Source organism: Ahaetulla prasina, chromosome 2 (assembly GCF_028640845.1).
Source record: "Ahaetulla prasina isolate Xishuangbanna chromosome 2, ASM2864084v1, whole genome shotgun sequence".
Classification (NCBI taxonomy): domain Eukaryota; kingdom Metazoa; phylum Chordata; class Lepidosauria; order Squamata; family Colubridae; genus Ahaetulla; species Ahaetulla prasina.
The window spans coordinates 81,059,107-81,177,643 of NC_080540.1; the positions used below are offsets into that span (position 1 = coordinate 81,059,107).

Genomic DNA, 118,537 nt, shown 5'->3' on the forward strand with positions numbered 1-118,537 from the left:
CAGATCCCTTCTGTATTCTTTTTTTTTAATGTTGATCACTGCTTGCTGCATTTGGAAAAATGCAGGATGCTTACTCCTACCAGATTTTTCTTCCTGTCACTCTTCAGCATTTCTCATAGGCATTAGATGTCTGCCTGTTTGAAAGATGTCTGCCTCCTGTTTAGCTTCTCCAGGTCATTTTCTGGGACTGGGAAGGCAGACAAAGGCTTGTTCCCATAATGAGTGGGTGGCAGCTGGGCTGTCATGGCACCTTGCAAAATCCATCAAGTGAGAGGCTTTCTCTCCCTCGGCCCCGCATTTCTTTTCTAGTCACCTGGCTTCTTCGGCTAAAGCCCATGTGGTTTCTAGTGGCAATGCAATCAAACCGAGCAGCTGTAAAGATGACCGGGACAAGGTGAAGAGTAGGGGGAAACTAATTGTCCCTGCTTGACATTCTCATTTGTTCCATCTGTGCTTTCCAAAACCCAACAAGCAAATCTCTCCCCATCACACCACCACTAAAATACAAAAACCTGCAGAACCAAGCTCTGCCAAACTACTATATTCCAAAATATTTATAAAGCAAAAATCCTAGGAGTAATGGTTGGTCTAGTTAGTATTAGAAGGGCGGAGTGGGGAGACCTGCTTGAAATATCATGGAAGTTGAAAAATATCCTAGGAGATGGTAATGGCAAACAATTAAATTGTGGCTCCAAAAATATGTCCATATCATCCCCAGGAGTCAAATTCAATCTGAGGTGGCCTTTTACCCCTTAGCAACAATTATGAATGAATTGAGTTTAACAGAGTTTCCATGTGTGCTAAGCTCTTGTTATCATCTATCTTACAGTCTACTTCTAGATCAACTTTCCTTGAAACAATGACCTCAAGGCATTGATCTAGTGTGTGCTTTTAATGAGGCTTTGCTCCCCTAGAAAAATGTGCTCCATTGAAAAGTTGCCTCATTACAATAAATCTTTCATAAAAATTAGGATCAATAATCATCAAAGGCACAAAGATAACATCCAACAACAAAACGACCCCCAAAGCAGACACCAAAACTGAAATAATCACAGCTCAAACAAGGAAGTGCAGAAAACACTTCTCCAGGTTATGAAGCATAATGCAATGATTCATTAAAAAGGATAAATTAATTTGTAAATAGAAGAATTTATGGTGGGGGAGTGGAGCAAAAAGAGAAGCTTTCCTCATCTCCAAACAAAGTATACAAAGTATATGATACCTCAGCAGGTGCCATGTTCCTAGGAATCCGTCATAAAATTTGACCAAGCAACATTAGCACATTTTGCTGACTCTAGTATCTTCCTTCTTTTGATCCCACTGTGGCGCTTCTCCCATTATTTTTATGAACCTGTGGACAGCCTTTGCACTAAACATACTTGACTGGGTGGGGGGGTGGTCACTCTCCAAGACTGCTTATTTTTCACTAAACTATTGCCAGAAGAGAAACAATCTGTCTACTTATGATAGTGAAAGTATTCTGTCCACCTTGTTCCAGATTAAGCCATTTCCTTATAAGAGAATTATTCCCAGCAGTTTATGACCTAAAATATCATCATTGCATAAAAAGATGCTTGCTGGTTGTCGCTTTTCAAAATAAAATAAGTGGTTCTGAATTGCAACAATAGTAGTTACTTTCTCTTGAAATTTCCTCTAAGTACAATTAGAGAACAAGGAACAGAAAGAAAGTAACAGCACTGTGCTCCCAACGTCCATTATTTGCATCTGATTTCTCTAGTTCCAATGTTCCAAGCATTAGGAACTCCTAAACAATCAGAGCCCACAAAGATGAAGAATTAAAAGACATATTTTATTAGGGCATCAAAGGTGGCGAGGAATCACAGACTCCTAGCTGAACAGCACGGTTCTGAGAAATACATTTAGAGCAAAAGAAAAAAATAGTAGGTCTTTGGTAGGGGTGCTTTGGGGCCACCACTGACCTCAGAAGCTTTGTGCTACAGTATATATAAAGTTGTGTTCCTAAGTATAGAGTCCCAAGTTCATCTCATGATGGAGAAGCAGTTTTTGCTGATGTGAAGAAGCAGGATCTTGAAACTGTTCTTTCCTGTATGGTACTTTGAAGTAAGCTTTTTCTTGGTCTGTGGAAACTTACAACACCATCCTTTAGATAAGCCACTCACTTTCTGTGGTAGGGGGTCCCATATTTTTGTTACTAGCAAGTGGTTAGGAGGAAAAGAGATTTGGGGTTTGGGGCTTTTTTTTTTCTTTTTTTTTTTTGGAAAAAGCAATTTCACTGAGCAATATAGCTGGAAATGCATGCCAATGGGCAAAAGGCAGAGCCAACCTGATTATATAAGCCCTTTGCAAATGCTTTGTCAGAGAAGGAAGGGCAGAGGATTATTGGTAATTACATTGCAAAAGGGGACAGAAAGTAATGCTAGTGAACTCTGGGGAAAGCTGCCTTCCCCCACTTTTCCCTGGAGCTTTAATAGCAAGTTTTCACTGAGTTAATGACTTCAGGGGAAGGCCAGCTGATGCTTCCTTTCAAGCATGCCATCATTTGGGATCCTTTACTAGGGAGAAACTTCTCGAGACTTTCTTTCTTTGGCTGAAATGGGCACAGAACTCTACAGTATCCTTCCCCTAAGCTGGTGTCCTCTAGAAGTCCTGGACTTCAATTCCCCAAATATCTAGCAATTTCAACCACAAGTTGGATGGAGTCTGCAAGAAATAAAAGCCAAATACGTAGGAAGAACACCAGATTAGGTCAAAGAAATACAATAGTTGTAAACCTCCCTAAAAGGACCCTGAGCGTTCCCTCTATGGGGAAAAATAGCCGAGTGAGACATGTGGTCTGGGGGCTCTCTCAGGACAGGAAAGAGGGGTGCAGAGTTTGGGCAGGCAGCAGCTTGGGCACTTAAGGTCTCCTCCGCCTCACACATGGGAGAAAGCGTGGCTCTTGCACAGCGGCTTGTCCTTTTTGGAATAGAATGTCTTTCCTTCCAAATTGATCTGGCAAATCTGTGGGGGAAAAAGACATTCTCCATGAGATTCACACCAGTTCCGCCCTCCCCCTCCCCTGATAATAAAGGCCCGGATAGATGATAGAAGGGGGGAAAGTCAGTCTGACAAATCCTGCCTACTGCTACCATCAACACACATCACAGTTGCCACCCCCCACATTAATTAGTGTTTCCCCGAAAATAAGACCCCGTCATATTTTTTTGAACCCCGAAATAAGCATTTGGCCTTATTTTTGGGGAGGTCTTGTTATTTTGGGGCGCATGGAACAAGATGGGGCTCCTCTTGTCGTCCTACCTGATTTCTAGCTCTATCTCCCTAACCCTAACTAGAGGAAATGGCAGGGACCAGCTGCACATTTATTTATTTATTTATTTATTTATTTAAATTTCTATACCGCCCTTCTCCCAAAGGACTCAGGGTGGTGTACAGCCAAATATAAAACAATATTCATAATAAGAATTAAAAACAGTATAAAAATCTAATTAAATTTTGGCTCACATTAAAACTATTAAAAACGATAATAAAATCCCAATTAAAAACCATAACACCATTAGGCCAACCCTGCGCGCTGGAACAAGAGGGTCTTGAGCTCGCGTCGGAAGGCCCGGAGGTCGGGGAGTGATCATAACCCCGGAGGAAGCTCATTCCAGAGGGTAGGAGCCCCCACAGAGAAAGATCTCTTCCGGGGGTCGCCAGCCGACATTGTTTGGCTGACGGCACCCTAAGGAGACCCTCCCTGTGAGAGCGCACAGGTCGATGGGAGGCTATCGGTGGCAGATCCCATAGATAACCCAGTCCTAAGCCATGGAGCGCTTTGAAGGTGGTCACCAGCACCTTGAATTGCACCCAGAAGACCATCGGCAACCAGTGCAGCCTGCACAGGAGAGGTGTTATATGGGAGCCACAAGTGGCTCCCTCTATCACCCGCGCAGCCTCATTCTGGACCAGTTGGAGCCTCCGGGTGCTCCAACATGAATTTAAATATTTTTGGGGAGTTCTTATTTTCGAAGGCGAGGGGGCTTATTTTAGTGCATGTACTCAAAAGCCCAATTAGGCTTATTATCAGGGGATGTCTTATTTTCAGGGAAACGGTATAACCGTATGTCTTCATTTCCTCCAGGAGCTCTGCAACAGCAACCCTGCAAGATAGGCTTGGATAAAATGGAAGACTGGCTTTATGCCGTTCACTGATCAGCCATCCCATGGCTATGGAAAGGGTCTCTCTGCTGATCCAACATCTCAACTGCTATGCCACATTGGCTCTCCACTATATTTCATCAGCAGGAGAGCTTCACGTTGCTAGTTACAAAGCAGTGAGAAAAGGGCTTGCGTAGGCACCATCAAGTAGCTCCAACCTCAGTGCACAGGAAGAAGGAAGCACATCTTATGCCAGCCAGTCCTGCCCCTGGCTGGGAATAATAGCCTGCAATTATTTTATAGTACATTTCCCTGAAGTGCAGCAGAAGGTAGTAGAATTAGATTAGTTAAAACTTGAGAGAGGGAAAGAAGGGAGAAACTGTCTTACCGCACAAACAAAGCAAGTGTCATGCCAGCTGAAGCCCAGGGCCTCAAGGAAACGATCGCCAGCGTCTATTTTGAAATCACAGCCACGGCACTTAGTTCCAAACATCTTGTCATAATCTTGCACAAAGGGGGAGAGATAGGAGGACAGAAAAATGACATTATTCCTGAGCCAGCGTTTTCAAACATAATGCTATATTGTACCTATGCTGGGGGAAAGGGCTTTGCTTGCACTGGCCCCCATAACATGCATTTTCTATGGAGTAGTAGAAGATTAAATGGTTTGGTGGGAAGGCCAAGCCCCAAAGTATCCATATGCTGTAGTTTTATTTTGCTTGAGCAACGCTGAGCATCAAAACTCTCCATGGTTCCTGACTGGAGTCCTTCTCAGCCCAGGGGAAGATTCTGAAAATTCATCACAGGATCTTCTGTTACTGATTTTCTAATTTGTTATTAACATGGCAACTCTTAAAAATAATTGACGGTTCGTCTGATTTTGTTCAGGGTTATCTTTCCAGTGCCTGAGCTCCTTAAGTATACCACCAGCTCTACTTAACATCTTTTAGTCCGATCTACAAATCTGCTATTTCTATTCTGGGTTGCCTTCTGATCTTCCCCCCACAGCTCCATGTCTCTGCTGTTACAAGCTAAGCTTATAGTCCAACACAACTGTGCTGCTTGTTTGGCTAGAGATGGCTGACAATCCTCACACTCGAGTCAAGCAAGGCTACACATGCTGTTAAGAATCCTGTGCACCGTCTCCACCCGTTTTCTGATGAAAGGCAGCTGCTTGTTCATCTGGGAGAATACCAGATTTGTTCACAGCATCCAATAACAGGGAATGGAGATGGAAGGAGTGACTATTTCGTTAGTGAAATCACATCCCTCCCCCCACCATTTCCTAATGGAATATTCCAGAGCAGTATTGTTCAGACCCAGAATGAAAGGAGGGGGGAAAAAAACAATTCCCAGCATGCTTGTTGGCATTCTATGTGATGCAGGTACTAATCTATCATCTCCATAGCAACCTAGCAGAACTGACACTGCCCAGCAACCATCAACAAAAGGTGATCAAACCAGGGACAGAGGAAAATTGCACAGCAAGTATTTTATTTTGCAAGTTCTTCCTGCTGCCCAGGATAGAAAATCCAGGGCTAGCAATACATTGCATGATATGTGTTTTGTTCAAGGCTTTCCTTTTTGGTACCAGGCACTCTGATGCTACCAGGACCAATCAGGAGATATTCCATCTCATCAGGCTGGAATAGCAGCTAAAGGCTTTCAGAAAGCTTGAAACACAGAGCCATCCCTCAATTATTCGGTATGCAGTACCTCTCTCACAGTAGGGCTGCCCCTCTTCTATGTAGAAAGCACGATTGCGGATGGGAGTTCTGCAGGCAGCGCAGACAAAGCACTGAACGTGCCAGGTCATCTTCAGAGCATGCATAATTTCCTAAAGCAATACAGGAATGTGAGTCACTCCACTGAATGGATGCACTTTCTTGGCCAATAAGACGAGATAATTAGGGAAAAAAGAGCTTTATGAAGCACTTAGCATCGAACATGCTGTACAGCCATCATCTTGATAATCCTAGGCCAGCATGTGCTCACATTAGGAATCGGGGGGGGGGGGGGAGAAGGAAGAGGCTAGAATAGGCAGGAGATTGATAAACATGCCTGGAGAAAAACGGACCAGGAACTTTTAGCTTATAGCTCTTAATCTTCAACACATCAGCATCCACTTCTGTTCCAGGCCTGAATGAGGCACTTGACGAAACAAGCATATTATTATCTCCCCTTGAATTAATACAATGTAAGCTTAACTGTGACCTCCCTAGCTGTTTCTGGACTTTAGCTGTCATTGGCTTAGCCAGACCGACTAAAAAACTGGAAGGAAGGGAACTGTAAACCAGGAACAGCTAAAGGGTTAAGAGTCAACCAGGCTTTCCTAAATGTTCCTAACTTTCAGCATACCTGAGGGCGTAACCTGCTAACCTGAAGGCCTTTCACCTGAACTCACCCCTGTAATCTTCTTCTTGCACTTGGCGCAATTGGGGGCGTAGCGCATGTCATAACACTTGGGGCAAAAGATGGAGCCCTTTTCTTCAAAGAAGCCACCCTCATCAAGCACCTTCCTGCACTGTGTGCAGGTGAACTCTTCTGGGTGGTAGTAGCGTCCCAGAGCCATCAGGTAGCGCCCCCTGTTGGAAAGCAAAGAGAAAGGGTGAGTGGCGGATTGGCAGCAACTCTCTTCAGTTGGAAAGACAGGTTCTCTCCCACCAGCCTGCATTACGCACATTGCAGGAAGCCAAAAAGCACACTTCTGAGACTCCTGTTCACTTCACACATATTCAATCCTCATTAGGCAAAGGCAATTTGTACATTTATCTCCTCAATCAAGTAATGAGGGAGAAAAGAGAGGAATAGCAGGGCCCCACTAGATGTTGCTAAAGTACAACCAACAGCATTTCTAACCGCTGGCCATGTTGTCTGGGTCGCTGGAGCTGTAATATAGCAGCGGAGGGAGACCACAATGAGTTCCCCACCCTAGACGAAAAACTCTGTGGCTTACCTGATGATTTTGTTGCACTGATAGCAGATGGGCGTTTTGCTGGCACTCTCTGGAGCTTGCTGGGCAGCCTGGACAATAGAGTTGCGGTTCTGCACCGGCGTTGGGGTGGCTGGCTGGCTGTGCGTGCTCAGCACAGTGCTAGTTTTATCTGGTGCATATCGCTCAGCGAAGGAAGGATCCACAGCCCAGGGTGGACGACTGGAAGGGCCTGTGATAGGTGCAGGCTTTGGAGCAGTAGAACCTGGTGGAAATTACACAAGGTTATCTGGCACTGCACGTTTATGGGGTGCTTGGATGATCCAAAATGTGCAAGGCTCACGCTCCGACTCTGTGTGTGGGTCATTGGAAATACCTTACCCTTGGTTTTTCTTTAGGGAAATAATAAATCTGCTTCTAATCGATGAACGCACAAAGGACCATTTAAAATGAGCTCACTGTTTTACAGAGTTGAAAGCTGTAGCAGTTTCCACAACCAGGAAAGGGACATTCCGTTGAGGTTTCCCTTGTCGCCGCCACCCATCCCCTCCCAATTTTCCTGCTGAGGGACCACCACTCCAGCTGCCTTTCTCCTTAGCATGCACAGAGCTCCTGCTTACCATATCCAGGCTCCACTGTCAAGGCTGGTGCAGAAGGCGGATCTGGTATGGAGACCTGGCTACAAAATAACCAATTAGTTCCAAATAACCTGACCTTTTACCTTACAACCCAAGCAGAGGCTGGCCCTTCACAATACATTTAACAGAGGAGAGAACCCAACCTAAATTCTTAAGCCTTCGGGAGCCCCACTTTCCTCCTCCCCAGGCAGGAATTAAAACCAGGACAAGGAGAGCATAGGCCGAGTTCTCTGTGTAGCAGTGACCCCTATTGGCTGGTTTGGTTCCCCAACACACAGTAGAGTTAAAGGAAGTGGGGGGGGTTTCATGAAACTAAGCAGGAAGTCAGTTCTGAGCCCAGAAAGTCCAAAGCTGCCTGAGAAGAAAAGTATTCTTCCAACTTATGTGGAAAGATGGCATCCCACTTTTGCCTTCCACAGGATGAAAGAAAAGTCCAATTTAGCCTCGAAAGAAGGTTTAAAGAACTACTGTGGAGAGCACTAAGGACAGGGACTATTGTCTCCACACACATTCAGAAGAACATTGATTCCTCTATATAGTTTCCCTTGCTAAAAAGAGACACGGGGAAACAACAGTCAACTCTTCCCCAGGCCCACTGCATTCCTCCAGGCCAGTCAAGATTGAGTCAAAGGCTGCAGGAGGAGGTGTGTGTCTGCATGCTTACAAAGGAAACATCTCTTAAATAGTTTTCTGTTGTGGCAGTTGTTAGGATAATAATTGTTGGGGCAGTTCCCAAGTCATTAAACAATGGTATAGAAACAATGCCTGGTATTAATGTTGTAAAAGAGCACACTCTACTAAGGCTCCCTGCAGGAATTGTAGTAGGACTTTCCCACACAGGAGAGTTAGCAGAATTGAAGATCCTGATCAAAACAAGGCACAAAATGTCATCCCGTACCTCTGACTGAAGGCATTTGAGACAAAGTTGCTGGAGTGCCAAAACTGTTTTTGGAGTTGGCAACTTACACTTAAGCTGTGCATCTGGTGTAGCTGTCAGGAGGCAGCTTTAAAAAACAAAACAAAACACCAAACTTTGCTTGAAAACATCCCCAGAACACTCCATCTTTTCTGAATCCTACTGGAATGACACTGAAGTAAATTCTTAACATTTTAAGAAAATTAGCCAACCCAGCTTTTTTTGCCCTCATCTCTCTGATGATTACATGCGTTCTGTGATGTGGTGAATACTTGGGTACCAATGCTAGTTTCATGCTGTTTTCACACACAACTCTAGTCAGGGGTGTTTCAATTGGAACATATGTCCGTCCCAAACCAACAGGGTTATTAGGACCACGCTAGATTGCCCCAGATGTTCAGGCCTTGTGCCTGCAAAAGGACAACCAACCGGCTTACTAGATCCAGTAGAAATAAATTATCAGTGCAGAGCTTAAAGGGACATTTCAAGGCCAAATACTACCGCAGGGAGCTCTATGGCAGGGAAGAGGTGAAATCAAGTGGCAGTTTAGTTTGTGTGATGAATTGCAGAGGAAGCCACCTCAGCCCTGAAGCCAGCCTTTTCCAGCAGATGATCCAGAAAGAAGAGAGCAAGATGCTACCTGCACTTCAGCAGAAAATGCTGCCGGCCAGGAGCAGCGGGCCTGCGCTGGAGCAGAAGCTCACCAAAAATAGAAAAATGGAAGAACTGAACAAATGTATAGAGCTTGTCAGGCGAAGTGAAGAGGCAGAGAACAACCCTGAGCAGCCCCAAGAGAGGGAAAATAAAACACAGGCATCTCAATTCTTTCTTAGATACCTAGTTGGGGTCAGCTGAAAGAAAACACCCTCTCAGGGTGCAAATACCCCACCCACCCCAATCCCATGCAAGAACAACTGTGGTATGTACCTTTAACTAAACTCTACCATTCTGAGTGCAAACGATGGACTGTAGATCTGAAAATGATCACACACACCTTTAAAACACACAGGCAATGTTTCTTCACATCAGAGACTGCTCTCTCTCTCTCTCTCTCTCTCTCTCTCTCAACACAGATTGTTCCTCACACTTAAGATCCCCCACCTACAGTGAAAAGTGGCACAGCTCAGCAAGATCCGCACCACATCCTCCCAGGCTGAAAAGAACAATGGAATGCTGGCACATTACAGAGGCCATGCAGTGGTTTGTTCTGCTCCAGATCAAGGGACTTTGTCCTTTTTTTTTAAAAAAAAAAACCTCTGTGAATTTTTACCTCATACAATGATTTGCCTAAAGGGTGTTTTTTGTATCTGTGCCCCATCACAAGAACAGAAGGCTCAACCACCACAGTTTCTTACTAGCTACCTAATAATGTAATCCTAGAAAATAGTTCATTGAGGAAAAGGAAAAGAAGGAAGCTCCAGATTGCTGATAGGCTTCTGCTCCCAAAGGTGCCAAGATAAAACAGCACTTGAAAATATTAATTTCTTTTATATACAGTATGTGTGTGTGTGTGTGTGTGTGTGTGTGTGTGTGTATGTGATATGTATATGTGTATGTGTATGTGTATGTATATTAGATTAGATTAACAGAGTTGGAAGGTACCTTGTAGATCATCTAGTCCGACCCTCCACCCAAACAATATATGTCTGTGTGTGTTGACATATATAAATATGTCTCTCTCTCTCTCTCTCTCTGTGTGTGTGTAGCCATACACATACATCTATATATCTATATATTTATATATCTATATAATCTATATCTATAGGTAAAGGTTCCCCTCGCACATATGTGCTAGTCGTTCCCAACTCTATGGGGCGGTGCTCATCTCCATTTCTGAGCTGAAGAGCCAGCACTGTCCGAAGACATCTCCATGGTCATGTGGCCTGTATGACTAAATGCCAAAGGCGCACGGAATGCTGTTACCTTCCCATCAAAGGTGGTCCCTATTTTTTTTATATCTGTATCTATATATGTACTGTATATATAGTAAATAGGTGGGAAGGGTTAGAGTTACCGTCCCACCAAAGTGGTCCCTATTTTTCTACTTGCATTTTTTACATGCATTCAAACTGCTAGGTTGGCAGAAGCTGGGACAAGTAACGGGAGCTCACTCTGTTACGTGGCACTAGGGTTTCAAACCGCTGAACTGCCGACCTTCTGATTGACAAGCTCAGCATCTTAGCCACGGCATCCCTTTGAAGGATGCACTACTTTTGTACAAATCTCAATAAAATCATCAGTTTCAGTGGCCAACTCCATCTCTGTCCTCTGCTCAAAACTGAACTTTAACTGAAATACATTCAAATAATGTGCTTCTTCTAGACTAGTCTTCTACACAGGAATCCTTGAGAAACTTCTTCCAGTCAGCTGGACTAGAACAGATAAACAAGCACCCAAAGGTACAAGAACATGAGACTTACTGTGGAAAGTCTAAGAATCTATCTATCTATCTATCTATCTATCTATCTATCTATCTATCTATCTATCTATCTATCTATCTATCTATCTATCTATCTATCTATCTATCTATCTATCTATCTATCTGTAGCTCTTTGGTTATTTGGGTTTTCTCCTGCATAAAATTGGAAGTGTCTTGGCGACGTTTCGACGAAGTCTCATTCGTCATCTTCAGGCTTCAGCTTCGTGCTTCTGAGAGCAAAAATGTCGCCAAGACACTTCCAATTTTACGCGGGAGAAAACCCGAATAACCAAAGACCTACATACAAACACCCGCGAAAACCTCAGAAAACAAATATTGCACCTCTACGGGGAGGAAATCCACCATCTGACCAGGACCTATGAAAAACTAGAAGTCCAAAGAGCTTCCATTTTATGTGACCTTGCATTCCTATGAAACTGCCGAGATCAAAATTTAATCCCCACATGCTTCCAATTGAAATTCCACTCCAACTTTGTAGCCGCCAAACGCATCCTAAAAAGAACAGAATTGGCCCTAAGAAACATTGCTCCCAGAAGCATGAAGCTGAAGCATGAAGATGACGAATGAGACTTCATCGAAACGTCGCCAAGACACTTCCAATTTTACGCGGGAGAAAACTCGAATAACCAAAGACCTACATACATATATATATATATATATATATATATATATATATATATATATATATATATATATATATATATATATATATATATATACACACCTTTTGAGTGCATGGCAATAAGGCCAATTTCAGGATTCAAAAAAATATAAGATGGGGTCTTATTTTTGGGAAAACACAGTATGTATGTATGTATGTATGTATGTATGTATGTATGTATGTGTGTGTCTGTATGTGTGTGTGTGTGTGTAGATATAAAATGAGGACAACAGTCTAGAAAAACTCCACTTTCATTAATTTATGGAAGGCTACCACAGACAGCATTTACGTAAAATAATCCAGAATATTTGCATGATTATTAAGAAGCAGTCTCTTGGACTTCACCACACAAATATGGGATGCTATCAACATATTTCCCCAGGATAGATGTATTAGATGAGTCAATTCTAGTTGGAGAAAATGGTTTTGCAAGGTACCAAGGTGGCAAATTATTACCGTAAGTATTTTCCAATATAGGTTAAAACCTGCATTCACAGTACAGCTATAATATGCTCATGGGGAAAAAAAATAATGGCAGCTAGCAAATGGACTAATTGCAGTTACTGAGTGGCCCGCAAAAGCAATCCATGTGAGTCACATTGGAGTATTCCAAACAAGCACTAATGAGGTCCTGAGTCTCCATTATGGCCACACTCTAGATAGGGTTGCAAATGGCATACTAATTGAAGCTAGCCAAAGGCCCTCCTAACCATAGTTAACTACATGTGCCCATCTCCAGCAGCAGCCATGAGTCCAAGTTACAGATCATCTCTTTCAAGCATAGTGCTCCCCTCTCCTCCCAAAAAACACTGGAGCCAACAGAGATCCTCAGTGAACAAATAACAATTTCACCAGGGGATTCATTTTTATCCTTCTGTTTTATTCTATGCAGAACCCCAAAACCTCCAGACATCAGGACAAGACTTCAGTGTCATCTCTGGCAGGCCCAGGGAGGTAATGTTAAGTATAATTTGCATATTAATATCTCACCCATGAACAGTGGGTTACTTTTTCCAGCAATTTATGTAGATGCTAAAAATCAGACTAGAAAAGACCAAACCTTGTGCCACCCCATAAGGGAATGATTATTTACCCAAACTGTTCTCTTAATGTCAACCAACTGGAACAGGAAGAAACAGTATCACTATACACAGTGCTTCTACTCCCCATAATTAATGGTCCTGAAGGCCACAGAAAAGTCTAAAAGTCATGAAGGATGCACTAAAGATGAAGGTCAAGGTTCCCCTGCACATGCATGCTTGTGATTCCCGACTTCTAGGGGGCAGTGCTCATCTCCGTTTCTAAGCCAAAGAGCCAGTGTTGTCCGAAGATGTCTCCGTGGTTATGTGGCCGGCATGACTAAACGCCAAAAATGCATGGAACACTGTTACCTTCCCACCAAAGTCATCCCTATTTTTCAACTTGCATTTTTTATGTGCTTTCAAACTGCTAGGTTGGCAGAAGCTGGGACAAGTACCAGGAGCTCACTCCATTACATGGTGCTAGGGATTCAAACCGCTGAACTGCTGACCTTCTGATCGACAAGCTCAGCATCTGAGCCACTGAGCCACTGAGTCCCTTTGAAGGATGCACTACTTCTGTGCAAATCTCAAAAAAATCATCAATTTGAGTGGCCAACTCCGTCTCTATCCTATGCTCAAAACTGAGCTTTAACTGAAATACATTCAAATAATCTGCTTCTTCTAGACTGGTCTTTTAGACTGGAATCCTTGACAAACTTCTTTCCAGTGAGCTGGACTAGAAACAAGCACCCAAAGGTACAAGAACATGAGATTTACTGTGGAAAGTCCATACGTGTGTGTGTGTGTGTGTGTGTGTGTGTGTGTGTGCGCGCGCGCACACACACACACACACACACACACACGGAAAGTCATAATTTCCAAAGACTTGCAGCTTTTTAGAAAATCTAAAAAGCCATTACAAAAGAATTCCAGCAACTGCTGGGTGTTCAATGCAATTTCTACGTAAGGTAAAGGTAAAGGTTCCCCTCGCACATACGTGCTAGTTGTTCTTCTAGGGGGCAGTGCTCATCTCCGTTTCAAAGCTGAAGAGTCAGCATTGTCAGAAGACGTCTCCGTGGTTATGTGGCTGGCATGACTCAACGCCAAAGGCACACGAAACGCTGTTACCTTCCCACCAAAGGTGGTCCCTATTTTTCTACTTGCATTTTTTACATGCTTTCGAAATGCTAGATTGGCAGAAGCTGGGACAAGTAACGGGAGCTCACCCCGTTACATGGCAGCACTAGGGATTCGAACTGCTGAACTGCTGACCTTTCGATCGACAAGCTCAGCGCCTTACCCACTAAGCCACCATGTCCCTAATTTCTACGTCGTCCAATCAATATTTAAATTATTGCACCTCTCCCCTACCTGTGCTCAGTGTACAGTATATGCCTGCAAGTGACTCTCTTTTGGGTGGAATGGGAAGTTTCTATTTGATCCATGTTTTGATAACAGCCAAATGTGACATCAAGTTGTTTGTTTTTGATTGTGTAAGAACTGTTCCCACCCACTCAAAAACATCACCTAAAAAGAGGTGTCAAATAGCTGTCAAAAATAACCAGATGCAGGTTTCTATTAAGGAGAAGCTTCCTTCAAAACTGCAGGCATTGTCACCTTCCAAATCCAGCCAGTTATGCCCCCAACAATACCTTGCAAAGCAAGTGAGGGCATGGGGATAGCCACAGTGTATCCAGAGACTACATCATCAAAGTCTACAGACCAAAAGCATAATAGGGTACGGTATCACCTGCATCACCTCACTGAACATCAACCATAAGAGTTAAAACTTCAGGAACTCTGAGTAAGTATATCAGAAAATGCTGTATGAAACAACTACAATGGCCAGGAGGCAACTACACCTACTCACGCTCCCCAAGAAAGCCCTAGACATACTAAATGATGCTGCTAATCAACAGTCCACCAATGCCAGTTTGGTCTAATAATTAAAACATCAGGCTAAAAAGCTGAGTCTGTGAGTTCTAGACCTCCCCCCTTAGCAATGAAAGCCAGCTGGGTGCCTTAGGCCAGTCATTCACTCTCTCTTTAACCCAGCTCACCTTACAGGGTTGCGGTTGTGAGAAAATAGGAAGCGGAAGGTGCACATGTTCACCACCTCGAATGATTTGTAAAAATAATAAAAGTGGGATATAAACAAACAGACAAACATGCAACATTGGAGAACTGCATTTTTTTTACTGTCATGATAAAGGTTTGAGTTTGAGCTCCCACCCATACTCAGGTTGAGTCCTTGTTTTTTTTCCATCAACTCTCCAAGTATCACATTTTCTGCTTCATCTCTCCCAAAGTTCCTCAAAAAAGATGTACTCCAGGAGTAGTGAATGCAATCTTATCAAGGAGCCTGAATCACCCTCCTGATGCCAGAGGTCAACCTGGCAATAAATGAAACTGCCTATCAGGTACAAAGAAATTTCTCAAGTACCTTGGACAGACCATGCTAATAAGTTACACAGTCCGCAAAAGTCCTCAGTGGCAGGACATCTCAAATGGGCCAGGAAATGAACTGATCACAACAAAGCGATAGATATGCTTTCCACATCAGGATCACAGCCCAAACATTGTGAGGAAAATTAATGTTCAATGTAGGCCAATCTGCATGCACGGGAGCAGAGATTGTTTGGGACAAGCCTGTGGTTGCCAGTTGCCACGAAGGCCATCAATCCTCTAGTTTTTCCAGACCTAACCCTCAGGCCATGGAGATGGATGTCAACCAGCACCAAAAAGTAAGAAAACTCCAAGCTTAAAAGTGAACAGAGACTGCTTTCCCAACTGCATCCTGAGTGACCTTTCAGATGACACACAGGCTGAAACTCCACTGAAGAACAATTCCTCACCCACAGCTTGGCTTAGTTCACCAGTGACTCAGCATCTCCAGTTTCAGTTGCCTATACAATAATAAATAGGCAGAAGCCAGACATGAGAATAGAAGCATTTATTTTTTACTACAAAATGGAAAGTAGTAAGTGAGTCTCCATCTAGACTGCAAAGTCTTAACTACATTTCAGGCACTCAAGAGTGGGCGGTTACAGCACTGTACAGATAATAGTTGAATTCTTCATCATGCATGTAGACCAAACATTGAGAAAACTCTCACAACAGCAGAGTGGTAGCCAACAGAGGAGCATGCAACATGCCCTCCATGAGGGACAAGGACATTCTAGATGCAGAAAGAGATACAGAGTAATTCATCCCTCTTCCCGAATCTGCTCTGATCCCAGCAAAAGCATCTCTATCGCACTTCTCAAACGTGGTTGTCTGTCCCAAATTAAGTTGTGGAGAGGCAAAAGGGGGTTATCTGGAGCAGGGGTCTCCAACCTTGGCAACTTTAAGACTTGTGGATTTCAATTCCCAGAGTTCCTCAGCCAGGAAAACTTTGCTGGCTGAGGAACTCTGGGAATTGAAATCCACATGTCTTAAAATTGCCAAGGTTGGAGACCCCTGATCTGGAGAAGAGCATTTCTTCATTTCCAGTCCAGTGCTGAGAAACTATGTCAGAAAGTGGCAAAGACAGACTGTACAGCCCTAACTGTTCCAAGATTCTAGGCCGCCCAAGGAGATTTTTGAATTGGTTAAACTGAGAACTACCTGTGCAGGTATTGGGAGGCTAAGGTTCAAACCCCAATGCTTACACGAATTACGCTGTGTTTCCTTGGGCCAGTCATTCTTCCTGCACCTAGCTCGCCTCACTGCATTGTGAGGGAAGGGCAGAGTGCCATGCATGTGATCTTACATTCCTTGGAAGAAGGCTAGTTTATAAATGTCCATCAATAGAAGCCAAACAAAACAAATGGCTAAAGGTGCCATCTTTTCCTGTAATGCTTATCCAGGAGGGAAAAAACTCCTGACAGTTCATAAAAACAAGTCCAGTCTTGACAAAATCCAGAAGATCTTCCATCAGTAGAATATGCCAGCCATACATTATACATGCTGTTTCTTTATTCAGGAAATAATTCCCACTTCAGTGGAAACAGCTTCCTTCTTCCAGAACATTTCTTTTAGGTGGGGAAACTAATCCTCCTCTCCAATGATCAAGCTGGATTCTAAAGTTTCTTTCCACTGAGGGCATGGAAGTGAGGCATGGAATTCAAAGTGTGAGTCTGTAAAACAAATGTCTCCTGCTTATTTCTAGTTCCTAACTAAGTAATTCTCAATCATGACATTCCAGGAGTTGTGGGGACTTCCTATTTTCAAGTTACACTCAACAGCCAGAAGGAAACAGACAGAAATGTGCCCTCCCTATATAACATCTGCATTGCATACAATCAACAGGAGGGTCGAGTTGGAAGAGCAAGGCAGGATCAGTCTACACGTCCTAGGAGAGCACATTCAGAGAGGTAGCTGATCGCTGGTGGTGCCAGTCACGCAGGTGAGTGTAACGGGGGCTCCGGAGTTCCAAGACAAACTTTTCTCTAGAAAAAGAAATGAAAGGGAAGGCAGAGAGTGGAGAAGAAACAGTAATGTCAGGGGAAGGGAGGGGAAAGGAAAGGAAATAGAGACAGAGTGCATGCAGAAGACACTTCACACAATGCCCAACCTATTTCAATCACACCCCACCGTCAAGGGGAGGAAAAGGACTTCTCTCCCCCCCGCTTTCCCACCAGCAGGTGATAAAGCCATGAAGCAAGTGTGTTCATACAACACCTCACATCAGCCAACAACAATTTAAGCCATTAGTTTAGGATCTGGTGTGCCATGTGAAGCCAGTAAACTGGCTTGATAAACCATGCTTAACTATGGATGTATTGTACAAACTATTTGTAGTAAGAGAGAAAAAGTATCTCTATAAACAAGTCTGAAACCCTAAGCTCATCTCAGCTGGCATCCTAGCACTTGAGGAACTCAGGCAGAAATCCCTAAGAAATCCAAGCCCCAAAGAGCTGGCCCTTCTTACCTGGCCGCCTTAAGATGCTCGTCATCTGGGTCTCGCACTGGCAGCAGCAGAAGGAAAGGAGAAAGAGAGAGGATCAGAGTTTGGGACAATCAGGTTGGTAGATGGAAAGAAAAAGCAAGAATTAAGGCTACCCCCAAGAGAGGTGGGGCCTAGGTATAGCAATTGGAGTGAGGGAAGCAGAAGGAGATGCCTGCAGAGCAGGGGTGAAATCCAGCAGGTTCTGACAGGTTCTGGAGAACCAGCAGCAGAAATTTTGAGCGGTTCGGAGAACCGGTAGTGGAAATTTTGAGTAATTCAGAGAACCGGCAAATACCACCTCTGACTGGCCCCAGAGTGGAGTGGGAATGGAGATTTTGCAATTTCCCTCCCCCAGGAGTGGGGAGGGAATAAGGATTTTGCAGTATCCTTCCCCTGGAGTGGGGTGGGAATGGAGATTTTGCAGTATCCTTCCCCTGCCACGCCCACCAAGCCACGCCCACAGAACCGGTAGTAAAAAAAATTGGATTTCAACACTGCTGCAGAGCATTTAGCTGCATCCCCAGAGAGATTGCACGAGGCCAAGGGGGCATCCCCAGGAATACCGCGTGGAGGAGGAAGAGCAGGAGGAGAAGGAGGAGGGGGAAGAGGAGGATGAGGAAGAAGGGGAAGAGGAGGAAGAGGAGGAGGAGGAGGAGGAGGAGAAGGAGGAGAAGGAAGGGGAGGGGGAGGGGAGGAGGAGGAAGAGAAGGAGGGGGAGAGGAGGAGGAGGAGGAGAGGGAGGAGAAGGAGGAGGAACGCAAACAATTGTCTCTGACCACGGAGACCGATTGAGAGAAGGACCAGAGCTGTCACCAAATCTCAGGCACCACTGCACCTGTTTCCTGAAGTGGCAGATACGAAAAGCTTGTGATTTCCCTTAAATCTCTAGCGGGAACTGGCCACTCAAGAGGGATGGGAAAATAAAGCTTGCCGTGCCCCTTACATAGTTCCCACTGAAGGGACACTTACTGAATTCTGTGCCTGTGAGATGGGCCAGAATGCGGAAGGAAGGAGACTGAGTAGTCCCAGTCCGTGGTCGCCAGTCCTCTGTGTCCTCCATAAGTCTCTTTTTACTGGCGTCGCTGGGGAAGAAAGCCGGCAGGCTCACCAGCCGCAGAGAGTGCCTACAAACAGACCAGGGCACTCAGCCAGAACTGCACTGAAAACAGCAGTTGCCAGGCATGCATTGCACCCAAACGTACGCACACGTACACATATACACACAGCGATGGATCAGGACATGGCCACTCTAAAGGGCCGGATAAATAAAACCTGTCCTTCAGTAGTAGTAATGGGATCCCGAAGCTCACCCCATCAGTCCCTTGTCTACAATGGTTAGTTTTCTGTAGCTAAAGAAATACATCAGCTAGAACTGCACATGGCTGACAGTCCTGAGAGTCAATATCTTAACAGATCTGGAGGGCGAAGGCTACGAAGGCTGCTTAATATCCTTCCCCACATCCGTGATTCTACTTGCTGGGAGGAAGGGAGACTAGGCAGAGCAGACTCTGGGAGGAAATAAGAAGCCATCCTAGTTGCACTTCCTTCAAGCAGAAGGGAAGCTTTTCTATCAGGGGACTAATTAGGGGGGGTGATCATCTGGCTGGGGAGGGTCTAGGGAGCTGGGGTGTCACTGTTAGCATCAGTGACAAATTAGTTTCTAAGAGCTATTTGGCAGTGAATATAGATGGCATCTGAGGAGCCGCACACCACACGATCAGAAAGCCTTGGGACTATCATCCCTGATGTAAAGCTGCGGCCATTTTCTCACCTCTGATAGTGTAGGATTGTACTGCTACCGAATATGAAGAGTCTGAATATAAGGGATAGCTATGAGGTGATCTACTCTAGGTCCTTTCTGCATCAGTCTTCAGCCCTTTCTGTGGCCGCTTGAAAAGCAAGCGCTTTAAACATAGAGTGTCTGCCCATACAGCTCTTCTTGTGAGCTGCATCTCATTTTGTTCCCTCTAGACTCGTCCGTTAAACATCAGCGAAGTTCAGACCTTATTTTTTTTCCCCCAAGCCAATCAATGCATGGAAATCCTTCTGCAGGCCAGAGCAAGGGCTTGAAAATGTCTGCCAGAACAGCCGGCAGAGTGTAAGAAATTCCTTCAAAAATCCTGAGAAGCAAAGAAAGACTATTTGTGTGGGGGTGGTGTGTGTGTGCGTGTGAGAGTGTGAGGTATATGTGGGTGTGTTCTAGCAACCCCACTCTACAGAAAGGCTACAAAAAGCTAGTGCTTCCTACCCTGAACACCACCAAAAACCTTCTGATTGTCCATTATAAACACAACAGAAGCCATTTGCAATTGTAAATTGCAATCTGGCTGGGAAGAGGGAAGGAAGATGCTTCACATCCTTTAGGGCCTGGTTGAGCGGGACTACAAACCCAAGGACATGCAAAGCATCAGAGAAAACTGGGTCATCAAAGAAAGCATGAACTTAATTAAAAAATAAAAAAAACTTTTTACAGGAAGGAAGGAAGGAAGGGAAAGAAAGAAAGAAAGAAAGAAAGAAAGAAAGAAAGAAAGAAAGAAAGAAAGAAAGAAAGAAAGAAAGAAAGAAAGAAAGAAAGAAAGAACTCTTCAATCCTCGTCTAAAGAATGACCCAAGAAAGAGGAACCTGGAAATGTCTGATCCCACAAAGGAATCGCCTTAAGAGGGAAAAACTGGATTTTTTCCTCCAAGGACTGGAATAACCAACAGTTAAACTGTAATCAGGAGTTAAATATGAACTGCTTCATGGGATAGGATGTTGATTCTGAGTTGACAAAGCACTGAGTTTGTTAACAGACTACTCCAGTGCAGTTAGATTAAGCAGTCAGAGAGCTAGCTGGACTAATGTTTAACTTCGTGAGAGGCAGGCCCTTCCGTGTCATACAGTGGCCTAGTTTACCAGGTGATGCTCTAATATACCCCCTTAACCTGAGTAAAAAAAAAAAGATGACTTGAATTGTAGTTATGGGTGTCTCAGAGATTGTTCTTCATAACTTTTGGGAGGAACATTTGCAAGCTATGAGGCAAGAACATCTACATGCAATACAAACATTACTGACATTGCCATCCTAGCCCCGGACCCCATTCCCAAGTCTTACTGGTCTTCCAGGTAGTAATCTCCATAATCAGGTGGGGGGTGATTTGGGGACACAGCCTTCACCTCAGGTGGGTGAGCAGTCACACTGAGGATAGGAGCAGCAAAGGATAAGAGAAAGTGAAATACCAATGAGGTAAGAAATATTATTTCCTCCCAACATCGCAAGAACATTTACATCTCTGCTGCTCTTAGGGGAGCAGTTTATGTCCCCAGAGATATCTGCAGCTTCACTGGGGAGAAGAGAAGCCACAAGCTCCCTGCCAAATTTAGCACCAATTCCTCACTCTTATCTAGGTCAGGCAGTCACAGTTATAGATGAATATAGACTAGGAAGAGCTGCACCAGACTGCTGTTCCAGCCGCAGGCAGAAGCCCCAGAATCCTCTTTTAGAAATCAAATATTTTGGCAACCTTGACCTTAGAATAACTTCTGTGGCTTCTTGCCATATAAAGAGGTCTTTTCATCTCCACTTATTTCCAGGAAAATGGGACTTCAAAGGGGTTCCAGTATGACCCAAAAGGATTTTGTCAAGAAAGTACAAATTTTGCTTTTCTTGTTTAGGTAAAAAAAGCTCTTCCCATCTAAGCCTGTTGTGGGCTTTGAAACTTTCTGTCATCGTCCCCCCACCAATCAAAACAAGATTTCTCTAGGAAAGCTAGAGAATTCCCACTCCTGTCATAACCATTCCCCCCCCTAAAGTGGGAAACCCGACATGGAAAACCCAACATAAAAAACATCATGCAAATTAGCAAAAAAAAAAAAAAAAGTCTACAGAGAAGACCAAAAGCTTACTGACTTGTCAGGATTCTGTGCCTGCAGGAGAGAAAAAGAGGGAAAGAGAAAAAAGACAGGAAAGGCAGACAGATTAGAATCAGAAGGCAGAGAAAACAATGCTCCCCCATTTCTCTTTTGGGTAAGAGACAGGTAGCCTTCAATCAGAGAGAATCCACAAGGGAGTCAAAGCAGCAGAATGGCAGGCACAGCAAGATGACTGGAGCCCACCCCTTTTTTAACATGCACTGTAGGCAGGTAAAAAGGAGCAAGGCTGTGATCACCCAGCCACGCCCACCATTTTGATGCCATTCACACCCCTTCCATCCCTGGATACTTTTCTTATCTCTAGCATGACACCCCACTTAATCAGGAATATCAGGAACTGAAACCTCAGCATAGTTGGAGGGCACCAATTTGAGAAAGAGTACATTAAATCATGACAGGTGTAATCACTGTTACAATAATGCTGGCTAAGGATGTGGTGTGGTGCGATCCCAAGCAAAATCTAGGACAAGAGCCTCCCATCCAAAGAAGAAAATGCTTACTACATAAAAACTCTCATCTCCAAACAAGTTAAGAACAGTCCTCCATAGTTATATTTACATGCAAGTGACAGAAAGTTTATAGAAGCCCTTTGTTGAAAACTACAAAGAAAGATCTGATCAGTTCACAGTGAGTCATCACAACTCCTTTTGTACTAACTGTTGCACAGAAAGCTTTTCCTTGCTAAAGAAAAGAAGTTATACTGAAACAACTAAGAATATACAGCACTGGCATATAAATATAAGTCTTAAGTTCTGTTTCTATTGCTATTCTCACTATTCCACCAGTACCACTTATTAGCTTAAATAAATAAAGTAAGAACCAGCTGAATGCACCAAGTTAGAGGAGCTCAACTAAAGCATCATTATTTTTAGCAATATCACAAATAACAAAGACTGCCAACAACTTGCATGCAGTAAGCACTTAGGGCTGTCTTCCACACATGAGCAGCTCATCCTGGCAGAAAAAGCAGGCCAATGTTGCTGATTCCAAACATATTCTTTTCCCCTCTCCTTTTCTGAAGCTTATTAATTTTACTGAATTAATCCCCATCCATCCAGCATCCTTTCCACTAGTTGTACCCTTCAGGCTTCATTTTTCTGCATTAACTGAACAGCTTGTTTCTTTAGTCTCTTGATCCTGCTCTGGTCAAAATTTGCAAAGCTAACGAGAAGAACCTAAAATTTCCACAGAAGGGAAAGTGAAAAATAAAAAAGGTAACAGCCCAAAAGACATTTGTTTTTTAAATCCCCACTTCTCCCACATGGGGTAAAGATAGAACTACCAGTTTAATGTTGGGACAACGAGATGCCACAGCATGTAAATCTTGTATTTTACGTGCATTTCCTTTGTAAGGTGCATTTTTTCATTTTAACATTTTTCTTCATAAATTAGAAATCTCAGTTTAAAAGAATGGTATTTTTTTTCTTCATTCATCGGAAAACATCTTGGCTTCTCAAGTCTGTTTCTTGGTGTCTTCTCTGAAATGTGCAGCTTTAGGCTGAATAGCACTGTACTTCAGATCTTTATTTCTCTAAGCCTGTCTTTCAGATCAAGAAATATTTATCCTGCAACCAGGGAGAATTTCAAAGACATCCAGAAAGTACATTTACTCTATTTTATAAAAATAGAATATATAACTCATAAGCAGAGAATAATGAATGTGTAGATGCAGCTGACTTGCTATGATATGCTATCACTGCAATCAAACTATCTGATGTAAAAATTATTTAGGATTGGTCGGTAAAAAGAATTATTGGTACAATAGAACATTTTCCCTGGGACATTGCATTATGTTTCCAACGTCATCTATTGGGTTTCCCAGAACATATAAGAAGACTCAAGTTTTAAAAAGTGAGATGTGATCATTAAAATCACAATTTACTGGGCTGCCAGTCTGGCATCCTGCATTCAGGAATTGCAATATCATTTCCAGCCACAAGAGGTCACCGCAACATCAGAGGTTCACATTTTTCAATGGGGAGGAGAGACAGTCTTACCCACCAGGCGCCCCTCAGTGGAAAGCCACACATGCACAAGTTTACATGCACAGGTGTATAGAGGAGGGCCAGTGTGCAGAGTTTCACAGTCGCATCGCTACCCCCGCCCACACCCCACCCCAGATGGCCAGAAGCACAGCAACATACCCATTGTGCTGTGTGGTGCAGTCGGATGCAGGGGGAACATACCGCACGGGTTTCATCACCCGCCCAGGCTCAGAATTTGGAACAGGGTTAACCCCAAAGGGCCGGGCTGTCTTGTTGAGGGCAGAACTGGGAGTGAAGTTGTATTTGGGGGGCTGAGAAGAAGGGAGTGCATCCTAGACAAAAGACAAAACAACAATGCCCAAGCTGGCATGGCAAGCAGCATGCAAGAGCACCCAATAATCAGGCAGAGCTAGAGGCCACAGTGTCCCAGATGGAAGCCAGGCCTTTCAGGACTCTTCTTTGAGCACCAAATACAAGCTGGCACAGAGCAGCTGTAACATAAGCCAGTGGTCCGTCTCTGTCTCTGTCTCTATCCGTCTACTCCTAAGCAGGCACTGCCTTGTTCAGAAAATCCCTTCAGGGGCAGAAAGGGCCCCTCTACGTAGGCTGCCCAGAGGGTGTGCAAGGTAATCAGCTGCCGTCCATCCAAACAGCGGAAAGAGGACACGGGCACATGCTGAAGTTTTAAGGAGCAAAAACAAACCATGCGTGTCTCTTTATCTACCCTCGTCTCATTTCCCTCTTCCACCCATGGACCTGAAAAAAATGAATGGGGATCCTTCCAGGGCAGCCCTTCCAAGACCTTGGAAAGGGCAGGATCTGACCGTTTGCCTCTCTACTGGGTGAAGCAAAGACCCAATTTAGGGATCAACGTGGCCCTACTTGTAGCTTCAAGTTTATATCCCCGTTTTGTCTTTGAGAATCGCACACAGCTGCACCAGGGTAATGCCCATGTCCAATTTCTGACTTCGGGAAGTTCTGAAGTACAATTTAAAAATAAGCTAACAATGAGCAGTAAGCCAGAAATTCAAGACGGGAAAAAAGGTACTGCATTCTACAATTCTTTAAATTGCCACCCTGTATCAGAACATCACATTTACATAAGATTAAAGCACCAGATTAATTCTTAAAAATGTATAAGGAGAGGAGAATTTTAATTAATTTATTTATATACTGGTAGCCCTCAACATACAACCATTCATTTAGTGGCCGTTCAAAGTTACAACGGCACTGAAAAAAGTGACTTATAACCAGTTTTTGCACAACTGTTGTAGCATCCCCATGGTCACGTGATCAGAATTTGGATGCTTGGCAACTGGCATGTATCTATGACAGTTGCACTGTCCTGAAGTCATGTGATCACCATTTCTAACCTCCTCAGTTGGCTTTTGACAGGCAAAATCAATGGGGAAAGCCAGATTTGCTTAATGACCAAATGATTTACTTAGCAACTACAGTGAGTCGCTTAACAACTGTGGCAAAAGAGATCATAAAATGGGGGAAAACTCACTTAACAACTGCCTCGCTTAGCGATGGAAATGTTGGCCTCAATTGTGTTCGTAAGTTGAGGGCTATCTGTATCATATTTAGTGATTGCTCATCTCCCTCATAGAAAAACTCCTGGTAGCTTATCAAAAATCAAATGCAAAAAAGAAAAAAAAGAAAGCATTTCTACTGATTGCCGAGAAGTTCCAATTGGAATTATTCAGAAACTCAGCATGGATGTCCATTTTAGGCTAAGAAGGCTCACTGCATACCTTCGAAGCTGAAGTCTCCTATATCTACTATTCTTTTGGGTATTAAAATAACTATCTGAACAAAGTCCGTCTGGCTTGGTTGCAAAATGTTTCATGGTCAGAGCTGTCAAAGTGTGGAATATTTTTCACACTTCTACCCAAGCTATATATGGACATTTATTATCCTGCTTTCAAAATATATTATGTATCTACGTATTGCAGTTTCCTTTGTAGCTTCTAGGAGAGGCTAGGAGATCACCTCCAACCTTATTTCACAGTTTCCCAAAGAGACAGAGAGAGAGAGAGAGAGAGAGAGAGACAGAGAGAGAGAGAGAAAAAAAAAACAGCTGCGCACGCACCTTCTGAGGTCTGCCTAGGAGATTCTGGACTCTGGAAGAGAAAAAAAATGTTGTTAACAGAGGCACTGGCCTAAGAAGTTGAATTCAGCTACACAATTTACAATCAAAGCTTTTTGCAAGTCAGCCCCTCTGCTGCAAGAGAGCTACGTAGCTGCAACCATCTGTAACCATGGAGAGCTAAAGCAAATTAGTATAGGCAATCCAGCTCCTCTCACACCGTAAGGCATCTGGAAGGAAGCTTTGGGAGAGAACAGTCATAAGAATTTAGACAGTTCAGTGAGTGCATCTGTTTTTGGGTTTTTTCCAGACTGTCTGGAAATTCTTTCAGTGAAGAAATAACATTTCTCCTTTGCATTCTAACCTACTTTCTTTTTAAAAAAATAATTTTATCAGTTCAGATCACTCTCTTGCAAATATCACTTTGGGTATTTGCATACTCTTATGTACTTCCATACTGCCAAAACAGTAGCAGAGACTCTATAGTCCTTGTTTAATGACTGCCTTGGATAGCGACCATTGTTACCTTTGTTACTTTGCAAGCAATCATCATTTATGACCTTCACAGGTCTATAAAGCAAAGAAAAACTGTAAGCACGTTAGTGGTTTCACTTAGCAACTGCTCTGCTTAACAACCAAGTGACTGGTCCCCCTTTGCTAAACAAGGATTGCCTCTACAGGTTAACCTGCTTTTGCAGACTGAAAATAACAGGGGACAAAAGATGAAAGTAAAATAAATCAGGTATATGTGCTTTCCCGTGCTTTTGCTTTCTGACAGAATCCTGACAAACTGGATTTTTTAAAAAAGACTACAATGGATAGTGACAATTGACTAACACACAAGAAACAATGATTTAACTTGAATAAAACATAAAAAACATTATGGGTAACTTTCTAATAACACGTTCTCCACTTCCCTTTCAGATATTTCCCCAACTACTAACCACAATGTAGATACAGTATACATGCTTTTACATTAAATGTGTAAGGCTATCTAGTTTCAATTCTTTCATCTATGTTTTTTCATTAATCTCATAACCTCCTTCCTTAAAACCATATTCCAAATGTCTACATTTGCCCGGCTGTACAGTCTATATGGAAATCATTACTGCACACATTTGGTCAGACTTCCATTATGAATATATATTGTCAATTTTGCCATTGCTGCACATTCTCCAATTATGGCCTCCCAATCTGATACCGTCAGCAAAGGCCCCCTTTTCTAACATTGTGCCAAATTTGTTCTTGCTGCTGTCAGCACATTTCTTACTAAATGGTAACATTTTTGTTTATTTTTTTTTCTGGGATTGTACCCAATAAAAATGTTTGTGGTTTCAGTTTAAATTTTATTTTTAGGATTTTTAGAATATTTTGATGTATTGCTTTCCAATACTTTTGAGTTTTTGGCATAACCACCACATGTGATAAAATGTTCCTTCTTTGTTGTGACATTTCCAGCACTGATTTATCCAACTTGAAAATTATTGATAGAGTCATAAACCATATTTAAAACATTTTATATCAATTGTTCCTTAAATTACAACATGAAGTAAATTTTATTGTTGTCATCCGTCCCCCCCCCCCCGCCCCCCCCCAGTTATTGCCATTTTTGTATTGCAATTAAGGATTGTTTGAGTTCATGTTATCTTTCTGGAAAAAAATCCTGTTAGATGACTCTTCCTTTTTCCAGATGACAAAAAACATGGTTCTTTTCAAGAACACATATTACACGTACAGTGCATATTTTATTAATTCTATATTATCTAGATTTTTATGCAGGAGGAAATCACAGCAACAAGCAGATATTGCACCAATTGGTAAGAGAATTAATAAAGCTGCTGCAGAATTAAGATAACAAAAAAAATAATTCCGAGGCCAGGTTTATGTTTTAATCCAGAAGATTCTTAAAAGAAATATATAAGTGAAAGCAGTTTGTCTTTTAGGATTATTGGATAAAGATCTTGTTTTTGTTATACATGTTGATTACAGCTAGAATTTTATATATGCAAAAAATAGAAACATATGTCAATTTCCACAATGAAAGAACGGATGGAAAAAGTGGTGGAACTGGCAGAGATGGCAAAATTAAATTAAATTTAAAAATGTATCCAATTTTTTTTTTTTTGTTTACATTTATACCCCGCCCTTCTCCGAAGACTCAGGGCGGCTTACAATGTATAGGGCAATAGTCTCATTCTATTTGTATATATTTACAAAGTCAACTTATTGCCCCCCCAACAATCTGGGTCCTCATTTTACCTACCTTATAAAGGATGGAAGGCTGAGTCAACCTTGGGCCGGGCTCGAACCTGCAGTAATTGCAGGCTTTGTGTTCTTAATAACAGGCCTTACCAGGCAGAGCAGTCTCTACCTGGAGACTGTTTCTGGATTTTGTGCTCGAAACGGGGGGGAAAGTTAACTGGGTTTTGATGCTTAGATTAGTTTGTTGTTATAGAATTGGTATTACTAATTACTAATTATAAAAAAGTAAAAAGCTGAGATTGTAACTTTACTTTATATCTTAACTGAACTGATAAAGTTGTTTCTCTTTCTTTCTCTCACATCTTTTCCCCTTTTCCTTTTCCCTCCCCCACTTTCCCAATTGTCTTAATTTTCACTTGTATTTTATATTAACATAAACTTCAATCAAATTTGTGTTATAAAACAGAAAGCAGAAAAATTAAAACCTAAAAGTCACTCTACTAAAGACAGCTAAACTGCTTTTCTGAGATCAGAAAGCCTTTTAGGATAGCATTTCATAATTTTTGCATCACGTTTAAGAAGTCCATCAGTGATAAGAACAGAGTTTCCAGCACCTATCATAAAGTTCATACAGATAACTAAATTATGAATGTTAGACTGTTAAGGATTTTAGAATTCATAGCAAATAACAGGGTAATCCCACTACATTCTGTACCAATTGCAGCTTCCAAGCTATCCTTATAAGGAAACCCAACAACAAACACTTGTGTTCATCCAAAAATAATTTTATTTAGCATGCTTTGGCCAACCCACATTAATTCTGGCTATAATGTTTTCATGCTATGTTTCACAGGTGTGGAACTGAAATAATAAACAATTAACAAGCAAGGCTGTTTTGGCAGGCATTTTCTCTGCCTCTTAACTTTCAGGAAATACCAACCAGCACCACCTCGCTTATTAATTGTTTATTATTTTAAACCCACACCTGTTTTCACCTAGGAATCCCTTTTGTGTAGCTTGAAATCAGCTTGGATACTTTGGCTGAAATCCACGTGAAGTCACGCTATTGCAAGACAGTCAGTCTAAGCCTTTTTCTGCAGGGGAAAATGCACATCTGGAATCAGAGGCACACTGGTTATTCAGGAAATGGTCTACAGGCTCTACAATATGCTTAACAATTCTGGACACTGAGCTGCCACTGTTTGGGCTATTATTGTTATTAATATTAAATTTGTACATTGCTTTATCATTCAGATTCTTGGGGGCTTAAAAGGTAAAATGCAATACATGGACTAATTCAAGCAGCCAGATCAGTAGTGGGTTTCAAATTTTTTTACTATCGGTTCTGTGGGTGTGGCTTGGTGGGCATAGCATGGCATGGCTTGGTAGGCGTGGCAGGGGAAGGATACTGTAAAATCTCCATTCCCATCCCACTCCAGGGGAAGGTTACTGCAAAATTCCCATTTCCTCCTGATTAGCTGAGACTCGAGAGGCAGAGAATAGATGGGGGGTGGGGCCAGTCAGAATTTTTACTACCGGTTCTCCGAACTATTCAAAATTTCCGCTACCAGTTCTCCAGAACTGGTCAGAATCTGCTGAAACCCACCTCTGAGCCAGATAGATAGATTTCTCTCCTGTTAATCTTAATGAACCTTTATTTCAGAAACAACTGGAGTCCTAGTTTAAAAATCCAGATGCTCTGATCTAAAACTTTCTACAGTGCTTATTACTTTAGTTTAAGTTTTTAAACAGGGAATATGATGGCTGGGAAGCCCTATGGGGAAAAAAATAGAACATGCAGCTTACATTTCCCTCAGTTTGGTGTGACTCAGGAGCCTTTACCTTCAGGATGTAAAATTCAGGCAGGTGGCTGTTTGTTTTATTAAATACCAACATTAAAATTGGCAAGCAGCTGCCATCCAAAAGGACTGAGTCTGAATGAAATAAACCTCTAGATGAAACCAAGTCATCATTATTCCAACATGTACATTATGTTCCTAAAAGAAAAATCCCAGCATCAGCGTAAGAGCTACTTACTTGCTTAAGCTGAGGGAGAGTTTGTCCCCACAGGCACGGATCTTGTTCTGGGCTTCAATGTGAGTCATGGTGCTGGTGCTCTCTCCATCAATGCTGAGCACCCAGTCCCCAACTCCAACCCCTGCCTGGGCTGCCTTGCCCCCGGGGGTGAGCTGCGAGGAAAGAAAGAGGTTATTCCCAACATGAAGACATCATTAATGGAACCTATCACAAAAACCCTTCCAATGCTAATAAACAAAGGAGAAATGGGAGTGGTCACAACTCTTGTTTTTCTCTATGCCCTTATACTTTTTTGCTAAATAACATATGTAGTAAACTTATTTATTCCCAAAGAAGTTTCTTAAAAGATAATAGTGCGTGGAAGCAATGATATAGCTAAGGGACACACCTGAATGGTGGCCACCCATACCTTTGCTAAGTCATATTTTTCAGTCTTCCCAATCTCAGAGTGGTCAAGCAAAATATGCACTTAAAAGGAGTTTGTGTTCACTACAGAACACCTATTTTTTTTATTAACAAAAGACTGGTTTCTATTTTCAGACAGACTATTTCAGACAGACAATAAAGTTGAATAAACTATTTCAAGTTTCAAATTATTTTAAGTTTCAATAAACAGGTGATTTTGTAATAAACTAAGCCAGAGATGCTTCTGCTATTGGCCCTGTCTTCCTGCTCATTAAACTTTAGTCTAGAGCTACTCCTTCAATGTTTACAAGTAAGCTAGATTGAAGCTATCGTTCAGCAAGAAGGCAAACCACTAACGCCAAAAAGCAAACATCTTTTACAACTCAAATAGTCCAAAGGTTTACTCATCATCAAGTTGTCTCTCCAAAACTTTCAAATGTGTTAGTATCATTTGATACTGCACTGGGAAGACCACACGTTGAATACTAAGTTCTGGTCAACAGGATACAAAAAAGATGTTGAGATTCTAGAAAGAGTACAGAGAAGAGCAGCAAAGATGGGGACTGGAAGCTAAACTACATGATGAACGGTTCTGGAAACTGGGAATGTCTAGTCAGAGATCTCCAAACTACGGGCCTGCAGTCTACATCTGGTCCTCCAGAAGGTTCCTTCCAGCCCACCCGTCTCCTCCCTTGCGCTCTGCTCTGATCTTTTCCAAACAACCCACCAGGGAGAGAAGGCAGGGCTGTATTCACCATTGTTTGGAAACAGAAGTAGGATTCCCTGTGTTTCTCTGAAAGAAGTGGGGGGGTATCACATTGAGCAAAATAAAACACATTTATTCAATTAAATTTTATTCACTCATTTGTAAAATTGATTCCCCCAACAATTGAAAGTTTGCAAAATGCCCAATGGGGCTCTTGGACTGAAAAATTTGGAGGCCCCTGGTCTAGTCTAGTGATGGGAAGGAGTAGGGATGTCATGACAGCAGTCTTCCTAGTATTTGAAGGTCTGTGACAGAGAAGACCTAGTCTTCAAAGGTATAAGTAGAGGTGCAGGTATAGGGTCACCTCCTCGAGCAGGGCTTTGGACTAGAACAGGGGTCTCCAACCTTGGCAACTTTAAGCCTGGAGGACTTCAACTCCCAGAATTACCCAGCCAGCTTTGCTGGCTGGGTAATTCTGGATGTTGAAGTCCGCCAGGCTTAAAGTTGCCAAGGTTGGAGACCCATGGACTAGAAAATCTCCAAAGTTCCTTCCAACTCTGTTATTCTGTAAACTTAAATATTATAGTACTGCCAGTGCCAGACTGAGCCATCTCTATGTATTATAGCAGATGCCAAGGAGATAGAAGTGTACGTGGACTGAAAGTATTCTCTGTCATGTTTCCTTTATTATGGAGGAATGGTCTTGCCTAGTATTTTTTCTTTCATTAAAAAAAAACAATAAAAACAAACACGCAAACAATACAATCCTCACAGCGAGTCTCATTCCGCTCAGGGCATTGAAATAAAAACAGTTTCAGACATGGAAACTGGTAAATCCTTTGATGTCTTTGAGGCTCTAGGCAGCTCAGAAAGCAATCTTTTTTCTTCTTCGTTAAAATCTTCCTACCACAATATCCTAAGCTGCAAAGGGTGCTAAGATTGCCTTCCTGCCTACAGCTTATCCAAGGGGGTGTTGGTCTATCCTGCCTAATCATAACAAATACAGAATAAGTTTCCTTTTCTTTCAGCACGCCATTCTTTGATATCCGAGTATGTTCCATGCTAAAAAAAAATTTGGCCAAATGTGCAAATATGCAGCTTCGTTTCCAAGAGACTTAGCAAAGGATAACAAACATCTTATTACCACTTTATTTTCCTCTATTCTTTCTTTTTCTCCCTTTGCCCCTTTCTTTGATTTTTAGGGAAGTATTTTTAACTGGATCTTAAGCTAAATTGTACAGTGGCGAGTCTGTGGCAAGCCTCTACTACCGGTATGTTACCCTGGCGTGCCTAATGGGGCAGTGAAAAGCAAGCTGGCTTTGTCCACAACGAAAGGAGATCTCTAACTATAGTACTTACTAGCCAATCCTAAGAAGAAAATTATTCTGGGCCTTATGCCAGGATTAAAAGAGAAAGGGGGGTTGCAGCATTACTTTAATATGTGTAACTGGCCTACCTTAAGAGGGAGTTGTAATCATGGTTTCATCACATTGGTTTTTGCAGAATTTTTCAGGGAAGCTTTACAAGATGGTTATCGAGCCGATTTTTATAAAAACTAAAAAATGCAAGTCAATATAAGCAACCAAAGCAGCACAGAGATGGATTAAAAATGAATCTGTACAAGATGAGAGTTAAAAGAGGTAAACTATGTGAGCCAGGCTGCCACCACTGTAACTTCTGTACAGATGTAGAGATTTGGGTAGGTGCTAAATTTTTAATTCCTGCATCATAAACTGAAATCTGCCGAAATGTCTTCAATGATTGCTGGCAATCCCAGCAGGTTCTCCATCACCCTTTGCAGCAGTCATGTTATCTAGTAGAGCCATTGCAAAAAATAAAAAATAAAAAATTGAGCAACCAATGCATAGTGCTTGAGCAATAAAGCACATTCTTTGGAAGACCTCAAGGCCTATGGGAGAGTTTAGACTTGCTGATGAATGCAGTAGATCAGACAGAACAACCTCAGCAGAGCTGAGCAGGTGCCAGCTGCTGATCCAAAGTGCTCTCCTTAAGGCCTTTAAATTGGAGCACGTCAATTGTCAGCCAAGTGGCAGAGTTGGTGCACCTGCTGTTATTTGTGACATTCAGCTATTAAAGCCAGGTAAGTCAGAAAGCCTTTGCCATCTAGCAACACGCCTCCCTGTAAAATATTTGGCTTCATATTCCCTTTGCTTCTATTTGCATCATTCCCAAATTTAGCAGCTGTGTGCTCACATTCATAAACGGTCCTTTGAGGACAGCCCAATTAAGACTACCTGAACAAGCTGACAAAACACCTCACCTTCTGAACATTGGAATACGGGAACCACAAAGGATACTGATTTTTTTTTTAAAAAAAAGCCATAGGTGCATCAAATATTAATTGAAAACAGGAGGAGGAAGAAATAAAAATATTTCTTCCATTTTCAGACTGGGCTTGACTCCCTCCTCTTTGCTCTCTTTCTGCCTTAATTAGATGTATTTACACATTACCTTTTTAGAAATGCAAACAACGATCATATTCAAAAAACAACTATCTGTACACCTAAGCCACACTATTGTAAACAATTTGAAATGTGGCCTTCACACGGTACTCTGAAAAGCAATTTTGCTTGCAGGATCGGCAGTCTAAACCTCTAACAGAAGAATGAAGTCTCTTTCCACTTTCCCTGCAAGATTGGAATCCTCTGGGGAAATCGGGAAGCCCAAATGAAAGACATTCAAAATTAGAGCTGGGTTGCTTGCTGGCCTGTTTGCTTGGTTATTTTTCCTTCCCTGTCTTAAACTAAAAGAGTAGAAATAAAGTACGTGCACCTGCCTATTGTAATAAGTAAACATTCCTGTGATTACAGAATGTTCGTTTACAAAAGTTGTTTTAAAATTTGAAAATTTGCAGGAGAAACCCGAAAACCCTGTACCAACAACTGCAGTTTTCTAAAACCATCATCATGGTTATGATCATGTTGAGAGCACCTAAAGTATGCTACATCCATCCTAAATGATCACACAAGGAGCTGGAATACCTTTCCCTCTGCTTTCTGAGTACTGCCACAGCCTCCTGAATTAGGCAAAAGGCACACTTCTGACCACAGCAAATGTGGCACTTCCTGAAAGCACAATAACATTCTTCTACTCTTATTGCCTTCCAACTGATTTTGACGGGTCCCTCCTCTGATATTGTGCATAACAACTGATAGACCATGTTCATCTGATAATGGCATCTGGCACGATTTCATCTAAATATCACATCTTGTGGGAATGAATCCCACCATTCAGTGTTGTATCCATAGAAGGTCTGCACAGAGTTGTGTGTTCCAAGAAGGCAAAATCACAGGCACTGGATCTTCAGCACAGTTTTCGTGCACTGCAGGATGGGATGTGTGAGTTTGCTTTGGCAGTGGAGATGGTTCATGTTCATAGGAGTTTAAAAGGCAGAATAATGAATTAATTTGAGGGGACTGGGAGAAATGAAATATTGTTGATGGAATGGTAGGCCTGCTGAAGCAAAAACTGGAGATACAAGAGGAATGGGGAGGGTGTATGCTGTTCTACTTACACCTTTCACCCAGGTGTTTGGAGAAATCACTTGCCTTTATTTTATCCATCCTTTCTTCTGTCTAATAGGATATTTGTGACTGGCCACACGCTCCCATCACTGTTGTTTTATGGCTTTCTTAAAATTCATAGTCTTAAAATTTGAGATAAGCCACACGCCTTCAGGATGACCCTTTTTCATGACAAATTTGGATTTTATTTTTATTTTTTGGCAAAAGGAATTGCGCAAAGTTGTATCCCCAAGATAGTTTTAAAGTAGAGCTATTGGTAGTCTACAGAGAAGGACTAAAGATGATTCCAGCTGTGCAAGTGATATAATTCTACAGTTTGACCATCATTTAAATCCAGATTGCAAGTCTGTACTGGATTGTGGTATCTGTAAATCTAGGGAAGCAAGCTCTAATTTACCAAAGTTCTTGCTGCACTAAGTATTTCAAATATCATGACGCAATAGGTTTCTAAATAGGCTAACCTACACAGTTTAAGCAGAAAAAAATGTAGTGCCTTATTGAGAAAGAAAAGGGGGTGAAGAATGGAGAAGATAAGCAGCATTTAATGACTAATGATGAAGACTGTTGGTACGAATGAGAACTAACCTGAGAACTAACCTTTGAGTAACCTCCATTCTTCCTCACAATAGGGCAACTGTGGATTAGCTTCTAAACAGGAACTTTCAGAAAAGTATCAACCAAAGTTCAAATATTTACAGCCTTAAAACATAAAAGACTGCAGATCAGGTAAATATTTTAATTTGTTCACAGAGCAGAGAGACTGGTAGGGAAATGATTTTTTCTCACTTTCAAAACAGTCATAACCCGGTATTTCTAACATTTCAAGCCAAGAACGTAAAAGACTATCATTTATATAACTGGAAATCATCTGAGGAGAATCAGATGCATCTATTGGTAACATATTCAGAAAACTCAGGAAGACACTATAATTTCTAGTTTTCTTTTTATAGTTTAGTTTGGATGACATTTCTCTGTATGCTCAAAAGCATTCTATTTTTCAGACAACACCAAAGAGGCTGGGAATATATTTTAATTTTCTGACATGTAACTAAACTTGCATTTGTTTGATTTATAAGATCTTTTAAGGGTGATTCTAGCCTAAAGGGCTAATAATAGGTCTTTCTAGGAGTTTTGTTTTCTATTGTTTTAAAACAAACATCTTCATTCAAAGTTCAAAGATACCTAACAGATACCTTTGAAGGGGAAATTCACACTTGGGTTAATCTGGATAACTTGGTTGGTATGCAGATCTAGCTGCCTCCTTCTTTATGTTGGCTGACATTCTTTTTTTAAAATCTCTAAAATAGCTTCATGTCTCTCTAGTTAGGTAACAGCCATCTCCTCAGAGAAGGTGATTTACAATTGCATTTTTTTCAAGCTTCTATTTTCTACAGAATTTGAGGGACATCAGATTGTCTTCAACATTTAATTACCGTATGTTTAGTAACCCCATCTTTATTATTTTAAAAGTAACTCAAGGAGGAAAACACTTTTTCCCCGGATGCCATCACTCTGCTAAACAAATAATTCCCTCAACACTGTCAAACTATTTACTAAATCTGCACTACTATTAATCTTCTCATCGTTCCCATCACCCATCTCCTTCCACTTATGACTGTAACTTTGTTGCTTGTATCCTTACGATTTATACTGATATTGTTTCCTGATTGATTATTTGTAGCCTATGACTATCACTAAGTGTTGTATCATTAAGTGTTAAATTTTGTATCCTATGACTATCATTAAGTATTGTAAGTGTTGTACCTTGATGAAGGTATCCTTTCTTTTATGTACACTGACAGCATATGCACCAAGACAAATTCCTGTGTGTCCAATCACACTTGGCCAATAAAAATTCTATTCTATTCTATTCTATTCTATTCTATTCTATTCTATTCTATTCTATTCTATTCTATTCTATTCTATTCTATTCTATTCTAAAACATCTGAAGAAATGGGAAAGCCTGGGAAAAAATGGGGAAATGGTGGGGGAGGTTTTTTATTGGGTCCCACCCCCCCATTTTTCCATTTTTTTTCTAGATCTTCCCATCTCTAGACATATGTAATGTTTCTTCCTCTTCCTATTATCCCCACAACAAACACCCTGTGAAGTGACCCTGGTCCAAAGTCACCCAGCCAGCTTTCATGCCTAAGGCTGGACTAGAATTCACAATCTCCTGGTTCCTTGTCAGCACCTTCACTACTACACCAAACAGGCTCTGTGATGTCAAAGAAGCTCACCCAAATTACTATGGTAGTGCATGGAATATATATTGCAGGAACTCCCGAGTATTGCTACTTGTGAGCAACTCTCGGTCACGTAAACTGACTTTTTATCTTTTATGACACCAGCTTTCCTTCCAAATGGTTTCCAGATTGTCAGATATCAATAATTCCCAGGCAACATGGCCAATAACCATACCGGCTAGGAATTACGGAAATAAAGTTTAACATACTGTATATGGAGGGAACAAGGTTATTCAAATGTGGTGCATACTAACTTTTTCCAGTGCTGGAACTCATAGTTTCCTGCCAACACCTCACACAAATATACACACAGCTTTAAAAATATAAAAGGCATGTTTTCTGTTAATGGGACTGAAATGGAGGAAAACTGTATAGTTTTGAAGGTTATTTTTGGATTGGTACACATGATCATTGATCATCTGGACATATACTGGAGAATGAAATCACCATGTGGTTTGCCTATCTTCTTCAAACTGGGAAATCATGACCTCAGTAAAACTTTAGATTTATAAAGGCCACTTGTCTATTGCTTAACCCTTGCACAGCCTAAAGGAGAAATTTCAGATAGCTTAACTGGAGAATGACCAGCATTCTTCATTCCTCTTTCCTATCTCTAGAACTGAGTATTAAAATGATGTCATAACATTAATCCTAATTTACTAATGGTGGATAATCTAACCACCATTTTAATCAATTCATCCAGAGTTGCGGAAGAGAAATTGCCCATATGCACTCCAATATATGCTTTCTCACATAAACCATATTGAATAAAATTAACATGGGGACAGTATCAGACTTCCAGTTAGAAACAACTCTTTTGTATTCACTCATAGCGTTTTCTTCCTCATGAGCCAATTCAGACATACAGTGAGTTGATTAACTCATAAGCAGGGTGGGATCAATTTGACAACCGGTTCGGTGATTGCGCATGGTTTGAAGAAATCTTCACTTCCACGTTTCTTCAGAGGAGAAACACAGCCGAGGCGTGGCAATCTGCTCTGCCACATGAATCAGCTGAGAAGATAAAGGTAAGAAAATAGAGCAGGCGGGCGAGTGGGCCCATCTGATCGTCAGGGTGAACTGGTTGGCTCCCAGCTGATCGTTGAAGCTACTGGTTCAGCCGAACCAGTCGAAACCGGTAGAATCCCATCCCTGCTCATAAGTACTTCTTTGTGTCCTCCTCTCTTACCCCCATCCCATTCTATACCCTACAAAGAAAGTTCTCACACATACACAACCAGTGTGCGTATCCATCTTTGTAAAAGTACAGAAGACCATTTGGAGGAACCCACTGAACTGTTCTTCCAGGCTGATTCATTCAGAAAAGGAGGGGTTGATGGACTCCAGCACCTTCAGACCATTACCAGATTTGTAGAGAGAACAGGGCTCTGGAGTGAATCAACACCTTTCTAGTAACACAATCCATGTGGTCACACTCATGCTTCTCAGAGCTACCAAGCCACAAGAATCCCTAAAGCTTTTACATCTGCTCTGTGAAATGGAGGGGGCTGCAATCAACCCACCTCTCCACAGGGCTCACCTCTCCCGGCAACTAATTTATCTCCCTCTGTCAGCAAACAGAGACATTAGCTCATCAGCAGCAATGCAATACCTACCCTGGGGGCAGGGAACCATTAACTCAAAGCCTTCTTGCTACAGGGGCCCCAAGCAGCAGCCAAAGCAGAGGAAAGGAGGATTGCTCTTGTACCATTTTGCTAGGGCTGAGATGTGACAGTCGCCAATGCAATATACAACAGTGATAATCAGGAAGCCTAGCTGGAGAACATAGATACAGTCATCTGCAGAGGCTGTAGGAAAACAGTTTCATATGGAAACTCCTTGTTTCCAATGTCTATACGTCTATAGCAAAGGTGGGGGTATGACTCATGGACTTCAATTCCCAGAATTCCTGAGCCAGCTGGCTCAGGAATTCTGGGATTTGAAGTCCACAAGTCATAAAAGGGTTGCCATTCCCTACCCCTGGTCTATAGGAAGGCGGCTTTGTCTGGAAATCATTTAGTTTCCCAAGACGGCCCTGTAATCAGTATGACCCTGAGGCTCCCTGACCCCAATAAAAATGGAAAGGAGTACATCAATTGGCACACAAGTTACTCATACTCTTCCTTCTTCCACAGCCTTCCACAGGGAAGAAGAAGAGTCCCGCAAAATCTTGAAAGCAGGACTACGAGGAACATCTAGAAGCAGAATATATGATGTACATTTGGGGAGGAGGGGGGCTTTATTCATATTAGTACTAAGAGTGTCCACTGCTGGATGGATTGAAAAGAATGCAAAGGTCCACTTTCCTGGAGTTCAAAGGTACAATTACTTGCTTATCCACAAGCCAGTAACAGTTCCTGCATTCAGCTCAGGCTACAGCAATAGAGATTATGGGAAAAGATGGATTGTGATAATATGCATAGAAATTTGAGTCCATCATGAGTTTCCTCTAAGGCTATTCCCCAATCTCTTCCACAGAAATGCTGGTACAGCTTTTTCTGGAAGAAGCTTGGTTTGCCTCAAGTTTTAAATGCCATTAGCAATATTTCTATGGATAATTACTCTAAAGAGTCAAGCAACCATGTTCCTCAGCAACTGTCTTAGATAGGGCTCATTAACTACTATAGCCACCTGGTATAAACACACAAATAAGGAGTCATACATTTAGGAAATGTCACTATATCATATTAAACAAGCACACCAAGCATTGGGCTTCCCATCTCCCGCACAGATTTTTTTTTTTTTTACTTACACAAAAAATTTTTGTGTAAGTCCAGTTCGACATGAACATAAAAGGACTGAGCGCTTGCTGACAAATCTCCGTGGAAGCCCAGCAGTAAAGCCCTGCTTTCTTGACGCAGATTCAAACTGTCCTTGGGCTTGTAAATATCACACTAAACACTGTGACAACAGATCCCAAGAGACATGCAAGCAATACCAAGGATAGAATGCTCTAGTAGGGTTGGAAAAGTGAGACTGGATAATGAGGTAGAGAGCTACAAAGGAATTAGGCCCTGATATTTGCCAGTGCAGTTTTCTTTCAAAGCTATTTTTTTTCTCCAGATAAACAGGTGCTTCATCCGTTCATATTTTCAAAAAAGGAAAACTACTGCAAGAAATACACACTGCTATAAGTTCCTATAATATAAGAGGCAAGACCAGAAGAGGAAGAGCCGAACTTTTATGTTCCAAGGGTTACTCCACACCAGCCTTTTCCAAAATAGCACTCTCCAGTTATGTTTGAACAACAACTCCAGGAGTTTTGAGACAAATTCTAGAAACGTTGGAAAACCAACACAATCTACAGAATGCCATACCAGAAAAGAATGCTCTATAAAGCCATATATCGGCAAAGTTAGAAGAAATAATGTCAGGAGTATTAATATTCAGAAAGCATGGAGATGCAAAGAGTAAGGAAGGTGACCTTGATGGAGGCATGTAAGATCTATTGGTAGGGTGTTGTGGGGAGACCTCTTTGTCTGGTTTACCTAGTGGGACAGATTCGGAGATGAGAAGAATAGGAGAAAAGCGAAACTTACGGGTTTTTGAGGAATGGAGTAATCAAATCAGATCAACTTAACCCTTTTAGATGTGAGCAATAGTGGATGAGAACTGTGGTGGTGTAGTGGTTAGAATGCAGTACTGCAGGCTACTTCACTGACTGCCGGCTGCCACACTTTGGGAATTCGAGTCTCACCGGCTCAAGGTTGACTCAGCCTTCCATCCTTCCGAGGTTGGTAAAATGAGGAGCCAGATTGTTGGGGGCAATATGCTGATTCTGTAAACTGCTTAGAAATGGCTGTAAAGCACTGTGAAGAGGTATATAAGTCTAAGTCAGGGGTGTGGCCGTGGGGTGCTTAGATCTGGCCCGTGGAAACAACGGATTGGCCCATAGTGCCTCTGCCAGTGAAAACAGAGCTCCACTGCCAGTGGCAGTTGGTTTCAGGAGGCCGTCGCAGCCAGAAACGGAGCTCCATTTTCGCTGGCAGAGGGTTGCAGGAGGCCGTCGTAGGTGGAAACAGAGCTCAGAACCCTGTTTTCACTGGCAGAGCGCTCAGGCTACCACAGGCGTCCCTGACATGAGTGACATTGAGCTGGCCACCCCCACCCTGGCCACGTCCCCCCACAGCCACCCCGAGGTCACACGCAACCCTGATGCGGCCCTCAATGAAATCAAGTTTGGCACCCCTGGTCTAAGTGCTATTACTATGAGACCCATAACAGTTTCTGCAATACTGAGGAGCTCAAGCCACAACATGGGCCACCATTTTGGAACATAATACAGCCTTTTTCTAGGCCTTCTGAGGGAAGACTTCAGTCATAAGATAGTTTAGACATTAAAACAACCAATTCATTCTTCAGGATAAAGAATGCAAATGGCTTCCTAGAAAGTAATAGAAAACTAGCCTTGAAAAACAATAATACATCCCCACCCTCAGTACTCTACAACATAATACACACAGAAAGAACCTTTAAAGGAGAAGCAGTACATACAGGCCTACCACCTCAAGTATTTATTTATTTATTTATTTATTTATTTTATTTGATTTTTATACCGCCCTTCTCCCGAAGGACTCAGGGCGGTGTACAGGCATAATAAAAAACCGGCAATACAATATACAAATTTAAAATACGATTTAAAAAACTTATTTAAATTAGCCCAATGATTAAAATTTACCCTACTAAAACCCCGTTTAAAATTAATAAATTTAAAATTAAAATCCCAATTTAAGCCAGCCCCGCGCGGATAAAAAGGTGAGTCTTGAGTTCGCGACGAAATGTCCGAAGGTCAGGTATTTGGCGTAAACCCGGGGGAAGCTCGTTCCAGAGTGTGGGAGCCCCCACAGAGAAGGCCCTTCCCCTGGGGGCCGCCAGCCGACATTGTTTGGCGGACGGCACCCTGAGAAGTCCCTCTCTGTGGGAGCGTACGGGTCGGTGGGAGGCGTATGGTAACAGCAGGCGGTCCCGTAAGTACCCAGGTCCTAAGCCATGGAGCGCTTTAAAGGTCATAACCAACACCTTAAAGTGCACCCGGAAGGCCACAGGCAGCCAGTGCAGTCTGCGCAGGAGCGGTGTTACATGGGAGCTACGTGTAGCACCCTCTATCACCAGCAGCTGCATTCTGGACTAACTGAAGCCTCGGCGCACTTCAGGGGAGCCCCATGTGAGAGCATTACAGTAATCCAGCGAGAGGTAGCGCGCATGAGTGACTGTGCATAAGGCATCCCGATCAAGGAAGGCGCAACTGCGAACCAGGCGAACCTGGTGGAAGGCCCTCCTGGAGCGGCCGTCAAATGGTCTTCAAGCGACAGCCGATCATCCAGAAGGACACCCAAGTTGCGCACCCTATCCTTTGGGGCCAGTAACTCCAACAGCCAGCGCGGCTGCAGCTGACTGAATCGGGTGCCGGCATCCACAGCCACTCCGTCTTGGAGGATTAAGCTTGAGCCTGTTTCTCCCCATCCAGACCCGTACAGCCTCCAAACACCGGGACAGCACTTCAACAACTTCATTGGGGTGGTCCGGGGTGGAAAAATACAACTGGGTGTCATCAGCGTACTGCTGGTATCTCACCCGAAACCACTGATGATCTCACCCAGCGGCTTCATGTAGATGTTGAACAGCAGGCGAGAATCGACCCTGAGGACCCCACAAGTGAGGCCCCTCGCGGTCGACCTCTGCCCCCTGTCAACACCGTCTGCGACCGGTCGGAGAGATAGGAGGAGAACCACCGATATCGGTGCCTCCACTCCCAATCCCCCAACCGGCGCAGCAGGATACCATGATCGATGGTATCGAGCGCCGCTGAGAGGTCTAATAGGACCAGGGCAGAGGAATATCCCTGTCCCTGGCCCTCCAGAGATCATCCACCAATGCGACCAAAGCTGTCTCCGTGCTGTATCCGGGTCGGAAGCCGGACTGGAGCAGGTCTAGATAGACATCTTCATCCAGGTGTTGGGGCAGCTGTCGGCCGGCACTCTCTACAACCTTCGCAACAAAGCGAAGGTTGGAACTGGGCGATAATTAGCCAAAATAGCTGGGTCCAAGAGGGCTTCTTAAGGAGGGTCTCACCACCGCCTCTTTCAAGGCGGCAGGGAAAACCCCATCCAAAAAAGAAGCGTTGATAATCCTCTGAAGCCAGCCTCGTGTCACCGCCTGAGTGGCCAGTACCAACCAGGAAGGGCACGGGTCCAGTAAACATGTCCTGCCGTGAAGCCTCCCCAACAACCTGTCCACGTCCTCGGGAGCGACACGGTCAAACTCATCCCAAATGTGCTCAACAAGTCGTGCCTTCTCTCCCTCGCTTGGATCATTCCATATTCGGTCCAGACCGTCCCTGAGCTGAAGGACTTTATCGTAGAGATAACCACTAAACTCCTCGGCTCGTCCCTGCAAGGGTCATCCCGCACCTCCTGATGTAGGAGAGGCGGGTCACCCAAACAGGGCGGCGGGCGGTTATCTGCCGGCGCAATGAGGGTGGGCGTAGCGCCTCGCTTCCCTCATTGCCACTAGGTAGGTCCTAGTATAGGTCCTAACTAGTGTCCGATCAACGGGCGACTGGACCTCCAGGTGCTCTCTAGGCGTCTTCTCCGGCGTTTCATCTCCCTCAGCCCCTCGGAGAACCAAGGGGCGGCACGAGATCTACGCCGGGTCAGAGGCCGCAAAGGCGCGACACGATCCAGGGCCCCGGCCGCGGCCTGCTCCCAGGCCACGACCAGTTCCTCAGTCGTGCCGTGGGCCAGATCCTCAGGGAATGGCCCAAGCTCCGTCTGGAACCTCTCAGGGTCCATCAGGCGCCTGGGACGGAACCACCGTATAGGTTCCGTCTCCCTGCGGTGGTGAATAGCGGTTCGGAAGTCTAGGCGAAGGAGAAAATGATCCGACCATGACATTGGTTCTGTTACTAAATCATCTAATACCAGATCATTTAACCACTGTCCAGAGATATAAATCAGATCTAGCATGCCTCCCCCTGTGCGTGGGGCCATCATTTACTCGAATCAGGTCCAAGGCCGTCATGGAAGCCTGGAACTCCCGAGCTGCCGTCGATGACAGGCCAACTGATGGCAGTTGAAATCCCCATAACTATAAGTTTGGGGGTCCCAACCGCCACAGCAGCCAGTACCTCCAACAGCTCGGGCAGGGCTGTGGTCACGCAGCAAGGAGCCAGGTACGCGATCACCAAGCCCAACTGATTCCTATAGCCCCAGCGCACACAGAGGGATTCGCAGCCAGCAATCTGAGGAACAGTGGTCTCCCTCGGCTCTAGATCTTCCTTAATAACAACCGCCACCCCCCCACCCCTACCTTGGACTCTCGGCTGATGAAATGCTCGGAAGCCTGGAGGGCACATCTCAACAAGGGGACCCCCTCAGGGCCCAACCAGGTCTCCGTAATGCCCATGAGGTCCGGACCCCCTGAATAAGGTCACAAATCAGGGAGCCTTATTAACCACGGACCGGGCATTACATAACATCAGCCGAAGGTCCAAGCTCTGAGGATCATGGCCACCCGAGGCAGGTAGGGACTGAGGGCGGAGCACGTGATCGCTCTCAGACATCGAGCACGTGCCCCCATAACTCGACACGGCCCTCCCCGCCATATCTGCCTCTCCCACTTACCGTACAGATCGAACAGCCCTCTAAACCTGGGCGTCCTCCCCTGCCTTCAGACAAGATGGCGTAATGTCGCGAACTAGCACAGGGCTGGATCCTCCCCGACGGGTCCTCCCCCACCGTCAAATCCCTCCCCTTAAAAACCCTTATTTAAAAACTATTTAAAAACCCCACAAATTCTTCTTAGCATGCCACCTCTCTGGGTCCCAAGACCCTTCGTTAAAATAAGCCCTCGATAGCTTGGAGGCCATTCCTGCGGCGGGGAACCTCGCAAGTCGTAGTAGATCGGCAAATGAATATCTCATGGAGAGATAGGCCCAAAAGTCGTGGCAAAATGTCCATCCTTAGCCGTCAAGATGTAAGCCGTCCATGCCTCCACCCCTAAGTCGGCAGATTATCCTCTGGACCCAATATGGCCCCACATGCCGCTCTGCTGCTATAAAAATTGTCCAGGCCAACCACCTCTCCGTCGCTGATGGAAAAAATAGCTCAAAGAGAGGTGAACCGCTGATGACGGTTGCGGAATGTTGGCAGGCCATAACAAAAGTCAGAGTAGGGAGAAAGCGATGTTCCAGTCCATGACCATGAAGGGGAGGGGAGGGGAGGGGCGTTGTTCATGCCCATACGAGTCCCGTCCCAGCACCAAAACTTAATAGCAACCCGAACACCCGGTGTCCAGCATACCACCATTAACATCCTCCGTCGGTGTTCGGGCGCCTCAGCCATTGTTAGTGTCCTTTGTTGGTATCCAATTGGTATCTGTGGCCACAACGGCCCGAAAGCTGCTGATTCATGCCGGGCGTCTCCGCAGGCCCCCCCCAACATGGCCGCCGCCGTTCGCTGCCTAAGGGCAAACTCCGGCTCCGTGCCCGGCAGCCGAGAGTTCAAGACCTCGCTCTCGGTGGCCGAGAGGATGACAAGACCGGGGCCCGAAGACAAGCAGCTGGGCGAGCGGCTAAACGGCATCGTAGCCGAGGACTTCCAGCCGCTGTTCAACCCCCCCCAACATGGCCGCCGCCGTTCGCCGTTCGCTGCCGGAAAACAAACTCCGGCTCCGTACTCGGCAGCCGAGAGTTCAAAGAGGCCCGAGGACCTCGCTCCCGGTGGCCGAGAAGATGACAAGACCGGAGCCCGAAGACAAGCAGCTGGGCGAGCGGCTGAACGGCATCGTGGCCAAGGATTTCCAGCCGCCGACTCCACAAGATTTCAGGAAGCCGCCATAACGCGCATGCGCAGAAGAAAAAAAAGTGTTAAAAGGCAAAGAAAGAGCCTGGAATGCTCGGAGCAAGAACCAGGAATATCACAAGACCTAAAGCTGGGCAACCAGCACTTATCAAAAATGCACTAACTTCCATTTTCTGGCACAGTTGAATTCCCTCCCTCCTCCCCACTTCCTTCCTTCTTTACAGACCAAATAAGTCTACAAACTGCCCTCTCTTGGCTGTATACTTAATCAGGCTGGGCAGGAAGTTCAAGGCTCCAGGGTCTGCCCTATGGACAGGCAGTCTATTCCCAGGCATACATCATCGCTGAGGCCCCACAACCTCCACTCCAGGGAAAGCAGGCAGGTCATGTTCCTTCTATAAGCCAGAACTTCCCTATTTCCTGCCTGGGTTGAGGTTTCAGTTCTGAAGCCATCTGCATCTGACAACACCTGGCCTTCAACTTCCTTCCTTCACTCTCCACCCTCTGGCTTTTCCTTTTGCAACTTTCTGCATTACATGCTTCTTCATTCCATGACCTTCCCAAATGGTGATGACCTTCCCATTGGATGTCCCATACCTGCTTGCTGCAGCCAACCTTGAAAGAAGAGTCAAGACACTGAAACTGGTTCTCCGTTCAAATATCTAGCTCTCCTGTTGAACCGATGTTGTGAAGCCAACTGCTATCCTACTGTTACTAACGTTTAAGCAGGGAAGGTTAATGTGATATATAATGTGCTTTTTAAGAACTGTGCATGTGTATTAAAACTCATCTTTACTGCTCTTATTTGGCACTGCTTTCAGGCACTGGTATTTGCATTTTATAGATAAAGGAATTCACAAGCATTCCAAGAGTATTACTACTGGGGCTTTTTCTAGTTTAACATGTGTGTGTGTGTACTTGTATTTGGGCAAGAAGGCCAGCCTTCCTCAACTGAGCAACATCCATCAAGTTCAACCTGGCCCAAAATTATATATGCAGTAATCAAAATGATATAGATGGAGACAGTTTGGGGAAGAAGAGGCCCTCAATGAAAACAAGTTTTAAAGGACAGCAAAAATATCTGGCATAATCCTGAAAGGCAGAGAGTGACTCTATTGGCCTTCAGCATGGCGTTCCATGTTCTGCCTCTCACCTTGATCAAAAACCTGACCCCAATTACAGTTACACTTGACTTATATGACTTAGGCAGTTCACAGCATCTGGCATGGATTTCTAACCTAGATTTCCAACCCTGGAATAAACTTTCTTTACTTAATAGAGCCAAACTCTAAGTTTGCAACCTTTCCCCTCTACAGTTCTGGTAGAATCAAATTTGAACCAGTGTTTTAGGTATCTAACCAGGGTTTCCAGAAATCTGTCAATGATCCCATCCTCAGTAAAAAGCAGTTCTGCATCCAGTTCCCAAGCTACCAGACAAATTGGGGAAATGTCCCATATAAGGCTATGTACAGCACCTGGGGGAGCCACCCCTTCCATCTGGCCAATGAGCTTCCTTGGAAAATGCCCACCTTGTTTCAGCCTTATTTAAAGCAAGGAGTGTATTTTTATCCTGTTTTCCATTTGACCTCAGCAGTTCTCCCTGGTTTTCAGAACTCAGCTTTGGGACAGCTGAACAAGATGGGCATAAATCATTCCATCTGCTTTTCTGTCATCGATCATTCTTTTGGAAGGGCAGGGATCTGCCCCGTACAATATTATCATCCTGGCTGTTGGTTAGGTAATTCTTCAAATAACCTTACTATAGCACATTTTCCCTACTAGGAGAGAGGCACCAGGTACAAGAAAAAACAGACCACTTGGTATGATGAACAGAGTCAAAAACTTGAGGAATGGAATTCATCCAGCTTCATACTCCCTTGGCAAGTTGTGCCAAGCTAGATATATCAGAACAAACATAAAAAGCTTGAGCTTCTCCAGCTGTACATGAGTTGCAAGACCACTCTGACACATTGATGCAATAAGGAAACCAAAATATTTCATCTACTTGCCCAGTGTGTGACTCACACATCTTTCTACTTGCACACTGGAACTAAGCAAAAGTTACAAGCTCACAATGACCTAAAGGAAGCAGGTAGCACAGAACAGTCATACCTTCCATGAACCCTCAAGTTCTAAGGCATAGGATTTAATGAGTCAATAGGTTCTGCTGTACTGCAATTGGTTAATGTTTATTTAGTATCTATCCCGCAGTGCAGAAACCAGACACATGATAAACTCCATATTCCTGGAAGATAGTTTCTTCCCTCTCTCAAGTCCAGTAGGATGTTCTAACCACATAGACAAAATGAGCTAGATGTCTTGATTATTCGGTGTTCTACTATCTGGAATAAAAGAGCATCTCTGAATGTTCTGCAGAAGAGACCAGCCAAACTGTAGAGAAATTTTGCCCAACAAATAATTTCTTTTTTAAAAAAGTAAGAAGCCTCAAAACTTCTTGGTAAGCTAGAAAAATGTGGGATAGACAGCATCACCACCAGATGGATTTGTAACTGGCTGACAAACCGTACCATCCTTAATGGTACTACATCTATATGGAGGGAAGTAAGCAGTGGGGTGCCACAGGATTCCATCTTAGGCCCAATAGTCTTCAATATCTTCATAAATGACTTAGATCAGGGGTCTCCAACTTGGCAACTTTAAGACTTGTGGACTTCAACTCCCAGAATTCCTCAGCCAGCAAAGCCTTAAAGTTGCTAAGGTTAGAGACCCCTGACTAATACAATCCTTTGTTGTATAAACAGAGGCATAGAATCAAAAACACATGAAGTATTAGTACCGCTTTATAAAGCCTTACTAAGGGCACACCTGGAAAACTGCATCCAGTGTTGGTCACATTACAAAAAAAGATGTTGAGACTTTGGAAAAAAGTGCAAAGGAGAGCAACTAAGATGATTAAAGTCCTGGAGACTAAAACATATGAAGAACAGTTGCAAGATTTAGGTTTGGCTAGTCTAAAGAAAAGAAGGACTAGGATAGCAGTATTCCAATATTTGAGAAGTTGCCACAAAGAGGAGGGGGTCAACTTATTTACCAAAGCACCTGTAGGCCCGACAAAAAACAATGTATGGAAACTAATCAAAGAGAGAAGCAACCTGGAACTAAGGAGAAACTTCCTTACAGGGAGGACAATTAAACAGTGAAACAGCTTGCCTTCAGAAATTGTGGGTGCTTCATCACTGGAGGTTTTTAAGAAGAGACTGGACAGTCACTTTTCTGAAATGGTATAGGGTCTCCTACTTGAGCCAGGGGTTGGACTAGAAGACCTCCAAGGCCGCTTCCAGCTCTGTTCTGATGATGAATAGAATAGAATAGAATAGAATAGAATAGAATAGAATAGAATAGAATAGAATAGAATAGAATAGAATAGAATAGAATAGAATAGAATAGAATAGAATAGAATAGAATTTTTTATTGGCCAAGTGTGATTGGACACACAAGGAATTTGTCTTGGTGCATATGCTCTCAATGTACATAAAAGAAAGGATACGTTCATCAAGAATCATAAGATAAAACCCTTATTGATAGTCATAGGGTACAAATAAGCAATCAGGAAACAATCAATATCAATATAAATCGTAAGGATACAAGCAACAAAGTTACAGTCATACAGTCATAAGTGGAAGGAGATGGGTGATGGGAACGATGAGAAGATTAATAGTAATGCAAACTTAATAACTAGTTTGAATGATGAATTCTAATTCGTAAAATGACTTATTGTCAATCATCAAACTTCAGAACTATTATTTTCATCCTTTTCAACAGACTTTTGGTTGTTTTTGAATGAATGAATGAATGAACGAGCCTGTTCTGTATTTATAGAGGGCTCTATAGCAAATCCTATAGCTGCTGTAGGTTTCTCTACTTCTTCCTGGTTAACTGCAGTAGTTAAGGATAGCATTCATGGGAATAGATCTGATCTGGCAATCAAGATCAGATTATCTTGTTATAACATCCAGAAAGACATTAGATGACCTATAGGTAATGGAACATTTGATTCTCAGGACATGGAACCCAGTTTTTAAACAAGAAGAAGGGAGCCATGAGCAAGCCCAAACTTAAACCATAATGTAATTATAGGCCTCAAAAGGCACTTTGAGATAGTACAAGAAATAAACTAGCCTATATTTCTAAGGTGTTGCTGCATACAACCACAAATATCAGTATGAAACTGGTCAGAGGCAGCATCCCCATGTATTTATTTGTAGTTTTCAGGCAAGATGTAACTGAATTTTAAAGGTATGTTTATTTATTGTTTTAAGGTTTTATATCATATTTTAATTATATGACTGAAAGCTGCCTAAAGTTACCTCAGCAAGATGGGCAGCTTAGAAGTTTAATAATAAATGTTTTTTTTTAAAGATACCATGCTCTGAGCATTGTAGTTTGCTTATAAATGAAAACTAAATGAACACCAAAGCACTACTATTCTCTTGTAGACTTTTGACAGGTCAAGAGGTTTACAAACTAGGCTACAGTTGTCTAAATGTTACAGAATCACAGAAGAAACTTTGTGTATTACAGTAGGAAATGTTTTTTTAAAATTTATTGTGTATTCCTACTCACTCCCATCTAAATGCCAGACTGCATGACTTTGAGTTAGAAGTAAAGAACAAGTTAAAAGAACAGACCACCCGGCTCTAGTTCCCATCAGACACCAGGTAATTCAATTTAGAAAGGATGACTTTAGCTAAAGTATAATTTAAAACTTAATTTCAGTTGAAGTGGCCTATACTTGGCAGCCTGTACAAAAACTTAGCTGAACTGGCCTACATAATACAAATCTACTCATAATATCTGAAACAGAATGCCTGCTCCAATAGCATCTCCCACCATCTCTCACTTCTTTCTCTACTATAGATACTTATGCCAACGTTTGCGGGAGAGAAGCCCACACACATAGCAGAGTTGGGTGGAGATGCTAAACAACATAACTGTCTCTTCCAAGAAAGACCCACATTCATCTTTGCCGAATCACACACTAAAATGTTAGAGAGCTGCTTCTGCTTTTGGCTGCATCTCCATTCAAGAGACTAGCTATACTGCCCAGGGTGGATTTCATTTAAATCAAGTCAATTTAAATCATGATTTAAATCATGATTTAAATCACTAGTAAAGAGGCTTGATTTAAATCAACACGATTTACTCTAAATCATAATTTTTAAAGAGCAATTGTCATCTCTGTCCTACAGCGGCTCCTCCTCTGACCCACTGTTGACTCACCGACAGTCCCAATATTGCAGAATATACGGCCTCATGCTACATAACTAAGCTCCGTTTCATGCTGAATAAACGAAATTATTAATGTATCTTAAACAGAAAACTATCTTTAGATAGATTTTTACTCCAAAAGCATTTTATTAAAATAAATTTGATTTAAAAAATCCGATTTAAATTTTAAAAATCCGATTTAAATTTAAAAAATCTGTTATTTTTTAAAAAAATTTTATCCACCCTTCACTAAAGTAGCCTTAATTAAGCTACTCTTTCTAATCCTCGTCCCATTAACCATTAACTATGCAAGCTAGTGGTTAATGGACAGGACAGGGGGAATTGAGAACTAAGAGGAAGAAATCCCCTCAAGCAGAAAGCGCTAGACAAGCTCTGCTCTTCCACAAAGCCATCTCAGAACAGATGGGCTCTAGAAATCCATTTCAGTCATCCTGGGCCAAGAATTCCTTAGAAGCAAGACTCCAAAAGGGAAAGCAGTCTTCTGGGAACTCACTTCATCTTCAGACAGTTATACCTGACTGCCTTCCTAGTTATTTATGGGTAAATAGTAAGAACTGGATCTGGATTATTTGAAAGACAATTATTCCCATATTAAACTTGAACCAACTTTCTGATCTTCAAGGATCATTCTTCAGAGTGCAAAGGACAAAACATGTGAAAAGTATTTACAATCTTCCCCACATTACACTGATTTGGAACACCTATTCAGTCTGAAAAGAAACCTTCACTGGTTACCATAGAGGTATCTAACCCAGAATGAACACCTGGTCTTGGAATAGGACATGCTGCCTAAAGAGCACTACAGAAAGCATAACCTTAAAGAGCAGTTCCAAAAGAGGGTTCCTATACTTAGAAATAGAACAGTTTTCCATACATTTCCATCTTTAATTCCTCTTCCAAATGCCCATATCCTGTGAGCCATAGGCACAGCATTGTGTCCTCCAAGCTAGCATTTGTAAGAAGGCAAACCAGAAACAAACAAACAAAAAGTATATTTCTAAGATGTTACAGGGTAATAAAATTATCATAAACAGTGGCATGAAGCTGCAAAGTATCTCTTCCTCGTCACATTTTGGGTCCTGGATTAGAACAAGGCTCAGGATTCAGGAAAGCTAAAACTCACATTCTCCTAAACCAAAAGGATGATATCCATTAATCAATCAAGCTGAACAATTTATGAACCATATCCTGGAATAGCCATCTTTTTAAAGATTTTTAATCTTAAATAATTTTAATTGGGGCTACTATTTATGAATTTTAAGGGTTTTAAATTTGATTGTTTTAAATTTCGGCCATTTAGGGAATATAGTGTTTTAAGTCTTTGTTTTAATTGTATATTGTATTGTTTTATAATTTGGCTGTACACCGCCCTGAGTCCTTCGGGAGAAGGGCGGTATAAAAATCTAAATAAATAAATAAATAAATTTGGGTTTTAGCTATTCCCCACCTGCTGTCTATATCAGGGGTCTCCAACCTTGGCAACTTTAAGCCTGGCGGACTTCAACTCCCAGAATTCCCCAACCAGCAGAGCTGCCTGGGTAATTCTGGGAGTTGAAGTCCGCCAGGCTTAAAGTTGCCAAGGTTGGAGACCCCTGGTCTATATAATATACAATTTAGCTATTGCCATTCTATTTTATTTTACAGTAATAAAGCTGCTATTCTCTAGATTTAGACTATAAAAACTTGTATGTGAACACATCTATTGAAAACTCTAAATATGATAAGCAGACATTCCTGCACACGTGACTAAAGGTATGTTCAATATCTCACAAATCTTTTACTAATATTTGAATGGGATGCAAGCGCAATACCTATTTGCATTCCACTATTTATTTTCCATGCTAGAAGTTTCTGCATTTTGTGCCTAGAGGTTTCACACTGTCCTCTGGCCTATGTTTTTACTCATTTCGTAGTTGGGGTACTGCAGCCATCAAGATCAGGGGTTTTCAAACTGTTTTAGACCCAGAAGCTGGTTAAAGATAATTTTTTCCAGCACTTTTAATCAAGAGGTAAAGCTGTAGTGTGCTTGCTTCAGCAGCCCATACACCAAAATTGTTATGATATAGAGACAATTAGCATGGCCCCTGCACATGGATGAAGGGGCCCATTTTTTTTAAAGAGACGAAAGTATAGAATAGTGGCAAGAGAGCATGTTATTTTGTCCCTAGTTTCATAAAACTTCAAGTTCTCACATACCCTCTGAGTTTTATGAAACAAAGGTTTTACTAAACTACAACTCCCAGAGTCCTCACTAAAGTCACACTGGCTGAGAATTGCAATTCAGTTTCCTTTAGAAAGCAACAAGTTTCACCTCCAGTCTTTGAATAGCTCTATTGCCCCTTTCCTCAACCTGGTCCATGCAGTCATAAGAGTATCCAGCTTGATTGAAAGGCATTGTCAGCATTTTTTCACCAAAGCGCCCTATTAATTTTTAACAGAAACAAATCCTAGCTTAATCATTCCTGATACATCATAATCGACATATCTTACCATCTTCTTCCAGAAGTTAGCTTCTTCTCCAGAAACACTACACTACTAACCAGAGCATATAAAACATTTGCTAGACCAATTCTTGAATACAGCTCGCCTATCTGGAACTCATATCACATTTCAGACATCAATACAATTGAACATGTCCAGAAATATTTTACAAGAAGAGTTCTCCACTCCTCTGAATACAACAAAATACCTTGTGTCACCAGACTTGAAATCCTGGGTTTAGAAAACTTAGAACTCCGCCGCCTTCGACATGACCCGAGTTTAACTCATAGAATCATCTATTACAATGTCCTTCCTGTTGAAGACTACTTCAGCTTCAATTGCAACAATACACAAGCACACAATAGATTTAAACGTAATGTTAACCACTCCAATCTTGATTGCAGAAAATATGACTTCAGTAACAGAGTTGTTAATACTTGGAACACACTACCTGACTCTGTGGTCTCTTCCCAAAATCCCCAAAGCTTTAACCAAAAACTATCTACTATTGACCTCACCCCATTCCTAAGGGGTCTGTAAGGGGCATGCATAAGAGCACAATCGTGCCTACCATTCCTGTCCTATTGTTTCCTTTCGTTATATCCAATTAATATAGTTATTACATACTTATGCTTATATATATGCTTATATATTATATAGTTATTTCATGCTTATGCTTATATATACTGTTGTGACAAACAAATAAATAAATAAAATAAAATAAAAGTTGCACAAATTGTCCAGCATTTATTACGCAGAAAAGGAAATTAACATTTTGTTTAACAAAGAAGAGGAAAGCATATACTGAAAAATGAACGCATCATTTTTGGAAGGGCAAAAGTAAAATGAGGCAACTGTAGTGGAAATATGTAATAGTGCCAGAATCAGCAATGAATCTTTGCACCATATTCCCTCTGAAACTTGCCAAAATAGACAATAGCGCTCTGCCAGAGTACAGGTCAGTAATAGCCATCTGCCTTTGCCCAAGCAGTAGAGGAAGGAAGGAAGGAAGGAAGGAAGGAAGGAAGGAAGGAAGGAAGGAAGGAAGGAAGGAAGGAAGGAAAGAAGGAAGGAAAGAAGGGAAGGAGGGATACTGATTATTCTTAGCCGCAATGCCTGCTGGCAAATGCAGTGAGCCACAACAGCATAGGAAGGAAAGTTTTCCCAAGGCCTGACCACTAAGGAAGGGCCCACCTCGCTTGCAAAAGGGATGGGCTGCTGTGGCATGCTAGGGCCAAGGAGAGGGGCTGCAATTCTTGTCTGGTATGTTTGTGGGAGGCACTAGCTGGGGTCTCGCCACAGAACGGCTCTACCCTGTCTAGGCTGGGGCTTTGTTAAGAGCTGGCTGTGAGCCAAGAGAAATCTTTTTCCAAAAGGAGAGAGGGAGGGAGTGGAAATAGCTGGGGCTGTTTCAACAGAAAACCTTCTAGCAGGAAAGCAGATCTCATTCTCTCCCCACACCCCCAGATGGGCTAGAAGAACACTTTTGCGGGAATAGCCAAGCAGAGAATAAAAACAGGGCTGCCCCAGACAAATCGAACTGGAAAGAGAGTGGTGCTCTGGAGGGTGAGAGGTGTACAAAAACAGAATTTAGGAGCGGGTTTGCATGGGGAGGAGGTGCCTAGCTCTGGGAGACTTCGTGGTGCCCTTCTCCAGCCCTGAGGGCTTCTAGCTCATAAAGAAACCTTCTGCTTTGCCAAAGGGCTGCAGGCGTCAGCAGTGGCTGCATTCAGCATTCCTAGGCTTATAAGGCAATTCCAAGGAGGGGGGGGAATTGTCTGCAAGCCATCTAGTGACAGCTTTGTAAGCAGCCAAATCAAGCCCGAGAGGCACTTTCAGGTCAAGAATGATCCACACTGAGCGACAGTAAGATGGCCCTCCAGGCCCAGAAAGAAAGCCCAAGGTACACTTAATAATGAACAATTGGAAATAGTGAGAAAATGCCTGTGGATCCTAAGGGGCGGCTGTTTACTAATCTTAACAATAAAGCAGGCTTCGTGGTACTTTGTGGCTGAAATATCTTCATGATTATTATTTTTTTTGGTTGGGGGATGTCAGTCCCAGAAAGTACACAGACAGGCCCATTACTATTAATCTTCTCATAGTTCCCATCATCAATCTCTTTCTATTTATGACTGTATGACTATAACTTGTTGCTGGCAATCCTTATAATTTATATTGATATATTGACCATCAATTGTGTTGTAAATGTTGTATCTTGATGAACGTATCTTTTCTTTTATGTACACTGAGAGCATCTGCACCAAGACAAATTCCTTGTGTGTCCAAACACACTTGGCCAGTAAAAATTCTATTCTATTCTATTCTATTAGTTTTCTTAGTGAAATTTACCAGAAATGGTTAGTCTTTGCTTTCTTCTCAGTACACAGAGAGACTGATTTGCCCAAAGTCACACAGCTGGCTTTGTGCCTAAGGCAGGACTAGAACTCATCATCGCCTGGTTTTTAATCCCAGTATCAATCTGGCCCTTCATGCATCCATTATGGCCTTATAAAGAGACAATTGTGATTCCTACATAAGGCATGAGAAGCTGAGGCATTTAAAAAGTATTCATCTTAATGTTGTTTTGCCGAATTACAGCTGTTACCGGTATTTGAATTGAACATTCCCAAAACATGGTTCTTTGTCATCTCAAATCCCACTTGCAGCTCAGAAAAGTTTGCCATGATGATTGGTAAGGTTGAGAGCTAGAGTCCCAGGCTATCTGCTTGGGAGCTTATATAAGCAGAAAGGATTAGTATAAATAACCAATAAAATAAATGCCGGAGAGTGCCAAGTTAGTAAGACCTTATTAGTACTGTCTTGAGGCTTTTCTGCCCACAGTCTGTCTAGCAGGAGAGTTAATCTCTAGGCTTTCCTTTAGAATGTGTCAAAAAAAAATGAGCAAGGAAAGTGAAGGTGGCTCCTATATGTTTCATTTTGGAGATGCAGAGACTGAGCTTAGAGTGAGTAATCTCCAAAAAGATCTGTGCATCTTATTCTTATCCTGCTACAAAACTCAGCCTTATTTTGCCTAAGTGGGAAACCTCCTGAATTTGCAAAAGGGAACCTAAAAAAAGCCCAAACCCAACAGCTGGAAAGGAACAAGATTGATTAGGTACCAACAAATATCAGCTGCCAGCAATGTGTCAAACCGAAACTGCTGCCCTCTGGATCAACTAAATTACACATCTTGCCAACACATTTGGAACTGCAGGCATGTGTGTATTCATATTACCACAATCCCTTCCTGTACTGCTATCTCCACCTAGCCACATGGCAAGAGCTATTGCCACAGACTCAAAAATAGTGTGTGGGAGCTCCAAGAGCCTGATATCAAGTAACAGCCTAAATGCTGAGGTCCTTCTCATTACATCATGGGAGCAATCCAAACTGGCAGTTTCCTGAGGGAAGGGCCTTGCTTGGCTTGGCAAACGAAACACAAGCCCACAACTTGCTGTGAGCATTTTAACTTAAATGTTTGCAACCAAAATGATGAAGTAACACAGCAATCGCAATGTCTCAATATCCTCCAAAGTGTGCACGGTAGGGAGAAGAGAACTGAACAATACAACACTTCCGTTAACGAGGCTTTAGATGATACCACTTACCCTGGAAATGGAGAGTGGCATATTGAAGTCCTTGCCACCTTGCAGTCTGAATCCCCATGGGGCTGGTCCATCCAGAAGAACCTTGTATGAGTCCATGTCACTCATTTCTGAGGGATTAGAAAATATTACCTTAATAGTTACCCAAAACAGTAGAAACAAGAAACATCAGGCGTGCAGAAGAGGTGTGGTGCCAAAAGGTGAGCAAATGATGGCATGCTGCAGAGCGAGATCTTAGAATTTTGCTATTTTATGCAAACAACATTGCCCAATTGCTGCACTATTAATCTTCTTCCATTTGCTCGAGAGCTAGTTTCATTCCCCACCCACTTCTTTACAGAAAATGCCCACAAGCTTTTTTCATCCAAAAACATATTGAAAGCCTGTTAATAGAAGCCAAGGTACTTCTCTATCGAGTTGTATTTCCAATAGCCTTGATGCACCGGAGCTTCAGATATTTGGGGCCAATTTACATGGTGTTTGGATGGGCTAGTTTTATATTCCCATCAATTTTGCTCAGGTTTTATAAAGTACCGGGAGTAGTTGGATAAATAAGGCTTCCACATACCTAGGCACTAAATTTACTCCTAGACAGGTACAAATTTCTTTTTCTTTTTTAAAAAAAATGGGTTTCACATGCATTTATTTAATTAAACAGAATAGAGAAGGAAAACAATAAAAAACAAAACAACAAAATGGTATTATATATATTCAAGGACTTCTCATACATGCATTTACATGATTATATACAGTACATGATTATTGTATTTCATTAGAACTACTGTATCTATGCAACTTCATAATTCCAAGTAACATCATGTCTTCAATCCATTCAATAATTGGAGCCATAAATGATTGCTTCCAATGTGAAAAGACAAGACTTTTAGCAATCAGAAAGGTACAGAAAATCCATTTTTGTTGCTCAGCCATCAGTATGTAGTTCAAAAGAGTACTGATGACCAAACTATCTCAACCTGTCTCAACTTGTCTCAAAGTCAACTTAGTATGTGGAATGATACTTTGTCAGAACATAGCAATTTTAGGATGGTACAAAAATCTATTTTTTTCATGGCATCTCCAACAACACTATTCTTTTGTAATGGGGCCCAATCAGGGTGAAAGATCTAAGATCTACTGAAATTATCAGCAAATATGCTCCCACAGTTTAGGCAAAATGGAAATCTGCCAACTCATTGTTCCATTCAGTTTTTTAAATGCACGGGTTAAATTTATCAACTAGAAGTATTTTTTAAAACCCTAATTCAGGTAAATTTTGCCTCTAATAATGTAGGTGTCCCTAAAGCTGAAAATGGCAGAGTTATGTAAAGACCTAGTGCTTATTTAACTCAATATGACTGTTTCTCCCTGCATACCTCAAATCTATCGAGTTTAAGCCAACTTCCTATCTCCCCTAACAAAATAGGCTTCAACAGCACCTCCAATTCTAAGCACTGTTTCTCAACCTTGACAGTTTGAAAATATGTGGACTTTAACTTTCAGAATTCCCCAGCCAGTAGCAGGCTGGGAAATTCTGAAAGTTGAAGTCCATGCATTTTGAAATTGCCATAGTTGAGAAAGTGTGATTGATCGATCGATCGAGACACTCTTTACTGACAACCAACTTCCTATACATAAATAAATGTATTAAATTTATTTATTTATAGATTTAATGTGGAGAAAAGCAAGGTTTTTACATTTACTTAGGTAGGAAAAACTAAAGGGAGAAGTATAAATTAGGCGAAACCTGGCTCAAAAACAGTAACTGTGAGAGGGACCTTGGAGTCGTAGTGGACGATCACTTAAATATGAGCCAGCAATGTGCGGCAGCAGCCAAAAAGCCTAATACAATCCTTGGCTGTATAAACAAAGGCATAGAATCAAAAACACATGAAGTATTAGGACCGCTTTATAAAGCCTTAGCAAGACCACACTTGGCATACTACATCCAATTTTGGTCCCCATATTACAAAAAGATGTTGAGACGTTGAGTGCAGAGAAAAGCAACTAGGACAATTAAAATCCTGGTGATTAAAACATATGAAGAACGGTTGCAGGAACTGGGTATGGCTAGTCTAGAGAAAAGAAGGACTATGGGTGACATGATAGCAGTTTCCAATATTTGAGAAGCTGCCACAAAGAAGAGGGGGTCAGCTTTTCAAAGCACCAGAAGGCAAGGCAAGAAACAATGGATGGAAACTAATCAAGGAAAGAAGCAACCTGGAATTAAGGAGAAACTTGCTAACAGGGAGAACAATTAATCAGTGGAACAGCTTGCCTTCAGAAGTTGTGGGTGCTTCATCACTGGAGGTTTTTAAGAAGAGACTGGATAGCCATTTGCTTCAAATTGTATAGGGTCTCTTGCTTGAGCCGTCGGTTGGACTAGAAGACCTCCAAAGTCCCTTCCAGCTCTATTCTGATTGCTAAACTAGTCCTAAGATCAGAGAACTGTCCTTAATAATGTTCTGCACTCCTATAATTGGAAGGGAAATATCTGATACCAATGCTATTCTAAAGAGATGGGAAACAGAAAAAAGTGTCCTGTTGCTATGGCTAAGACAACTGGCCAGAATTGGGAGGTTCCTAACATTCCTGAACCCCAGTACCTAGGGGTGAAATCCAGCAGATTCTGGAGAACTGGTAGCAGAAATTTTGAGTAGTTCGGAGAACCGTCAAATACCACCTCTGGCTGGTCCCAGAGTGGGGTGGGAATGCAGATTTTGCAGTATCCTTCCCCTGCCACGCCCACCAAGCCACATCATGCCCACCAAGCCACACCCAAAGAACCGGTAGTAAAAGAATTTGAATTTCACCACTGCTAGTACCCCTATTTAGCATGGAAATGGTAAGAGCTTTTGTTCAAACATCAATTGGAGGACCACAGATTCCTCACCTTAGCAAGCTGCTGGGTGGCAAATAAAGACAGTAAATGGCAATGCCTAGAATCTCTCCTAAATATTAAGGAAGAGATATCTTCTCTTAGGCATGGCTATCCTCTATCTCCTTACAACATAAGCTGATTGAAACCCCCTCCCTGTACAGTAAGCAGGAAAGGTTTCCTCTGAACACAAAGCCCTTCCTTTGCCTCCTCCATTTCCCACAGGCGGTTCGTTGTCTATATAAGGCAAGCATTACTGTCATGTTCCAAGGCTTGCTCATCAAGACTGCAGCACTCACTGGGAACTCTTCCAAGTGTCAACTTCGTTCTTATTTGATCTAATAGAAATCAGGACAAATCAGAAGGAAAAATGAAAAATGTACTCCCACACCCAAAACATTTTCTTTCTTTTAATGCAGGATGGATGGAAGAGTATATCGTGAAGACAAACGGTGGGGGGGCGGGGGGATAGAATGACCCCCATCCGCTCCCTGAGAAAAACCTCTGGCAGCAGCAGTATACAAGCTTGAACTATTCTTTCCTTTGCACCCTTGGGGTGCTTCAGCTTGGAACATTTCCAAGAGTTTTAATACCTTCTCTCCTTGGGAATCGCAGAGGAACATGCTTTGCTGGAAGAATCTAAGAGCCTAGATTTCTCCCACCTCCTCCCAAACCTGAGTCGGCAAAACATGCCTGGGCGGGCAGGAAGAATGTCTTATGCCTCACAACAAGAGCTCACTCATCAGTTATTTGACTGCCCGGTGCAAGGTTTCTACAGCATCCTCAGACTCACCAGAGCATCCTCAGCCAAGAGTACCAGGGTGAAGAGTGGTAGCATCCTGTGTTACTCAGCATTTGCAGTCTCAGGCTACGTCTGTGTTTCTCAACCTTTGCAGCTTTAAGATGTCTGGACTTCAACTCCCAGAATTCCCCAGACAATATGCTGTCTGGGGAATTCTGGACATTGAAGTCCAGCTACCTTAAAGTTGCCATAGTTGAGAAACACTGAACTACACAAACTAGGACTTTTTAGTTATGTGGTCCTTGGTGCTCTCTGAGCTTGATTGTTTTCTTGGAGATGTTTCATTACCAACTAAGTAACATTATCAGTGCAAGTAAGGGAGTGGGGTTTGCTCTCATTTTATACACTAGCGGCTTGTCCTGTCACTTTTCGTGGGGGCAGACTTGGTGGCTCCTTGACTGGGTTGTTGTTTACTGTTAGCTTGTTTGTCTGAGTTGGTAGTTTCTTGACTGGAGTACTGTTTGCTTTTGTAGTTAGAAAACTATAATAATATAATCAGCTCTCCTTGTGATAAAACGTACTGGATATGGAGAAATAAAGGTGAATCAAGGTGCTGAGAAAAAGAAAGACTCTCTCTAAATGCAGGAGAACACTCGTCAGCAGACAGGTTTTCATACAGTCAGATTTCTGCTTTATTAATCTCTATGCTTTTCTCATAGTGACCAAGTTTTGAAGCAATGTGTCAGTTGGATAGGGTAACATACCTACATACACCAACTGGCACTGTTAGGATTTGTCTGCTGAAAAAGAAGGAGACAGGAACTACAGAGATTCCAGAAACAGATCCTGCTTCCCTCAAAGCACTCTGGCATTTCTAAAGAATAACAAATGTATTTGTTTACATGAATCAGAAATCATTTCATTATGTTATTCTAAACAAGCATGCATATCTATCCTGGCTGAGAGGAACGTTTAAAGTGTTGAAATTAGCATTAAAGTTGAAAGGAAGAAATTATATTCAAGCAGGCTTTAACAATTTTTTAGGAGCTGACAAGTACATTTGAAATTTTTGTGTATGTTACTAGTGTTTTCCCAAGATGACTGCCCTGATATGTATCATATCATATATATCATAAAACAATTCATTTATCAAAAAGTAAACTGACAAATATACTTCCACAATCTCGTCCCCAAGCACTCACTGAGCAGTTCACAATGTCAGCATATTACTCCCAACAATCTGTGTCCTCATTTTATTGACCTCAGAAGGATGGAAGACTGAGTCGGTCAGGATTGAATTCCAGGCTGGGTCCCCCTATAGCCTTCCCAAATGTCCTGAGCCATTGACAGATTGCCCATCCCTGTGCTTTAAATTTAGAATCTTTCAAAAACTTAAGTCAGGCAAGGCAGAGTAATAGACTGGCACGAAGGAAGTTCCAATATAAGAGAATATCTGTAACTCTGGACCGAACTGTGGAATTCTTGGTGCTTTCATTGCCCAAATATGACTTGCACTGATGATGTTACCTAGTTAGGTAATGAAGCATTTGAAAGCAAATAACCAAGCTCAAAGAGCACCAAGAGCTGCACCAAGGAAGTTGACCATAGCATAGCATCTACAGGTAACGACTCTGACAAGGAAATGGTAACACACATACCAACATCATGAGATAAACTCTGTCCCATCAGACATACAGCACATAAATAAGTCAGAGAGTTCATTTCATGAGGTCAGTCATACATTTCATCACTTGCTTGGCTTCCCCTTCTCAATCCCCATTAGAATCACTAATGATCCAAGGATCCTAAAGTAGAATACAAACCTAAACTGGAAAGCTAATCAATCCACCAACAGGCATTAACTAAAAAGCAGGAAATAAGGAGAGGCTTCTGCCTTGAAGCAGAAGAGAATGATAAAATTACCCAAGCACTACTGTACTGTCTTGAAAGTAAAATCACTCAGCAATGCTGGAGTCCATTGTGCTTGTAAAAAAAAAAAGGCAGATACTTTTCCATATATTTACCAGCACTAAATAAAAAGTCAATAGAATTTTAGTTTTTAATAATAGTCTCCAACTCCCTTGCAAAGTTTAACACAAAAATACTCCTCTGTAATAAAACTTTTAGAAGTAAAAAAGAAATTTCCCTTCCTATTTTCCCCCTTCACTTTGGGAAAGGAAAACATATCTCTTATTTCATTATCTAACTGAAAGTGACCCAATGGATTTTGTTTGTTTGTTTGTTTTGCACACAAATCTCTCAACTTCAAGGAGGAAAAATCTGTCCCAGGAGATAGCATGTTTAAAATCCCTAATGTTTGCACCCGTCAGAACTTTCATCTTTTCAGAGTAAGGTCATTTTGGAGTGGAGGGCAATGGAAGACATGGAGAATGACTAGGCTTCCTTTCTCCCCCTTTAACCCTACACTTCTCCAAAAGAAGTTTATTCATTATGTGGATTCAGCTGGCAGTTCTCCCAAACGGAAAGAACCAGATGAGCAATAGCCAGGGAGTATTAATCCCAACCCCAATTGGGAAATCTTTTTCCTCACTAATCTTGCTGTTTAAGATAAATGACTTAATAATGCAATAGCCCTGATCAACCACACTTTCCTTAAAATTAAGAAAGAACTTTGACACATGGGAACTGAACTTTCTTTTGGTTAGGATGTCCCTTCACATCACAAGTTGAGGTCACAGAGTAAGAAAGAAACACACATATATGATACCTATGTTGTTTAGTTGATTTGTTCCCCTGATAGAACAATTTTTTAAAGCTATCCAAACACTACATAAGATCAAAAGATCATTTTGTTCAGAATTCTAGATCGTGGGTGAACATTTCTAAAGAACAACTAGGATTCTTCCTACTGTCTTGTTTTCGAAGATATATTGTTTGTTTAGAGGGGGCTATTTATCACAATATCCCTTCCAAATCTATTCACCCTCAGATTTTTTTTAAAAAAAGTCCTATAATTAAAATGGCAGAGGGTGCTATGATTTACCATCTTAATAGCACCCCACCTCAGGCCCATTACAAAAGCCACACTATTCACAGCTCACCTGGAGCTGGGTTCTTCTAAATGTTACAATACAGTATTAAGTATCAAAGATACCCTAATATAAATGACAACAGGGAAAGGTCCATTTGCTTGGAGGAAACCTGTGACCCAATACTACTGTACACAGGAAACACCCACACCTTGGAGCAGCCCAGATGCATTGGGTAACAAAACTCTCATCATCCCTAACCAATGGCAGCGTTGGCTGGGGCGAAGCATGTAGTCCAACAGACCGGAATAGTTAAATTCAGGGAAGGCAAATGTTCAGGTTTCCTCCTTCACCAAAAGCTCCCGATGCCACTTTCTCCTTCGGCCGCAGCGGGATCTACAGCCCGATTGAGAGGAGACCCGGCCGTCGTCTGCGGCCCCGCTGACTCCCAGAAAACGGGGCGTTCCGATCCGGCACAGGAAGCCGGGGAAGCCGGTAACATCCAAGGAGCTAAAAAAGCTCATGCCCATCGCAGCAGACGCCACAAGGGCCGCGCAAACAGCCCCTGACAGTGTCGCAGCAACCCGGACTACGAGCCGCCGAGGCTACGCGTGCTTTGCATCGGGTCTGGCCCTCGACGGCAAAATAGAAACGGGGCGGGGGGGGGGGACGGGAAGGGAAGGATAGCCTCTGGATGACTTACTTGGTACTCCGGCTTTTTCCATCTCCGGGACACGCGCTTAAGATGCGGGGTGGGGAAAGGAGGAAAAGAGGTGCGAGAAAGCCCAGGAAAGCAAGCGGGGACCCACCGCCGTTTGCTCAAGGACGGTCGCTTTGCACCGCTACAGCGCGACCCGGGCTACAACGGAGACCCAAGTCACATCTCGGTACTTAGTTCAGTGGCCAGTCTCTCCACCCTCCCCTCCCGAGGCTACAGCAGCCTTAAGGCTCTCCCAGAAAGGCCAAATCTACCGCCTTCCCGTCTCCCCCATAAAGTGGGCTACCTACCTTGCAGGGCCCGCGCACGGCAGTCTCCCTGCCTCGGATCTCACGGAAGAGGCCACTAAATGCTCCAGCGCGCTCGCCGCCGCGCAGACGAGAGCGAGCTTATATATATATATATATATATAGACCTCGCGCTCCTCTCCGGCCGGGATAAGAGAGCTCCGCCTGCTCAGCTTTCAGCCAAGCCCCCTGAGCGCCTTTTGGTGAGAGAGCGCATGCGCGGTGGTGGGAGCAAGCGCCTCCTCGGCGCGAAGGCTCCCCCTGGAGTTGCTGCTGGGGGTGATGTCGCCGGCGAGGGCGCGGCCGCAGTCGCCGCCGATGACTTCCAAGCCCGGCGATTGTGGGACTGGATAAGCAAGAAAGGCGATCCCCTTTGGTGGAGAGGTGGGGCGCGCCCCGTTGACATTCGGCTGCTAGCCGGGTCTTGAAAAAAATCTTTCTTGTGAAGAAAGAAGCCCAGGAAATCGTGGCTGCTCCCTTTCCAAGTCTGCGGGATGACTTAGGGTTGCCGTATTTGAACACAGGAAAATAGAGAACGCCTGGATATATTGGGGGTGGGTGGGGGGAGCTCTTTCTGGAGGAAAACAGAAACTTTACATATGCTCAGGAGATACTTGTTGCTTCACACAACTAATGAGTGAAGATCTCTGCACTGACTGACTTAAACCATCTGTAAGCTGTTTCTATTTTTTTTTTAAAGGTGACATTGTACAGTAATACCTAACCACAAGAAAGCAAACTCTTAGGGGGTTTGGGGGAGAAGGTTTTGAAACTGGGGGGATTGTTTCCACAGTCCATCTTATTCCCTCCCTGGGTAGAGTTGCTTAATCTGATGTGCGGGCAGTCTGGGAAGTGGCCCAGATAGAATTAAGACTTTGGTACAGTAGAGCATTCCAAAGTCAGAAAACATGCCATATAAAGTAATCGGTAATAGCTCGCATGACCCTTACATTTGCAGTACTTTCCCTAGAGAAGGCAAATAATAGATGCCAGAGTACTTCAACACACAAAACCAGGCACACAAGAGACTCCTCTTCCAAAGGGACTCCCAGCAATGAGAATGCAGCATACTGCAAAGCCATTGTTTGCAATTTCCGATCAGGCCAAACTCTCAACCTCTCCTGAACATGGTGAAATTTTTCCCCCTACTTGATTCTTTATTGCCTACATGTGCACTGTTCCAGATCATAAAAATGGATTTGATCTAATTGTTATCAAGCACCAAGTTGTTAAAGGTGCCAAATAAACTATTTTTATGTATTGACCCTGAGTCAAATTAAAAAGGTTCATCATTAGGTGGAGTAAGCTGTCTCCCCTAAATGTATGGGCTTTTGTGTACAGAAAAATCGTACACAATGGTTCTGACATACACAAAGCCAGCTCAGGTTTATATCATGTAAGGCAATTACTTTTAAGTGGTACAGTTTAAGGGACATTTCCATGTTGAAAACAATGAGCAAGACTGGACTAGTTCCCTGCATGAGCAAAAACTAAAATGATACATCACCATTTTTGGGATAAAGCCTCTGCAGAACTTTTGCAGTTCGCACAGGAATCTAGCTTTGACCAAAAAGCAAGACTGTTCTCTCTGCCTGAGTGTGATGAAGTAGAAAACAATTAAGCTGGTCCTGGTTTTATAAAGGGTATCACACATCTATTCTTTACAAGTGAGATTCAATTTCGTGTAGCTTCTCAAGGTTCTGAGGCAGGAATTTCTGTACAGAAAGTAGAGGTATTAATAAATTAGCTTTTTATTGGCCAATTACCCTAATTGCACTGAATTTACTGAAACGAATGGGAATATCATTTTTGCAACCCACCCATGCTTTCCCAGAGTTTTCTTCACATTTTTTCTTAACAAAGAAAATTTAGGGAAGACAAAATTACTGGATAGTAATCTCAAAATTATTATTAGCAGTAGAAACTCTCAATTTGGAAAGACTTCAAAGCTTTCTAATGAATTTTCAACACCTCTGAAAATTATAATGCCTGAGCTGCTTCCAGGAGCTACAACAGTTATACTAACTTCAGACAATTGTGATGAGGGTGTATCTGTTGAAGCTATGTACTGCTTTGTTTCCAAATTACATCTTTGTTATGATCATTAACCAATTTACAGTAAGAATGTAACAAAGCAAGCAAAACATTAGCATGAAGAGCATGTTGGTAAGATCCAGGTAAAGCTCAGGAACTATGCAGCTTGTCACTGTTCCAATTTTGGGAGTCATTTGATGGATCATGGCACAAATTTTGGTCACATGAAGAATAGCTACTGTATCTGTATCTGTGGCTTTGTCTACAAGTTCTAGTGATTCTGGGATTTTGTTTTGCATGCTTATAATTCCTAGGGCAATCTGCCATAATCCTTTTTTGAAGAGAAAAAGAAGTTCATTAGAAATTTCATAGCTTCAATTATTTGCAGTGTTCAACTTGTGTGCCCATAACTATTTCTTCCCCTTCTGTTCACATAATGAATTAATGACCTTCCACTGCAGCCATTTTCAATTAGCTCTCCTCTCAAAATCTTCCCCCAAGATGAAAAATATATGTACCAGTACCTTAAAAGTACAAGAAAAGGTTTTTACTTTTCTGTAAAAGGATTATACTATGTCGGAAAGGGTGGCCTTAGGTGTGGTTTTCTGAGGAAAATCTTTAAAGATTTATTTATAGTACAAAAAGTATTTCATTTCTTATTTTCACAAATCTTGAAAGATTACAGGGAAAAGTACTTTAGAGATGCAAATGACCAAAGAAAATAGCAAAAACTTGAAAGTAGCATACAAAATTATAAAGCATATAAAATGATCTATAATCCTGCATATAGAATCAATACATATGGATTTATACATACACACCAGTTCTATCAATATTATATGAAGGTCATCAGAGGACATCCTACTGAGGAGTTAAAAGCCAGCGCAAACCAGGAAAAATTACTGGGCCAATGCAACTGCATAGCTGAATAAGGCAAATCTCCAGTTGCTTTCTTTTCTATTTAAGGCAAAATGCTGTGATTCACAATTCTCAGAATGAACTGTCATGTTAGAAAGAAGATGACAAAGCTCACGCTTTACAGATATCTTATCCTGTAAACAATAACATAGTTTGTTGAGAAGCCAGTTCGTTCCAGGGAAGGTCTCCAAAATAGGCTAATACTGTATTTATTAAATATCCATAGATTTTTATAGTAGGCAAGAATCTATGATCTTGCTTCATTTGCTTCAGTCTAACTAAACAAACAAGACGGCAAGACCACGATGGCTGAGAACCATGTTTACCTTTGATTTTTCAACCACGAAATGTTGCAAGTGTGTGGGAGTAAACTGCTAAATTTATTCATTTTTAATCCTACCATTCTTCTAAAGTGATTGTGATATATTTTTTCTTCCAATGATATCCTCCCCCAAGCCTTGCAAAGCAGTTTAGTCTGTTCCAAAGTAAATCATTATCTTGATCTGCATAGCATGGTTAAGTCATACTGTGATTTGTTAAATTTTGCCTTAATACAATGTGTACTTTAGCTGTTAAGGTATTATAAATCATGGTTTCTGATTTAGTGTTCTGTGAATCAAGCTGATAAACTGGATTTATACATCATGCTAAACAGTTTAGGTTTATTGAATTAATCACAATTATCTGGGTTCATACAATATAGCACAATAGTAGGTGCTCTCACAATCTAAAGCAAGCAAACTTAGTTGCATGGAGTACGAATTTGACTAACTAGTTTAGAGTGCAATGTGTAAACTTGGCTAATAAGACAGAGGAGTTAACAATTGAATCCAATTCTACCTGGCCTATATCTTGCTTTATTAGTTTATATTATATTATTTATATTTATATTACATTATAAATATTATAGTTTAATATTTCTGTCAAACTTCTAGCAATGAGCTTTCCATTCTCCCAACTGCTGCCGAGCACTCACCTTGCCAAAAACACAAAAGCCCATTTTCAGGTCTGTTCAAAACAGACCAAGTTTTCTTTCCAAAGGAGATGTGTGAGGGACACAGTGGCACAGTGTGGCTCTCCAGCTTCCACCATGCTAGATTGTAAGCTCTGAAATCCTGAATGCTGCTGTTAAAAATATTTACGGTATTTATCAAATGCATATTTTTTTTATTTATTGGTAGCCCATCTTACCACAGGGTAAATATCAAATTAATTGGACCTGCATGTCCACTGTAATGGTAAATTAGTGGCTTGTGGGACCTTTTATGGTGGGTAATCTATTTATTTAGAATTATTATGTGGAAACTGATGATTTTGAAAGTAAGTCTCAGTGCTACCAGAAAGGAAAGGAGCATCAGGCTATTTTTGCATGTCTACATGCAAAAAGAAGAAAATGCAGAATTCGGATGTTGGCCAGTAGCTCAGATACACTCTTTTTTAGTCTAACGGTCCCTCTGCATTATATGATACTGTAATTTAATAAGCTCAGTCATTTGGTTATGTTTTTAAGGAAGTTCTCTCAATTATTTTGTTTATTTGCAAAGGACTGGTTTCTCATAAGCCTGCTGAAATCCTCCACTTTTGAGCATGTGCAATCTTCATAGAATATACAATTTTTTAAACAGTAGTACTTTTTTTTTAATTTACATTTTGAAAAGAATAAATCTGGTAAATTAGGCTCATACATATTTTAAAAAGCAGAAGAGAGGTAGTTATGCTTATAGCTCAGTTTAACTTGGTGCTTTCCTATAAATAAAAATTTAGGGATTGAAATGAAATGAAATGTAAGGAGTTGAAATATTTAGATACCTAAACTAGTTATATCAGGTCTACTTTCACAACAGAGGTCAGAGGCCAGCCAATGTGTATGGAGTACATGGGCTTCTGAATTACAAAGGGAATTATAGTATTTTTTCCCTTTTCTTCAATGGAAAGGAATTATTTCATTTATTAAGAAGCTATTGGTTTTATAGCAACAATAAAATTGTGCTGACATCTGTTTAGCTCCTCCATGTATTCTTACATTCACTGCACAATTCATGGCAACCTTGCACACTATCTACTACACTTTTGCAACAGTCCTTCATAACTAGTTTGATTTCCAGGTGACAAGTAACTGCTTCGATAAAAAAAACATCAAAGTTTCTACTCTCTGCAATCCCAGATATCCGGGCTTCTTCGCTGGCATTCAAGCTGTTTGACTATTAGGTTCAAAGGACAGAATATAACATTCACTCTACCTATCAAAAGATATTTGTGACTTGCCAAGAAGCAGAGACTGAAAAACACAGCAGACGTGATGGTGAATGGGGTTGCTGGGTCAGGCAGAATGGCCCTCACTTCCAGATGGATTCTTTCTACTGCTGGTGTTTGATAAAATCCAGTCACGAAGAAATGACCCTTCTTATGGCTCAGAGTGATTCCTTTACATGGTTTGAAAGGACATCTGCCTCTCCTATATACTGTAAAGCACAGGCAGTCCTCGACTTATAACAGTTCATTTAATGACCAAAGACAACAGCTCTGAAAAAAACGACATGACTTTTTCACACTTATGACCAAAACAGCATCCCTGTGGTCACATGACCAAAATTCAGATGCTTAGCAACTGGTTTGTATTTATGATGGTTGCAGTGTCCCAGGGTCATGTGATTCCCTTCTGTGACCTTCCGTCAAGCAAAGTCTATGGGGGATCCAGTCCAGTGGTAGTATTCAGCCGGTTCTATCTGGATCACATGAGCCAGTAGCGGCGGCTGGTGACAACCCGCCCGGACGTCATCATGTCCCGTTTTTGATGCTTTGCGCATGTGCGGAAGGGTCTGTGCATGCGCAGAGGTGGTGCATGTGAGCAAAGTGTGTGCACGCACGCTTACATTTGCGAACTGGTAGCGAAGGTAAGTGAATATCACCCCTGATCCAGACTCAATTAACAACCGTGTTATTAATTTAACAAATGCAATGACTCACTTAACAACTGTGGTAAAAAAAAGTCATAAAATGGAGCAAACTCGCTCAACATGTTTCACTTAGCAACATAAATGTTGGGCTTAACTGTGATCGTAACTCGAGGACTACCTGTATTTGGTTTAGCATGTTAGGTAAAACTAATTACTGAATATGTAAGCTGTAATTTATGGCAGCACGTTGAATGAATCACAATTAAGCAAACTATGATTTAGAGCTATGCATGAATCCAATTATACTGTTTTAATTACGAAATGTTGACATCCATAGGTATAGTCCTATGGATTATACTCCATTAACATTAACATTAATTAACATTAATAGCATAAGAGAACATAATGACTACGCGTGTATAATATGTTTAACTTAGGTACTGTTGTACCTGTAGGGAACATGTTATGTAATTCTATAGCTGTTGAGAGAGTGCAAGAAAACTAGTTTTTAGCATTAAAAAGGGGCATCCTAGTTTCTCCCAGAATGGGCTTATTAAAAGATGGTTCTGAGGTCTGTATATACGCTCACAATTTATTCTGTTGCAGCCAGTGTTGCTATTCAGGTTCTGGAGAACCACTAGTGGAAATTTTGAGTAGTTTGGAGAACTCGCAAATGCCACCTCTGGCTGGCTCCAGAGTGGGGTGAGAATGGAGATTTTTGCAGTAACCCCCTGGAGCGGGGTGGGAATGGAGATTTTGCAGTATCCTTCCCCTGGAGTGGGAAGGGAATAGGAATTTTGCAGTATCTTTCCCCTGCCATGCCCACCAAGCCACATCACACACCCACTAAGCCACGTCCACAGAACCGGTAGTAAAAAATTTGAATTCCACCACTGGTTGCAGCTATGTACTTCCCAGATGTTAAGATCTGAATTCAGAATTATTATAAAACTGCTTCCAGGGGAGGAAAAGGCAATGAAAGGAAGTAAAAACAAAATCAAAAAGCTACAGAGTTGGGAGAGGAGGAGCAAAGTTTACAGTGACTAAAGAAACAGGGAGGTCTAACACAATCCTGAAGCCAATTCCTTTAATAGCCACCATTTCAAGCTTAATTATCCTCTGCTTGTGGTCTTCTAGAAGAGTCAGTAAACAGAAAAGAAACTGGAGCTCTGGAGTGGAAATAACTTTACAATCCTCTTCAGTAACTCACATGCCAGTAACAAAACTCATTTTTAAAATATTGATTGGTTTCACTTCTCTTACCTCCTTCTTAAATTACACTTTACAACCCAACCAGTTGGTGCAGAAGGGTGAAACATACTGTGTACATGATCCTACAGATGTTGGGCAATAATTCTCATTAATTCTAGCCAGACATATATTGTCTCATATTCACTCCAGTATCCCAAAGTTAATGGATGCGGCATCATCGCTGGCTATATTTTGACACTTAAGTTGTTGAATTACCAGCAAGCTTTGTTCTAGCTTAAGATCCAGATGGATCTCGACAGGCTTGAACACTGGGCTCTGTCTAACAAATGAAAATCCATGTAGAGAAAAGTAAGGTTTTATTCTTAGGCGAGAAAACCCAAATGTACATTACATGTGCAGATTAGGTGAAACCTAAGAGAAGTGAGAGGGATCTTGGAGTTCAAGTGGACAATCAGCAGCAGCCAAAAAAGCCAGTACAATCCTAGGCTGCATTAACAGAAGGATAGAATCAAAATCATGTGAAATATTAGTATTATGAAGCCTTAGTAAGACCACACTTGGAATACTGCATGCAGTTTTGGTCACCATACTGTAAAAACATGTAGAGACTCTGCAAAGAGTGCAGAAAAGAGCAACAAAGTTTATTAGGGGACTGGAGGCTAAAACATATGAAGAACAGTTGCTGGAAGTGGGTATGTCTAGTCTAGTGAAAAGAAGGACTAGGGGTGACATGATAGCAGTGTTTCAATACCTCAGGGGCTGCCACAAAGAAGAGGGAGTCAAGCTATTCTCCAAAGCACCTGACGGCAGGACAAGAAGCAATAGATGGAAACTAATCAAGGAGAAAAACAACCTAGAATTAATGAGAAATTTCATAACAATGGGAATAATTAACTAGTGAATTAATGGCCAGCCACTTGTCTGGAACTGACTAGAAGACTTCCAAGGTCCCTTCCAACTCTGTTATTCTGGACATGCTGAGTTTATAACAAATGGGAATATTTGAGGACCATGTGGCCCTATAATATATTATTAGCTGAAGGAGCTGATCAGCTCATCCCCTCTGCTGGATAAAGCTGATAGTGCAGCAGCCAGGATACTTGTCCTTATGCATGAGATCCATCCAAATGGAAACCATCCTAACATAAATTTGTGTTGGTCGAACAGAAACGTTACCTCTAAGCTTGCACCTGGGCTCTCTCCTTATCCTACTCATTTGAAATAATTGAATAATAAATTGTAGTGACTCGCAGCCTTATCCCTCGTGATTTATTGATTTGTGACTGATTCTTGAGCTATCACTAGCTACTGCACTGGCAGAGCAGGGCCTGTCGTCCTTTTTACTGAGGCCTGGAGTTGTTCGCAGCAAATTGCCTGCTGCTTCTATTCAGGGAGCACATCTGGATTTGCTTAGTCAAGGAAAGCAGGAAGTGGCTCCATTATTGTGTTCAGATGGTGGCAACAGGAAGTCTTCCTTTTATCCACTCCGTGTGTTTGCTGCAGCCTGTAAACTGAGCTCTTGGGGGGGGGGGGAACCTCCCTTATTTTTCTACACAGAGCTATTTTTCTACACAGAGCTGACAGATGGCCTATATTTTAGGATTGGTCTGTTTCAAAGCACTACAGCTCTAAAGTTTATTTTTGTACCCTTTCTTTTGAAACAATCCAAAACAGATCATAGCATACTGTACTGTACTATTAATGTTTGTGTATACAGATGTATACATATATATACATATCCATGTATTTGTGGGTATGTATATGTGGGATGTTCATAGAAAATATGATATATATTTTCATATATATATATGCTGTTCTGTGGGTTTTGTGGCTTTGACCCACTGTGGCAACACTTATTCTATATTTCTGTAGTTCACACACCAACCTTGTATGGTTTGCATATCGAAGTGCACTCTAGTCCATTAAGTTTATGCTGCAATAAACTCCATATGGTTTGTTAATTAAACTACGGTTATTAGTCATGTTGATGTTCTAATTCATAGGCTCATATCCTTTCTTCTGGATGTATTTATTAGGCTCAGGTTGATGGCTATTTATTTATTTGCATTCTGCCTTTATTATCCTTATAAATAATTCAAGGCAGCAAACATATTCAACACACCTTCCTCCTCCTATTTTCTCCACAACAACTCTGTGAAGTGCGTTGGATTGATAGTGACAGGCCCAAAGTTACCCAGCTCGCCTTCATGGCTAGAACCTATGGTCTCTGCCTTTTTAACGTGGTGCCTTAACCACTAGAGTGACTAAACTGGCTCTCTATTAGAGTTCCATTAAGAAAAAAAGGCAAATTTATAAACCTAAAAGCCAAGATTCCTCCTTTTTTGTGTGTGTATAAGACTGATCTTACTTAGAGCTTTTCACAGAACCAAACATCTACATGGCAACTCTCTCCCAGTGCTGCACAATAGTTGCCTCTTCTCTCTCTGATCTTTTGCACTGTCAAAGCGAACTGCTGGTGTTCCAACTTATTAATCAAAAGACACTGTAAAACTATTATTTTTCTAAAGATAAAAAATGGGATATTCTCATCCAAATACATACCAAGAAATATATTCATAAAAGGTTAGGCAATTACAAAATCAAATTCACAAATACCATTTCTGTTAGAGTTCTCAGTTCTTGGATGTTTTCCTCCTCTAGGCATGTGGAGAAAACTGGTTTAGATGGAAAATTATTTCAATGTATGATTACTGTGTACTATATGCGCAAAGATGGAGAGATTTGGCATTACCCACCATGGAGGGATGGTTGGTGAAACTGACAGAACTTGCTGAGGGGGATAAACTGATTTCTTTGATTACAGAAAGGACAATATTTATATTTATTAATGACTGGAAACCTCTCATGGACTTTTTGAATAAAAATGAAAGTGATTTACGTTTTGATGATTAGACAGGATAGATTATAGAAAGAAGAAAGCCGTAATGTAACTTTAAAAACAGAGGGGTTACAATATAATTGTACTTATAATTTCTATGAAGAATATCAGAAGCTGCTTCCTTATATATTTTCTTTTTTCCTACTTTTTTTCTTCTACTTTTAGCCTTTTCTTTTCATATACTCTGTTCTATTTTAGATTGCATTAGTTATTACTATTGCTGTTAAAACTTTCAAGAAAAATTATAGATATAAAAAAGAAAAAGTTGGTTTAGAGCCCCTGTTATCACTGTTGCCATGAGGCCAAGCTTTCTGGATGCAACTATTAATCTTGATAATTACTGTTGGGATTGTTTAGCGATGTTGCCCTGCTTTTGTTTATTACGGATAATTAGTTGGAACAGTTATATTAACTACTTAATACACTAACTAATTAAATTGCAATTATTTATGAGCAGGCCAAGGGCATCTGTGTAATTTCCATGTATCACATTATCTCAGAAATAAGCAAATCGCATGGTGGCTTCAAGTTACATATGAAATTGAATTGCACTCCTGAATGATCTATCTTGGCATATTGTAGCTGCAACTATTGCTTTGGTTTTCCTTGATGCATAATACTCTCGCCTTAAAACGTCTGAGGCTCAATTTTCAGAGTAAATGCCATTCCAGTAACTGAGGAATAACAGAAGGGAAACAGAGCTTCAAATGCAGACTCTGTTGTCTGCATTCTAACACTCTGTAGCAGGGGTCTCCAACCTTGGCAACTTTAAGCTTGGAGGACTTCAACTCCCAGAATTCCCCAGCCAGCAGAGCAAGATTGCAAGATTGGAGACGCCTTTTCTATAGCAGGGGTTTCAAACTGGCGGCCCATGGGCTGGATGCATCATGCACAGGCCACGCCCACCCCAGCTCCGCAAAAGGGGAAAATGTCACATGACGTGGTGCCACAAGTTTGACACCCATGCTTTATAGGGTTTTAAGACGAATGGGGACGCTATCAGAGCCACATCAATTCAGCCACCTAGTGTCTTATGCAGAATCTCTTCTCAAGCTGAGTTCTTAAATGCAAGCAAGACACTGCCCTCTGGTGGAAATAAAAGAGCAGGACCAAGCAATTACGCGAAATTTATATACTCAGAATAGCTATGTATTTAGTAGCTATATATAATAAAGTTATATATTTAAAAGCTTGAATATCTATCAATATATTACATTATATAGGTTAAATATTAAGCCATATTAAAAATAAAGCTATATATTTAATAGCGTAAATATTTATATTTAAACCACTGTCTTTCCATCTCTGTATGAGCTAGCAATAATTTTCCAAAGTCACACCATTTTTTCCCCATTTGTACAATCTTGGATCATAAAAGCAGGAATGGAAGAAACCCAAGATCTTGCAACACTGAGTTATCGTCTTCACTACATGTGAAAATGATTACAACTGATAGTTCTATAGTACCAGCAATATAGTGAAATGATCTGTAATAGATGGAAAGGAGTGAAAAGAGTCAAGATTCTACAGCAACACACACTTGAGATAACAAATGTTATTATTGATTGCCTAAAATCATGGTATTGTTTACACAAACCAGTTAGATATCCACTTAGCCTTCCAGGAACGGAACAGGCCTGGAGGATTTTATCTCCATCCAAACCATCACCATGCACAGATTATCCCTGCTTGGAGGTTATGGCTATGAGGCAAGAGAAAGAAAATAAAAAGATATGCAGATCAGAAGAACGTCAAGCCTTGCGACTTGACCTCTCAGCTGGAGCAGTTTATTAAGGCTTGTCCACGTGATTAGAGTTCTTGTTTTTACCACCAGCTCCTTCTCTACTAAGCATGGTGACCAGCTTGTGTCTGAATGCACCAGCTCCTTTTGCCTTGGGCCTATCAATCCTTTCGCCTCCACTTGCAGTCTCCTGACCATCTAGCAGATGAGATGGACACTGTCTGTCCGGAGAGGAGTCCGCCCTTGCACTTGAGGTAAGATGGCCGCTCAAGCGCTTGTGTGTTTTAGGACTATCATAAATAGGTAATTGGTCATTGTTGTGGCTGCTCTCAGGGGAGTCTCTGTAGCTGAAGCCAAGGCATTCTGAGGCAGAGGCACGCTGTTCCAGATCGTGCAGGTTCTCGTACAGATGGTCTGAGAGCTGTCCTCCTTGCTCTTGGGATTCTGTCTCTGTCTTACCCCAAGGCTGAAACATGAGAGGAAAGCTCTTGCCAATGGAAGCGTAGATGATGGGTGGTTCAGGAGACTCAAACTCTGGGGAAACAGAGTGGTTTTCGCTAGAGAGGCTAATTTCCATGCTCCCCTTTGGAAGCGGTTGCATTTCGTCCAAACTCTGTGTGCCAGAGGGCCATGACCATAGCCCGGCTTTCTGCATATGGTCTTGAGCTTGAGAAATCCCACCTTTCTTGTTGTCCTCCATAAGGATGGCCTTTTGATGCTCTATTGCAGCTGAGACAGCTTTGCATATTTCTGCAGCCTGTGAAGTATTAAAAGTGAAGAGGCCCTCTCCTGAATCACAGCGGCGACCTGCCTCAAAAGAGAAGACATTCTGGGGAGAGAGAAGAAAAAGAAAACTTCAACGGTTATTCTTTTAGGGTAATTGCTAGCACTCAATCTATCAATTGTTTATTTATTTGACTTAGGTGCCGCTTGATTCCAATCGACTCAGGGCACGTGAAACCATAAAAACGAAACAACAAACATACAATAAGAGGGAAAATCTGGTCAGCAAAGCAAAACCCCAAAAAAATCATACACCAGGTAAGGGGCTCCAATCACCTAGCCCAGAACTTAAGAGAAAAGCCAGGCCTTTAAAAGCCCTCTGAAACACTATCAGGGTGGGAGCAATCTAGATCTCATGAGGAATCTCATTTCAGAAGGAAGGTGTGACAACACAGAAGGCAAGCTTCCCAGGTCACTATAGATGGCCCTCATCAAAGGAATCAGGACCCTAATGGATTAAATTAGCCAGGTGACACCAGACGAAAAAGGCAGTCCCTCAGATAACCTGGCACTATGTCATATACAGCTTTATAGGTCATCGTGATTTCCTTTGTTCAATTTTGCCAACACAATTACTAAGATGTTCAGGTGATGCTCAATTTCATCTCAAATCCATGAAAACAGATCCATAAAATATTAGCTGCTGAAATCAATATCTGTCTTATGTGGAGTCAGATCATTGATATTCAAAATAATCCCATATCACCCCTATGGGGGACATATACCTTCTTCAATCTCAGATCCTTTACCAGAGGCCTGGGAGTTTGAAGGTTCTGCACAGTATTTCAACTGTTCCTAGCACTGCACCCTCCTGGACACAAGAGTTCTGGTTTTGTTCCTGGATCTTATTCCAGTTGGAGCCACTCTCTCAGCTTAAGAGTGACAGCCCCCAGAGCTCCTACCATCACTGGAACCACTTTGGCCTTTACTTTCCATATCCTCTCCAGTTCCCTCTTCAGACCCTGCACTTCTTCAGCTTCTCATACTCCTCCTTCATGATATTCCTGTCACTTGGCACAGTTACACCTATTACTACAGCTGTCTTCTGCTCCTTCTCTACTACCAGGATGTCTAATTGGCCAACCTGGATCTCAAGAACTTGGCCCTGGCCTTCTGTGAAGTCCCACATCTAGACTTGGGAGGGTCTAACCCATACACTAGGCAGATGCTATTGTACACAATGCCAGCTACTTGGTTGTGCTATTCAGTATATGTTGTTCCTGCCTAGATCTCATATCCTGCCACTATGTGCTGGACTGCCTCTGAGGCCTCTCTGCATTAGTCTGTGCCTCCGTCTTGCCTAGCAACGCTTCTATGGAGCTGATGCCGAGTGCCTGTTCTTGCGTGCTGCTATAATCAGCACCTCAATGCTGTCTTTTAGTCCAGCCCTTTTCAATCTATGGTAGGATTTCCCACGTTGGCCACCTCAGCTGCCTGTCGAAGGTATATCGCACACAGGGTCTTGTCTTGCCATAGCACTTCCTGTTTGATCTTCCTCCTGTTTCTGTTGTTAATTTCCATGTTTCAGTGACAAGGGGGCATAGGGGAAAAAAGTTCTAGGGTTCTGCTGGCCAAACTTCCTGTGAGAAGCATCTTTTGAAGAGTATAGATAGTTCTCGACTTATGACAAGTCCAGAATTTACTGTTGCTAAGTGAAAAATTTGTTAAGTGAGTTTTGCCCATTTTATGGCTTTTCTTGTCACATTTCTTAAGTGACTCACTGCAGTTGTTAAATTAGTAACACGGTCTTTAAGTGAATCTGGCTTTCCCATTGAGTTTGTCAGGTGTCAAAAGGGGATCACAAGACCCTGGGATATTGCAACTGTCATAAATATGAACCAGATGTCAAGCATCCAAATGTAAATCACATGATCATGGGGATGCTGCAGCGGTCATAAATGGTCATAAGTCACTTTTTTCAGAGCTGTTGTAACTTCGAAAGGTCACTAAATGAACTGTTGTAAGTCGAAGACTGCCTGTATATGTATACGTACAGCTTTGGTTATTTTGAAGCATGCTGACGGTCTCATGACCTGATTAGGGCCCGTCAGTATCATTCACAGAAACTGATGGCAGTAAGAATCAACTGGAGGAACTGGAAGAAGAGATGCAAACAAGGCAATAGTCAGACTTTTTAAAAAAAAAATGAGTCTGAATTAGAAATGTAAATTGAAAAAGCATCTCAGACTTGACCCTCTCCAGTTCTCTTGAAGACAGAGAGAAGGAATGAAGGAAGGGAGAGGCACATTGAGACTTGCAAGATTCTGTTTGTGTAATCCTACAATAAAAGTAGCATTCATAACTTTGATTTCCTAGTCTGGTTTACTTGAAGGACTGATGACTCTCTCATGTGGTTCAACAAGTGAGGAAACCCTCCATGTGTGACCCTCTTTTCTGCCGTAAACAAAGGGAGGAGAAAGAAGCAGTTATATACCTTTTCCTGGCCAAATCTCCGGAGGAAGGTATAAGGCCAGTTATATTGTACTTGTCCAGACTGCACATCCTTCAGGACCAGTTGCTCAGGTAAAGAGACCATCAGATAGTTCCCTTTCAATTGACATCTTGCAGAAGCCTCTGTTGGAAATACACTCACTGGGAACTCACTAACTGTTGGAAAAAATATCAGACATATTATTTATTTATCTAATAATCTTTCTTAATCCTTTACATAATCCTTCATTGGTGATTGCATTGGTATCATTTTTTAAGAACCATGGATGCCTGAAGTTTTAAGCTTTCTCATTCTGTGCTGACTATTTGGCTTTGACAAGATGAACCAAATGTATTTATTTATTTAAAAAGACTTACTAGCCACCTGGTTTATGTAACATTAGACAGCTCACAGAATAACATTAAAAGCTGGAAAATAAACAGGACATCCTTGAAGAACAAAGGAAAGCGATCAGCTCCAGAGAGCAGGAAAAGCCTAACTGCTAAAAATACTGAACTTGAAGACTTAAGTTGTAAATCTTGAGCACAACTAAGGATTCACTTTTAAAAGTAGAATTTGAGACACTGTCTCCTGGACAGAAGATATTGTGGATGCTTATGTTATTATTTTGTTCCATAATGATATTTGCCATTTGAGAATCTTTGTCAGCACTGACACCATGGGGAATCAGATGTGGACTAACAAAGTCTAGTACAATGGTAAACAACCTTTGTGTGGAGAAAGGCTGCACTTGGCATGGAGAGATTGCATTCCTGTTAATTTGGATGGGACCAGGACAAAAACTATTTGGTTTAACTTAAGTAAAATTAAAAATATGTCACATTAAATTAAACCTATAATCTGAGGGCAGCTTTGGGTGAAAAACTGTGATCCATAACCACAGTTTTGGGGCCATAGATTGAGCTTCCATTGCTCTAGAGCAGAGGCCTTCAAACTTGGCTGCTTTAAGACTTGTGGACTTCAACTCCCAGAATTCAGCTTTGCTGGCTGAGGAACTCTGGGAGTTGAAGTCCACAAGTCTTAAAGGGACCAAGGTTGGAGACCCCTGCTCTAGAGCAACCTCAGCTACAGCAAATTGTTAAGCTTGGCTTTCTCCAGAGGGTTTTTCTTTGGTCAACCCAAGCAAATGTTAACCCCTTTAATGGCCTGGCTGGCTGTAGATCCTTCATCCCAACCTTTGGGTCAGAATACGTACTTTCCTTCCAGGATGAGTAGATGGAATTCTCCTCCATTAGGGGTTGAGGGCTTGAGGTGTTTCCAACTGTACTGGGCTGGGAAGGTCTTTTCTATATGCACCAGAGCAAAAATGAAAGAAATGAGGGGGATTCTCAGATAATTACCTTATAAAAGCAAAGTTGCAACATTTGAATGGCCCATCTTTATCACCACCTTACCATAACCTCTAATCTCCATATCCAGCAACCCTTGCTGCAACTTATTATTCGGTATGTTTAGATCCCAACTTCCTCCAAAATTTCAAGGTCCTCTATTATTGTTTCCACCCACCAGTGAAATAAGTTGTCTGAGATCAGTACTGATTTGAAACTGGTCTCCATGGTCTTCTAATGCAACACTCTGACTACTTTGCTACACTGGATCTCAAACCTTATCAGTCTGGTATGCAATTCAAGCTACTGATCTACCCATTTAATTCCGATACTTTTACACCTGTTGTTCATCTTTGTATCTTTTTTGTGTCTATGCAAGCTACCATCTATCTAATCATATCAATTACAATATTTGTATAGGAAAACCCTACTCAAAGAAATTAAATTGATGGTTTCATTTGTAACATAATAACTATGGAAAAAGTCTGCTGTATTATTTATTAGTGTAGGGATAAAAACTACTAGGCAAGAGACAAATTTAAAAAGTTGAAAAGGGGGGAAATGATGGAACCATATAAACATTACACCTGCATTCCTATACATTCTCATTGGAAGAAAGACCCTGTGAAATCACTAGGATCCTCTTGTGAATAAGAAACCATAATTTTGTTAGGTTAGCAGTTCCAGAATTTCCAGTACTATGTTGCTATGTGGTTCGTTTAATCTCTAATGAATGCTCTAATGAATCTCTAGTGAATGCTACAACACTGGAAGTTTTTAAGAAGAGATTGGATAACCATTTGTCTGAGGTGGTGTAGGGTTTCCTGCCTAAAGAGGAGGTTGGACTAGAAGACCTCCAAGGTCCCTTCCAACTCTGTTATTCTGTTTTTCTGTTTTCTAAGAGTTTTGGCAGCAGAGGTACATTTTTAAAAATTGACTAGTAAAATAAAATAAGTAGATGAAGAACATTCATTATTATAGCAGTCTCCTCCAAAAAACTCTTCCTGCAGTGTATCAAGAAGCTACTGAAATGAGAATGGAATCCTGAAATGTTAGTGTTGGAAAGTCATTCATCCAACCTTCCATGAATAATATAACAGCAATCTTGGGGGAGCAATTCCATTACGGCTTGTTAAAAGCCATGGTGGTGCAATGGTTAGAATGCAGTACTACAGGCTAATTCTGCTGACTGCCAGCTGTTCAATTCTCTCCGGCTCAAGGTTGACTCAGCCTTCCATCCTTCCAAGGTCGATAAAATGAGGACCCAGATTGTTGGAGGCAATATGCTGACTCTTAAGAGTAAACTACTTGGGGGGGGGGCTGTAAAACACTGTGAAGTGATAAATAAGTGCTATTGTTATTGTATGGCTAACTTTTGGGCATCAGAAATCATCCTATAATTCAGTTCAAGTAGATGCAAGTGAATGCTATTCAATTACACACAGTAGTGCACTGTATTGATCAATACCTGAAAAGCTAGTTGGCAGATGAATTCAATCCATTCGTTTGGTTGATCTGCTGCGAACATCCAGTTGCGTTCCAGCATGCACAAGTAGAAAGGCACCGTGTCCTTGGGGGAGCTCTGATCTTCAGCTCTTTCCACAGAGACACAGTCCGAGAGACGAATCACTTTACGTTCCCCTTTCCTCAGGGTTGCTTTTCCTGCTGCACCACTATCACGTGCTTCAAAGTACTCAAGACGGGCGACACCAAAGGGACTGTCAGCAAAAAGCTGGACCCATACTTTCCGCCAAGTCTTCTGTGAATGGAGGCAAAGGGATGAGGGAATGAAGCAATCCAGGAAACAATCCAATTGCAGTCAAATATTTGCACACTCAAGGGAGAAATAAGAAAGTAAGTTTGAAGTAGCTGCACAGAAACAGAAAAAAAATACGATTCTGCTGCTACTGAGCTATTCACAGAAGTAGGAGCCAATGTATAGAATCACAAAAAGGCAAACATTTGTTTTTCATTACTACATAGTCCCTCTGTGGCATTTATAATAAGCATAGAAAGTATTTGTACAATTGCCTCATCGAGTATCAGGCCTACTTTTAAAAAATCTTTTTTTTAAATAACAATTGTATTGGTTTATAATGTAACATACAAAAAAAATACAAAAGCAAATACTAGGAAAAATAGGGAAGGAAAAGATGTGGGGGGAGGGGGAGAAAGAAAAGGCATTGACTTCCAACTCCCTTTGGTGCAGTAGAATAGGGTAATAACATCAAACCACAATTTTTTACTTTTACATGGTAGTTTGAACTAGACATTTAACAACAAATCTATCTAACCGGTAAAATCCAAAATTAAATTTTCATTTTTTTTCCTACCTCAAGCACGAAGTCTAGAAAGCGGTTTCCAGGTGGAAACAAAAATATTTGTGGTTTTTTTTTTCTTGATCAAAGCAGTCAATAGAAATGTAAATTTCTAATCACGAGATTCAAAAAACTATAGACTTTTTTTTAATTTCATTTTGTCACAACAGTATACACAAACATCGACATAAAACAACAACACATCATAAAAGAAAAAAATATATATAAGCAAAAGTATGCCACAACTATGTTAATTTGATATAATGAAGGGAACAATAGGACAGGAACGGTAGGCACTTTTGTGCTCTTATGCACGCCCCTTATAGTCCTCTTAGGAATGGGGTGAGGTCAATAGTAGACAGTTTTTGGTTGAAGATTTTGGGATTTTGAGTAGAGACTATAGAGTCAGGTAATGAGTTCCAAGCATTAACAACTCTGTTACAGAAGTCATATTTTCTGCAATCAAGTTTGAAGCGGTTGACATTAAGTTTGAATCTATTGTTTGCTCTTGTATTATTGCGATTGAAGCTGAAGTAGTCTTTTACAGGAAGGATATTGCAATAGATGATTCTGTGTGTTAAACACAGGTCATGTCGGAGTCGGCGGAGTTCTAAGTTTTCTAATCCCAGGATTTCAAGCCTGGTGGCATAAGGTATTTTGTTGTTTTCGGAGGAGCGAAGAACCCTTCTAGTAAAATATTTCTGGACGCGTTCGATTGTATTAATGTCAGAGATGTGGTATGGGTTCCAGACGGATGAGCTGTATTCAAGAATACGTCTGGCAAATGTTTTGTATGCTCTGGTTAGTAGTGTAGAGTTTTTGGAAAAGAAGCTGCGTAAAATTAGGTTTACAACTCTTAGAGTCTTTTTTGCTATGTAGTTGCAGTGGGCTTTGGCATTTAGGTCATTTGATATGAAAACTCCAAGGTCTTTGACAGGGAGGGGGTCGTACTTGTTGTTAGGGTTCTTTTTTCCAATATGTAAGACTGAGCATTTGCTGGTTGAGATTTGGGGTTGCCAAGTTTTAGACCAATCGGAAACAAAGTCAAGGTCTTCTTGAAGGGTAGAAGTATTGTTAGTGGTATTAAATAGTTTGACATCGTCAGCAAAGAGAACACAATAAGTTGAGATAAGGGTCACAGAGATCATTTATGTATAGTATGAAGAGGGTTGGTCCAAGAACTTAATAGTGAGTAATGGTTTCAGGGCCCTCAACTATTATTTATTGGACCAGCTCATCTTCTAGCTCATCTTCAGCCAATGCCTGTCCCTTCCCTTTTGACATTGCATTCCATAGTCTGAGATCAGCAATTGAGCAAGTGAAATATAGTCATTTCCATTACGCAAGTCAGATCTGTAATTTGTTCAAAAACGGTCAGAGAAAGGTGTGTGCACTGCTTTTCCTTAAGTGGATTTGTCTTTAAAACATAAAATACCCCAGATCAGGGGTCTCCAACCTTGGTCCCTTTAAGACCTGTGGACTTCAACTCCCAGAGTTCCTCAGCCAGCTTTGCTGGCTGAGGGACTCTGGGAGTTGAAGTCCACAAGTCTTAAAGGGACCAAGGTTGGAGACCCCTGACCCAGATTCAATAGTCAAAACTTTTCCAGACAGAATTAAAATCTGTCAAAATCTTATGAAACTGCTGCCCATCAGCATCAATAATTTTCAGCCAATCTAACTATGTTCTGAGCTATTTTCTATACCCACCCACCTAATTTTTGATGCAACAGCTTAAAATCAGAGGAAATGATTCTAAGAGAAGTATAGACAAAATGTCTGGAAATGATGGAAATACTGTTGAGAAGATGGGAAGCACCAGATTTAGGAAAGCTAGCATAAACATCTGGTAGATGAGGATTATCATTGTACTCACCCACACCAATTGGTGCTCCTCCCGTAAAATTCCTCAGTGAGTAGCAGTTATCAAAGGGATACACTGAATCAATCATTGTTAAGCCGTGGGTTGTTTAACTATGATTTATTTTAGAAAGAATGGTTAGCTCGGTTCACACTATGCAAACCATATTAGTTTTCGTGTACTGTATGAGCCGTTTACTTCTGCAGAGCATGATATGAGAAAGCTGTTAGAAAGAGCATCTCAGTTGGCTATGAAATTTAGCCAATTTTGGGTTAAACGGCCAGACTAGAAATCAGGAGATTGCGAGTTCTAGTCCCGCCTTAGGCATGAAAACCAGCTGGGTGACTTTGGACCAGTCACTCTTTCTCAGCCACAACTCACCTCACAGGGTTGTTGTGAAGAAAATAGGAGGAGGAAGGAGTATTAGATATATATTATTATAAAAATAATAAAGATGGGATAAAAATATTTTTTTTAAAAACAGAACTCTAGGTAACCCAATATAGAATCTCTGTGAGATTTTAAAAGCAAGTTAAGAGTTTGGTATGAAACATATTTTTCCACCAATACTAAAGGAATAATACTGAGGCCTGGAGGCTCCAGCCATTAGAATGGTAACAGCCTATTTTAGCCTATATCCATTTCCATGAAGTCAAATTTTCATTGCGGTTACAATAAGACAAGAAAGCAACTTCAACTTGACATTTAATTTTGCTTGCCAGCAGCCATTTTCCAAACTTTAAAGTACAATAAGAGATTAACGAAAGAGGATTGAAATCTAGTTCCCTGATGTTTCAGTTGTCACCAGTAACCAAAATTGCCAGTTAGAAAGTCTTCAGTTGGTCTTACCCTTCGAGATGGATTTTGGCTTCATTGGGAGCCACCAGACTTTCAAGAAATGATAAGACTACTAAAAACCAAATTATGGCTTCTTTTCAGTCCTGGGGGTGTCACCTGACATCTGTCAGCCCTGGCCTATAAGGCAAGTGACTGAAAATGAGAGAATCACTGAACCGTTTTGATTTTGTACTGGTGATTTCCCCACCTCACACTGCCTAATTTTACTTTTGGGAAGACTTTGGTTGTATTTGCATTAGTTGGTAGCTGCAACACCAGAGCTGAGAAGAGACAGGAAAATGAAGAGGATGGGGAATAGGACAAAGGGATCCAAACCTCCCTCTATCCCAGTCTAACATGGGTGTCTCAAATTTAAAAATGTCTGAGCTTTCCCAAGTCTCCCCTACTTGGGGGACTCGGTACTCAGTACAAAGACCTTAGGCTTGGGTTTCTCCATTCAGAGGCATACCCTACAAAGTAATCTTGTCCATATTCCATTCAGAATGATTGATTCAGGCCAATTCCCCACATTTTGCCAACAGACACATTTATGCTACATTCCTTAATGTATACAGCATTTAATTTTATTTGTCATTTGATTTAATCATATCCAGAAACAACAGAATATAGAGCTGTACACTCACAATTCAAAATAACAATAAAGCAAGAGAGTGGAAAATAAACACCAGATAATCACAGCTACTGCAGGCTCTGCCTTGTACGACTAAGATTAACATCTTAAGCCCTAACGGTGGAAAGTATACAGAAAATTTTCCTTGATTTTGACAAGACAAACAAAACCCACAAATCCATTCACCTCCACCTTCAAGATTCTGTAGAATCAGCTTTCCCATTACAAGTAAAATACCACATTTACCTTCCCAAATTTTGGGTGCTGAATATACAGGAACCCATCTTTCATAGGGTGTTCCATAGGAGTAAGATCCAAGCTAGCAACCCAATAAAGTGTGCGACAGAGACTGTCAAGATGATGAGCTCTTGTGGCTGCCCAAGGGATGAGTCAGTAAGTATGATAGTGCAGGCAACTTCCTCTGCCTGCTAACTTCCTCTTTGGGGCCTGCAAGCACGCAGAAAGTTATAACAGGCAAAAAGTCCCGAGAGAGACAGACTGTCCCAGGAGACATTCAACTCAACAACTTTTAGCAGGCAAGAACAGCTCTTCTGCAGCTGCAGAAGCTGTCATCCAAAACAGAGCGGTTAAAGAAAGCAACATGGCTGAAAATAAGATGGGTGGAGTCAAAGCAAGGGGTAAATAAAAATTATACAAACTGTTTTTATAGTGACCAGAAACTAGTAGCAGAATGTGAACTACATACCGAGTCTCTGGCTCCTCATTATGGTCCTGCTGAGGAGCTAGGCAATGTTTGCCCAGCACACGTGACAATCTCTGATGCAACCAATTATTGCAGCAATGGCCTGCTACCCTCAAGAAAATGTACACTGAACAGCTTAAAAACAAACAGGTGTTAAAAAAGGATGGAGCATGCCTTTAAAGAATGTACAACTCCAGATACCAAGGTGATGTGATTGCCTTACATTAGCACAAAATGTCCACACAGAAGGCAACGTGGGAGATAGGACAACCAAGCCTAGCACTTCACCGGGAGGTAGGATCAATATTTTTGACAGAAGCATTAAGAGCCCCAAATGGAAAAAAGTCCTCTTCTGTCAGCCTGTTTCCTACTTCTTATTGGTGATAGTTGTTCCAGAAACTGCATTGGAATTATTTCAGAAAAGATGCCTTTCCAGGGGAAAAAAACAAAACAAAAACTACACCTAGCCAAAAGGCAGAATCAGTCTAGAAGTCCATGGAGCTGTGTGCCAGATAGTCTTTGCGTCCAATGTTGCTGACTTGCTTGGTCTGCATGGCTTCCAGCTTGGGGCAGTCTGTGATACGATGACCCAGTCCCCCACAGAAAGCACAGCCTCTTTCTCCTGGAAGTGAAAATACTGCATCAGTTAAAATTCAGATCATTGAAAGGTGATTACCACATGGGAGGCGTAGAAAGACTGCCTATGCAGCTCTTAGCCACAAGACATGCCTAGCTTATTATAGCTGTAATGTGACTTAAAAACCTCCCACACTTGTGAAAAATGCACCTGGCTAGCAATCTAATTTGCATAGCAGTTATTTCTTTCCTTCCTTCATGAGGCCACTGAGCAGATAAATCCTTCCATTTCTTCGAATAGCAGCTGACCATAATTCCAACATGCTTTACCTAACACAGCCATGCTGAAGGTTGAACTATCTCAACTGTAAAACTATTTTAGTCTCCCAGGCCTCCTCTCATCCTATTCTTTACGAACCAACTACTGACCTCCAATATCCAACATGGATTCATCTCCACAATGCAACACCTGAAGCACAGGGGGCACCTTCTGCTTGGCCTCCAGCAGCAGCGCCTTCAAATCCATGAGTACCGACTCATCTAGGGACCAAGAGACAAGTCATGTAGTCAATTTCTCAGATAAGAGCACAAATGCATTTCAATTATAGTAGACAAGGGACAGTCCCTCTACAAGTAGCTGTCTCTATATGGTATCACTTGTGATATACCCAAGCCACCCGCTGATCATATCCCAGTTCCCCAGAATATCCTTTGTTGTTAATGATTCATTAGGAAGCATGACTGGATGAGCCCAGCTGACAAAAATATAATTAGTTGAAGTTCATTCATCCTTCACCCTCTTAGTTCCTCTGGCTCCATTCATCACAGTCCAGCTTTTATATCAGTTTCTCAGTTCCTTACCGCAGGCTTTGTTGATGAATGTGGTGGCAATGCCAGTATTCCCTGAGCGGCCCGTACGCCCAATCCGATGAACTGGGGAGGGAAAAAAATCAGACACAAATTTCATTTTTAGCCCAAAGAAATATGACTCGATTATGCTTCCACACCAAAGCAAAATACAGTAGCCATGGGAAATTAGTAAAACAAACAGACCCAAAACAGACCATTCAGTTTCCCCATCAGGTTAATTTAAGCCTATCCAATGAAAAAAAATCCTGGAAAGTCCTTCCCACTCCTCATGAATAACGACTGACGTGACACACTTTACATCTGCATACATATTGTTACATTTTTCTTTTTATGACTCTGTAATCCCTTTTATAGGGGTGGCATTGTGGCAACGGAATGCAGCTCAGCATTTACGTATGCATACAGATAATTACATATACGGTACCCACCAAAAGCCAAATTCCAAATAAAATCAGGACCAGACTGCTCATACAAATTAATTGAATTCATAAGCCCCGGTTTCATTAGTTGTGGGCAAAATGAGATACCTTCTCTCACATACATTCAAATTCCCCTTGCTCTTCCAAGAGAAGCAGCAAAAAAAAAAAAAGAGAGAGAGAGAGAGAGAGGAGAAAATAGGAATGAGCAAGAATACTGGAAAGGAAAAAGAAAGGGGGGAAAAAACTAGATCTTTTGTATGAAAACGAAAGAAAGTAGACAAAAGCCACAAGTGTCCAGTAATTCAAAGTGATATCGCACACATCATGATACTGTCACTCAAATAATGTGTATTATGAAACCTGCATTGGAAGGGGGGGGGGGCTTCAGTCATGAGTGACTCATGGTTTGACTACTGCAACACACTCTCTATGGGGCTGCCCCTGAAGACCACCCAGAAGCTGGTTCAAAAAGCAGTGGCATTAATAGTAATGGGCATGCCCATGTAATATGTCAGCTTTGTGAATACCACTGGTTGCAGGTTTCTCGGTGCGATTTAAAATACTGGTTGTTATCCATAAAAGCCCTGCATGGCGTAAGTCCCGGTTACTTGAAAAAAAACCCATCTGTATCCCATAATTTATGACTGACAGTTTCAATGGGGGGTGACATGCTCCAGATTCCTTAATTAAATCAGGCAATCAATCAGAAGCCCAGAAGCACATTTGCTCTGTGGCAGCACCTGCCTCTGGAACTAAGTTTCCCCTGAGATCTAGATCAGGGGTCTCCAACCTTGGACTCTGGAAGTTGAAGTCCACAAGTCTTAAAGGGACCAAGGTTGGAGACCCCTGATCTAGATGGCCCCCAATCCATGGTATTGTTTAGAAGAGCCGTGAAAACCTGACTCTTCACTCACGCTTTTGCCAAGGGACAGTTAGACCCCTCGCTTCATCACACTTGCCATATTTTACCTTTATTTTTTATCATTTAATGAATTGATTGTAATTTCTTTTGTTTGACTGACTTAAGCTGCCAAAGGCATTGAGAGTCAGACAGCACGCGAGTAATAAATTATGATTATTCCAACTACACAATCCACACTACAGGTAGTCCTCGGTTTACAACCACAATGGAGCCCAACATTTCTGCTGTTAAGTGAGATATTTGTTAAATGAGTTTTGCCCCATTTTATGACCTTTCTTGCCACAGTTGTTAAGTGAATCAATGCAGTTAATACGTTAGTAACCTGGTTGTTAAGTGAATCTGGCTTCCCCATTGACTTGGCCTGTCAGCTCGCAAAAGGGGATCACATGACCCTGGGACACAGCAACAATCATAAATATGAACCAGTTGCCCAGCATCTGAATGTTGATCACATGACCATGGGATGCTGTAAAGTTTGTAACTGTGGAAAAACGGTTGTAAGTCACTTTTCAGTGTCGTTGTAACTTTCAATGGTCACTAAATGAATTGCTGTAAGTCGTAGGACTACCTATATCTGCAAAATGATGCAGATAATGTCCCTTGTGCCCTTTGCCTATGAGAAGCTGTTAGGTGTCACAAAAGGAATTCAAATTCACTATCAACAGGGGGGAGCTTCATTTTTTCCTAATCTTCGGGCATCCTCAACAGCTGATTTCTGTTGCTATTTGTATCTCCCAGCCATTCACTTGTTGGACCCTGCCCAGTAATAAAGCTAATAGGTGAGCCAGGCAAAAAATTGATAAGAGGAAAAGCTAGAAGGTGTCTCATATTCTGTTTTAGCTGAACCCATTTCAGATACTGTATATATCATTTCTGCAGCAGACTCGCAAACCAAATTCTGCCGATTGTTTTTTCACTCAATATTTTTTTAAATATTGCTTTTGTCACTTTCTGCATATGTTTAAGGATTTCAACACATGAACCCGGTAACCAAACCCCCCCCCAGGAATCCCTCTCTTTCATACCATAGTTTTCTATTTCCTCGGGCATGTCATAATTGATGACATGCTGGATGGCTGGGAAATCCAAGCCTTTGGAGGCAACATCTGTTGCAACAAGAACGTCCTTTTTCCCATCCCGGAAAGCCTCAATAGCCTTTGTCCGCTCCTCTTGGTCTGTAAGATGAAGTAATGCGTTAAGAAGAGCAGAAGGATTTCCCCTCATCCCTCATCCAGAAGCTTCCATTCCCTGGGAGCATGATTCACACTCTTGGAATAAGAGAGCCTTTATCTTTACGGACACTTTCATTTCACTTTTTTTTTTTTTTGTTTACATTTATACCCCGCCCTTCTCCGAAGACTCAGGGCGGCTTACAGTGTATAAGGCAATAGTCTCATTCTATTTGTATATTTTTACAAAGTCAACTTATTGCCCCCCCAACAATCTGGGTCCTCATTTTACCTACCTTATAAAGGATGGAAGGCTGAGTCAACCTTGGGCCAGGCTCGAACCTGCAGTAATTGCAGGCTTTGTGTTCTTAATAACAGGCTTTGTGTTCTTAATAACAGGCATTACCAGCCTGCGCTATTCACCGGCCACTTCATTTCATTTATTTGATTTTTATACCGCCCTTCTCCCGGAGGACTCAGGGCAGTGTACAGGCAAATAAAAAAACAGACAAGACAATATTCTATAAAATGCAAGATTAAAAAACTTATTATAATTTGCCTAAAAATTTAAAATATATAGAAATTAAAACCCCGTTTAAAATTAATAATAAAAACTATAAAATCCATAAAATTTAAGCCAGCCCCGCGCGAATAAAAAGATGTGTCTTCAGTTCGCGGCGAAAGGTCCGAAGGTCAGGTATTTGGCGTAAACCCGGGGGAAGTTCGTTCCAGAGTGTGGAACCCCCCACAGAGAAGGCCCTCCCCCTGGGGCCCGCCAGCCGACATTGCTTGGCGGACGGCACCCTGAGAAGTCCCTCTCTGTGAGAGCGTACGGGTCGGTGGGAGGCATATGGTAACAGTAGGCGGTCCCGTAAGTACCCAGGCCCTAAGCCATGGAGCGCTTTAAAGGTCATAACCAAAACCTTAAAGTGCACCCGAAAGCCACAGGTAGCCAGTGCAGTCTGCGCAGGAGGGTGTTACATGGGAGGTGCGACACTCCCTCTATCACCCGCAGCTGCATTCTGGACTAACTGAAGCCTTGAGTGCACCTCAAGGGAGCCCCATGTGAGAGCATTACAATAATCCAAGCGAGAGGTAGCAGTGCGTGAGTGACTGTGCACAAGGCATCCCGAGCAAGGAAGGGGCACAACTGCCGAACCAGGCGGACCTGGTGGAAGGCCCCCCTGGAGACGGCCGTCAAATGGTCTTCAAACGACAGCCGCTCATCCAGGAGGACACCTAAGTTGCGCACCCTATCCTTTGGGGCCAATAACTCGCCTCCAACAGTCAGCTGCAGCTGCAGCTGACTGAATCGAGATGCCGGCATCCACAGCCACTCCGTCTTGGAGGGATTGAGCTTGAGCCTGTTTCTCCCCATCCAGACCCATACGGCTTCCAAACACCGGGACAGCACTTCGACAACTTCATTGGGGTGACCTGGGGTGGAGAAGTACAGCTGAGTGTCATCAGCGTACTGATGGTACTTCACCCCAAAGCCACTGATGATCTCACCCAACGGCTTCATGTAGATGTTGAACAGAAGGGGCGAGAGAATCGACCCCTGCGGCACCCCACAAGTGAGGGCCCTCGCGGTCGACCTCTGCCCCCCTGTCAACACCGTCTGCGACTGGTCGGAGAGATAGGAGGAGAACCACCGATAAACGGTGCCTCCCACTCCCAATCCCCCCAGCCGGCGCAGCAAGATACCATGGTCGATGGTATCAAAAGCCGCTGAGAGGTCTAATAGGACCAGGGCAGAGGAATAACCCCTGTCCCTGGCCCTCCAGAGATCATCCACCAATGCGACCAAAGCTGTCTCCGTGCTGTAACCGGGTCGGAAGCTGGACTGGAACGGGTCTAGATAGACGGATTCTTCCAGGTATTGGGGTAGCTGACGCGCCACAGCACTCTCTACAACCTTCGCAACAAAGCGAAGGTTGGAGACTGGCCGATAATTTCCCAAAATAGCCGGGTCCAAAGAGGGCTTCTTAAGGAGGGGTCTCACCACCGCCTCTTTCAAGGCGGCAGGGAAAACCCCTTCCAACAAAGAAGCATTTATAATCCTCTGGAGCCAGCCTCGTGTCACCTCCTGAGTGGCCAGCACCAGCCAGGAAGGACACGGATCCAGTAAACATGTAGTGGCGCGGAGCCTCCCCAACAACCTGTCCACGTCCTCGGGAGCCACAGGGTCAAATTCATCCCAAACAGACTCAACAAGACGTGCCTCCTCTCCCTCGCTTGGATCATCCCAATTTCGGTCCAGACCATCCCGGAGCTGAGCGATTTTGTCGTATAGATAACCACTAAACTCCTCGGCACGTCCCTGTAAAGGGTCATCCCGCACCTCCTGATGAAGGAGGGAGCGGGTCACCCGAAACAGGGCGGCCGGGCGGTTATCTGCCGACGCAATGAGGGTGGAGGCGTAGGAACGCCTCGCCTCCCTCATTGCCACTAGGTAGGTCCTAGAATAGGACCTAACTAGTGTCCGATCAGCTTCGGAACGACTGGACCTCCAAGTGCTCTCTAGGCGTCTTCTCCGGCGTTTCATCTCTCTCAGCCCCTCGGAGAACCAAGGGGCCGGACGAGATCTGCGCCGGGTCAGAGGCCGCAAAGGCACGACACGGTCCAAGGCCCCAGCCGCGGCCTGTTCCCAGGCCGCAACTAGTTCCTCAGTCGTGCCGTGGGCCAGATCCTCAGGGAATGGCCCAAGCTCCGTTAGGAACCTCTCAGGGTCCATCAGGCGCCTGGGACGGAACCAACGCGTAGGTTCCGTCTCCCTGCGATGGTGGGTGGCGGTTCGGAAGTCTAGGCGAAGGAGAAAATGATCGGACCATGACATTGGTTCTGTTACTAAATCGTCTAGTATCAGATCATTTAACCACTGACCAGAGATATAAATCAGATCCAGCGTGCCTCCCCATGTGCGAGGGGCCATCATTTACTCGAATCAGGTCCAAGGCCGTCATGGAAGCCTGGAACTCCCGAGCTGCAGTCGATGATAAGCCAGCTGATGGCAAGTTGAAATCCCCCATAACTATAAGTCTGGAGGTCTCAACTGCCACAGTGGCAAATAACTCCAGCAGCTCGGGCAGGGCTGTGGTCACGCAGCAAGGAGCCAGGTACGTGATCAACAAGCCCAACTGATTCCTATGGCCCCACCTCACATAGAGGGATTCACAGCCGGCAATCTGAGGGACAGTGGCCTCCCTCGGCTCTAGATCTTCCTTAATGACAACCACCACCCCTCCACCCCTACCCTGGGCCCTCGGCTGATGGAATGCTCGGAAACCTGGGGGGCACAGTTCAACGAGGGGAACCCCCCCCTCTGGCCCCAACCAGGTCTCTGTAATGCCCATAAGGTCCGCGGACTCCCCCTGAATAAGATCGCAAATCAAGGGGGCTTTATTTGCCACGGACCGGGCATTACATAACATCAACCGAAGATCCAGGCTCTGAGGATCACGGCCGCCCGAGGAACGGGTAGGACTAAGGGACCGGAGCACGTGATCGCTTTCAGACATCGAGCACGTGCTCCCCACACTCGATACGGTTTACAAGAGTAAACTGCTTTACTGGCCAAATCTGGTTTAATAATTTGTTTTGACATGCATGTGATACCACAGGCAATGCTGAGAACTCCCTAAAAGATCTGATAAAGCTGCCGAAGCTCCTGCCTGAATCTTCTTTCCTAGATCCTTTTCTAACCTTTACCATGCTTCATACTATGTGACTGCAATTCTGTGATATAAAAGACCGTGTTTTATATCTGGGACCAAAGGAATATTTTTATTCAAAGCCAAAAGGTTTTACAGACCTTTTCCACCATGTATGGCCACAGCCTCGACACCTTTGAGTAGTAAATATTCATGAATTGCATCTACATCGGCTTTCTTCTCCGCAAAAATAAGAACCTGCCAAAAAAATTAAAAATAAATAAGTGATGATTATACTACAGTCCCTTAATCAAAGGGAGATCCCACTTCAGAAATAAGATAGAACACAATGACAGAACAGCCAAAAGAATCAGATTGTTCTCATGCAACACTACTTCCTTTTTTATGACAAGAGCAAAAAACTCGGATAAGATGACTTTGGGAGTGATAAGATCAGATCAGGATAGGGCTGAACTTACAGGTGGTGGAGTCTTCTGTAGACATTCAAGTAGATATACCATTTTAGCTTCTTCTTTCACATATTCTACTTCCTAGATAGAACGAGAGAGACAAAGTGAAAGGTAATACAGAGAAGTCAGCACATGGTGGCTCATTAGGGCTCAACAAATTAGTACCTTGAAGTATTGAGTATAGATATGAAAAACCAAGGTTGAGATTATGCATGAATAAAGACTAAACAGGATATAATGAATTATATAATGAATTAATTATATAAGAATGAATTAACAGAACATTTTGACATTTCTCCTACCGCACACCCACAATCTAAAGAACTCACAGGCAGCTCACTTTAATTTGGACTCCCGGAGAAGTACAGTTTGAGGTACAAACAGAGCCAGGCTAATGAAGTGCTCGAAACTAGTGACATACCTGTATGACATCCAAACTAGCAGCTCCTGCACGTCCCACATTGATTGTGATAGGCTTTACAAGGGCACTTTTTGCAAAATTCTGAATCTTTTTAGGCATGGTAGCACTGAAGAGAAGTGTCTGTCGCTGTCCCTAAAAAGAAAAAGAGAACCACAGATGGCAATTAAACAATGATGGACAATTTGCTCTGCTGATGCCACACTGTAAAATTTCTGCTTCCAGATCTGGCCACAGGATATATTTTACATTATTTGCAACTCTGAATAAATACAGACCAACATTTGTATTGGGCAAGCAATTTAGAACACTGAGAATCTCATCTTTCATTTCTGGAAAGTAAGTTTGAAAAGACAGAAAATAATGCCTCAAAAAACTCACATGATCTGACCCGTGGGGTGCTTAGATCTGGCTGAAAGGGCCGGCCTGGAAATAGCAAAGGACCGGCCCACATGCCTCTGCTAGCAACAACGGGACCCCCGGGGGGGGCACAGCGCAAGGCTCCCTGCACCCTGTTTTGGGTGGCAGAGTGTTGCAGGAGGCATCTGTCCTGTCTACCATCCATCCCGTTTCCTCCCTCCGCCCCCCAACTGGCCCGCGGAGGACAACTACAATGCTGATCAGGCCTCCAAGAAATCCAGTTTGACACGCCTGTACTAGAGGAAAGAGAAAACAATAAGTGGCAGAATTTCTAATAGCCAGAAAAAAAGGGCTTAGTGGCCCACATAGCTTTTTGGCTATGAACTAAGATGAATTATCTTAAGAGGCAGCATGAAAATTAAATTTTATCCTATGTTCTCATGGAAGTTGCCTCTTTCTGATAATGAGAAAGAAGAATTTGTATGATAAGTAGCTGTTCACAATATATTATTCAAACATCTGTGCTTCTACCTACTCAGTGCCCGATTTCTAAAAAAAGCACATGTACCAGATTGCCAATCTGCCTCACAATCTTTCCAATTAGTCTAATGTTCTGTCAGGTTTATATAAGTTATAACACCAACAAATGGAGACATCCACATACAAATAAGATCCTAACAGGTGCAGATTAAATCTTGTCTCAACTACTAGCCTAAAGCTTTTATCTAGACCAGAAAAATACCACAGTTGTCATTAGCCACACATCCGGTACCAGAAAATTTATAAGGCTGAGAGAAAAATAATCATTTAAGCAATCCAGGGTTGACTGGGATCAGGTTTGGAGCAAAATCTGCCCTCCTTAGTACCTTGAAGTAGGAAAAGATAGTGCGGATATCTCCTTCAAAACCCATATCAATCATCCTGTCAGCTTCATCCAAAGCCAGGTAGCGGCAGACATCCAAACTGACCATCTTTTTCTGTAATAAATCCATCAGACGGCCTGGGGTTGCCACCATCATGTGTACACCACTGAGAGACAGAAGGGTTAGAACATTGGAGAGCGCCCTGTACTAGCAACAATAACAGCAGCATAGCATAAAAATGTGATTACTCCCCTGTAAAGCATTTGTATCTCACCAGGAAAACCACATTTCATAAATGTGGTACCTACATAAGACTTTGATTCGTGGTCTGTTCCTATTTTTACCACCAACCAGCAGATCAAGTCCTAAATTATGGGAACGATGCCACAGGAGCAGAGTCATTAAACAATGAAGCTTTCTTTCCTTCCCAGTGATCTCATTCAAGATCCTTGCCAATAAGAGTGGAATAACCAGTAATTCTGTGCCACATATGCCACATTGTTCTTCTTCTCTCTTTTAACTCATCTGGGTGAAACACAGCAAGCCCATGTGAGGGCAGGATGATACATGGGCATGGGTATCTACGTGCATCACATCAATCCACTATCTATTTTTGCATGTAGAGATAGCCGTGATTTCCTAGCTTCAACAATGAAAATTAGAGCAGAGATTAATGTGGCCTTTGCCCTGGACTCCTAGCAAGCCAGAAATCAGATTAATTTAGATACGTATGTAGCCAAAAGCAGTGAGACAGAGATACAGGTCTTTTCAAAAGAGGAATTTCTGCAGATGAAAAATAACAGGCCAATCCTATTGACAATAAAACCACAATCTTTTATGTGTAGGAAGAGGAAAAAAAGTGTAGTAGACCGAGAAGCTGAATGCTGTTTTGCTTCCTTAACACCCACATAAGAAAAATGTAGCCACTCTGCTTTAAATGTTCTTCAAATGTCGCCCTTACTGTTTGATAGTCTCCATTTGTTCTTTCACAGACATGCCACCGATGCAGAGAGCACAGCGTAAGGCAGGCATCCCGTCCTCGTGCAGCAGGCGGCAATAGTACTCCAGGATGCCATGCGTCTGTCGAGCCAGTTCCCTCTGTAGAAACAAAAACCTGATCAGTTAGGTACCGCCAATTTAATTCTCACCTCTTTCTCTTGGCCAAAACACTCCCCATGCTAAGTGCACAAGCGCAGTGAAAGCCGGGTGACTTACGGAGGGGCAGATGATGAGCCCATATGGTCCTTCCCTTTTGGAAAATGGCAGCCTCTTTTCCTGCTCCAGGCAAAACATGATAACTGGGAGGGTGAACACAAGGGTCTTGCCAGAGCCAGTGAAGGCAATACCAATCATGTCTCTACCGGAAAGTCTGTAGAGGAAAACAAAGGAGCAAATGAAGCCCTTGCTGCAGTTGGAACAAACAGGGCTGCAAAAGCTGCTTTTGGGTGCATTAGCCAGGGACGAAGAGAGCTGAACTGCCATTGCCTGGCAGACTATGAGAATACAGGTAATCCTCAATTTGTGACCACAATTGAGCCCGACATTTCCATTGCTAAGCGAGTCAGTTAAGTGAGTTTTGCCCCATTTTATGATCTTTGTTGCCACGGATGTTAAGTGAATCACTGCAATTGTTAAGTAAGTAACACAGTTGTTAAGTGAATCCGGCTTCCCCATTGACTTTGCTTGTCAAAAGGTCACAAAAGGGGATCACATGATCTCGAGACACTGCAGCCATCATAAATAGGAATCAGTTGCCAAGCATTCGAATTTTGATCATGTGACCATGGGAATGCTGAATTGGTCATGTTTTCAGCACTGTTGCAACTTTGAACAGTCGTTAAATGAACTCTTTTAAGTTGAGGACTACCTGTATGCTGAAAAGTTGAGATCACTTAGACTTTTAGCCTCCAGATGCTGAAGGCACAGTATAGCTTCCTGTCAACTCTAAAGTCTGCCCTTGTCTTTTTTTTTATTATTATACAAATTTTATTATAAACCAAGTCTGCCCTTGTCTGAAGCTGGTGGAAGGTAAGAAATCTAACAGTTTCTAGAGATCCACTGCTTTATATAATTAAGAAATGTATTTAAAATCATTTATGTATTTAATGTATTTAAAATCGTGGAAGAACTGAGGTTTCCAATAGTATCTGTGTTAAGCTTATTTAGTTTACAAAACAAAAAGTCCAGACCATCTACTTGGGTCCTAGTCTCTTTCTCTATTTTTGTCCACATTCTGCATGTTTGATCCTTAATAAACAATTCCAAAATAATGTACAAATGACTCTTTTGCAGATCATCAATTCAGGGATTCTGTTGGACTTGATTCAGTGTGTAATGGCGTTGGTGGTATCACCGGTAACTTGTGACAGTGATAATTTTGGCTGGTACACAAGCTGTACTCTATCTAGAAAATGCCATCTTTTGAATTAACTTGGTGCACAAACTGTACCTTATCTAGAGAAAAGAAAGCTTGCCTTAGGTTTAAATTGCCCTTGTTTCTTACAGACTATTTTAATATGTTCTACATGGAGCACCATTTAAAGACCATTCAGAAAGTTCAGCTGATACGGAGTGTAACTTTTCAAATGTTGAGAAAGGGAGAAGGCGGCTGATGTAGAACCTATATATTGCAAGAATTATATTGCTTATTAATTTGGAGATCCGGTTTAAAATGTTTATAATAGCCTCTGAAGACTTAGATTTCAGATATGGTTAAATATATGCATCTAAAGACATTAAATTATAGCAGCCAAAACTGCTTTTCAAAATGCAATTCTGTATTGTTCTAACTGCTATTGATTTAATGTTTTGCTTTAAACTGCAGCAATTTATCTGTAATGGTTTGATGCAAGCTAATTCAAAATCTGGCATTAGAGCTTAGAGATGCTTGCAATAATATATGTATTTCAATGATTTATATGGCCACCCATTCTGTGAGCACAACTCTGGATGGCTAAGAGTAATAAACATAAAAAACAAACAAACCCAAAACCAGGTGCCTAATTCATCATTTGGATTCATTCCTCTGTATAATCTCCGGGCTCCAATTTTATTATCCCAAAGTTAGCAATTTATCACTTTCAAGAAAAGGAAGAGGGCCAAGCCCTGCCAGATTTTAAGCGGGGAGGATTGCAGCAAATCATTTTGCAGCATCAAATATCCCACATATTTATTGTTGTTAAAAACAGGTCTGAACCAGAGGCTCAACTTTGTCAATATCTGATAAAATGAACTCTGTCACCTAAACATCTCTCCCACAATAAAACTACAAGATTTTAAAGTTCAGTTTCTTTATGGATTTACCATGGCAATGAAGTGAAAATAGAGAGCAAAACTAGTAATAAAATTTCACATAGTACTTAGAAGCAGGCTGGCAGTACCCTTGCAACACTCACATGGTAGGAATACCCTGTATCTGGATAGGAGTTGGTTGTTGGATTCCCTTCTTTTTCAAGCCTCGCAGAATTGCTGGAGAGAGAATTCAGTGAAAAGATTAGTAAACTAAGCTAAATAGATCAGAAAACAGAGTTGTGTGTTTCCAGAAGAAGGATACTGAAGCAAGATGGGGTACTTTTCATGCTGAGATTTAATAATGAGACATCATCAAAAAAATCCCACTTATCCTGTTGAATATGAATATAGCATACATGCATCATTAGCTTTTTCTAAAACATACATGAAAACAACGATAGCAAACAAACACCACCCAAAAAGCCCATAACTTCATTCACAATAATTTAAAAAGTGATATAACATATGAATTTATTACTGAACTACATATAGCCTGGATTTGGCAAAATCAATCAAAGCATAAATTGAATTTATCATGAGGTGCCATTCTGGCCACCTGATGGACCTTACAGAAGGCGGCTAACTCCACTGTTTCCAGGTAGAAGGCAGGACTAAAATGCCTCTATACTATGGAGGTAACCCATTTCACAATTGTTTATTGATTTCAATTACAAGAGCCACCAGTTCCACAACTTGATAACACTGCACAGCAATTAATATTTAATGAAAACAATGAAAACAAGATAAAAAACAGATCACAAACTGCATGTCTAATGGCAAAGGCTGTTTTCAGTAAATTATAGTAATTTACAAAATCTTTATGCCTAGACATTATTCCTCAGAACAAATCTGAAGGATTGATCTGTTTAAAGAGATGGAAAAGCCAGATCTTAACTGCTCTTCTGAAATCTGGGAAGGAAGAAACAGATCACATCTGTGTAGCAATATAAACAATTCATTTTCTAGGCTTCATCAAATAGCATTCTCAAGCAGGTGAGGTTCTAGAGGTGATTGGTTCAATCTGATTCGGTAGGCAGATGAATACAAAGAACAGATAACTAGGTAGGTATAGAGCAGGGGTGTCAAACAAGAGGCCCACAGGTCGTACGCCCACCCCGGCTCCACAAGGACAAAAAACAATCCCGAGATGTCACAATAGGGCCCGTGATGTGATCGGGTTTGACACCCCTGGTGTAAAGTCTTAAAGGTGACAATCAGCACTTTGATTTATTTATACCAAGAAGCCAATTGGCAGCTAATGCAGTTCCCAAAACACTAAGATTACCTAAGCATAGTGGGAAATACATGTCATTGCCCTGGTGATCCATTTTGCACCAGCTATAGTTCCAAAGGCTTTTCAAGAGCAACCTCATGTAAGTGCATTATAGTGCAATAATTCAAAGGGGAAGTGACTAGGACATGAGTGATTCTGAGTAGGACTCCCCAGTCCAGAAATAGCTGAAATTGGCACACAAGATAGAGCTGCACTGAAGCCCTCCTGGCCATCTGCCACTGATTCTTTGAGCAAAAGCTATAGATAGGTGAATCCCAAATTGAGACTACTTTGGATTGGGGAATATAAATCTGTTCAGAGCAAGATTGGTGCAATTATGGGGTTGCTTGCCCACAGAGCCAAAGCCACTTAATTTTGGACGGATTCAGTCGGTTCCTCCACTTCCAGACACTGATAGCTTCCTGGCACTGGGTCAGCACTTCTTCTAGTTGGCTGGAACAATACAATCCTTGACTTACCTACTAACAGAAAGCCTGCTTTCCAGCCCTTCTCCCCACAGTTCATACAAGACAAACTCTGCTGAAATTATTGGGATTTCAGCAAAAATTAGGTAAAATTATATCCTGACTCCTACACAATCTTAAAGAGAGAGAGAAAAAGATTAGCTCTCCATAATATTTGATCTGAGTGAAAAACACACACATTTTCCCCAAACAATAGAGCACTATTTCTAGTCAAAGTGACTATTGCAAAAAAAGCAAGTCAAAATCTTAACAGAAGCCTATCTAATGAGTTCAAAGGAATCATTACTACGGTAATGATAAATCACACCAAGGAAAGTGATAAATAAAAGGATGGAAAATTAGTCTGGAACCTCTAAGAAAAAGTTTAACTTTGCTTATTCCAATAGCCTTGTAGACCCATTAAGAAACTTCTGGTACTCTCAAAAACAACTTACTTCTGCCTCAGTGAATAAAAGTTTCTCAAGTTAATTTTATAATTTTTATATTTCCTACTTGATAATTTAATACTCTCCCCTCTAAACACCGCTTTCATCGCATCCCAAACAATTTCAAATTTAACCTCCCCATTATAAAATTAAAATGGAAAGGGATAAAAATCAGATTAAAGAATTGGAAAATCAATTTTTGCTTACTAAAGAAAAAAAAATTCTTCAGGAGCTTAATATGTTAAGAAATAAAATGATAGAAGAGGATACAGAGTTGGTAAAAAGAAATTTGAGATACTTAAATAGGAATTTTTTTGAATTTAGTAACAGAAATTCTAAGTTATTGGCAAAGTTGGCGAAAAATAAAAGAGAGAAGAGAGAAATTGGAGCTTCGATAGATGATAGAGGTATAAGATGTTACAAAAAATTAGAGAAATGTGAAGTGGTTAGAAACTTTTTTCAGAATCTATATTCAAAGAAACCAGTTAATCGGGGAAAATTGCAAAGTTATTTAGAAAAATATGTGGTGAAAATTGATCAAACATATAAGGAATCGATGGAAGAAGATATAACACAAGATGAGATTAATGGAGTTATACAAAAAATAAAATTAGGGAAAGCTCCAGGTGAGGATGGATTACCTGCTGAGTTTTATAAAGAATTTAAAGAATTAATAATACCAAGATTGCAAAAATTATTTAATGGAATATTACATGGTGGAGAAGTACCTTCGTCATGGAATAGAACGGTGATATCCCTAATTCCTAAGCCAGATAAAGATTTAGAAAGGATTGAGTCCTATCGCCCATTTCTTTAATTAATCAGGATGCAAAGATATTTACTGCTATTATAAGTAATAGATTAAATAGATTTATAGATAGATATATAAGTTATAACCAAGTAGGTTTGTGAAGGGTAGATATATGAGTGATATTGTTAGAAGAGTATTAAATATTATAGATGTAGCTGAACATAATGGTGATAAAATTGGTATAGTATCATTGGATATTTTTAAAGCTTTTGATTCTGTACAATGGGAAGCTATTGAAGTAATTGTGGAGGCTGTAGGCTTTGGTAACAAGTTTATACATGTTATTTCAAAATTGTAACAAAAAAGTAGTGCAAGAGTGAATGTGAATGGAATATTATCTGAAGAGATAATATTAGAAGCGGGTACGAGACAAGGATGTCCCTTGTCCCCAACATTATTTTTATTGGCAATGGAAATCTTGACAAAAATGACAGAAAAAGATGAAGAATTAGAAGGATATAAGGGTATAAGATAAATTTGTATGGATGATACTTTAATTATTTTGAAAATATAGAGAAAGACCTGAAAAGATATATAAGCATTTGAAAGAATTTGAGGAAATGACAGGTCTGAAAGTAAATTGGTCAAAATCAGAATTATTGATGGATAGTAATGGTAATGAGCGAGAATATGCAAGAGCAATTTGGGATAAGGATTAAAATACATTGAAATATTTGGGTATAGTGCTCTCACTCAAGGTTAAAGAATTGAAAAAACTTAATTATGATGTGGTGATCAATGAAATTGAGAAGAAGATAGATAAATATAAAATGTTAAAGTTGTCTTGGTTTGGTAGAATTGCAATGTGTAAGATGATGTTGCTGCCCAAGTTTAACTTTTTATTCAAGATGCTACCGTTAAATTTGACAGAGAAAGATATTGAAGGATATCAGAAAAAATTGGATAAATTTTGCAATGGCGGGAAAAGACCTAGATTAGTGAAGAAAATGTGGTATCAAAATCAAAAGGAAGGTGGATTAGGAATCCCCAAATTATTTAATTATTACTGTGCATATGGTATCCGGATAGTGGTAAAAATACTTAAAGGTGAAGATAACTATTGGAGAGACTTAGAGTTAAGGGATATAGAGAAATTTGGATCAAGGTGGTTTTTAGATAAAGCAAACTTAAAATGTGTAATTAGAAGTTATTGGTTAAAGGGATTAAGTAAAATGTGGAATAAATTTGTTAAAATTTTAATTCCGGATATAATCTTTTTGGGGAAGACAATTGGAAATTGGCCGATTAAAAATAATATAAGACGTAATGAAGTGATTAAAGAGGAAAATATAGAAATTATTAGAGATTGGATAAAAGTTTTAGAAAATGAAAGGAGGAACAAAGAAATTACTGAAAAATTAGGGTTAAGTTGGTTTGAAAAAATACAGATAGAAAAATGGACAAAAAAATTAAGGGAAAACTATTCGATAAATAGATGTGAAACTGAATTTGAATATTTAGTATCTCGGATTATGAAAGATGAAATTGGGCTAAAGGGACTCGTTAGCAGGGTTTATAAGATTATAAACTCTGATGAAAAATTACAAAGAGTGATGAGGACAAATTGGGAAAAAGATCTTAATATTGAAATACCAGAGTCAGATTGGAATGTGAATTGGAATAGTAGAATTATGAGAACGTTATCTATAAGGATTAAAGAGCATAATTATAAAGTTGTTTGGAAATGGTATTTGACTCCAGTAAGATTGTCACAAATGGATAAAAAAATTAGTAAAAAATGTTGGAGATGTGAGATGGAACTGGGGACTTATGAACATATGTGGTATAAATGTGATAAGGTTAAAAAGTTTTGGCAACAATTGGAAAAAATGATATTTGAAATGATGGGGAAAGTAATAATATTGAGAGTGGAAACTATATTATTGTTGGTAATTAAGGAAATAGAATTAACAAAATATGAAAAAGAATTGATCAGAATTATGATTATAATAGGTAGAATTATAATAGCTAGATATTGGAAATTAGATGTGATTTTTAGAATAGAAGAGTGGAATTCTGAAATGTGGAAATTAGCCTTAAATGATAAAATGACATGTGATATTAAAATTAGAAGTGGTGTGTATAAAGAAGGTATTTTCTGGAAGACTTGGAAACCATTCGTGGACTATGCGCTTGGAACATTGGACACCTCGGTACCTGTACCTCGAGAATGTGGATTTTGGCAATCATGAGGATATATCCGAAGACCCAAATCTTCCTTTTTTTTTATGTATAGCACAAGGGTGGAAAAATGTATTTTCTTTTTTTTTTTTTTGTAATGTTAAAAATTTTTTAAAAATAATAATAATAATAATTAAAAAAAAAAAGCTTCCCAAGTCGTATATATGAATTGTGCTTGGTACCTGCCTGTTAAAGAGGGTGTTTACTGCTTTCTTGGGAAGAGTTTTTAAGTGCTACTCCTTTTTAAATTCCAGGCACAGAAAAGAAGCCATCTAGATCTGGATATACAACAGGTTCCTAGCTCAGAAGATTTAGCCACATTGGAAGATTTCATAATTCTTGATGCTTATTTTGATGTGAATCTAGAACCAAAATTGCCTGACCCAAAAGGGAACAATCATTCTACCACTTGCACCTATCATTCTTAATTTGCATGTCCCCTTCAATAATATTGAGGCAGGTGAGAATGCATGTAATAAGCCCTAAAGGCAAGGAGACATCAAAGCTTTGGTCCCTTCCACTCTGACATTGTGAAAATTAGAGAAAACCATGGTCACCTTCATGTTCTTTTTTGTTGCAGAGGCCAACCAAAGAGACTCTCCACTAATCCACAATTGTCTAAAATATTTCCGGGTACAATGTCTGCTCTACTTTTGCCTGGGATTTTATATAATCTATCTGCAGACACATCCAACATCCACTTTATTATATATTTTCCACTGAAAGGAAAGTATGATGTCTTTCTATCCACAGAATGTTGTGATCCAGGCCCAAGTAGGTAGTAGGAAACTCAGTCAGTGTAAAATAAACAAACTTTATTAGAACAGCTGAGAATTAACTCATTCTCAGCGTAGTCCAACTAAATTAAAGCAAATTCCTCCCAACACAATTCCTCAATCCTATCACCAACTTTGGTCCAATTAGGCAAACTGCCAAATGCCTTTCTTGGCAAAAGTGCAGAAGATGCCGATACGAAACAAATGCAACAAGACAAAGCTATCAACGTTTTCCAGCAAAGAGCCCAAAACTCCGTTGCTGGTCTTTTAAGCCTTATGGGAAGGGCCAATCATCTCTTGGCCCTACTCCTGAGTCGTTCTCTTTGCTTTAGCTGCTCTTGCATTAGGAGCAGGCTCCTCCGTTTCCTCTGCCTCACTACTGTGAGCCCCTGGAGGCTCTGGAGTTGCACATCACTCTCCGATGGCCCTGGCCCCACCTCAGCCTCCGACACAGAGCCCTCATCCGGGCCTTTCCCAGCCTCCAGGACTGGCCCATGTTCTTCCTCAGCCTCATCGCTGTCAGACTCCATTGCCAGCTCCCCAGGCTGCTGGCGGACCACAACACAGAAACAAGTGAGAAACCTTTATCTTCAGCCAGCTCCCTCCACTTGACTGGTGGGGTATGCTTTTCTGTAGATATTGTCTGTTGAAATTAACATATGGTTCCTTTCTCTCAGTCTTCCAACACTAGGCCCCCTGCCTCAGCTTGCTGGGAAGGCATGACTCTTCCCTGGATCAGGCCATGAGATGAATGACTGATCTCCCAAACCCAACAGGATGGAACCCATGACGATTTGGTCCTTCTAGGGTTCTCCAAGGACATCCCTCTTGATAAATTGTCAATGCTAATCACCACCAAGAGGAGGTGACCGCAGATAGTCCTCGACTTATAATAATTCATTTTGTGATCATTTGAAGTTACAACGGTACTGAAAAAAAGTGACTTATGACCATTTTCCACACTTATGACTGCTGCAGCATCTCCATGATCACGTGATAAATTCAGACACTTGGCAACTGACTCATATTTATGATGGTTGCAGTGTCCTGGGGTCATGCCTAGCAGTGTCCTGGGGTCGGGACTAGCCTAAGAACAAAAATGTTTTAAACAAATTTTAATGGGGGTTTTATTGGTTCTTATTGTTTTAGTGATCAGGCCTTGATAATATTTAGTTTTAATCTGGGTTTTAAAAGTTTATTTATTATATTGTTTTATGTTGTTTTAATATGCCTGTGAACCGCCCTGAGTCCTATGGGAGATGGTTGCGGTATATAAGTTTAATAAATAAATAAATAAATAAAATAAATGTGATCACCTTTCTGTAACTTTCTGACAAAGTCAATGGGGAAGCCAGATTTACTTAACAACCGTGTTACTAACTTAACAACTGCAGTGAGTCACTTAACAACTGTGGCAAGAAAGGATGTACAAAGGGGTAAAACAACTGTCTCACTTAGCAACAGAAATTTTGGGCTCAATTGTGGTTGTAAATCGAGGACTACCTGTGCTGCGATTGTAATCTACAGAATTAAACTTGTATTTAAAATAATATGTTTCTGAAACACAAATAGAAACCATTGTGGTGGGTAGTCTTGCATATGATTGCATCCAAGGAACTGAGTTCCGAGTCATAATCACAATTCCTTATATCCTTGCAAAGGCCACAAGAAAGTGCTTCCTGAATATTAGTATTTCCCAAATTGCAGCATGAATTCATCATACTCTTGAAAGACACTGGCCCCCAATACCAAAACCATTTAGAATGCTAGAGAACTTTTCCCAAGTCACCATAAACTCAAATTTATACAACATAAGATGGTCTAAACTGTGTTCCTCTTTGCCCTGTGAGAGGACACTCTGAATAGTAAATCATCCTAATAAGCATAGATATGAATCTCTTGATCCTCACATTTCTGATCAGGGCCATGATTAACTTTTCAAAGATTACAGGGGCTGAAGCAGGGTCAAGTGGAAGGGGTCTGAATTGAAGCAATCCTGAGAAATATGTGGTGATTCACTCTAACGGAGATGTAAAGGTATGCATTAGAGAGGTTTATGGCAGCCAGGAAACCTTTTGTCAAATGCCTTAATTTTGAATATAGAGTGTTCAATTAGTTCAAATTTAAAAAGTCGTCTAAAACTATCTTCTTTGGGATCATGAACAATACCAAGAACAGGCCAGTACAGTAAATCGCTCGTGCTTATGCACCTGCTCAATTATTTGAATTTCAGCAGATGAGCTAGACAGACCAACATCCTTTGATGTAATACTGATTTCCTGGATGTTGGTGATAGTAAAAATCTATTGATCTGAGTTCCAGAGCATGTCTCCACTTGATCCAAGTGTCAAATGTTGTCCAAAAATGAGATAGGCATTTGCCCACGTGTTGTTCTCTGACATCAGTTTTATGTTCTTTTCAGTTAGGGCTAGAATCCTTTGATATCATTAAAATGTCTGCCTTGTAGATCCTGCTGACCCCAACCACTGCTTTGGTTAACCACTTCCAAAATGAAAAAAAAAACAAAAAAAACCAACCACCTAATGGTGTATCTCTGATGGCATCTGCTTTTTTTCCTATTTACTTGAAAGTAGATACTTTATATTTTTAATCTCCACCAGCACCATGTCAGTGAACTCACCAAACAACTTCTTGCCCTTGAAGGGCTTTAATGTCCCAGGCGCCTGATGGACCCTGAGAGGTTCCAGACGGAGCTTGGGCCGTTTCCTGAGGATCTTGCCCACAGCACGACCGAAGAACTAGTGGCAGCCTGGGAACGGGCTGCGGCTGGGGCTTTGGACCATGTCGTGCCTTTGCGGCCTCTGACCCGGCGCAGATCTCAATTAGCTCCTTGGTTCTCTGAGGAACTGAGAGATGAAACACCGGAGAAGACGCCTAGAGAGTGTCTGGAGGTCCAGCCGTTCCGAAGCTGATCGGACACTAGTTAGGTCTTTCTCAAAGACCTACCTAGTGGCACTGAGGGTGGCGAGGCGTTCCTACGCTTCCTCCCTCATTGCATCGGCAGATAACCGCCCGGCCGCCCTGTTTCGGGGACCCGTTCCCTCCTTCACCAGGAGGGACGGGATGACCCCTTAAAGGGACGTGCCAGAATTTAGCGGTTATCTATACGATAAAATCGCTCAGCTTCGGGATAGCTTGGACCAAGATTGCGATGATCCGGATGAGATGACTGAGGCGCGTCTTGTTGATGTTGTTTGGGATGAGTTTGATTCTGTGGCTCTCGAGGACGTGGACAGGTTGCTGGGGAGGCTGCATGCCACTACATGTTTACTGGACCCGTGCCCCTCCTGGCTGGTGCTGGCCACTCAGGAGGTGACACGAGGCTGGCTCCGGGGTATTATAAATGCTTCTTTGATGGAGGATCTTTCCGCCGCCTTGAAAGAGGCGGTGGTGAGACCCTCCTCAAGAAGCCTTCCTGGACCCAGCTATTTTGGGTAATTATCGTCCAGTCTCCAACCTTCGCTTTGTGGCGAAGGTTGTAGAGAGTGTGGTGGCATGGCAGTTCCTCAGTACCTGGAGGAAGCTGTCTATCTAGACCCGTTCCAGTCGGCTTCCGGCCCGGGTATATACGGAGACAGCTTTGGTCGCGTTGGTGGATGACCTCTGGAGGGCCAGGGATGAGGTTGCTCCTCTGCCCTGGTCCTGTTGGATCTCTCATCGGCTTTTGATACCATCGACCATGGTATCCTGCTGCGCCAGTTGGAGGGGTTGGGAGTGGGAGGCACCGTTTATCGGTGGTTCTCCTCCTACCTCTCCGACTGGTCGCAGACGGTGTTGACAGGGGCAGAGATCGGCGCGGGCGCCTCACTTGTGGGTGCCGCGGGGTCGATTCTCTCGCCTCTCCTGTTCAACATCTACATGAAACCGTTAGGCGAGGTCATCAGTGGCTTTGGGGTGAGTTATCATCTGTCGCTGATGATACCCAGCTGTACTTTTCCACCCCAGGCCACCCCAGAGAAGCTGTCAAGTGCTGCCCCGTTGTTTGGAGGCCGTACGGGTCTGGATGGGGAGAAACAGACTCAGACTCAATCCATCCAAGACGGAGTGGCTGTGGATGCCGGCATCCTGGTACAGTCAGCTGCAACCATGGCTGACTGTTGGGGGCGAGTCATTGGCCCCAACGGAAAGGGTGCGCAACTTGGGCGTTCTCCTGGATGGACGGCTGTCGTTTGAAGATCACTTGACGGCCGTCTCCAGGAGAGCTTTTTACCAGGTCTGCCTGGTCCGCCAGTTGCACCCCTTTCTTGACGGGATGCCTTATGCATGGTCACTCATGCTCTCGTCACTTCTCGACTGGATTATTGCAATGCTCTCTACATGGGGCTACCCTGAAGTGCACTCGGAGACTTCAGTTAGTCCAGAATGCAGCTGCGGGTGATTGAGGAGCACCACGTTGCTCCCGGGTAACACCACTCCTGCACAGTCTGCACTGGCTACCTGTGGTCTTCGGGTGCGCTTCAGGTTTTAGTTACCACCTTCAAAGCGCTCCATGGCTTAGGGCCCGGGTACTTACGGGACCGCCTGCTGTTCACATGCCTCCCACCGACCCGTGCGCTCTCACAGAGGGTCTTCTCAGTGCCGTCCGCCAAGCAGTGTCGGCTGGCGGCCCCAGGGAAGGTCTTCTCTGTGGGAGCACCTACTCTGGAGCGAACTTCCCCGGTTTCGCCAATTGCCTGACCTTCGGACCTTTCGCCGGGAACTGAAAACTTATTTATTTATCCAAGCGGGACTGGCCTGATTTTTAAACTCTAAATTTTAAATTTTAAATTTTTCAATTGTAATTTTATTGGGTATTTTATATGGTCAATTGGACGGTTTTAATTTCGGCCTTTTATTGAATAAGCTTTTTAATTGTTATTTTAGTGTGTATATTAATTGTTTTAAATGAAGGCTGTACACCGCCCTGAGTCCTTTAGGAGAAGGGCGGTATAAAAGTTTAATTAAATAAATAAATAAATAAATAAAGTCACATTTTCCCTCAACTGGCAGCCAACTTGTTAATGCCTGAGCTACAACCCTTGATGAGCAGTCATCCCTGGTGCCATTGAGTAAATCCTCAAGTTACGATGACAACAGGAACCAGAAATTCCACTGTTGAGGTCAAAAAGCATGATGTCACATGACTATATGCTTAGCAATCCTGGTACCGCAGGATAACCCCAGGACCGTGCTGATCTTTAAGTGGGAAGTGATGGGTGCTGCAAGGAAGTAGGGGTGCCACAGAATTCCTAACATTTGAAGGTAGATTTTTAAATGATATGTGAGATCAATTACCAAACTCTTGATACAATAGAGGTATTTATCAATACTCTAACCTCCAAAGAACCTGCTTTAAGAACTCTTTTCAACACTCTGTCTGCCCTTCATTCTGTAGGCTCTGCAAGAATCTCATCCCCTCTTCTCTGGACTATAGACAAAGAGATGAGAGCTGCCACGTTTATGCACTGATGGAGTAATGGCTCCTGTTCCATTCTCTCGTGTGGAAATGCATATGGTACATTAGCTGTGGAAGGAAGTACCTTGTGATTGAATTTTTTTTTATTTGAATAAAATAAACACCTTAGTTCAAATATATTGACTGCTAGGGAAAGTTTTATATAAGGGAAATATAATTTATTTGGAGCAACATAAAAGTAGGTCTGGAACATTTTGCAAACTAGGTAACTGTGTCTTGATCCAAAGATTGTACATGTTTGAGGGCTTTACCACATGATAGAACTGCTAATTTATTTGTTTTTCCAAGTAAAGCAAATATATATGCCTCACAATCTGAACACCCAAATCAAATTTGAAACCAATAGCATGGATACTTACCAGCTGGGAACTTCATCTCTTTGAAACTTTTAAGAGGAGGTGGAATGCCTTCCCCTTCCACAAGGATATGGTATTTTTTACGGACACGGTCATGCCTTGCTTCTGACATAGATAGGATATACCGGGGAGCCTTCCAGCTGGTTTAGAAACAGAGAAAAACCTTATTTATTATGATTATTATTTCTGATCATGCTAATTGTTTCATTTGAAAATTTCTGTCATGATGTTTTAAGCAGAAATTACTAAACAGTGTTTGTTCTCCTAACAAGCCAACATGCTACAACTTTCAGACATTTCTTTGTAAACAATTGGACAGAAGATTTGACTGAGAGATCAACCACCTATTTTATATCCAACCCATGAACGCCGTGGTTACAATCTTATATGTGATTGCAACTTTTAATACCCATCTATTTATATAAGTAGACAAAGTCACATGCAAAAATTAATTATTTCAAGGTAGAACATCAAGATAGAGGCACACCTTTTTATGCATTTTAACACAAATAAATGTTATAGAGAAATGTTTGTCATATTTTGAAACAGATCTTGTACAATCAGAGTACATTTACCTGGTTTTAATTGGATCATCATATGTGATGCCCTTTGCCATTTCCTTCACAGACATCAGAGCTACACAAGAAAAAGATAGCAGTCAGCAGCCATGAAAAAATAAAAGCAACCTATTTGAACATGGCTTTATCCTATGCAATAGCAACAGAAGGTTAAAGTTCCTGGGAAGAACTCGGGATTTATGGTACAGACATAGAAAACCTTCCATGAATGGATTGTTCTGCAATTTTGGCATGAATCTGGAACATATATGTTCCAGAGTGAGGTAAAAAAAAAAAGTCAACAGAAGTTACAGTACATAGTAGAAGCTAAACTGAAATAAGGGAATCAAAGGCACAGAAAATTTGGGTACGCATAGCAGTGGAGGCACAGGAAAGGAAGGTAAGAAAGATCAAGTGAGGAGACCCACTGGCCATCTAGACAAGGTGCATCAGCCCTGTCCTATTCTCCTGAAAGACCTCTCTAGGTCTGTCTCAGCCAAAACTTGGAATAACTAAAATGTTATGGGTTACGGTTTGGCTGGCCACAAGCATTCCAGAATGGCCCATCCAAACATCTGAGCTTTAACATGCTTCTTCTAGACATGAAACATAATGCATGTTTTATTGTCTACATGTTCAAAATTAACTGTTATTTCCCAGCTATCCCAATTTTACCATCTTCTGTAACATCAACACCATTTTCCCAAGTACCAAAGCTATTTGGAAAAAAAAATAGCACTTTACCTCGCCCTTCTGCCACACTTTCCAGGATCTTTTCTTCTTCTTTAAGCTGTTTCTCTTTAGCGGATTCCTTACGTGCTGGGAAGAATAATATATTAGATAGTTAGCCCAAAATCTTCTCTCTAGTAATAAATCAAATCTTGTATGTTGATTGTTACCTTCTGCCTTCTCTTTGAGATGCTGGTGCTGATCCAAAAGGCTGATGTTAGACTGAGGGCCCAGGGGAATGTCATCTTCATCACCATGATACTCACTGCCACTGTCTCTTTGTTCCTCCTCCAGCACTCCTTTGCGACGAATCTGCAGCAACTTTTGCAACTAGAAGCATAAAGTTATGAGCTGAGAATTCCATTAGAGGAAGGCTTTAACTACTAGTGCCTTTGCAGACACAGATCTTGTATTTGTTGGAACCCTCTGAGATTTGTATTCTCAACTGTATCTCAGTGAAACTCACCTCATCAATATGTATCTAACCTATTCAATTCTGTCTATTTCTAGACTAATTTTAAATAATCAGATTTTATTTTTATTTTTCACAACAATATGAAAAGTACTTTCAGATATTAAAAGAGTGAGTAGGAATCAAGGGGAATGAGAATCTAAACTCATATAAATCATTTTAGAGTACTATATTCAAATTTTCACAAAGTGCAAAAATTATACCAAGGTTCTTATAGCATAGCTTTTGAGAGATGTGTTTTATAGAACTGGTTAACATAGTTGAAGTATTTCCCCAAAATAAATCTGAATGTCCACAGAAGAGAAAATGAAAATAACCATATGATATACAGTTGTGGGAACTACGGCAATATGTCTAGTCTAATGAAGAGATGGACTAGGGGAAACATGATAGTCTTCCAATATTTAAGGGGCTATTACAGAGAAGATCTATCTATTCTCCAAACCATCTGAGGGCAGGACCAGAAGTAACAAGTGAAAGATTATTAAAGACATCCAAGCTAGAATTAAGGAAAAATTTCCTGACAGTAAAAATGACTTGCCTCCAAAAGTTGTGGGTACTCTTTCACTGAAAGTTTTCAAGAGGTTGGACAAACTATATATCTGAAATAGTATAGGGTCTCCTGCTGAAGCAGGGAATCGGAATAGAAGACTTCCAAGCTCCCGCCCCACCCTGTTATTCTATGTTCTATGTATACATCTTGAGAAGTTCCACTCTTGGTGAAAACGAAACATACATTTTACAATGAGAATTTCATAACTACATTAGTGCTATGATAATCAGAGGCAGAATTATATCTAACCATCAGTGGTAGAGAACATGAATAGGATCTTACAGTGCTCATGATTTAATGACATCTAAATAATGCCACCTGACTGTGATTCCAGGTGGTCGCTAATACTTAAGCAGACCACAATACTACATTAGTATTTCCTTGGAACTATCAGGGCTTTTGTTACATTGCCTACATGGGATAATAGTAGCACTGAAATTATATTCAAAAAAATTACAAAAATGTTTATCATTATGCTGCAATTAATTCAAGCCTTGGTATGTATTGCCATAGCTGTATTTAGTGGAACCTCTCAAAGCAGGGTGACACTAATATCTTGTGCTATTATCCTGTCCACAGAAATATTGCTGCCTTACAAAGCAGGTTCATTCAAAAGTCTAATTAAATTGCAGTTCTGTATATAATACTTGGATCTTAGTACTTGGAAGTATATTATCCATTAATTACTGTTCTTTATATCACCCAGTATGCTCTTTACTAACTAAAAAGCATTACGCTGAGCCAGTCATACGGGACTTGCTCCAAATATTGCTGAGCAACAACTCTCAATCATCAATCATTAAGCACAACTTAAGGTGGGGTGTTTTGGAATTCAACATCTGATGAGCTACAGCCAGAGATGGCACGCAGCACTCTCTCTGTGGGCATGTGAGCTGTTGCCCCAGTTCAGTGCTGCCGCACATGCGCATGTGCGTCCCACCAGGCTGGCCTTTGAGTCTCTGCCGCGCATGCGTGGGGCGTGTACAAGGGGGCTTGCGCACATGCATGGGGGGTGGGGTACACGCACAGGGGCTGCACCTGCATTGCATTTTGGAGCTTCGAGCGCTTACGTGCATTCACATGTGTGCGCTCGTGCTTTGGGCACTCAGTCCAGAAAAGGTTATTTATTTTATTTATTTTTATTTTATTAAATTTTTATACCACCCTTCTCCCGAAGGACTCAGGGCGGTGTACAGCCGGAATAAAATACAAAATATATACAATTAAAAGAAATTAAAATAAACTATTACTAAACGGCTGGTAATTTAAAAGATTTAAAAATTTAAAATATTACTAAAACCCCAATTTAAAATCAACTATTTATGCCAGTCCTGCATAGGTTAGCCATCACTGAGCTACAGGCTTCCCATATTTGTTTTAATTACTGAGCACAAAACAAAAAAGTTAGTGTTAAGTGAGCCGCATTTAAGAATAATATTTTAATAATGCCAGTAGCTATTACAGATCTTATAAAAATGACAAAAAGAAGCACCTTTTAGATCATGGGTGTCAAACTTGTGGCGTCACATCGCCATCACAAGAAGTTTCGCTATGTTTTTCCCGTTCACAGAGCTGGGGTGGACTTGGCCTGTGCGTGACGCATCTGGCCTGCGGGCCACAAGTTTGACACCCCTGTTTTAGATCTACAGTATCGTAGCACAATTGCATTTACCTGCATTTCCTGGCTCCCTTTTCATTCAATTGTATCTGATTCTCAAAGAGCACCTGGAAAAGTCCTTGCAGGGTTTTTTTTCAAGGTTAGCTTACTTATTACTTTTTTTACTTATTTACATTTATATCTCGCCCTTCTCCGAAGACTCAGGGCGGCTTACAGTGTGTAAGGCAATAGTCTCATTCTATTTGTATATTTACAAAGTCAACTTATTGCCCCCCCAACAATCTGGGTCCTCATTTTTCCTACCTTATAAAGGATGGAAGCCTGAGTCAACCTTGGGCCTGGTGGGACTTGAGCCTGCAGCAATTGCAGGCAGCTGTGTTTTAATAACAGGCTATCTTACAGCCTGCGCCACCATGGCCCTTATCAGAAGTGGTTTGCCATTCTTCCTGAGGCAATGAGGTAACTTAGATGGAGTGATTAGGGCCAAGATCATCCAGATGACTCTGTGCCTAAGGCAGGACTGGAACTCACAAAATGTCCTGGTTTCTAGCCTAATGCCTTAGCCACTACATCAAAGTGGCTCTCATTTATTGTCTTACAGCACAACAATTTATAGGGATTATTTAGGGCAAGGATTTTCAATCTTTTGTATCTAAATCAAGATCAGCTATATGCCCTTTCAGGATAAGCAAAGCACTACATGACAAAAGTTTTGAAACCATTATGCAAAATGATTCTATTAACTCTCACTTTACCAAACATACTGGGACCCACTATGATAGATACACAAAGGCTACTTTTCTCAAAAGAAGATGTGTATGTTCATGGACGTTTTTAAAGTATATTTACATTTTATGTTAAAAGCTTAACTAAAGTGCCAGTGACTTTTCTGATATACCACTCAACGTATTTCTGCGTCTCACCCATCTGCCACAGACTCCAGTGGGGAACCAGTGACCTAGGGTTCCTCTTCTTTGGTCCCTAAAACATACAACTAGCTGCGGAGAACCAAAGATTGGGACCAACAGAGCAACCAATAGAAAAGGGGAAGCAGAAAAAGTGCACCGACCCTTAACTAGAAGACTCTAGAAAATCCTCAATAAGGCTGCATAGGATCGGGTCACAGGCCCCGCAGCTGCGCAGTGAGGAGACAACAACAAGCGGTGTCCGTTAAGGGCTCCCACCGCCCCACGACAACCTGCCCCACGTTACCAGCTCCTGTTTGCGCTGCTTGAGGGGCACATAAGGCTGATAGCCTTCGTCTGCGTCGTCATCTTCCTCCTCCTCGACCTCTCCTTTCACTCTTTCTTCTTCGTCATCGTCTTCTTCTTCTTCTCCAGACAGGCCCGACGCTTCCGATTCTGGCTCGTGCTGCCTCTGAGAGGGTGAGGAGAAAAGAGTCACTCGACCGACGTTCACCAACCGAGCCCGGGACCCCACCGGCCCGGTGCGGCCTTACCTTCCTGCTACTTCCGGTCTCCATGTTTTCAAACTACTCCGCTCGCTCGACCTTCCGCGCGTGAGCGCACAGACGTATCCAATGAGGGAAACGTTACCGTTGCTTAGCAACAGCAGCCCGCGCCGACAAGCAAAACAAGGCAAAAAAAATTCTCGCGACGAAAACGGATGTGCGACCGGCGGAAGCACAAACGGAGGGAAGGTGAAGCGGAAGTCCGGTCTAGGGCCGTCGGGCGCAGAGGAGCGCGTCGGGAACCCTGCCGATTGCAGGCGCTAACCTTAGTTGGCGCTAATAGCGCGGGTTCGCTTTTGCGACCTCTGTAGTCGTTTCCGGCAAGAAGGAGTGCGAGGTGCAGTCCGGCAAGAAGAACCCCATTCTGTATGGGGCGCTTGGTGCTCTCTGAGTTGCCTTGTTTTCTTGCAGACGTTTCATTACGCGTCACTGATGATGTTACCTAGTTCGGGTAATGAAACGTCTGCAAGAAAACAAACCAGCTCAGAGAGCACCAAGCGCCCCGCATGTCCTGAGCTACAAATATTCTCCTTTATTGGTCCCATTCTTTGTGGCTGGAGTCGCTGCTGAATCAGCAGATGGAGGGTCGCGTTTCTGGTCTGCCGTCTGTCAGAAATTGTGTAGGCAGGGTCTCCTGCTTAGCCGGGGATGGGGTGGGGAGTTGGACTAGATGACCTACCAACGAAGTCCCTTCCAACTCTGTTATTCTGCTTCTCTCTGGATTAGAGGGCAACAAGACTATGGAAGACTCTGGAAAACGTGGAGACCAATTCTAAGAGTGTATTTCGTAAACCTTAGCCTGATGCTACGTGTGCTTTCTTGTCTCTGGGCGTGCAGAATAATATAGGCAACTACTTTTAAAGTGCTGTTCCATCGAAGTTGGGGTTTATTTTTAGGCTGAATTTGAGGTCGTCGTCGTCTGTGCTATTGAGATACAACTAATGGGGTTTCAAACAAGAGGCCCTTGATTTGTTCCTGATATTAGCTTGTGTATTAAAGCAGTAGCATAATATGAAAAGGAGTCCTAATCTAATAAAATGTAAAATTAAGAAATAAATGCCCCTGCTGTTTTTCAACTGATCCAGAATTTAGCAAACAGTGCATAATTAAGTAGGATAATAAATGGTGAGCTTCAGCATTCAACAGATTTTAGAAAAAATTAGGGGAACACATATTTTTATGTAAAT

General features: G+C 41.9%; 3 protein-coding genes and 1 pseudogene across 6 annotated transcripts; 1 reads left to right on the forward strand and 3 right to left on the reverse strand.

Moving 5' to 3' along the window:
* Positions 1-1,791: 1,791 nt before the first annotated feature.
* On the reverse strand, positions 1,792-64,751 carry PDLIM7 (PDZ and LIM domain 7). Of its 4 annotated transcripts, XM_058167619.1 has the most exons (13): positions 64,549-64,751; positions 56,937-57,043; positions 29,891-30,042; positions 25,655-25,685; positions 23,761-23,891; positions 18,631-18,743; positions 17,644-17,680; positions 13,206-13,243; positions 7,079-7,319; positions 6,527-6,707; positions 5,839-5,959; positions 4,511-4,626; positions 1,792-2,982 (listed from the first exon to the last, which is right to left on the reverse strand). In XM_058167619.1, the coding sequence occupies exons 2-13, from the start codon at positions 57,039-57,041 to the stop codon at positions 2,896-2,898; spliced, it is 1,353 nt and encodes a 450-aa protein (XP_058023602.1). In that variant the 5' UTR covers positions 57,042-57,043; positions 64,549-64,751; the 3' UTR covers positions 1,792-2,895. The 4 variants fall into 4 exon arrangements, with proteins under 4 accessions (XP_058023602.1, XP_058023599.1, XP_058023600.1 ...); XM_058167616.1 differs by lacking the exons at positions 13,206-13,243; positions 17,644-17,680; positions 18,631-18,743 and adding an exon at positions 7,675-7,733 and having other exon boundaries at positions 23,719-23,891; positions 64,549-64,748; XM_058167617.1 differs by lacking the exons at positions 13,206-13,243; positions 17,644-17,680; positions 18,631-18,743; positions 23,761-23,891 and adding an exon at positions 7,675-7,729 and having other exon boundaries at positions 64,549-64,747.
* On the forward strand, positions 52,867-52,958 carry LOC131193759 (U6 spliceosomal RNA; annotated as a pseudogene).
* An 11,294-nt stretch (positions 64,752-76,045) lies between the features above and the next one.
* DOK3 (docking protein 3) lies at positions 76,046-86,832 on the reverse strand. The gene is made up of 5 exons (XM_058169407.1): positions 86,700-86,832; positions 82,278-82,568; positions 80,677-80,767; positions 79,464-79,636; positions 76,046-77,075 (listed from the first exon to the last, which is right to left on the reverse strand). Exons 1-5 carry the CDS (start codon positions 86,754-86,756, stop codon positions 76,296-76,298), a joined length of 1,392 nt encoding a protein of 463 aa, XP_058025390.1. The 5' UTR covers positions 86,757-86,832; the 3' UTR covers positions 76,046-76,295.
* On the reverse strand, positions 86,385-117,495 carry DDX41 (DEAD-box helicase 41). The gene is made up of 17 exons (XM_058169406.1): positions 117,339-117,495; positions 117,092-117,256; positions 113,407-113,566; positions 113,252-113,326; positions 112,526-112,586; positions 111,954-112,090; positions 100,272-100,344; positions 98,092-98,245; positions 97,838-97,974; positions 96,880-97,042; positions 95,657-95,788; positions 95,245-95,316; positions 94,927-95,023; positions 90,969-91,118; positions 88,594-88,665; positions 88,162-88,272; positions 86,385-87,778 (listed from the first exon to the last, which is right to left on the reverse strand). The coding sequence occupies exons 1-17, from the start codon at positions 117,360-117,362 to the stop codon at positions 87,642-87,644; spliced, it is 1,920 nt and encodes a 639-aa protein (XP_058025389.1). The 5' UTR covers positions 117,363-117,495; the 3' UTR covers positions 86,385-87,641.
* Between the last annotated feature and the right edge of the window lie 1,042 nt (positions 117,496-118,537).

Bases quoted from the DNA above. Each gene is read 5' to 3' on its own strand.
- PDLIM7 (XM_058167619.1), bottom strand. From the start codon at position 57,041: ATGAGTGACATGGACTCATACAAGGTTCTTCTGGATGGACCAGCCCCA. The intron at 25,686-29,890 runs GTAAGTAGCTCT...TTTCTCTTCCAG, and splicing joins CTCTCCCTCAGCTTAAGCAA to AGTCCAGAATCTCCTAGGCA. The intron at 23,892-25,654 runs GTGCGTGCGCAG...TCTTTTGTCTAG, and splicing joins TCCTAGGCAGACCTCAGAAG to GATGCACTCCCTTCTTCTCA.
- DDX41 (XM_058169406.1), bottom strand. From the start codon at position 117,362: ATGGAGACCGGAAGTAGCAGGAAG. The intron at 97,043-97,837 runs GTAAGGGCGACA...TCTGTCTCTCAG, and splicing joins CAAATGGAGACTATCAAACA to TGGTGTACACATGATGGTGG. The intron at 95,789-96,879 runs GTACTAAGGAGG...TTTTCTTTTTAG, and splicing joins CTATCTTTTCCTACTTCAAG to GGACAGCGACAGACACTTCT.
- DOK3 (XM_058169407.1), bottom strand. From the start codon at position 86,756: ATGGAACACCCTATGAAAGATGGGTTCCTGTATATTCAGCACCCAAAA. The intron at 80,768-82,277 runs GTATTGATCAAT...TGGTGCATATAG, and splicing joins TCTGCCAACTAGCTTTTCAG to AAAAGACCTTCCCAGCCCAG. The intron at 79,637-80,676 runs GTACGTATTCTG...TTTTTCCAACAG, and splicing joins CTACTCATCCTGGAAGGAAA to TTAGTGAGTTCCCAGTGAGT.